The 144,179-nt window shown below is 36.3% G+C and overlaps 2 protein-coding genes across 3 annotated transcripts; one reads left to right on the forward strand and one right to left on the reverse strand.

The window, feature by feature from the left end:
• The first annotated feature begins 59,219 nt into the window (after positions 1 to 59,219).
• LOC149830023 (DUF538 family protein (Protein of unknown function, DUF538)) lies at positions 59,220 to 70,316 on the forward strand. The gene is made up of 2 exons (XM_090016254.1): positions 59,220 to 59,902; positions 70,163 to 70,316. The coding sequence occupies exon 1, from the start codon at positions 59,416 to 59,418 to the stop codon at positions 59,899 to 59,901; it is 486 nt and encodes a 161-aa protein (XP_089872380.1). The 5' UTR covers positions 59,220 to 59,415; the 3' UTR covers position 59,902; positions 70,163 to 70,316.
• A 1,899-nt stretch (positions 70,317 to 72,215) lies between these two features.
• LOC149830024 (putative E3 ubiquitin-protein ligase RZFP34) lies at positions 72,216 to 113,505 on the reverse strand. 2 transcript variants are annotated; one of them, XM_090016262.1, is made up of 13 exons: positions 113,402 to 113,505; positions 109,362 to 109,411; positions 104,980 to 105,234; positions 91,918 to 92,005; positions 91,586 to 91,645; positions 91,467 to 91,499; positions 90,742 to 90,819; positions 90,597 to 90,640; positions 90,450 to 90,490; positions 73,926 to 74,008; positions 73,417 to 73,508; positions 73,199 to 73,310; positions 72,216 to 72,672 (listed from the first exon to the last, which is right to left on the reverse strand). In XM_090016262.1, exons 3-13 carry the CDS (start codon positions 105,177 to 105,179, stop codon positions 72,532 to 72,534), a joined length of 972 nt encoding a protein of 323 aa, XP_089872388.1. In that variant the 5' UTR covers positions 105,180 to 105,234; positions 109,362 to 109,411; positions 113,402 to 113,505; the 3' UTR covers positions 72,216 to 72,531. The 2 variants fall into 2 exon arrangements, with proteins under 2 accessions (XP_089872388.1, XP_089872389.1); XM_090016263.1 differs by lacking the exons at positions 91,918 to 92,005; positions 109,362 to 109,411; positions 113,402 to 113,505 and having other exon boundaries at positions 91,467 to 91,645; positions 104,980 to 105,115.
• Positions 113,506 to 144,179: the final 30,674 nt, after the last annotated feature.

A 144,179-nucleotide genomic window follows, 5' to 3' on the forward strand; every position in this document is an offset into this window, starting at 1 on the left:
CATTTTAGAAGAGCTCTCTCTCTCTCTCTCTCTCACACACACACACACACACACACACGGCCTGGACAATGGGCGGGCCGGCCTGTTCTGTTTAGTGCGACTAACGGGTTGGGCGTAGTCAAGTACGACCCCTTGACCAACCGGGTCGGGCCCTGGTCTAATACAAAACCTGTGGCCAGCTCGCTAGGCCCATGGGCTTAATTTGGACTGGGTCCTGCTGGGTTTCAAGTCATTCTATATTCACAACGTTTCTCGTTTGTTTCTTTGAATTCCTAGGTTCTTTTAATCAAACTTTTAAAAGATGCAAAAGAATAGATGGGATTCAAGATGGATCCATTTTTTGAATCACATACGACCCAATTTTAGTATATATATATATATATATAGCAAGTTGGTTAGCCCAATCCGACCCATGATTTTGTTGGGACGGGTTTAAGGCTTTAAGCCCGGTTCCGTTGGACCTTCTTTGGAAAGCTAGGCCCAAGCTTGACCCTTTGGGGACGGGCCATGGGCTGCTCGGTCTGTTGTCCAGCCCTACACACAAAATGCTGTGGTAGAAAGTCATTGTTTCAGGTATTATTTAGTCAATTAGACCTATAGATACTTTCTGCCATAGTTGGGTTAGTAAAAAACATGTTCTGAGATTAATTGTTAAGCCAAGGGCCCGTTTATAGCAAGAACGACTCTCATTAAAAAAAAACAAGTCTTTCATGTGTTTTATGAAGCCAAAAGACAACTTTTGAAAAACGGTGGAAACTTATTTCTTCGTAACTATGTTTTTCGAATGGAAAATGACCTTACTGTATAGATAATTTGACCTGATTCCTTAAAAACTTTACAATTTTTTATATTATCTTGATCTCCAAAAATATAAATATCTGATATCATTAAGATCCTTTTACCCTTCACAACTACGAATTTAGGTCTTATTACGATAAAATTGTATCGCCTGTCAGCTAGGTTCAACTCCCATGAAATTACTTTAACACACCCTGAAGCTTAAGAAAAGATGGCCATATAAGTGCCTAGCCAGAGAAGAGCTATATTCAAGGAAGTTATGGACTGGAATCATAGATTGGATGAACATCAGAAACAGAGAGGGAAAGAGAAAGCAAACAAGGCTAGCTCACGAAAGAAAGCCTTGCAACTATGCTATATATTGATATTGCAACCGTGCTAATAAGGGTACATCCGCTTTCTTTTTATGTGGATTTTGGAGTTGCACTAATCGCCAGGAAGGGAAGAGCGCAAATTAGTAGACGGAAAAGAAGATGCAAAAGCTTTTGCACTTAAATACACTCTTTTTTATCTGTATTTGGTATTTGTACTCTATGTAAGTCTCATTAGTGAATATTAGAGCTCAGCTGGACTAAGTGAGGTAGTACTGTGAGCCATCTCTGAGACCATTAGCATTACTTCCCCTCTCACCAAAGCTTCCGAGCTTGCAGGTTTCTTTATGCAAAACTCACGAACTCCCATAAATTTATTTGTGAATTTTTGGTGAAGCTCAAACCACCAAAATCGTAAATATCCTATGTTTTTGCATTATGTCAATATTTCATATAAATATATTTGTAAAACTCCACTTAAACCGAAACCACTTAAATTGCATTTTCGCATATAATTCATAATTTTGCATTAATATATTTGCGACAATTCTACTGGTTCACGAAAATCCTTATGTTTCACAAATAAATTGAGTATTTACGATTTTAGTTGTTTCAACGGTTATGCAAAATAATAAGTTTTTTGTGAAACATTTAAATTTTTGTGGAAACAATCGGATTTTCGCAAATATATTTTTTGAAATCATGAATTATATGCGAAAATATAATATATGCAATTTTAGTGGTTTCAGTTTAAGCGAACATATGTTTAAGCAAATTTATGAAGTATTTACGATTTTAGTGGTTTCAGTTTTTAAGTAGAGTTTCACGTATAACAACCTAAATAACAGTTAATGTAAGTAAATGGACATTCAAATCATTTAAACATTCAAATGATTTAAAAACATATAAACATTGAAATTATCTACAAATCATTCGACTGCGCTTTTAGTTTAAACATTCAAATCATTTAAACATTCAACAATGCTTTAAGTTTAAATATTTAAATTATTTAATGACATTAAAATGAATTTATATAAAAATTCATTCATAGAAACATTCAATCAATGACATTATATACAAATCAATGACATTCAAATGACTTTATATAAAAATTCATTCATAGAAAACATTTAAATGACATTATATACAAATCCATTAGTTACAATGTTGATATTTGAATACATACAAGAAAACACAAAATAATCAAATGAATTTCTATAGTTGAGGATGATGTGATTGCCATGATTGTAGCTCATTGATGACCTTATTTACGTTCTTCAGATGGCTAGCTTGAGTATGTATCATATCCTCTTAAATACGTATCATATTCTTGAACATGCATATTTCTTCAAGTGCAAGAGACAACTCTCCCTCCGATCCACTTACGATCTTTTTGTGCTTCTCTCCAACTCTTTCATTCTCCTAAAAGATCTTCTTTGTCGTTGAAGAACATGCAACCTGCTGGGCGGCTACAAAATCATCATTGGTGGTACGTGCCATAGACGACAAGCCTATGTCTTCACCGTTCTCGTGCCAGTTTTGAAGTTTAGAGAGGAATACCGTGACATAATCCTTCGTTGAATCCTTCATGGCATGCGATAGAAATTTGCTAACTACGCTAGGGCGACTGGTTGGTTGCTGAACAAACCCAAACTTTCGAATGATTCAGTTGGCCATTTGGCGCTCAACTTTATTCATGTTGTGCAACCAAATATCCTTCCTCGCAGTATCCATCACCCCCACAACTACATCGGCATTCTCCTCCTCCTTCAATGTGCCTTCATAGTAGCACCAGCTTACCTACATTTCCTTTATGGTTAGGCCTATAAATATGCATTTATTAAAAAAAAAATACAAAATATCAATAATACTTATATTTTTCCTATTAAGCATGTGAAGCGATGCAGTGCATTCAACATGTGACATGCGAGAACCTGCCAATCTTCAATCACGCCTCTCTTCATTGCATGACCGATTTCATATTGCGATACATGAAAATTCATGAGCAACATCACATGACTCTCATATCTAAACTTGCATAACAATGATTAACAAGGATTAATACTATCAAAATACAATATGTAAGTATAAGAATAACTATAAATCAAAAGTTTAAGTACAATGAAAGGATAAATACCTCCAACTCCAACATCCCGACAAGGTTTTTTCTCTCTTTGTGCTACTCAAACTTGCATACAAGTGTGCAAGTGTAGTTGCTCTCTATGCGTATTCAACGACACGATCGAGGTTTTTCAATAGTTCAATATATGATGCATGGACCGACTTCCCACCAGTGTCGATGAATAAGCATGAGCCAAAGAAGTATAGTAAAAATGCTCTCACCGTCTTTTTCACCCTACTACCACTCTTCCCTCCAATGCACATTAGTTTTACCTTCATCCTCTATGCATTACTGGGGTCATAGTAGCTCCTAAGCTATAAAAACTTGATCTTATTACCTTCAAACATATCATCATTTATTGTAAATAAATATCACACAATTGTTTGAAATCTCCCTACCACTATCTACTAATTGGCTCCCTATAGCACTTAAGTCCGGTGATTCATGCTACGTCCTCCAACATAATAATCATCTCAAGATCTTCAAACTAAAATGTGTCGGTTGTCAGATTCCAAAATTGCACAATGACCTCTAAGAGGAGGTGACTTATGTTCTATGGTATGATCTTTTGCGGAAATGCATTTGATCCAACAACTCCTTCGCTTCCTCCGCTAGTGTTAAAAACCATTGGCATGCTGTATGCAAGATGTTGGCTCTTTTAAATCAATTAGCTGAGAATCCCACAATCCAAATTAAGTTTATTGAAATCAGTCAATTTTAATAAATAGTAGCAACATCAAAATAATCAATGATTAAATATATATAGGTATAGTAGCAATTTCAATTTTCAATAGCATTCATGATAGTAGAAATATATATATATATATATATATATATATATATATATATATATATATATATATATATATATAAAATCAATAAAATTAGTTAATTTCAATGAATTTCTTCATGTTTCACAATTACATGACAAACTAATCAATTATTGAATATATATGTATAGTAGCAATTTCAATTTCAATTGCATTCATGGATAATAGCAATACCTATCCATGATCACTGAACCTTCGCAGAGCTTACACTTTCTTCTTTGCACAGAGAGCAATATCGAACTCTTGAATGATGTCCGCATCCGATCCAGTCACATGACCCTCACTTACATCTACTTCCTGAGGAGGGTTCATATTAACCTCAGCCTCTTGGTCAACTACCTCCTCTACTCTTTCATTGTTGCCACTACATGTGACCATATCTCTAGCTTCATTTATCTAGACATTGAGGTTATCAACAACCTCTATGCCGGCTAATGGGTCACCCTCACCCCTCCTTAGATGCTTTCAGGATGGGAGACAATATTGTGCCTACAAATTGCTCAACTTTTTCTATATATTTTGCCTTAGATACAAGCCACTTTGACATTTATAACTGTTTACTATACGACAATTCGGGTTTTCCTTCCAACTCACTGTTTGAGCTCAACTTTATGTAATTATCTATACGACAATTCAGGTTTTCCTTCCATCCCACTATTTGAGTGCAACTTTATGTAATTATCGAGGATGCATTTTTTGTGAAAAATGTCAGACACCCACATTTTTGTCTTTGAATGTGGTTCCCCTCTACCCACTTCTGCATATTAAATTGTGCTTTCAAATTACTAGGATGACCCAATTCATAGTTCTTCATTGGCTTTTATTGTTGTGTTACACCAATAGAAGATTACGTGGGTGTAGACCCCTCCATTGTTTTTTTCTTATTGGTCATATTGTATTAATAAATAGATTCACATTTTTCTACAATAACAAGACAACATATTGAACATGCATTGCAAAAAATAAACAAACTATTTGTGTTTCAAAAAGTATTAAAGAAAAAGAACATTGTGCTTACCGAAAATATTGAAAAAGTATTCCATTAAAAAAAATAAAAGGGAACACTGTTTGATTCAACTATTAAACAAAAGGGAATGATGTTTGATTCTACCATTAAACAAAAGGAAACACTATGCTTATCGGGAAAACACGTCGTCGATGGTTCAACAATGATGATGTATCTCCTATGAATAGTTGTCGGAAAGCAAGCAGATTGGAGACAAAAGACAAAAAACCTAGATTATGCGAAAATAATCAGGTTGAGGACCACAACGGGTTTATATATGATTTGAGAAAGTATTTTGCAAAAAATAAGAAATGTCGTATATTTATCATAATTGCACAAATATTTAAGTATGATATTTCCGATATAAGGCAATTCATAAATTACTTGATACGAGATAGTGAATTATATGCGAATAAGTAAGATATTTGCAAATTTAATGTTAAGTGATAAGTGAAGTTTCATAGATAAATTTATATGATTTCTAGAAGCATATGCAAAAAATAGGATATTTATGAATTTAGTAGTAAGTTTCGCAGATAAATTTATGCAAATTTTGAATGTATATGCGAAAAAGTAGGATATTTGTGAATTTAGTGGTAAGTGGAGTTTCACAAATATATTTATGCAAAATATTGATATATATGTAAAAGCATAGGATATTTGCGATTTTGGTGGTTTCAGTTTCACCGAAAATTCGCAAATAAATTTATGTGATTTCCGTATCAAAAAATCTGCTATTCTGGATTTAAGTGAGAGTTGGACCTAGCCGACGGGAGATACGATTTTATCATGATAAGTACTCAATTCGCATTTGCGAAGAGTAAAAGGGTCCTAACAATGTCGGATATTTGCAATTCTAAACATCAGGAGAATATCAGAAATTATAAGGTTTTTAGGGTCAGTTCAAATTAACCATCAAGTAAGATCATTTTTTGTTTTTTAAACCTCACTTAAGTTGGCCCTTTCTCCCGCATCGATCCTCCTCTTTAAAATTTCCCTTTTTATTTTCTTGCGACTCATCCGACCATAAGTGTCGGAAAATGAGGGGCATGATCCTTATTGTATTTCCACCCAAGACCAGAAAGTCAATCAGAAAAAGGGTGAATGAAACATGTCTTTTTATACTTTCCGGCCTTGTGTCACCAGAAATATGTAGGCCGTATGCACCTTCCCAACGATTTCCACCAACAAATGTTAGGATGGTTGCTGGAAGTAAAAGAGTGAAATGTTTTTTTTTTCATGAATTCATTCATTTATATGCTAAAAATTGGTTCTAAAAATTTGTTTTTCTAAAACTTGCTTCAACTAATTTCTTAACATAATTTGTGTGCTCCAGTCAAAAGACCACAAAAATCATAATACAGTCAAATTGACAAAACTTTCTATGCAAACATTAGAAAATCAATGAGTTATTAGTGAGTGGGTGCCAAATTAAATCAAAGAGTGATTAGCGAGAATATATATAATGCAGCCAAATTTAAGTGGAGCATCTATATTATGATTAGGTCATATGTTCAAATTCAACTTGGTGTTCTATATTGATCAACTTTAAATGTAACCATGAATAGAGCTAAAATAAGTTACAAAAAAGTGTTACTTATCAACTATTTACAAACGCTTAACATTTCAATTATTACATAGTCATTTCTTTTACTTGGCCAAGGTCAACTGACTGAATTAAAAAATGAGCGTGTCTTTGAAATATAAGTTTTAAACGCAGTCGGTTAAATATAATAATTGAAACGTTAGGCGATCATTTGGAAATAGTTGATAAGCCCTTCTTGTAAATTATTCACAGAACTATTTTTTATTTTTTTTGGAATCAAACTTGCAACGTTCCAACACAAGGTGACGTGCACTAGCTGCTCCTACAAGGGGAGGCCCCGTTGGTACATAGAACTAATTTGGTAGCTACAAGTGATTGGTCATGTACAGTGGTAACCATAAATAGCTCTTCTGCATTTCCTCTCTTTATTTGTTGTATGTGCGTATGTTTCATGCACTTACGCGCATGAATACTTGATAACAGTTGGCATGCGCATGCGCACACACGTATTCATGAATACTTCTTTAAAATCTAATTACAAGACAGAGCGCATACGGGTTTTCCTCATCCTACGTTCACTAAATGTATTTTGATCAATTTCTATTTTATTAAATATGTACCATATGTCACTCCACAACTTCGATACCCATGGGCATAGCTTGTTGCAGGGGTTTAGGGGTAGTGGGAGGAGAGCCACTACAAGAAAAATGTCAACTAACGACAGAAATAATTCATCGCAATTTTGCGACGGATTAGCGAGAGAAAATGATCTGTCCGCAAAGTTTGATTTAGTAGCGAGATTTGTGACGGACCAATTTCATCGTCAAATTCGTCGCTAAGTAGCGACAGACTTACATCTGTCGCAACTTAGCAGTAGAAAGCCATCGCTAAGTTGCGACGATATTTACGACAGAATGTTTCTGTCTCAAATCCATCGCTACTTAGCGATGGATTTGGTCCGTCGCTAATTTTTGATGCAAAACGCCCATCTAGGGCACAAAATGAACTTTGCTCTCTCTCTCTCTCTCTCACACACACACACACACACACTCGCGTTGCTCGCCCCGACCACCTACCTCTCTCCGGCGACCGCCCCGGCCACCTCCCGCCCTCCGGTGACTGCCCCGGCCACCTCCTCCTCCTTGTGTCTGGCAGACACCCCGAGAACCCCCCCTCTCTGTGTCTCCTCTCACTTCCCCTGCGGCAACCGACGACCGCCCCGACCACCTCCTCCTCCCTGTGTCTGGCAGACACCCCGAGAACCCCCCCTCTCTGTGTCTCCTCTTGCTTCCCCTGCGGCAACCGACGACCGCCCCAACCACATCCTCCTCCCTGTGTTTGGCAGACACCCCGAGAACCCCCCCTCTCTGTGTCTCCTCTCGCTTCCCCTGCGGCAATCGACGACCGCCCCAGCCACCTCCTCCTCCCTTTGTCTAGCAGACACCCCGAGAACCCCCCTCTTCGTGTCTCCTCTCGCTTCCACTGCGGCAACCAACGACCCACATCAGAGCTCTGGTGAGCCACCCCTCCCCCTTTTTTTTCGCCAGGGAGGGGTTGTGCCCCCTCCCCGTCTCCCTGTCTTACGGAATGAGAGGGAGTGGCCAAGCCCCCTCCCTTTTTTTTTGCCAGGGAGGGGTCAAGCCCCCTCCCTGTTATTTTTTTCGCCAGGGAGAGGCTGTGCCCCCTCCCCGTCTCCCTATCTTATGGGATGAGAGGGAGTAGTTGATCCCCCTCCCTTTTTTTTGCCAAAGAGGGGCCGAGGCCCCTCCTTGGCTTACGAGATGCGAGGGAGGGACTCTGACCCCTCCGCGTTTCCTTTTTTTGCCAGGGAGGGGTCGAGCCGTCTCCCTATATTGTTTTATATATTTGTGCTTTGCAGGTACATTGCTGAGCTAATTGCGCGATGCTTAGTGCTAAACATCGCATGCGGCTAAAAATGCAATGCAAAAAATAATAAAAAAAAATGAAAATGCAAAAGCAATTCAAATCGGGTAAATATCTGTGGTGAGTAAGTGATGCAAGCGCATCACATGTTATTTAATTTCTTGGATGCAACACTTTTCTGTTCACACACTCACTTAGTTGTGGATATCTATGACTGATTTGATGAAGTTTGAAGATCATACTGAGCATAATTTTAATGTGTGAAAATAGAAGTATTCTTATTTTTTGAGTACGGATTTCATGCTAGGCATGGTAGTAGTTAGCGAGATATTGGAGTGTGTTTGCTGCAGGTACATGTTTGACATTGTTTTGATATGAATGATTTGAATGTATTACAATGTTTGATGTGTCTGTATCCATGCTTACATGAAGTTATTTTCAATTTGATTATGCCTTTTATGTGAAATTGTATCATAAAAATATGCTTCAAATGAATGTATCATTTTATGGAATGTGATTTCATATTTTTAAATATCCTCGTGATGTGTATAAATATGATGTGATGGTGTTACACACAAAAATATTGAGTTTGTAAATGCATGCATAATAGTTCATGAAATTGCATTTTATGTTAAGCATGCTTGTGGTATAGAGTAGAAGAAAGTTTACGCATTAATTGAAACACAAAATTGCTCACAAACAATCACCAAACAAGGATAAATTAGATACTTTTTCATCATAGCATTATTAAGATTCTCTTTTAACTGGTGATGATAATATCCGTAACATTACAAAACAAAATGACTGCAAACCGTGAATGAATGTACCATAGGATAGTTGATAATGAGGTGTCCCATGAATATATGGATGGTGTTGACAGTTTTATTGAATTCACAATGGCAAATGTCAGTACAGTGGATCCCACCGATCAGATCAGATGTCCCTGTACGATGTGTAAGAATAATCGATTTATAGAACCTCATGACGTTAGACATCACCTATATAGGAAGGGTTTTGTTAGTGGTTATCAGAATTAGACGCTTCATGATGAAGAATTTTAAAATAATTTTGACGCACGGGTGGATGTGGTGCACAATAATTTATACTTGGATTTGATATTTGATGCCGCAGGACAAAAAATAAGTTCTGCTATGGGACATAGTGATGCACCAACTGAGGTAAAGGAGGAAGCAACAAACGATATAGCTAGTAGATTTTATGACTTACTTAGAGATGCTGATGAGCCACTGTGGAATGGTTGCGAGAGTCACACTATCTTGTCTGCAGTTCTTCAACTACTAAATTTGAAGTCAGAATATAATTTGAGTCAATCATGTTTTGACCGTCTGTGTTCTATTGTGAAGAGTATGTTGCCCAAAGATGAGAAATTTCCAGAAAATCTCTACCGTGCGAAGGTTATGGTCAATGCTCAAGGTATGAGGTATCAAAAAATAGATGCTTATCCAAATCATTGCATGTTGTATTTCAAAGATCAAGAAAATAACAGATCATGTTCATCATGTGAACATCCTCGGTTCAAGCCAAAGACAAGGAGAAATGATAGCACGAGGTCAAAAGAAGTGTCATACAAGTCACTCTGCTACTTCTCTCTCACCCCTAGATTGCAATGACTGTATATGTTTTCGAGGACAATTAAACAAATGATATGGCATGCAAATAAAGTTTGACATGATGAAGACAAGATCACATATCTTGTTGATGCAGAATCTTTGAGGCACTTTGATCGTACTCATCAGAACTTTACAATGGAAGTGAGAAATATTAGGCTAGATTTATGTACTGATGGATTTAATCCATTTGGGGGTATATCAACCCCATACTCGTGTTGGCCAGTATTTGTCACCCCATACAACCTTCCTCCAAGCTTGTGTATGAAGCGTCAAAATCTTTTCTTGTCTCTATTGATCCCTGGTCTGACTTCTCCGTGCCAAAATCTTGATCTATATTTAAGGTCATTCATTGATGAACTAAAAGTATTGTGGAATGATGGTGTTCTCATGTACGATGCCCACAAAAAACAAAACTTCAATATGAAGGTTGTTGTTCTATGGACAATCAGTGACTTCCCTGCATATGGTATGTTATCTCGTTGGAGCACACATGGGAGGTTGACATATCCGTACTGCATGAAAGATACAAAATTGGTGTGAGTTTTAGGAAAACCCATTTCAAAACAATATTTTTAATGAAAATCTAGTGAAAGCCAGACACCAAAAATATAAAACCGGCTCGCACGAGTGGTGGAGTCCGAGTCGATCTCAGGGAACGGGAGGTACTTGTATTCAACACACACAACTACCCTACTCTTTATTGCCCTAAAAAAATTTAATTAAATAAATGAATAACTAAAGAGTGTTTCCCTACACAGAGAGCTTAAATGAATAAAAGAATAAAAATGGCCTTATTACAACCCAATGAATTGAATAAATAAAATCCTAGTCTAAAAGAAAAGGAAAAAAATAGTCTTCAGTGCTAAGGTCTTCTTGTCTCCTTTTGAGACTTTGATTTTCTTATTTATATATCACTTTATGGTCCTCCTGAGGAATCTCTTGAGGAGCCTTTCTGAGGGTCTAGGAAAGGATCTTTTCACACGTCAGCCGGTTCCCTGCAAAGCACAAGCAACACAGCAGCACAAAAAAAGGTATCTACGAGAAAACGAAAAAAACAAAAACGATATCACAAAAAGTCACACAAATATAAATGAGATAATCTAAACTGCACTAAGTGATATCACACTGACTATGAACTAACTTACAACCACCTACCCATGAGATGCAGAATATACAATTATGCATAAATCCTAATAACCAAGACTGGCAACATCACATTAATCTAACTACGCATAAACTCAAATAAGAATAGACTAAACTAATTTATTCTACTTAATTAAATGCACTGGATCAGTGGAATAAAAATTATGTTGCTGTGAAGTACACAATACTCAACTAACATTAACTAAAGCATGCTATATTGATAAAACTATCTCTACTGGCTGACAAATCCAAAAGAATATCAAACTTAATCAACTTATCTAACTACTTCAGAATTCAACACTATGCTAATTAACTATTATTAATACTAGCATTCACGTAGAACTACCCAACATTACCCAGAAGCTTGTGAAATCAAGAACAGACGCTAATACCATAAAACGCTGACCAATATGAAAAATACTTATTCTACCTACACTAACTTAACATGTTGTTTGCAGAAACTGACTCACTAACAAATACACAACCAAAACTTACCTCACTGACAGCTAACTAATCCAAGAACCCAAAGGACGTTCTTGATCCTAAAGCAACTACACAACTAATTGACAATGTTACGGCTAGGGCTACACAACAGAAAAAAAGAAAAGAAAAACTCTGCACTAAAAAAAATGTTGATTAATAAATCACTATAATTGTGGTATGCAGGAACAAAAGAATGAAAGTAATTAACGTCTAATAACTGTTGTTACATGAAAAACTAGAACACGCTGAAAAAAAAAGGAAGGATAATAGAAAAAAAAACTCTAGCTAAATTTTTTTTAAGATACAATCTGCAGACTAACCTATATGCATATGCTGGAATGAATCAATGATGCTATGCTATGTTCCCTACACTATTAAAAGAGAATAGACACACACGGTAACACAATGGAAGAAAGAGAAACGAAACAAACTGATGGTGGACTCGACTGGACTGGTTGAGGGAAGAATGGTCTCTCCCCATATCAGATCATCACACTGCCCTCCTTTTGCTGATGGAAAGATGAACCCACCGGTTAGAAAGGAGGGAAGAAGAAGAAGAAGAAGGGGGAAATAAGGTATGGTTGGAGAGCGAGAGAGAGAGAGAGAGAGAGAGAGAGAGAGAGAGAGAGAGAGAGAGAGAGAGAGAGGCGTGAAATCTAATGTGGAAGGATGCCTCTTCATTCTCAACTTCCCTTTTTATAATAGTTTAATTAGGTTTTGGATTTTTTTTTTTTCAAAAAAAGCCTGTATATTTTTCAAATATTTCAAACAACTCAATTTTTTTTAAAGTATTTCCCCAAAACTTAATTAATTTCTCAAAAAGGCTCAGAAAGGTTTCACATTGCTCAATTTAAAATTTGATAAAAACTTTGAAAACCTTCGCAAACAAGCATTTTTTAAGCAATTATTGACATGATCATGCATGAACAATATATGAATTTATGTGTAAAAATTATACATGATCAAATACCCCCATGCTTATCATTTGCTAGTCCTCGAGCAAACTAAAGCGAAAACAAAAATGATACTAATCAAAACAAAAACCTAACTCACTTTCGTAGGAATCACGGTTGCGGTTGCATTTAGCACATGCAACAAACCCTTTCAACCCCTGGGTTACCCCAGTGGACGAGTAAGGTCTCGTGAGGATTTGCTGTGATGCTACCCACAAACATCTCTGTCATGTATGCATAAATTTTTTAAAACACAAAGCATTAGGCAGTTAAGGAGTTTGTTTTCACAAATATTTCATGCCATTGCATTATAAAAAATGATTAGAGTCTTCTACCTGCCACCATAGAATAAAACCTTTTCTTTCACTTTTCTAAATAGCATAATTATTTATGTTTCATTCTCAGAAATTCAAGTACATATATGTTATTATTTACTTATCCTCACTCATATGTGTTCTGCACAGGTTTTCTCAATATTTGCTTTTAAGCAATGAACTTTTCTCTTTTACGCTCTTTTATTTTTCTTGATTTTCACTTTTTTTTTTAATTTCTCTTATTGAGCACTATATCAAATTTCCAGTTTTCGTGACTTGTGTAACGAGCTTTGGGTCAGTGACTCCCAGACCAGACGACCTTAGGGCACCAGATACAAAGTATCCCTTAGACTTAATTGCTCGAGTCACTAGACCTTCAATTTTTTTATAGTTTACGTATAGTCTACTTCTCTGTCATGTGCAATGTCAATATCTATTAGGCTCTCTATAAAGTCCATGTAACGAGCTTTTGGGCCAGTGACTCCCAAACCAGATGGCTTTAGAGAACCAAGTGTAAACACCCTTCAGGCTCTACTTGCTCGAACAAAATATGCCACAGATATCAACATAGACAAAGAATTGACTTCCTTCGTTAACCTTTTGGACATGAAACTCAAACACTTCAACTTGCGTCTAAGCCTAGCTACTAGGGAGTACGAAGATATCAAACAACTGAACATATGCTCTTTTTCATAAATGAAATATTGTTCATTTGCTTAGTTTTTCAAAAAAATAAAATAAAATTGTGCATATCCATACTTGTAATTCAAAATAAATTCTAACATGCATCTATAATCATTTCTTTGAAATCCACATAAACAACCACAATTTTTTAGATTCGTGTTAGAAAAAGTTTTTCGTGGGGCTTAAAAATTCTCTAAAAATGTTAGATGTTGCAAAGTAGTCATATAAGTTCAAACTCATTCCCTAAAAGCCTAATTTTAATGAATTGACATAAAAATGCAAGTACAAAGACATGAAAAGTTTAGGTGTGAAAACTACACCCTCCCCCATGCTTGAATGACACTGTCCTCAGTGGCACTCCCCCATGCTTGTATGAAACTAAGAGGCTGCACTGGAGAACAAGATAATTGGGAGAAAAGTGCAGAAGTCACCTGATATCACATATGAATGCATGTCCTATGATTACACAAGAATGCATACCTGATCTAACAATACACTCATGAGATACAAGAAAACAAAATAAAGAAAAGAAAAAAAACATCTATGACCATTTATTAGATCATACTAAAAAGACTAAAAATACAACATACAAACCTGTGCGTGCCCTCATGCATCCATGAGGTCAACAGTCTCAATGTCTTGCTTCACCACAATATCAGAAATGTAGGGCTTCAGCCGCTGCCCATTGACTTTGAAAATGCTGCCCATTCGAGGGTCCAAAAGATCTATCGCTCCATGTGGAAAAACTCTATGGACTATGAACGATCCATCCCATCTGGACTTCAGCTTCCCTGAAAAAAGATGGAGACGCGAATGATAAAGCCAAACCTTTTGACCAGGCTCGAACTGTTTCCTCACAATGTGCTGATCATGGAAATGCTTGGTTCGAGACTTGTAAATCTTGGCACTCTCATAGGACTCATTATGCAATTCCTCTAGCTCACTCAACTGTAATTTTTTCTCTGCTCCAGCTTGAGTCATATTAAAATTAAACTTTTTTATAGCCCAATACGCTCTATGCTCTAACTCGACAGGGAGATGGCATGGTTTCCCCAAAACCAATCGATATGGCAACATACCAATTGGGGTCTTGAAAGCAGTCCTATAAGCCCATAGGGCATCATCAAGGCGCTGAGACCAGTCCTTGCGGTCTGGTCGGACTGTCTTTTCAAGAATCCGCTTGATCTCCCTGTTAGAGACCTCAACTTGGCTACTGGTCTGCGGGTGGTAATGTGTAGCAATCCGATGATGCACAAAATATTTCCTAAGTAAGGAAGCTACTTGCACATTACGAAAATGCGTACCACCATCACTAATGATTGCTCGAGGGACTCCAAACCGGCTAAAAATGTTGTGCTTGATAAATCGAAGCACCTCCTTATGATCATTGGTTCGGGTAGCCACGACCTCGACCCATTTTAAAACATAATCAACTACCACTAAAATGTTTACAAATCCAAACGATGGCAAAAAATGACCCATAAAATCAATGCCCCACACATCAAAAATCTCAACAATCAAAATAGGAAGAAGGGGCATCATGTCACACTTGGCAATGTATCCTGTCTGCTGACAGCGCAAGCACCTCCTACAAAAATCATGGGCATCTCTATGCAGTGTTGGCCACCAAAATCCTGAATGGAGGACCTTTGCGGCGGTCTTTTGACTAGAAAAATGACCTCCACAAGCCAAGGAATGACAGAATAATAGAATGGAGTCATACTCCTCCTCAAGAACACACCTTCGAATCATCTGATCCGGGCATAATCAAAACAATTCTGGTTCCTCCCAAAAATAGTGCTTTACCTGCGAGAAAAATCGATCTCTCTCATTGTGGTTCCAGTGCGAAGCGTACTCTCCAGTCACCAAAAAGTTGATGATATGCGCGAACCAAGGCAAATGCTTGACATGAAAGAGCTGCTCATTCGAAAATGAATCATCAATCTGCCCCTGATCAGTGGATGTCTCCACTGTCAGTCTGGATAAATGATCTGCTACAAGATTCTCACATCCACTCTTATCTCGAATCTCGAGATCAAATTCTTGTAACAGAAGAATCCATCGAATGAGACACGGTTTGGCATCCTTTTTACTCATCAAATATCGCAATGCTGCATGATCTGAGTAAATGATGACCTTGGAGCCTAACAAATATGAGCGAAACTTCTCAAGAGAAAAAGCTATGACTAGTAATTCCTTTTCTATGGTGGTATAATGCATTTGCGCATCAGAGAGGGTCCTACTAGCGTAATAAATCACATAAGATCGTCGCTCAATCTTCTGACCGAGAATCACTCCAACCGCGTAATCTGACACGTCACACATAATCTCAAATGGCACTGACCACTCAGGAGATCGAAGAATAGGAGCAGTAGTCAAAGCCTCCTTCAGGGCCAAGAATGCCTTCAGACAGGCATCATCAAACACAAACAGCTGATCTTTCGATAGCAGGTTGCACAACGGTCGGGAAATCTAGCTAAAGTCCTTAATAAACCTTCTATAAAAACCTGCGTGCCCTAGAAATGATCGCACCTGCCGCACAGAGGTCGGTGGAGCTAATCTAGCAATGGTCTCCACTTTGGCCTTATCAACCTCGATCCCTTTCTAAGACACAATATGTCTAAGAACAATCCCTTGTCTCACCATGAAATGACTCTTTTACCAACTAAGAACCAGATTTGTCTCCCTACAACGCTGAAGCACACAAGATAACTTTTGGAGACAATCGTCAAATGAAGAGCCATAGACCGAGAAATCGTCCATGAAGATCTCAAGGACATCATCCATCGTATGTGAGAAGATCGCCATCATGCACCACTGAAATGTTGTCGGGGCATTGCAGAGCCCGAACGACATTCTCCTATAAGCAAAAGTGCCATATGGACAGGTGAACGTCGTCTTCTCCTGGTCCTCGGGATGAACGACCACCTACTTGTATCCTGAATAACCATCCAGGAAACAAAAATACTGCTGGCCGGCGAGTTTCTCCAAGATCTGGTCGATGAACGGCAGAGGGAAGTGATCCTTCCTAGTTGCATTGTTCAACTTTCTATAATCTATGCATACTCGCCATCCCGTGGTAGTCCTCATGGAGACACTTTCTCCTTTTTCATTCATCTCTACAGTGAGCCCAGACTTCTTGGGGACAACATGGGTAGGGCTCACCCACTGACTGTCAGAGATGGGATAAATGATCCCAACATCCAACCATTTGACTACCTCCTTCTTTACCACCTCCTTCATATGGGGATTTAGTCTCCTTTGCACCTCTCTTGAAGGTTTAGCCCCCTCATCCATGATAATCCGATGCATGCAAAAAGAGAGGTCTATCCCCTTCAGATCTGCCACCGACCATCCAATCGCCTCTTTATGCTTATGCAAGACCTGTAAAAGCTGACACTCCTGTGTGTCAGTCAGGTCTGCGGAAATAATGACGGTGAGAGTCTGATCCTTGCTTAGGAAGGCATACTTGAGTGAGTCCGGTAAGGGCTTCAACTCAAGCTCAGGCGGACTCTCTATGGATGGTCGGGCCAGCTTTTCTGTCAATTCAAGAAGCGACTCGAAGTGTCAGGTCCAACTCAGATCACCTGTCTGACTCTCTATCGACCCATGACAATCTTCTTCGAGTGATTCATCAACCTCCTCCTGAGGTGGATCACTCAATAACCAGGTATGCTCTGCTTCTACCAGGTCCTGAATGAAGTCGACCTCGAAAGAAGCCTCATCGCCGACAGGTCCCATCGCCGCATGAAAAATGTTCAGCCTCATCTTCCTGTTGTCAAATGAGACATCCATCGTGCCTGTGCGACAATTAATGCACACATTGGCAATGGCCAGAAAGGGGCGTCCAAGAATGATGGGGGTCTGTCGCATATCATTAACTCCCTCCATATATAAAATGATGAAGTCGACAGGGAAGTAGAAGTCCTTTACCTTGACTAAAACATCTTCCAAAATCCCTCGCGGGACCTTAATTGATCTATCTGCAAGCTACAGGGTCATAGGTGTTGGCTTTATCTCCTTTAATCCAAATTTGTCATAAAAGAAACTCGGCAAGATATTGACACTTGCCCCAAGGTCGAGCAATGCACGCTCGACAGTGATGTCTCCTATGACACGAAATAATTGGAGTCCCTGGGTCCTTAAGCTTTGATGGGGTTTGGTGTTGCAACACCGCACTCACCTGCTCAGTCAAGTATATCTTCTTTGGCACTTGTGACTTCAACTTTCTTTTCTGCGTACAAAGCTCCTTTAAGAACTTTGCATATGCAGGGACTTGCTGAATGACATCAAGCAAGGGGAGGTTTATTTGAACGTGCTTGAATATCTCAAGCATCTTCTGCATATTCACTCCATGCTTGCCTAATGACTTCGGTCTCTCTAGCGCCTCAGGAAAGGGGGCTTTGGGAGTATAGGACTTTGAAGGCTCAGTTGGTAGAGCCCTCTCGCTTTCTTGAGGTGGGACGATAGGGACAGGCTGCTTCTCACTCGTTCTCTCTCTTTCTTTTGCAGCCTCCCTCACTTGGTATTGCTTCCCATTCCTAAGGGTGATTACCTCTTGAGCCTTCTCTTGATGGACATCTGTCATATGCAGGCCATGCATCGGCTCCTTACCCCTAGGGTTCACCACCGGTTGGCTAGGTAAAGCCCCCTCACTCCGCCTGCTAAGCGCCTCAGCGAGTTGTCCCATTTGCGTCTCAAGCTTCGCAATAGAATGTGTATGGGAGCTCAGATTTTCCTTGATATTCGAGAAGGCTTGCAACATCTTGTCCTCAAAGGACTGGCTGGACGAAGGCTCTTGAGACTGGGGCTGATTATAAGTAGGCTGAGCTGAAGGGTAGTTGGTTCTCTGAAATCCAGGCGCATAACCGCCTTGCCTGGGTTGGCTTTAAGAATGGTTGGGACGATGGGCTTGTGGATTTCTCCATGAAAAATTAGGATGGTTCCACCAGCCTGGGTTATATGTACTGGAATATGGATTGGGTGTGGGCCTAGCGAAACTATGCGCCATCTGAGCTTGCTCTTGGACAAACTCAGGGTACTGTGGCGCAACGGGGCAATCAGCAACATGGTGTGCAGGGCTAGCACACAACGCACACACTTGTAGGACTGGAGAGGGACCCGACAACAACTGATCCAATTTCTGGGACAGTTGGTCGACCTTGTTTTGCAACTCAAGGTGCATCCCTATCTCGAATATACCAGCCTTCTTCGCGCCATCTTGCACAGGTGTGGCCCTTTCAGATCGTGAAGCAGAAGCATGGTGCATGGAGTTCTCGCTCAAGGTCTCAAAAAGGGCCCATGCTTCATCTTCACTTTTGAGCATAAAAGTGCCCCCACATGCAGCGTCAACCATTTGACGGTTCTTTTCAGTGAGACCATCATAAAAATATTGCACCAGTTGCCAGCGGGGCACCTGGTGGTGGGAACACTTGCGGAGAAGATCTTTCATCCTCTCCCACGTTTCATGAAACATTTCTCCCTCAATCTGTGAAAAGCTGGTGATGGCTTTTCGATACTGGTTCGTCTTACCAATTGGGAAGTATTTCTTTAAAAACTCCCTTTGCATATGTTCCCAAGTAGTAATTTGAAGTTTATCGAGGGCCTTTAGCCCATGCTTGACTTTATCTTTAAGAGAGAAGGGGAATAACGTCAACCGTAATGCATCATCTCCAAAATTATTGATCCGCACCATAGAGTAGATCTCGAGAAATTTGTCGAGATGACGGTATGGGTCTTCGTTGCTAAGGCCATAAAAGAGGGTAACATCTAGATGACACTGGCCTTGATTTCAAAATGGTTCGCTCCCACATCAGGTCTTGTGATGCAGGAGGCAGGAGTATATGTGTTGGGCATGAAGTACTCCCTAAGAAGACGGATCAACTGCTGATCTTTAGCCATGGGGCTGGATTGATGGGCTCTCCTAAAGAAAGATTCAGGATCCTCAACAAATTCGGCAAGCTCATGTTCAAGCGAATGTCGCCCGTGCATGCACCAAAGGGTAGACCGGTGCAACAACCGTCCTAAATTGGGTTTTTCTACCACACTAACGCGCTAGCGGCCAAACCACACAAACCATAAAGCGAGTAACAGAAATAAATACTGAAAACAAGAAATAAACAAGCACCACGCAGTTGCACTCAATAAAGAATTTACGAAAATGAAATCTATGTGCACGGTACCAATCGTACACAGTCACTTCTAAGGGGATCCTAATGGGTGGGCTGTGCAGAAAAGTAAGCTCGTCTCTACGGTATGCACACACATGGTTCTAAGCCTAAATGCGAAAAGCAAACTAAATAATCCTAATTAAAGAACTGAATTAAACTAACAACCTATAAATACGAGAACAAACACATGGCAATAAAGTGAATACTAGTATTTTGCCGTTCCCCGGCAACAGCGCCAAAATTTGGTGTGAGGTTTAGGAAAACCCTTTTCAAAACAATATTTTTAATAAAAATCTAGTGAAAGCCAGACACATAAAATATAAAACTGGCTCGCACGAGTGGTGGAGTCCGGGTCGATCTCAGAGAATGGGAGATACTTGTATTCAACACACACAACTACGCTACTCTTTATTGCCCCAAAAAAATTTAATTAAATAAATGAATAACTAAAGAGTGTTTCCCTACACAGAGGGCTTAAATGAATAAAAGAATAAAAACATCCTTATTACAACCCAATGAATTGAATAAATAAAATCCTAGTCTAAAAGAAAAGGAAAAAAATAGTCTTCAGTGCTGAGGTCTTCTTGTCTCCTTTTGAGACTTTGTTTTTCTTATTTATATATCACTTTATGGTCCTCCTGAGGAATCTCTTGAGGAGCCTTTCTGAGGGTCTAGGGAAGGATCTTTTCACACGTCAACCGGTTCCCTGCAAAGCACAAGCAACACAACAACACAAAAAAGGTATCTACGAGAAAACCAAAAAAACAAAAACGATATCATGAAAAGTCACACAAATATAAATGAGATAATCTAAACTGCACTAAGTGATAGCACACTGACTATGAACTAACTTACAATGACCTACCCATGAGATGCAGAATATACAATTATGCATAAATCCTAATAACCAAGACTGGCAACATCACATTAATCTAACTACGCATAAACTCAAATAAGAATAGACTAAACTAATTTATTCTACTAAATTAAATGCACTGGATTGGTGGAATAAAAATTATGTTGCTGTGAAGTACACAATACTCAACTAACATTAACTAAAGCATGCCATATTGATAAAACTATCTCTACTGGCTGACAAATCCAAAAGAATATCAAACTTAATCAACTTATCTAACTACTTCAGAATTCAACACTATGCTAATTAACTATTATTAATACTAGCATTCATGTAGAACTACCCAACATTACCCAGAAGCTTGTGAAAACAAGAACAGACGCTAATACCATAAAACGCTGACCAATATGAAAAATACTTATTCTACCTACACTAACTTAACATGTTGTTTGCATAAACTGACTCACTAACAAATACACAACCAAAACTTACCTTATTGACAGCTAACTAATCCAAGAACCCAAAGGACGTTGCTGATCCTAAAGCAACTACACAACTAATCGGCAATGTTACGACTAGGGCTACACAACAGAAAAAAAGAAAAGAAAAACTCTGCACTAAAAAAATTGTTGATTAATAAATCACTATAACTGTGGTATGCAGGAACAAAAGAATGAAAGTAATTAACGTCTAATAACTGCTGTTACATGAAAAACTAGAACACGCTGAAAAAAAAAGGAAGGATAATAGAAAAAAAACTCTATCTAATTTTTTTTTAAGATGCAATCTGCGGACTAACCTATATGCATATGCTGGAATGAATCAATGATGCTATGCTATGTTCCCTACACTATAAAAAGAGAATAGACACACACGGTAACACAATGGAAGAAAGAGAAACTAAACAAACTGATGGTGGACTCAGCTGGACTTGTTGAGGGAAGAATGGTCTCTTCCCATATCAGATCATCACGCTGCCCTCCTTTTGCTGATGGAAAGATGAACCCACCGGTTATAAAAGAGGGAAGAAGAAGAAGAAGAAGAGGAAGAAGAAGAAGGGGGAAATAAGGCATGGAGAGAGAGAGAGAGAGAGAGAGAGAGAGAGAGAGAGAGAGAGAGAGAGAGAGAGAGAGAGAGAAAAGGCGTGAAATCTAATATGGAAGGATGCCTCTTCATTCTCAACTTGCCTTTTTATAACAGTTTAATTAGGTTTTGGATTTTTTTTTTCAAAAAAAGCCTGTATATATTTCAAATATTTCAAACAACTCTATTTTTTTTAAAGTATTTCCCAAAAACTTAATTAATTTCTCAAAAAGGCTCAGAAAGGGTTCACATTGCTCAATTTAAAATTTGATAAAAACTTTGAAACCTTCGCAAACAAGCATTTTTTAAGCAATTATTGACATGATCATGCATGAAAAATATATGAATTTATGTGTAAAAATTATGCATGATAAAAAATCTTTTAGATTGATTCATGGAAGGAAGTCGTGCTGGTTTGATTGTCACCGTCAATTTCTACCCAACGACCATCTGTTCCGATGACAAAGGAATGTGTTTCGAGCATGCACAACTGAAATGGAAGGTTCACCCACAAGGTTGTCTGGCACAAAGATTTTAAGAAGATTGCAATACTTTTCATGTAGACTGATAGATGCCCGTAGCCTGACACCCTTCCTTGGATTTGGGAAGGATCACAATTAGACAAAGAAATCTATATTTTGGGAACTACCATATTGGTCGACCTTATTGATTTGACATAATTTAAATATGATGCATGTGGAGAAAAATGTGTTTGATAATATGTTCAATACGATAATGAATGTGAAAGAAAAAACGAAGAATAATCCGAAGGCCCTTATGGATTTAAAAGTAATATGTAAAAGACCAGAATTGGAACTCAAAGCGTACAATGGCAAAATATTGAAACCAAAGAAAAAGTATGTGCTTAGACCAGATCAAGTAAAGCAGTTATGTCAATGGTTGAGACAACTGAGATTTTTAGATGGATACGTCTCTAACATTGCTCGGGCTATGAAGATAGACGAGGGACAATTATATGGGTTGAAGAGCCATGATTGTCATGTCATTATGCAATGGTTGATACCCTTAGCATTCCATGATATGTTAGACAAACCTATATAGGGGGTATTGTCCGAGTTGAGTAGATTTTTTAGAACATTATGCGTATCAGAAGTCGTAGTATCTGAGGTAAAGAATCTCGAGGATTCTGTCGTCGCTACTATTTGTTAGCTAGAGAAGCTTTTTCTACCAGCATTTTTCGATGTTATGGAATATGTGATCATACATTTGCCATGTAAACTAAGGGTTGGTAGTCCTATGCAATATCGGTGGATGTACCCATTTGAAAGGTATATATTTTCTTATATATTTTTTTTCAATGCTATTGAGAAATTTATTATAATCCGAGATGTATATTATTGACAGATGCATGTTTGACCTCAAAAAAAAAGTTCGAAATAAAGCAAGAGTAGAGGGCTCTATTTGTGAGGTGTACACTTTAGAAGAGATTTTAAATTTCTCACATATGTACTTTGAACCTCACATTCCAACACGTTACACATGCCCACCTTGTAACGATGATGGAGAATAATTTACTGTAGCTGACAAACTGTCGATATTTCAACCACTTGGGCATGCCTTTGACAGTTGCCGGTCAAGACTATTGGAAGATCGAGAGCAAGACGTAGCACAAATCTATATCTTTTTTAATTGCTCAGCGATCAACCCATACATCGAGTAAGTATACTTAATATGTAACACTAAGTTCTATACGTGCTTACATGGTTCGGTAATATAAGTATTTGTTAAGTGCAGACGATTTGATCTGGAGTTGCGAAGAAAACTTCCACATCTCACTGATGCATAAGTACAAAAAGAACGTGAAAATAAGTTTGTGGCATGGTTGAAATAGTTGGTAAGGACGGTGACATACATTCTTTCTGTGTAAACAATAATAAGATACTTAATTGGTCGTGATCACAGTCATTGTTTATGCTTGTAGGTCTGCCATGGTGATGTTAAAGATCAAGGAATATGTGATTTACAAAATGGGCCAACCAAAGTTGTGCAATGTTACAACGGGTACATCATAAATGGTTATCGATTTCATACAAAAGACTACGGTGTCAACAAGTCAATGATGAATAGTGGCGTGTGGGTAAAGGGTAGCAGCTACGATGAAAATGAACATGACTAGTACAGTGTTATAGAAGAAATAACGGAGTTGACTTACTTAGGCACAAATAATAGTGTAACTTTATTCAAGTGTCATTGGTTTGATCCCACAACAACAAGAGTCGACAAAGCCTCAGACATTGTGGAGGTGAATCATAAATCAAGGTTTGGAACATATGAACCATTCATATTAGCCTCACAAGCTCAACAAGTTTATTATACTTCATATCCGAGTACAAGGAAGTTAGATAAAAATGAATGGTGGGCAGTTTGTAAGGTGATGTCTAAACTATACCCCGAGTATGATCAGTTATAGGAAAACAAGTTAACTGAAGAGAGTGATTACTATCAATCAGTTGATATGTATGACTTCTCTTATGGTCATGATGTCGCACATGGTATGCATGTCATATCTCTATTGTCCGATGGCATATGCATGAAAGAATGTGATCCAAATGATATACCAAGTAGATGTGCGCCCAATGAAGAAGAAGAAGAAGATGACAAAGAGGAGGAGGAGGAAGAAGAAGACTATGAAAGTCAAACAAGTGATGATGAAGCATTCTTGAGCTAGTGAAATATATCTTGTAATACATACCTCTATTTGATGTGAATGATTTGAATGTATTGAAATATATTGCAATGATTTGAATAATTTGAAGGTATTGCAATGTTTGAATATATTGCATGAAGTTATTTTCGATTTGATTATGTATCTTTGATAGGTATAGAGTTATAATTTGAATGTATTATAACATGTTTAAATTATTTGAATGTATTACAATATTTGAATATCTTGCATGAAGTTATTTTCGATTTGATTATGTATCCATGAAGATATAGAGTTGTGTAACTGATCCAATTGTATTGCAAGTTAAGGATAAGTTATCCATGATTAGCAAGTGATGTCATATCTTATGTTTTAATGTATTGCAATATTTGATGTGAATGATTTGAATGTATTGAAATGAATTGCAATGATTTGAATGATTTGAAGGTATTACAATGTTTGAATGTATTGCATAACATTTTTTATTTGTTATGGTTCATAGAGGTCACACTCGTCGAGCACCCGGTGGTAGCCAGTCTCAACCTTCATCTTCACGGGCTGCTTCGATAGGTATATCATTTAAATAATTGTATACTTGATTAGTTTAAATGTGCATTATGTGAATTTTTAACTCATTGTTTTGTAGGTGATGTTTCACCTACACATGACCCACCTACACCAGCTACTCATACACATCACGAGACAACGCCGGATGCAAGGTCTTCTCAGTGTGACACACAATGACTAATTCAAATAGTGTATATCGATATTCGACCATAAGTATTTCATTGTCACTTGTCCAATACTTATCTTATAAATAGTGTATATCGACAATCGTTTTTAATGTATATCAATTCATGTGCAGTGCAAGGTTTGAGTAGCAAGAAGTAATACGAGAAATTAGAAAGTCACTACTGTAGCATCTTCCAAGACCAGTAACGCATTGGAAAGAGTACCCGACGGAGGTGTTGGACAAATTAATGTCCTCATTTATGGTATACAATTATTTATCATAACTAATGTGTTTTATATTTTGTTATACTCATGTGTGCTAACTTTCTGAAAGTATTTATAAGTTTCTCATCACTTCGCGACTACAAACGAGGAGAAAGATGCGAGGATAGTGTGGTAGAAGGTGGCTGCCAATCGATTTGCCGACATGATGCACAATATGAAGACTGCAACAAAAAAAACAGTTGGTGGGATAGATGATCCACTGCAGTGGAAGGGCCACGAGCCTTCTACTATCAGGAGAGATTATTGAGACGACATGTGCGACAAGCGGACAAGCAATGAATTTTGAAACCGTTCAGTAAAGGCTGCACAAAACTGAGCGAAGATGCCTGATGCCCATCTACACACAGATGGATCTAGGACTTTTGGCAGCCACCAGAAGAAAATGGTAACTCATCAATATATATATATATATATATATATATATATATATATATATATGTGTGTGTGTGTGTGTGTATTATCAAATTTGTAAGTATTTCTGCATACTTATTAATCGATTTTTTATCATTTAACATTGCAGAAAGCAGAAAAAGAAGACATTGTGCCTTACAAGGATATGTTTGTTGAAACACATAAACGTAAGAGCACGGGAGATTTTGTATCAGAGAAGGCGAGAGTGACATTGGTATGTATTTATTATATTAATAAATATTATAATATACAAGTTACTATGAATTACGTTATCATAAACATTGTAATTCTTAATTATTAATTCATATTCTAATAATTACTTTATAGGAGTCATACGAGCAACAAATGGTACAACGATATAACGATGACTCCACTCAGCATCCGCCTTTTGATCCTGCAGTATGGGTGACTGCAATCGGTGAACCCAAAAAGGGTCGTGTGTTTGAGTTTAGGAGTAACATGAACACCAAAACAGTCGTTGCCTCCTGTAGCCATGACTCTCAAAGTTCTCTCGCCAGCATCAACTCCCAACGTCCGATTGACCCTGCTATGTCTTGGGATGGTATCTGTCAGCGTCTTGAGGATAAAATGCAGTACTTTTTAAATGAAGCAATTCTCAACATTGTCTGTAATGAGTTGTGCAACTTTTTTCAGGATAGAAGAACTTCGTTTGCATTCAACATGAGCTCTGATGTCCGTCAGGTATAAAGATTTATGTCATTTGTTTCATGTCGTTAGATTTCAAGCTAGTATATACATGATTAAATATATATATATATATATATATATATATATATATATATATATATATATATATATATATATGCATGATTGCCTCACTATAAATTTTTTTGACACCTTATAACACATATATGCATGATTAATTCACTATACAATTTTTATGACACCCTTATAACACATATACGCATGATTGAATCACTATAAAAGCTTTTTTACAATCTTACAACACATATATGCATGATTTCATTACTATAAAATTTTCTTAGTGCCTTATAACACATATATGCATGATTGAATCACTATGAAAGTTTGTTGACAACTTTAGAACACATACAAGCAAGCTTTCATCACTATGATAACCTTAGAATACATACGAGCCTGATATTTGCATATATGAAAGTTTTTTAATGCCTTATAACACATATATGCATGATTGAGTCACTATAGAAAATTTTGACTGCCTTAGAACATGATACGCTTGATTGAATCACATATATAAGTTTTTTGACTGCCTTAGAACACATATGAGCATGATTGAATCGCTATGAAAGTTTTTTGATTGCCTTATAACACATATGAGCATGATATTTGCATATATGAAAGTTTTTTTACTACCTTGTAACACATATATGTATGATTGAATCAATATCAAAGTAGTTTGACAACCTTAGAACACATATATGCATGATTGAATCAATATGAAAGTTTTTTGACAACCTTAGAAAACATATATGCATGATTGAATTTCTATAAAATTTTCCTTAAAACACATTTATGCATGATTGAATCACTATGAAATTGTTTTACTGCCTTAGAACATACATATGCATGATTGAATTACTATAAAATTTTTCTTAGAACACATTTATGCATGATTGAATCAATATATAAGTTTTTTGACTGCTTTAGAACACAAATGAGCATGATTGAATCACTATGAAAGTTTTTTGACAACATTAGAACATATATAAGCATGATTTCATCACTATGGAAGTTTTTTGACTGCCTTGTAACACATATATGCATGATTGTGATACATAACACATTTATTTGATGGCCTTATAAACCATATATGCATGTGTGAATCACTGTGACATTCTTTGACAACCTTAGAACACATATCTGCATGATTGAATCACTATAAATTTTTGTTTCAGTCTTAGAACACATATCTGAATTCTATTAATGTCCTTCAGTTTATTGCTAGTCTATGTGTCATTCAGCCATTTACTTTGTTGCATTAGATTAGGTGCATTGCATATAACTTATTTCATTATATTTTGTTTATAAATACTAACATTTTGGTTCTATTGTAGGATGCTGAAGATGATCAACGTAGAGGAACTGATTGAGGCATGGAGGGAGGGGCAGATCGAGAAAATGTAGAGGATGATGCCTAGAATTTTGGCGAGGATTAGATTCATTTGTTTAATTTGTTTGATGTACTTGTAACTAATTATAACTTGGCAATGACTGTATTTGGTTGTTAAAGTTTGTTTAACTTAGAACTAGTGTTAAATTTGTTTCACCCGTATATATATTTTTTATGTGTACTTTATTTTTTATAAGCAGGTTATATGAATTGTATAACGAGAAATTTTTATCGAGTTTCAAAATAATAATAAAAAAATTATTTTTTTTAAATTTAGCGACAGATAAATTTGTCGCTAATTCGTCGCCAATTTAAAGCAGTCGTTGGTTTGCGATGGAATTTAAGCTGTCGCTAATGTCCATCATCAAATTGGTGATGGACATTAGCGACGAATACATATCCATCGTTACAACTTAGCGACGGATTAAATTCTGTCGCATAACCAAATTAGTCTCTATTTAGCGACGGACATGATCCGATGCTAATCCGTTGCTAAGTAGCGACGGATTGACGACAGAAAAATTTTGCCGCAGTTTAGCGACTAGGGTTATGCAATGGACGTTATCCGTCGCTAAGTCATCGCTAAATACGTTAGCGATGAATTTGGTGATGAATTAGCGACGAATAGTGTCTGTCGCTAATACATATATTTTTTTTATTGAGTTTTGAGTGTGAGAAAGGTGGTCAGGGTTCCATTCTCATGGGCGTCAACCCTTTGCATATAAGAAGGGGAAAGGGTGTCATGTTCTTTGCTCATGCTGAAGCAAAGGCTCCCTAGGGGCAAGGGGTGTGCCATGGGTTTGCACCATACAAAAAGCAACAATAAGTATGTCAAGCATAGCCCACGACTAGGTTGTTGATCCTAAGGGTGGTTTTTCCATTTCTCATAAAAAAAACTTTGTTGCATCTTAAATTTTAGTCACACAAATTTGATCACTGGGCCTATGGGTTATGAGTTGCATCTAGGTAGATTGGTGGGCTAAACCATGACTATTTGAGAATCAGATGAATGGGTTAGGATTTGGTTGCTTCAAGCTTTTAAGCGTGAAGGACCAATTCTAGAATGAAAAAGAAACTGCTAGGAATATGTACAAGGGCTGCACACACTTGGGGAAGGTCTAGACACGTTTTGGAAGGTTTGGTGTATGAAACAGTCCAAGGATCATGATTGCACCACTTTACTGGATGCAGTTTGGGTTTTTACGATTGAACAAGGTATGAAAAAGCTATAGGCTACTTTTAAGATATAAAATACCATTAGGGAAGTTTGAGATACATGAGAGGCACTAGGGGCGATGGTGGATCAACAGAATCATGATTGATGGCATGAATAACGTCGGATCCTACGATGAAGTATCACTTGGTTCTTGAAAATAAGGTGCATGAAGGGCTTAGACCCTTGGAGAGAGACAACCAGGCCTCCAGGAAGGAGTAAGTCACATCCAAGAGAGAGAGAAAAAAACATGAGAGAGGTGAGAGAAAAATAAATTCAATTTCATTCAATAATGCATAACGGGATTCTCAAGCCTCAATTTATAGATTTGAAATTTGAGAATTGAGATAGAGTCCAATTCTAATTCCTAAACTAACACTATTTATTAATGCATAAAGAGATTCTCAAGCCTTTATTTATAAATTTGAGGCTTGAGATAGAGCTCAATTCTAATTCTTAAACTAACGTTAATATATAAAACCAAAACACCTTTTAGTTGCCAAAAAAAGAGTCTTAGTTGGCAACAAGAACTAAACTAGAATAAGAAGTATGGAGTCTTATTCTAAATGACAAGCTTAGTTTTCTAAAATCATAAAAAAATAAGTAAGCATAATTTAGACTCTACACATTATCTCCTTCATATAAGGAAGGGTGTATTTAAAGAAGGAGAGACACCTCCTTTGTGGGCCTCACTAACTTGCTCTCTATTGTTTTGGTGTTGACATATGTCATGTGCTGGATATTCCATCTCAATTTCAGAAACTTCATAGGAAGCTGGCACCTGTCTTGAGTAAGGCTCACTCTTGATTCACAATCTAAGTTGTCATATCAACATGTGTGGCTCTCACCCTGATTGGGTTGTCCACCTCAGGACTGAATCTAGGGCATTATCTGAAGTTGGATCGCCTCTTGACGTGAATCTATTGTTAGACTTGGACCAGAAATGATGTTTGAATCATGATTTGTACATACCCGACTAACTCTTTTAAGAATAAGTGAATTAAACACTAACATCTGAACCTAAAGACCCACTACACCTACTCCACTAGAGCAAAAAATTAAAACATCAAATCACACTAAAATAAAAAAAAAAACACCAAAGTAAATTAGGGCAGATTCTGGACCGTAACCAACTTATAAGGGTTTGCCTATCCCTATATTAAATAAAAAGCATATGTTTTCTTTGGGGTAATTTGCAAAAATTTGCCTCATTCATCAGCTATTTATGAAAAACTTATTAATATTTCAGTAATTCTAATTAGCTGCCTGCTTTTATAATTTATGTTACAAAGACATGCTTCATCTTAAAACCATTCAGTTAAACTTTTGGTTAGTCAAACAAAGTGGCTAAAAACACATTCTTTATTATTTGTATAACAAAATAGCATAAGATGACACAAGTCCACCTAAAAAAAAGACAAAAATATCATTTTAAATCTCAAGTGGGTATTTGAACTGTATTTAAATAAAGTATTCATATTTTGAGATCCTCCTCCTAAGTTGTTGACATGTCGGTGAGCCACTTGTAAATCACCCTTAATTTTCTAAAGGACACAAACCAATTCATGCCACAGTCTTTGGTTTTGGCGTTGAAGATGTCACAACAAAGAATTGTGAAATTATTTATGATTTTGTCGTATGAGAGTCTACCAATTCAAAATCAATGCTTCAGCAAAAGTCTTTTTCACCACAGAAAACTTCATTTTTGACAGACTCAAAGACGTGATGGTATTTTGTTCTCATTGAAGTCACTAGAAAACCATGTGTTGAGTGTAAGAAGAGGTGAAGAGGGAATTCATATAATGGAAAAACTTGGGGACCACTCCTTTTTGGAGTATGTTTGGACTTGATGATATGGAATAGTTCCATATTGAAGAGTTTCAAGAATGTTGTAGGCTTTATTGTAAAACCCATGAAATTTATGAAATTCTAAATGAATAAAAGGGATTTGTTATGTGAAATAGTAAGATTTTAAGTTAGGCAGTACATTTTTTATGACTTGTGGTTTCTAGAACGAAACAGATAACAAACTCTCACAAGTGGTTTTGGATCCGGATCTTGGCGAGATCCGATGATCCGACCCGGTTCACGAGTCCAAGTAAGGAAACCCGATGGTTTCAGGATGATAGCGTGAGATCCGAAGCACATTTAAAGTAAGCGAGTGCAAGTTTAAAACCAACGAGTGAAAAATCCACTTGAAAATGGAAGAAATCCATCAACAAGGAAAAACGTCCCAATATGACATAAAAAGAATATTTCGCAAAAGTAAACAACAAGTGGTGAAGTGGAGTTATGGTAGGACACATAGGGTTGTAGAGTTGCAACCTCAATTCAAAACCCCCTGTGCACAAATTATTTTTTTTCACAAGAAAGTGATGTTTTCTACCTTGGTGAAAAGGGTAAAAACGTGGGATTATGTTAAGCCTAAATTTTTGGCTTTTCCATCTAGCTCTACCAAGGATTGAGGAGAATCCCAGGTGACATGGAAGAGGGGTACCCATAAAGCAAATAGTGAGGAAAGTTAGAGGAAATCATGCCTAAGAGAGGAGCGGGGCATTGTTGGAAATAGACATCACCCACCAAAAACGTGAGATTTGGGTGAAGATTTAATGCTTTGAAAATTTGGTAACTTCCCCCTAAATAGAGGAGTTAAATGAGAGATTTTTGGTAAGGAGTTACATTAGACGTCTCTCTCTCTCTCTCTCTCTCTCTCTCTCTCTCTCTCTCTCTCTCTCTCCCTCTCTCTCTCTCACGGTGGTGGTCGACCTCCATTGTTGGTCTGTGTGGACCTCCCTTGTTGAACGCGTGAACATCCATTATCGACGTGGGGTGCCGCTCTAACGAAGAGAAGGGGTTGCAGCCTTGCCGTCGTGAGACTCCAAAGAGGTAAGAAGCATTGCTATTTGTATGTAAGTGGTCGATGCCTTGTTGCACATCTATGTCGCAATATCATGGAGTTACGCGTCAAGCACCACCTATATGTAGGTATGTTTAGGGCCTCGAGACCCAGGTGGCATGAGCTGAAACACCTACTCGTCAATAGGTCAATATGTAGTGGTTCAACCAATGGTTCTCACCCTTGGCCAACGTTGGGGCACTGTGGTGTTCTTTGTAAGGGCATTTTGTTCCTATGTGTATGCCTGGTGATATGTAGTACTCATATCAAAACCTACAGTTCGAAACTATGTAGGAAAATGCATATATTTTGGTGTGGGTGTTAGCCATGACGGATTCAAGATCAAAACAAAAATAAAGTAGGCAAATGGTGTGGAACCTTAAGTACCTCGGATTATTATTCATGAAATTATTGTTTGATTGTATTTTCTTGTTCAATACACCTTTCATACTTTGTAGATTGAATGGTTTTTATCAAGTCTGAAGTTATGTATACGTGATTGCTATTTCACATCATGGTAAAATAAAGATATATCATTCCTATTGGGTAATTCGATTGGATTCGATGCTTTTGAGTGTGGAATGCACTCATATCTATAGTTGAAAGATTCCATACATTGAGGATGAAAGGGGTGGCAAAACAGTCCATTTAGAATGATCAAAATGTTTGAAAAACAAAAAGATACACCCTTTTAAAAGTTACAGAAAAATGGCAAAATTAGTCGACTGGGACAATAGTTAGTCGACTGATAATATGTTCAGTCGACTGATAAAACCTTCAGTCGACTACTGCTAAAATTTCCAGGAAACAGACATTTTGTTCAGTCGACTGATAAAACCTTCAGTCAACTGATGCTAAATTTTTTTCAGAAAACAGATATTCTGATCAGTCGACTGATAAAACCTTCAGTCGACTGATGCTAAATTTTTTCCAGAAAACAGATATTCTGTTCAGTCGATTGATAAAACCTTCAGTCGACTAATGCTAAAATTTTTCTAGAAAACAGATATTCTGATCAGTCGACTGATAAAACCTTCAGTCGACTGATGCTAAAATTTTCAGAAAATTGATTTTATGATCAGTCAACTGATAAACCCTTCAGTCGACTGCTGCTAAATTTTTCCTATGATCAGTCGACTGATAAACCCTTCAGTTGACTGCTGCTAAATTTTTCCAGAAAACGGACATTCTGTCCGGTCGACTGATAAAACTTTCGGTCGACTAATTTTATGATCAGTCGACTGATAAACCCTTCAGTCGACTGCTGGTAAACTTTTCCAGAAAACAGACATTTTGTCCGGTCGACTGATAAATTCTTCGGTCGACTAATTTTACAAAAAAATAACGTTTTGCTTAGAAGATTTGAAGCCAAAAAGGTTGGTCGACCGGTGAGCCTATTGGTCGACTAATACACATGAAAAAAATTGAGTAAAGAGTTTTCTAAAATGATTTTCGTGAAGGGTTCTTTTAGAAAAGTTTTTCTAAAGACTTTTTAAGTGGAATGCAATTGAAATATCTATAAAGGAAATAGTTTCGATGGTAAACTAAATATGTGATTCACATATGGACTTTAGGATTATGTCCAATACATGGAATACACATGATAAAGTTGGATAATGCCATGTTGCGGCATAACCAGTGGGGGTACGAAACGTACACTCGAGCTCATAAACAAAACTGAAAATGCTGAATGTTTGAGTACTCGACACAAAGTTGAACCAGAATTATGAGAAATTGTGGTTGGTGCCTTTGAGGCATTCGATGGGTAATGTGCATATACTAAGATCAACCTGAGTATGAATTGGGGTTTTGAAAGTCCCCTGTGGTGCAATGACTTGCATATAAGAATAAATAAAATTAAAAATATGCACACATAACCTAAATATGAGATTCTGGGTATACCTGAAAGATGGTATATGTTACTGGTTTCCCAGGGTTCTGGGTACATCTGAAAGAAGATGTATGTTACTGGATCCAAACAAACAAGAATGAAAATTTATACACATATAAATTAAATATGTTGGATTTTGGGTATACCTGAAAATGGTATATGTTACTGGTTTCCCAGGGCTCTGGGTACACCTGAAAGATGGTGTATGTTACTGGACCCATGGTCTACCTTGGAGAGGGTAGGTGATACAAGCTTCGTGGACATTCTTGTTCTTGTGAGAGCTAGGCGTCTCACTCGGTCCCCAGTCCACGAAGTTAGGGGACCAGGACTACCAGTATGTCCTAGGTGGTAGATCCAAGTCTTCTGCAGAAGTACAGGGTGCATCCTAATTTTTGTTCTAGCCACTGGGGAGCTCTCTCTCGGTCACTGACCGTCCCCTTTGGATATCCGTACGGCTAGTCATACGGGTTATTAAATAATAGACCTTTGTATGGTCTTGGTCCGCTACGAGGTCTATGCCTGTGCGTACCCACAGGGTAAGAGTAAGATAAGCATTAAATAATTTAAGTTGACTAGAAACTTATCTTTGAAGAATTATATATTGTTGAGTTGACTTTAGTAAAACTTGTGGAAGCTACAGCTTGTACTAATGTGGATAAATATACCTCTAGTTCAGTCATCTTTTGCACTGTATCATGAATTAGAAAGCATAATCATATTTTTAGAATGCTATAAACTTCCATGCTAGTTATATTTGCAGTACTTGCACATATTTGTACACAGGTCACTGAGCACCACATATAAATATAATGCTTCTTATGCAGACAGGGGAGTCTGACCCTTTTGCTTTAAATGTTTTTCAGGTAGCAACTAATTGGAGCATCGGGGTGTCATTTTGGATAAAGCCAAGAGATCTCATTTATTCAGTAGTTTATGTTTGAACTCTGATTAGTAGATTTAAATTTCTGTTATGGGATGTAATTAATGACATTAATGTTTCAATTAATGAATGGTATGTTTAGTACTTCTCTGTTTTACCCTGTAATGCGCCTGACTTGTGTTTTTCGCACTTCCGCTATTTCAAAAAAAAATTTACTCCAAAATTTTTACTATAAAAAGTTGGGGCGTTACAGCTTTGGTATCAGAGCCGGACTGAATAATTTGAGATCTTGGCTTTTTCGGCGACCGCGATGACTCTGTAAGTATGTAGAAATGTTATTTTTATAATGTAGAAACAAAAACCATATGTGTATTTCACGAAATTATGGCTAAGGTTATAGTAAATTTTAAATTGCTCAAATAGATGGCTTGGGCAAACCGCTGCAACGATATTATGGAAACGCTACATAACCTGACCAAAGTAGTAGGCCAGCAAACTACGACAATGCAGCAGATGGGCGACAATCTACAACATGTGGCCCATGAGAAGAGTACAAACGGTGGGACTATGTCCTACAAGAAATTCATGGACATGGATCCTCCTGCCTTCTCCGGAAAGACGGATCCAGAAGCTGCTGAGAGTTGAATCCGGGAGATTGAACGTATCTTCCGTGTACTGGAGGTGCCCGAGGAGCGTCGGGTGGATTTTGGGACATATCGTCTCAAGGATCATGCTGAAAAATGGTGGGAAACTACCAGGGCAGTCAAGTTCCAGGATGGTCCTGTATCTTGGATGGAGTTCGTAGAGATTTTTAGCACTGCCTACTTTCCAAAGCACGAGAAGGCGAAGAAGATGCAGGAGTTCTTGGACCTACAGCAGGGTGAGATGTCCCTCGCCGAGTACATCACTAAGTTCCACAGTTTGGAACGCTATTGCCCAAATGTGTATACATCGGATGAAGATCGAGCAATGAAGTTTGCTCGAGGCTTGAAGACGGGCTTGAGAAACCGTCTGTATACTCGAGGGCCAAAGAGCCTTGACGAAACCATTCAGGTAAAATCACTATATTCCTTGTGATACAAGTCTTATTTTAAGTTATCAAAACTAACACTTAGACTAGCAAGAAATGTTGACTAGTTATCAACTATCCTTGTTATTCAGGTTGCGACTCTCCTCGACGATGACTAGAAGGAGGGGCAAAAGTCGCAAAAGAACAGAACGGGGGTTCAGAAACCCGAGTTCAAGAAGAGGTTTGGTGGAAAACGTTTCAACCATCAAACCAAGAAACCAAGGCATGACGGAGGTACCCGACACATGCCAGGACAAAATCAAAGGTGTCAGAAGTGCAATCGCTTTCACCCTGAACAACAGTGTCCCCGTGAGACAGGAGGATGTCTCCACTGTGGAAAAATGGGGCACTACATCAAGGAGTGTCGGAAGAAGCAGACCGATGATGCACGGCGCGGCACTGGAGGACAATAGCCTCAGCAACATCGTGCACTACCACAGCCTCAGGCAGCTCCACAACGCGTAGCGGGACGTGTGTATGCTACTACAGCTGACCAACTAGAGAAGGGGGACCGTGTGCAAGGTACCGTGCTTGTTTCGGGCCAAGCTGCCCTTGTCTTATTTGACTGTGGAGCTTCTCATTCCGTCATTTCTTTATATTTTGCAAAACAACTTAGAATCCCCACAGAATCATTGAATCAAGAACTAGTAGTGTATAATCCTATAGGATTCAATGAAGATTGTGTGAACTATATGCCAGAAGTAGAAGTTATTTTAGGAGAACACAACTTACCTGCCAACCTAATCATACTTGATATGACCGAATACGATGTCATACTGGGTATGGATTGGCTCTTTGAACACTATGCTAGAGTTCTCTGTAGAGAAGGAAAAGTAATTCTGTCTCGACCGGATATGCCGGAAGTGGAATTCTGATTAGCAAAGCCTGGAATCAAGAAAAGGGTTATTTCGACCCTCAAGGCCCAAAAGTATCTCCGTCGGGGAGATATGGCTTTCCTGGTTAGTATGATCGGAGGTGAAACAAAACTAACTGCGCCTGAGGATTTGGAAATTGTCCGCGATTTTGCCGATGTATTCCCAAAAGAACTTCCTGGACTTCCTCCTCAGCGGGAAGTCAAGTTTGGGATTGAACTGATGCCAGGTACAAAGCCAATATCAAGAGCACCTTATCGGATGGCACCAGCAGAGTTGGAAGAACTGAAGAAGCAGTTGCAAGAGCTGATGGAGTGTGGTTTTGTACGACCGAGTACGTCTCCATGGGGAGCACCGGTCCTGTTCGTGAAAAAGAAGGACAGGTCTATGAGACTATGCATAGACTATAGAATGTTGAACCAAGCAACAATGAAGAACAAATATCCTCTACCCCGTATTGAGGACCTATTTGATCAATTGAAAAGAGCAAAAGTCTTTTCTAAGATTGATTTAAGGACAGGTTACTATCAGTTGAGAATAAAAGATGAAGATATCCCAAAGTCAGCATTTCGAACCAGATATGGGCATTTTGAGTTTGTGGTGATGCCATTTGGACTCACGAATGCTCCTGCGGCATTCATGGACCTGATGAATCGGGTATTCAGGTCGTACTTGGACTCCTTCATCATTATCTTCATTGATGACATACTGATATACTCAGAAAATGTGAAGGAACACAAAGAACATCTGAAAATCGTTTTAGAAACCCTTCGGGCACATCAGTTATATGCCAAGTTCTCGAAATGCGAATTTTGGCTTGAAGAAGTCATGTTCCTTGGACACGTAGTCTCGAAAGATGGAGTTTCAGTAGATCCTGCCAAAGTTGAAGCTGTGATGAATTGGTCACAACCAAAGAATGTCAGCGAAATCCGAAGCTTCCTAGGATTAGCTGGCTACTATAGGCGATTCATCCAAGACTTCTCCTGAATCGCTATGCCAATGACAAAGCTTCTACGAAAAGGGGTAAAGTTTGAATGGAATGAGAAAAGTGAAGAAAGTTTTCAAACCCTTAAAGCTAAGCTTACCACAACTCCGGTGTTAGCCTTACCGTCTGGAAGCGGAGGATTCGTGGTGTACACGGACGCTTCTGGTACTGGATTGGGATGTGTACTGATGCAGCACAGCAAGGTCATTGCATATGCATCACGACAACTGAAGATTCATGAGAGGAACTACTACACTCACGACCTAGAGTTGGCGGCCGTGGTTTTTGCTTTAAAGGTTTGGAGACATTATCTATATGGAGAGCAGTTCGAAGTCTTCACTGATCACAAGAGCTTGAAGTATCTATTTCCTCAGAAGGAACTTAATATGCGACAAAGAAGGTGGCTCGAGTTTATCAATGACTACGAGTTTACAATCTCGTACCATCCCGGAAAGGCAAATGTTGTTGCGGATGCCCTTAGCCGTAAGGCTGGGGGAAACCTTTCTAGCCTGGTAAATCTTGGATGGAAGATGATTTCTGAGTTCACAGAATGGAGACCTTTCTCCGATGATCAAGGCGTACTTAGGCTGTCTAGCCTGACTGTACGATCAGAACTACGAGAGCGGATCATGATTAAGCAAAAAGAAGACTCGCAGTACGGGAAGATGGAGACATTGGCGTTGCAAGAAGACACTGCTTTCCAGCGCAAGGAGGATGAAAGTATATGGTTTAAGGATTGACTATGGGTACTGAGTGATCCAGAGACCAGAGAAGAGTTATTGGGAGAGGCACATAAGAGCAAGTATACCATTCACCCGGGCAGTACCAAGATGTTCAAAGATCTTCAATACTGGTACTGGTGGAATGGTATGAAGCGCGATGTTGCAAGGTAACCAATTCACGAGAAAAATTTATGTGTTCTAATTAGGTTGTTCTTTCTATGATATAAGAACAGAATTATGCTAATTTTTCCTATCATTCTAGATACGTCGCAAAGTGCTTGACTTGTCAACAAATCAAAATCGAGCATCAAAGGCCAGGAGGAACGATGCAGCTGATGAAAATTCCTCAATGGAAATGGGAACATATCACGATGGATTTTGTGATGGGGTTACCGCGAACCCGAAAGAACCATGACTCTATTTGGGTAGTGGTTGACCGACTCACTAAGTCAGCACATTTCCTACCGATGAGGAAGAATCAGTCACTTGAGAGCTTGACCGACCTGTATATCCAGGAGATAGTACGACTACATGGGGTGCCTGTCTCGATCATATCTGATAGAGACCCTCAGTTTACCTCACGACTGTGGGGGCAGTTACAAAAGGCATTGGGAACTAAGTTGAAGTTTAGCACTGCCTTTCATCCACAAACAGATGGACAGTTAGAAAGGACCATACAGACACTGGAGGACATGCTACGTGCCTGTATGTTGGATTGGAAAGGCGAATGGGATGCTCACGTGGTACTAGCTGAGTTCGCCTACAATAATAGCTACCATGCGAGTATTGGCATGGCGCCCTTCGAAGCACTGTATGAGCGACCTTGTAGGTCACCAGTATATTGGGATGAAGTTGGCGAAAGAACAGTTGAGTCACCAATGGTACTTCAACATTACACTGAACAAATACAGAAGATACGAGATCGACTTAGAGCAGCACAGAGTCGACAGAAAAACTATGCGGATCAGCGACGCAGAGAGCTTAGTTTCGAAGTGGGAGATGCAATGTTTGTCAAGGTATCGCCGACCAAGAGCGTTTTCAGATTCGGAAAGAAGGGAAAGTTGAGTCCTAGATATGTCGGACATTTTCCGATATTGGAGCGGATCAGCGAAACTGCTTATCGAGTTGAGTTACCATCTCAACTTGCCAAGATTCATAATGTATTTCACGTATCAATGTTGAGAAAATACATTCAAGATCCGTCGCACGTGATTCAGTTCGAGGACATCAGTGTGCAAGAAGATCTGACCGTAGAAGAGAGACCGATTGAAATCGTGGATCGCAGTGAGCGGGTGATACGAAATAAGATCATCCCATTAGTCAAAGTGAGATGGAGACATCATGGCTTAGAAGAATGCACGTGGGAACCGGAAGCAGCAATGAAGGACAAATACCCACAATTGTTTGATTGATATGTATTACAAATTTTGCGGATGAAATTTCTTTTTAGAGGGGAAGGATGTAAAACCCGTGAAATTTATGAAATTCTAAATGAATAAAAGGGATCCGTTATGTGAAATAGTAAGATTTTAAGTTAGGCAGTACAATTTTTATGACTTGTGGTTTCTAGAACGAAACCGATAACAAACTCTCACAAGTGGTTTTGGATTCGGATCTTGGCGAGATCCGATGATCCGACCCGGTTCACGAGTCCAAGTAAGGAAACCCGATGGTTTCAGGATGATAGCGTGAGATCCGAAGCACATTTAAAGTAAGTGAGTGCAAGTTTAAAACCAACGAGTGAAAAATCCACTTGAAAATGGAAGAAATCCATCAACAAGGAAAAACGTCCCAATATGACATAAAAAGAATATTTCGCAAAAGTAAACAACAAGTGGTGAAGTGGAGTTATGGTAGGACACATAGGGTTGTAGAGTTGCAACATCAATTCAAAACCCCCTGTGCACAAATTATTTTTTTTCACAAGAAAGTGATGTTTTCTACCTTGGTGAAAAGGGTAAAAACGTGGGATTATGTTAAGCCTAAATTTTTGGCTTTTCCATCTAGCTCTACCAAGGATTGAGGAGAATCCCAGATGACATGGAAGAGGGGTACCCATAAAGCAAATAGTGAGGAAAGTTAGAGGAAATCATGCCTAAGAGAGGAGCGGGGCATTGTTGGAAATAGACATCACCCACCAAAAACGTGAGATTTGGGTGAAGATTTAATGCTTTGAAAATTTGGTAACTTCCTCCTAAATAGAGGAGTTAAATGAGAGATTTTTGGTAAGGAGTTACATTAGACGTATCTCTCTCTCTTTCTCTCTCTCTCCCTCTCTCTCTCACGGTGGTGGTCGACCTCCATTGTTGGTCTATGTGGACCTCTCTTGTTGAACGCGTGAACATCCATTATCGACATGGGGTGCCGCTCTAACGAAGAGAAGGGGTTGCAGCCTTGCCGTCGTGAGACTCCAAAGAGGTAAGAAGCATTGCTATTTGTATGTAAGTGGTTGATGCCTTGTTGCACATCTATGTCGCAATATCATGGAGTTACGCGTCAAGCACCACCTATATGTAGGTATGTTTAGGGCCTCGAGACCCAGGTGGCATGAACTGAAACACCTACTCGTCAATAGGTCAATATGTAGTGGTTCAACCAATGGTTCTCACCCTTGGCCAACGTTGGGGCACTGTGGTGTTCTTTGTAAGGGCATTTTGTTCCTATGTGTATGCCTGGTGATATGTAGTACTCATATCAAAACCTACAGTTCGAATCTATGTAGGAAAATGCATATATTTTGGTGTGGGTGTTAGCCATGACGGATTCAAGATCGAAACAAAAATAAAGTAGGCAAATGGCGTGGAACCTTAAGTACCTCGGATTATTATTCATGAAATTATTGTTTGGTTGTATTTTCTTGTTCAATACACCTTTCATGCTTTGTAGATTGAATGGTTTTTATCAAGTCTGAAGTTATGTATACGTGATTGCTATTTCACATCATGGTAAAATAAAGATATATCATTCCTATTGGGTAATTCGATTGGATTCGATGCTTTTGAGTGTGGAATGCACTCATATCTATAGTTGAAAGATTCCATACATTGAGGATGAAAGGGGTGGCAAAACAGTCCATTTAGAATGATCAAAATGTTTGAAAAACAAAAAGATACACCCTTTTAAAAGTTACAGAAAAACGGCAAAATTAGTCGACTGGGACAATAGTTAGTCGACTGATAATATGTTCAGTCGACTGATAAAACCTTCAGTCAACTACTGCTAAAATTTCCAGGAAACAGACATTCTGTTCAGTCGACTGATAAAACCTTCAGTCGACTGATGTAAAAATTTTTCAGAAAACAGATATTCTGATCAGTCGACTGATGCTAAATTTTTTCCAGAAAACAGATATTCTGTTCAGTCGACTGATAAAACCTTCAGTCGACTAATACTAATTTTTTTCTAGAAAACAGATATTCTGATCAGTCGACTGATAAAACCTTCAGTCGACTGATGCTAAAATTTTCAGAAAATTGATTTTATGATCAGTCAACTGATAAATCCTTCAGTCGACTGCTGCTAAATTTTTCCAGAAAACGGACATTCTGTCCGGTCGACTGATAAAACTTTCGGTCGACTAATTTTATGATCAGTCGACTGATAAACCCTTCAGTCTACTGCTGCTAAATTTTTCTAGAAAATGGACATTCTGTCCGGTCGACTGATAAAACTTTCGGTCGACTAATTTTATGATCAGTCGACTGATAAACCCTTCAGTCGACTGCTGGTAAACTTTTCCAGAAAACAGACATTCTGTCCGGTCGACTGATAAATTCTTCGGTCGACTAATTTTACAAAAAAATAACGTTTTGCTTAGAAGATTTGAAGCCAAAAAGGTTGGTCGACCGGTGAGCCTATTGGTCGACTAATACACATGAAAAAAATTGAGTAAAGAGTTTTCTAAAATGATTTTCGTGAAGGGTTCTTTTAGAAAAGTTTTTCTAAAGACTTTTTAAGTGGAATGCAATTGAAATATCTATAAAGGAAATAGTTTCGATGGTAAACTAAATATGTGATTCACATATGGACTTTAGGATTATGTCCAATACATGGAACACACATGATAAAGTTGGATAATGCCATGTTGCGGCATAACCAGTGGGGGTACGAAACGTACACTCGAGCTCATAAACAAAACTGAAAATGCTGAATGTTTGAGTACTCGACACAAAGTTGAACCAGAATTATGAGAAATTGTGGTTGGTGCCTTTGAGGCATTCGATGGGTAATGTGCATATACTAAGATCAACCTGAGTATGAATTGGGGTTTTGAAAGTCCCCTGTGGTGCAATGACTTGCATATAAGAATAAATAAAATTAAAAATATGCACACATAACCTAAATATGGGATTCTGGGTATACCTGAAAGATGGTATATGTTACTGGTTTCCCAGGGTTCTGGGTACATCTGAAAGAAGATGTATGTTACTGGATCCAAACAAACAAGAATGAAAATTTATACACATATAAATTAAATATGTTGGATTTTGGGTATACCTGAAAATGGTATATGTTACTGGTTTCCCAGGGCTCTGGGTACACCTGAAAGATGGTGTATGTTACTGGACCCATGGTCTACCTTGGAGAGGGTAGGTGATACAAGCTTCGTGGACATTCTTGTTCTTGTGAGAGCTAGGCGTCTCACTCGGTCCCCAGTCCACGAAGTTAGGGGACCAGGACTACCAGTATGTCCTAGGTGGTAGATCCAAGTCTTCTGCAGAAGTACAGGGTGCATCCTAATTTTTGTTCTAGCCACTGGGGAGCTCTCTCTCGGTCACTGACCGTCCCCTTTGGATATCCGTACGGCTAGTCATACGGGTTATTAAATAATAGACCTTTGTATGGTCTTGGTCCGCTACGAGGTCTATGCCTGTGCGTACCCACAGGGTAAGAGTAAGATAAGCATTAAATAATTTAAGTTGACTAGAAACTTATCTTTGAAGAATTATATATTGTTGAGTTGACTTTAGTAAAACTTGTGGAAGCTACAGCTTGTACTAATGTGGATAAATATACCTCTAGTTCAGTCATCTTTTGCACTGTATCATGAATTAGAAAGCATAATCATATTTTTAGAATGCTATAAACTTCCATGCTAGTTATATTTGCAGTACTTGCACATATTTGTACACAGGTCACTGAGCACCACATATAAATATAATGCTTCTTATGCAGACAGGGGAGTCTGACCCTTTTGCTTTAAATGTTTTTCAGGTAGCAACTAATTGGAGCATCGGGGTGTCATTTTGGATAAAGCCAAGAGATCTCATTTATTCAGTAGTTTATGTTTGAACTCTGATTAGTAGATTTAAATTTCTGTTATGGGATGTAATTAATGACATTAATGTTTCAATTAATGAATGGTATGTTTAGTACTTCTCTGTTTTACCCTGTAATGCGCCTGACTTGTGTTTTTCGCACTTCCGCTATTTCAAAAAAAAATTTACTCCAAAATTTTTACTATAAAAAGTTGGGGCGTTACATTTATAACCCATATGAAAGCTCTTACACTTGTTCCAAAGAACAAGGGGTTGGGATGACTACCACTCACGCACGCGCCCGCCCGTCGTGCCGTGCTGAGCCGAACCGGGCTCGGTTCGGGTAATTGGCTCTTTAGGGCCATATCCAATCAGAGTCCAATAATCTTTTTGCTCCAATTTTCTGTTTTCATTTGAATTAGATAATAGGCTATGAGAATAGATAACGAATAGATCCGTTAACAGGTCATGAACCCTTGGATTTTGTAACAGGGCTCTTCTATGTTTTGTAACCGTTTGTGGGTTATAAAACAGGGTTAGGGCTGGGATTACGGATATACAAGATAGAGGGAGTCGCCTGACTCTTTGTTTCTCTCTCTTTGTTCTCTCTCGCTCTCCTGAGTTTTCCCAGAAAGGAGGTTTTCTGCAACAGTGGTTGCGAGAGGTTGTTTTCGAAGAATGATCTACCGTCGGAGTGCATCGATCTGGATCGTTGAGGCTATTGTATCCTGGGGGAAGGACGCCAGACCCTATTTGCACCATATGTGGGGGCGAATCTTCTCTAAGGGGAGTACTTTCGTATGCCTTAGCCTATTTCATAATATTAACATGTTTCTGTTGTTTCTATTATGTTCTTTGCATCTGTTTGTTCATTTGCATGTGTCTGGATTTTGATATATTGTGGAATTTGACATGGTTGCTCCCTATTTTTGTTTCGATCGACTGTTAATCATGCCCATTATGTTTATACATATTATGATTTTTATCGTGATGTTGATTGTGAAACGATGTAATCGAAAAAATGTTCCAACAGTCTTAGAGAAGATTCTAAGCATGTCGATTGCATCGGGTTTTATACCGAAAGTGGACATGTCTAGTATGCCTCAAAATTTTGCTGGTCAGAATTTCAAGCATTGACAACAACGCATGAAAATCTGGTTCACGACTATAGGTCTGTTATCTGTTCTGGAGCTCGAATGCCCTTCGGTTTCTGAGACTGACTCTAATCCTGTTGCGGTTAATGCAGCTGTAGAGTGGAAGGAAAATGACAATATATGTTGTGGTTGCATACTATTGGCTCGGTCCAACACTTTGTTCGATGTATACTGTTCCTCGTCTACCATTGCTAAAGCCTTATGGGATCAACTTGACAAGAAGTACAATACCGAAGACCAAGGTCTTAAAAAGTACTCGGTTGCCAAGTTTCTGAAATATCAGATGGTAGAGGGCAAGTCGGTCACTGAACATGCACACAAGTTTCTGTTGTTGCTCCACAGTTTGGCTGAGGTTGATGTGAAACTTTCTGAGAAGTTTCAAGTAATGACCATTATGGAAAAAAATCCTAAGTCTTGGGTAGACTTTGGTATGTCTCTCAAGCACCATAGAGGGAATATCTCCCTGGATGATCTTATGATAGCCATAACCATTGAAGAAGAGCATAAGAGTCAGAAACAAGTTGTGATGGCAACTGAACAACCTAAGGTGGACATGATGACCGAATCTTTTAAAGGCAAGGGACAAAAACCGAAACATGCAATGAAAAACCAATTTAAACCTAAGGCCAAAATCCAGAAAAAGGAAAAGAACAAACCGTGCTGGAACTGTGGGCAGGTTGGGCACTGGGCTAAGGAATGTCATTCCAAGAAAGCCAAGGCTCATGGGACCACAGATGGAACGCCTCAAGTCAATATGGTGATTGTGGTCATTGGGACCAGTGTTGTGTATGTTTCTGTTAACCCGTAAATCTATCATGTTTATGAGCCACCTGAGTGGCTGGTTGACACTGGGGTTAATGTGCACGTGTGTGCTAATAAGTCTGTTTTTGTCTCATACCAGGCTGCTGCAGGCAGATCTGTGACTATGGGCAACTCAACGGCTGCAAAGGTGTTAGGGATTGGACGCGTGGATCTGAAGTTTCCTTCAGAACGAGTTTTATCTCTAGATAGAGTGCACCATGTACCTATAGTTAGAAGGAACATTTTAAGTGGTTCATGTCTTCTTAAAGAGGGTTATGAATTTAACTTTAAATATAATAAAGTTTTTATTTTACATTCTGGAACCTTTATTGGCAGGGGTATTTAGATGCTAGTTTGTTTAAACTTTGAGTTGAACATGTTTGCAGTAATAAATTAGAGAATGATGTTTCTTTTGATTCATTGTCTAATGTTGCTTATAACATAGAATCATTTGACTTGTGGCATAATAGATTGGGTCATGTAAATTTTAATTCAGTAAAATGCATGATAAACTTGAAGATGATTCATGAACATTTCATAGATAAAACTAAAAAATGTGAGATTTGTGTGCAAGCAAAACAATGTAGAAAACTATTCCATACAATTGTTAGAGATTCTAAAATATTGGATCTGGTGCACATAGATATCTGTGAGTTTAATGGAGTATTAACCAGAAATCATAAAAAGTACTTTATCACTTTTATAGATGATAACACTAAATAATGTAATATGTATCTGCTAAAATCAAAAGATGAAGCTTTCGATAAGTTTCTTATTTTAAAGAATGAAGCATAAACACAAACTGGTAGAAAACTTAAAAGATTGAGGTCTGATAGAGGGAAAGAATATACCTTTAACAAACTTGATGAATATTGCAAATCCGTTGGCATAGTTTATGAGTTTATTGCTCCATATTCTCCTCAATCTAATGGGATAGCAGAAAGAAAGAATAGAACTCTAACTGACATGATAAATGCTCTACTAGAGAGTTCTGAATTACCTACCTATATATGAGGAGATGCTCTGAATACGGCCTGCCATATTCTGAATAGAGTTCCTCAGAAGCATAAGGACAATAGCCCTTTTGAACTCTAGAGAAATGGAAAATTTAGCTTGAAATACCTTAAAGTGTGGGGGTGCCTTACAAAGGTACTTATCCCAGAGCACAACAGAAAGAAGGTGGGTCCTAAAACTGTAGATGCTGTCTTTTTTGGTTATGTAGAGAACAACTATACCTATAAGTTCTTATTAATTAAGTTTGAGATATCTGGCATAGATATAAACTCTATTGTTAAGCTTCGAGAAGCTACATTCTTTGATGATGTATTTACTATGAAAGTTGGTGTACCTCAGAATCTTTCTTCTTTGGATATACCTTCAACTTCTAGTTTCATTCTCGAACATGTGGAAATGATGATAGATGTGAGGGTTGGGTCATCTTGTTCACACCCTAGACCAATTGAGTCTGAGGAAGTGGTTGAACCAAGGAGTAAGAGGTCATGGATTACCAAGGATTTGGGAAGTGATTATATCACTTACCTTATCGAGGATGATCCTCCCACTTTTCGAGATGCAATGACTTCTTCTAAAGCAAGGCATTGGAAAGAAGCCATAAAGAGTGAAATGGACTCCATTGTCTCTAATGGTACTTGAGAACTGGTTGATCTCCTTCGTGGTAGTTCCACTATTGGGTGCAAGTGGATCTTTAAAAAGAAGTTAAAACCAGATGGATTCATTGATAAATACAAGGCGAGACTGGTTGCCAAGGGGTTCAAACAAAAGGAGGGAATAGACTATTTTGATACCTATTTTCTGGTTACTTGGATGACCACAATTAGGGTGTTTATTTCACTAGCTTTCATTTATGATCTCTCAGTTCATCAAATGGATGTGAAGACTACCTTTTTACATGACGATCTTAAAGAAGATATCTATATGGATCAACCTGAGGGTTATGTGGCTCTTGGTAATGAAAATAAAGTTTGTAGACTTGTTAAGTCATTATATGGACTAAAACAAGCCCCTAAACAATGGCATGAAAAGTTTGATAATGTTATTTTATCATTTGACTTTGTTGTCAATGAATCTGATAAATGTGTTTATTGCAAAGTTAAAAGTGATTCATGTATTATTTTATGTCTGTATGTAGATGATATTCTATTGTTTGGCTCCAATATAAAAGTTGTGAATGAGATGAAGTCGTTTTTTAGTAGTAAATTTGATATGAAGGATATGGGTGTTGTAAATGTGATCTTAGGCTTAAAGCTGACTCGTTCAGCTGATGTGATAACTATTTCTCAATCTCACTTTGTTGAGAAAGTACTTGAGAAATTTGGTTATAACCAAGAGAGATTTGTAGCAACTTCATATGACCTTTCTATTTCTCTTTATAAGAATACGATTGGTATCCCTGTGTCTCAATTAAGGTATTCCCAGATTATTGGAAGTTTGATGTATCTTGCAAATTGCACGAGACCGGATATTTCGTTATCGGTGACAAAATTAAGTAAATACACAAGTTGTCCAAATCACACTCATTGAAAGGCATTTGACAGGGTGCTTAGGTACCTGAAAGGAACTATTTCCTTGAGTTTGTATTATAAAAGATTCTCTACCGCACTTGAGAGATATAGTGATGCGAGTTGGATAGCCATGAACTTTGGGAGTTATGGTGTAACAGAGTATGTATTTACCTTGAGTGGTGATGCAGTCGCATCGAGATCAGTAAAGCAGACCATCTTTTCATGGTCTACTTTTGAGGCTGAGCTCTATGCTTTAGATATCACAGGAATGGAAGCTGAGTGGTTAAAGAGACTTCTTGAGAAACTTCCTTTAATAAGAAAACCAATTCTTGCTATATTTGTGTATTGTGACAATATGGCCACAATTGCAAAGATCAAAAGCACAAAATATAATCAAAAGCAGAGAAGACACATCCAAGTCAAAATAAAATCTATAAGGGAACTGGTGTCTCAGTTAGTGGTTGTTGTGGACTATGTTGGATCCAAAGAGAACACAACCGATCTATTAACGAAAGGACTAGATAAGTCATTAGTCCTGAAATCCAGAGAGGGGATGTGACTGAAACCCATCAGTAGTTCATCTACAGTAGTAACCCAACCTATCTGAGTGAAGATCCCACAAAGTAGTTTCAATGTGATAATAACAAACTGTAGGGTGAACTGGATAGCACCTTCTTAATGTGATACTATGTATTTGTGTCTGTTCCCCTGATTACTCTGGAAAGGTGTTGTAGTTGCAAGTTAAGGAAGAGTTAACACTCTAAATGAGTTCAAAGCCTTCTAGGCGAGATGTTAGCAGTGCATCTCTGGAGAAGCCCACCTATGTAAGTGTGATTGTGTGGCCGCAATTTAAGGAATTAGGTTATTCCTGAAGTCACTCATGAAACAGGATTCAGGTGCATGACCATTAACGCGCCGCCCCTAAATATTACAACCAGAACCTTTATCGTGTTGTTGCTAATGGATACTCCTACATCAAGGTTCAAGTTCAAGACTTTAGTTTACTTTGTTCATGTGGGGGTAAAGTTAATCAACTAAGGTAGTGGTTCAAACCAGAATGTACCATTACTGAAAGCATGATATGTCCTGCTGCAAATTACTCCATCTTGCATCTTGGTTTTCTCTTGTTTTCATTCTTTGAATTTGTGGGGGAATGTTGGGTGTAAGAAGAGGTGAAGAGGGATTTCAAATAATGGAAAATCTTTGGAACCACTCCCTTTAGAAGTATGTTTGGACTTTATGATGTGGAATAGTCCCATATTGAAGAGTTTCAAGAATATTTTGGGCTTTATAACCCATATGAAAGCTCTTACACTTGTTCCAAAGAACAAGGGGTTGGGATGACTACCACACTCACGCTCGCGCGCCCGCCCGCCGTGCCGTGCCGTGTTGAGCCAGGCTGGGTCGGGCTCGGGTTTGGGTAATTGGCCCTTTAGGGCCATATCTAATCAGAGTCCAATGATCTTTTTGCCCCAATTTTCTGTTTTCATTTGGATTAGATAATGGGCTATGAGAATGGATAACAGATAGATTCGTTAACAGGTCACGACCCCTCGGATTCTGTAACGGGACTCTTCCACGTTTTGTAACCGTTCGTAGGTTATAAAACAGGGTTAGGGCTGGGATTACGGATATACAAGACAGAGAAAGTCGTCTGACTCTTTGTTTATCTCTCTTTGCTCTCTCTCGCTCTCCTGATTTTTCCTAGAAAGGGGGTTTTCTGCAATAGTGGTTCCGAGATGTTGTTTTTGAAGAATGATCTACCATCGAAGTACATCGTCGGGAAGAACGTCGGACCCTATTTGCACCGTATGTGGGGGAGAATCTTCTCTAAGAGGAGTACTTTCGTATGCCTTAGCCTATTTCATAATATTAACATGTTTCTGTTGTTTCTATTATGTTCTTTGCATCTGTTTGTTCATTTGCATGTGTTTGGATTTTGGTATATTGTGGAATTCGACATGTCTGCTCCCTGTTTTCTTTTCGATCGACTGTTAATCATGCCCATTATGTTTATACATATTCTGATTTTTATCATGATGTTGATTGTGAAACGATGTAATCGGGAAATTGTTTCAACACCATGTTCTTTCTAATTTCATGATGAACATTCGTCTGATAAACAAGCCCACCAACCGAACAGAGGCTGTTCACTCTTGGCTAGTTCTTGTGTCGAGATGAGCCGAGCTTGAGCTCATAAAAATCCCCAGCTAAACGAGCCGAGCACAAGCCAACTCATTTATAATATTCGCTAACTAATGAGTAGAAATCATTCTTTTCTTAAAAAAAATAATTTTTTTGTAGATCAAATATTACGGCATGGTTTGCTTAATAGAAAACCTATTTTGAATCATGTGATTATGACAAGTAATTAAGTTTTCAAAAGAGTCCAAAAATCAACGGCCCACAATGTGTCAAAATTTGATAACTCAAAATATCACACTTTATATAAAAAAAAACATGATCCAAGGCTTGATCCTTAGTAAACAAGCCATGTTGAACATATATGTGGTTAGATTGAGTCGTGACAACTTGCACCTATAATTTCTAGTTTATTAGTTCCTTACCTTCATTAGTAGTAAATATTTTTTCATATATATATATATATATATATATATATATATATATATATATATAACTTGTTTGCTAAGGATCAAGCCTTGGATTGTGTTTTTCTGATGTAAAAATTTGATCTTTTGAGTTATGAAATTTTGACACATTTTGGGCCGTTGATTTTTAGACCCCTTTAAAATCCTAATTAGTTGTCATAATCACATGATTCAAAACAAGTTTCATATTAAACAAACCATGTAAATCACATCCATAATATTTGATCTACAAAAAATTGATTTTTTTTAGAAAATGATTTCTAGTCATTAGTTTCTTACCTTCATTAATTAGTAGTCAATATATATATATATATATATGAAAAGTGGTAGTTGCCTACCATTGTTTTGGCTAGACGAAAGTGGACGTGCGTGCTTTAAAAAAAACCTTTTAGCATTTTTAAAGCGTCGCTAAAGGCATTTAGTGATGCTTTTGAAGTGAGTAGTAGGCAGCTACAACTCTCTCTCTCTCTCTCTCTCTCTCTCTCTATATATATATATATATATATATATATTATATATATAATGAAATATGCTAAATAATAAGTGCTAAATAAGGTTTTCAGGTTTTTTTAAAAAAAAATTAAATTCTGACTGTACACATGTGATTTATGTACTTGAAATTATAGGGATCAACTCTTGAAGTGTTCAATTGGGACACATGGATAGGTTTTTATAAGGTTCAAAAAATCAACGGTCCAAAATCTTTATAAATTTTTTAGGCTCCAACATTATATTTTTCATCAAAAATACATGATCAAGGTGTGGATTCCTCGTAAATCGGCCATACCAAACACATTTATGGGGTCTGAGCAAAAAAAAAATACTGAAAGAACCCATTTAACATGTACCCATTACTATATTATATTAGACGGGAGTAACAATGGATGTCTTTTCATCCACTGTTACCGCTGATTGCGTGCAAATTGCACATTTTTTCGTGCAAAAGACATTTAGCAACGGTCAAGACTGCTGCTAAAGACCTGGGCAGAAAACAGGTCTTTAGAGATGTGATTTTTCAAGAGTTGTGTGACGAAATATATCTAGAACTTTAGCAGTGAAAAATAGGTCTTTAGCCGTGGTCCCAAAGACGTCAACCATCTTCATTTTATAATATAAAATCTACTTATTATTAATAAATGAGCCAAGCCGAGCATTGGTTGGTCGTGCTCGAGCTTGTCGAGTCTATTTCATGAGTCTGAATGAGTTTTTTATTTATGAGCCAAACTAAGAAAAGTCAACTAGCGGCTCATCTTGTTTCTCAAACCTATTCATGTTACCTGCATGGATGAGTTTTAAGAGTTCAATTATTTTTACTTGTTTAGTCTTTGTTTCTCTTCTTCTCAATAAAAAAAAAAAATTTGTTTCTGGAAAGGCAAGTGTAGACTTACAATGCTAAACCTTGGGCAATCTAATCAAACATGTTTTATGGTCATGATTTGTTTGTATTTTGCAAATTTAGGGTTGTCAAATGGTCTATCTGATGTCTGACCCATCGAGGTGCACTTGGAATTGAATCCTCTCAAATAACAAGCGGCCAGGTGCGACTTGAAATTTGGGTTGTCAGGTTGATAAGGTAAAATTCTAAGGCCAATTCACATAATTTAGAAGGTATTATACATTTTTTTCATAAAAATGTATACACTTAAGTTTGATTGCGTTTTTAAAAAGTGAAAATAAAAGAGATTCACTTCATCGGATCTCATGAAAAGTGATTTACTTTTCAAATCTCACTTTTGGTTTGTGTGCTAACTCACTTTTTATGACTTACTTTTAGGCCAAAAAAAAGTTTTATGTTTAATTGGTTTTTAAGATTCACTTTCTATCTCAAGTTATTCCAAATAAGGTGAGATGCAACTAAATGTCCAAAGCAGCTGCGTCGTTGGGGCAATAAACAGGGTCGCTCCCTGACAAGTAAACCCAGGGTCAGGTCATCACTTTTATACACCTTGATGTCACCCATTTGCAATTGACTGCTTTTGCCTGTATTAAAAATTTGGGATTATTTAGAAGAACATACTCAAAAGAATATTTATAATTCAGATTCACAACCAAACAATTTTGTAATTTAAATTTATACCACATTTATTTTATGGTTAAACCAAAAGCATACATGTGGTCAAATCACAATATGGCCTTTCCTATTCTCACTCAAATTTGTGATTTTGTTTTTAAGAAAGTTCAACTTTACGGTCATATACAATTAATGAAGGTAGGATGGGCAAAAAAATGTGTATTTAATAAAGTCAAAGCTTGTATATCTATTTAGTTTGTATTTATTAACTATGGTTAAAGCAAGAATAGTTACCTGGCATGAAACTAGGTATGATTGTGAATTATCAGAGTTTTCAAGTATAGATTTGAATTATAAAAAGTCTTGTAAATTGCAAGCATGAGCGGAGCACCCTGTGCATTTGGATATCAGTTAAAGTTCTATGTTTTTCCTGCTTTTATTTGGAAACTCGAAAAAAGAAAAATATCAACTGCAATGATACACTTCCCCAGCATTGACAGCGTAAAATATCCTGAAATTCCAGTCAATTAGTATGAGGAAATTCAAGAAGAAGTGGAATTATAGAATTTGGGTATTTGATGGTACCACCCATTTTGACTTGCAACGTGAATTTGAACGCATTTTTGATATTTTTTTATCAAAATGGTCAAATATTTTAAAATGTCTTACCTTTTAAATAAAATAAATTTTGGTTAGAAATGCTTTAGGAGGGATTTATGATCAGAATAGTAAAGTCTACCACTCTGATTTTCGGATGAGCTTTACTTAAAATGCATTTTTGGCTTATCAAATTACATTTTTGAATCTTGAAATTAAAACAAAAGCTGTAGATAATTAAACGTGTTATCTATCAAATAAAATAAAAATTACATTAATATCAATTATATGTTGAGAGATATGATGAAAATGATTAATGTTATTTTAAACTTGTTTCACCTAAGAAAATATATTTAATTTGGTTCAAACCAACTTATCTAAATCATGAATTTTTGAGTTTAAGCATTCCAAAACCTTAGGACAAGCTTAGTAATCCTGCCAAAACTAGTTTTCTATCTTTTCTAATTTAACTTTTTAGGATAAGCCATGCAGTTCTAACCAATCATGGCCCACCACCTCACTTTTTCACTCAACCATCAACAACTTGGTGGATAGCAGCTGAATCTGGATATCTTGATCTAAAATTTTATTTGTCTAGGTCCAAAATCTATTTAAAACTCTATAAACAAGGGTCTCTCCTTCTATTCTAGCCATCTATAGTAAATGAAGGAGCCCTTGTTGCATTGTGAGCCCATCTTAGCCTAGGTGAATCCTATTTTATTGAACTATCTAGCCCAATTCAACTAGTATTAGGTTAAAATACTTAGCCACCCTTGGCGAATTTATCCTGTACTCGCCACATCGTCTAGCTTCCTTTTCCTTTATTTATTTATTTATTTTTTATTTATTTTGTTTATTGTTTAATTAAAGTTCAATTGTGTCTTACTTGTTTTAGAGCTTTGGTGGTGCCTAGCATCATCGAGGTCTCGTTTCTTATTTTCATGAGGTAGAAAAAAAGGTATGGAACATCGGATATGCAGAGAACCAATCTGAGGTCTTGTTGGAGTTGATAATCCTACACCACTTGAGAAAGAAAGACCATCAACTTGTAGTCGGAGAACCCATTTTTTCGAAACTGATTTTCAAAACCTTGTTTAAAAAAAACAAAAACTTTTTAGTGTGCATATCCACACCAACTCACTCACAACTTATTTGATGACTATATGCTAAGCGAGTAATAATCTGTCGTTATATCATGGCTTTATAATTTCTTCTCATGAGATAGTTGGATGCCTATATTAAGAATGCAAATATCAGAGTAGGACATTTGATGAGAGTTTCTCTAGCGATTAATAAACTCAAAAAAAAATTTTTTGTTATGTCACGACTTTAGAACTCCAAATGTTAGAAGAATTCTTCCAACACTCGGGACATCAGAGTGCATCACCATAAATTTGGAATTTCTTGAATTTAACGAGTTTCTTTGATGATTCTACATTTTTTCCATCATTGAAATGTGATGCTAAATGCTACCCATGATTCTGAATAAGTGCATTACTGATAAAAAAAAATTGAGTTAGATTTTTCATGCAGCACCAAAGAGAAGTTGTCAAGAGGCTTTTTTGGTGGAGCTCACTTGATAAAAAAAGTGGGATAAATTGGCATGCTTGATTGCCTTTGCCTGGCTCAAATCACCCTATTTGTCCAGATAAATGAGCAGGAAAAACACAGCCTCGGGTCCAGAATATTGGCAGTGTATCCGATAAAGATTTTTTTTTTTTGAAAGGCCAAAAAAAAAAAAAAGTTATCTGGTTAAGAATTAGTCAATCGGCTTCGTTTTATATCATGGCTCATCCGCGTGTGCCTCACTCAAATCAAGTCATTTTAAATTTTAACGGTCTCAAAATCTCATATATCGAAGCAGGTTATATGTTCCCCTCCGGAACACGTAGGTGAGTGTTCTCGGGTCTGAATGAGTGCCACGTATGTAATCACGTGGGGTTCATTTTCCCGTGTATGTCGGTATCACTTAGCATTGGAGTCTGGTGCATTTGCAAAGACTTAAGTACCATTTCCTGCCATTCGCATCATAAAAACGATATTTCAAAGAAATGACAAAAATGTCCTCTCGCCAGAAAGGGTTAAAATCATCATTGTTTTCACCCTAAGGAGTAAACTACTCTACTTTAACAGGAGCTTCTCGCAATATGTCACCCTAAACGTTCTGGATCACCCATTGACGATGCACCATCTACTGTAACAGGAGCTTCGATTGACAATGCACCCTTTGTCGTTGTCTACTGCTGCCGGAGCACCCTTTATCGCTTTCTATTGTCGTTGGAGCACCCTTTGCCATCGTCTGCTGTCATCGGAGCACCCTTTGTCGTCGTCATCTATTATCGTCGAAGCACCCTTTGTCATCGTCTGTTTGTGAGAAATAGTTGAACTATTAGAAAAATCAGCATTTTGTCTATTGATCATCATGATACCAGGGTGCAAGCATCGAACTGAGTAGACAGAGAATAACGATTTATAACAGAGATAATGGTGGCAACATCAAACTAAGTATAGTAACGATTTATAATAGAAATCAAATAAGTGAGTAACGATTCATAGTAGAAATCAATTCAGAGAGTAGCGATTTACAATAGAAACCAGATAAGAGAGTAGCGATTTACAATGAAAATCAAATCAGAGAGTAGCGATTTATGGTAGAAATCAGATAAGAAAGTAGCGATTTACAGTCAAAATCAAATCAGCGAGTAGCGATTTACAATAAAAAATAAATCAGAGAGTAGCGATTTATAATAGAAATCAGATCAGAGAGTAACGATTTACAGTAGAAATCAAATCAGAGAGTAACGATTTACAATACAAATTATATTTGTATTGTAAATCGCTACTCTCTGATCTGATTTGTACTATAAATCGCTACTCTCTGATCTGATTTCTACTGTAAATCGCTACTCTCTGATTTGATTTCTACTGTAAATTGTTACTCTCTGATTTGATTTCCATTATAAATTATTATCCTCTTATCTGATTTCTATTATAAATCGTTACTCTTTGATCTGATTTCTATTGTAAATCGCTACTCTCTAATTTGATTTCTACTATAAATCGCTACTCTCTAATTTGATTTTTACTGTAAATCATTTTTTTCAATAGAGAGAATAAAAAAATCACGATCGCTCAGAGAGAAATCTTATTGCTCTTTTCAACAGTTACAAGAGAGAAAGAAAAAAAAAGAACTTATACAAGGCAAGGGCAAAAACCCTAAACCTAAACAAGTTGGGTCTGATCCATAATAAACCGAGTCTCAAACATAAGCCCCAAAAAAATCTTTCGGGGGGCGTTACCCCCCCACAACCCTCCGCCAAGGGTGCCCCCCTGTAGGGGTGGCAATCGGGCCAGGTTGGCGGGTCACCATACTTCAACTCGAACCCGACCCGTTTAATAAACGGGTCGGCTGTGGCAAACACGAACCCGACCCGTTTATTAAATGGGTAACCTGACACAACCCACCAACCCACTTAATAAACTGGTTGGGTCGGGTAAACGGGTTGGCAGGTTAGCGGGTTGGTGGGTCGACTCGCCCGCCTAACCCATTTATTAAACGGGTTAGCCGGGTTGGCATACCCCTAACACGAACTCGACCCGTTTAATAAATGGGTTAGGCAGATCGATCCGTTTATTAAACGGGTTCATTTTTGCCCAACCCGAACCCGCCTAAGAGGCGGGTTGGCGGGTCGGGTCAGGTTTTGCCACCCCTACCCTCTGAATCCCTGCCCGCTGACTGCGCAGCGGGACCCGCATCGGGGGAACCCCAGACCCCCCTTTCTGTAAGAGAAAAAACTATGAATCAAGCTCCACAACTCATCAGGCAGAAACGAGAAGGTAGCCATGTTTTGTAACACAAACTAAAAACAAAGGCGAAACGTGCAAATTTATTTACGGGGAGTGAGAGGACATTTTCATCCAACACATATCTATCTTACAAGAGGACATTTATGTTAAAAGCATATCTACATTTTTTATATGTTATTTTATTATAAAGTCATTGTGGGCAACATTGGCATATGAATTATCGCAGGTCCCAAGATATTTCTCCGTACACACAAGAACACGCAAATTTGTGTTTCGGGAAGAAGACACACCACCCTCTCCTCATATATATAACTTAGCCATTCAAAAGTCAAAAAAAAAAGAACAAAAAAACTGAGAGAGGGGGACCACCAACTTCTCAGCAACTTAACAGGCTCTTAAAAGTCAACAAAACTTGGCAAAGGATGATCAAATAAGGCTGTTTGAAACTTGTCATTGTTTTTTGCAACTGTTGTTAGTTCTGTTTAGAAAGCGGTCATAGTGGTTACCGGTAGGGATGACAGTGGACCGGGGACAATGGGCCCTGCCCTACCTCACCCCGTTTTGATCGAGGATGAAGGTGGGGATGAATGTTAAAGTTTATCCTCGTGCGGGGATGAAGGCGATGGACTTACACTTTCTCCCGCCCCACCCCACCCCACCCCACCCCACCCCGTTACAATCACCGCCTTGCCCCGCCCCACCTCGCCTCATCTCCAATCCTTCAAGGAATAACTATAACCGAGGGAAAATGGGGCCCCACCCCATCTCGCCCCTGTTTGGACCGGGGATGGAGGACTTGAAATGAGGATGGAGGCGGGGGTGGAGGTTAAAATCCATTCTGGTGCGGGGATGGAGGCTGGTATAGAGGTTCAGATTTTGAGACAGGGTGGGGGTGGAGACCTTGTCCCCCGCCCCGATCCACTGCCATCCCTAGTTACCGGAGTGGTAAGTGCGGAATCCCCACTTCCAGAACTGTTTGGAAGTCAGAAAAAAAAAAGTAATGACATTTATCAGTTTTTACCGAATGATACACAATTGACACGTTCTTCTCAATTCATTTAAAAAAGTAATAACTGCATCTTAAACATCATGACCATGAAGTGGGGAATCCTTGAAGAATCATAAACAAGCCGAGGCAGTTTTTAAGAAACAGGGATGGCAGTAGATCCGGAAAGTGGGGCCGTTCGCCTGTTTAGATCGAGGATGGAGGACATCAAACAAGAAATGAACCAGGGATGAACATTAAAATCAAAACCCATGCAGGGATTGAGGCGGGGATAAACTTACTCTTGCCCCCACCGTGCGTCAACTTGCTTTACCCTAAAATCAATATATATATATATATATAACCCTAACATAAAATCCTTTCTCAAATCTCTTTTTTTCTTCTTCTAACGAGCTGTGCAAAATTTTGTTTTTCTCTTCTTTTTCTCACGAATAGCATTCTTAAATCTCTCCTTTCTTCTTCTCTTTTCATTAACGAGCGGTGCAAAATTTTATTTCTTTCCTCTTCTTTCTCTTACTGAGGTCATGCTGAGCTGAACATGAGCTTTTTGCTTAACATTGTGGCCGTCTGTTTTTATTTTGGATGAATGCTAACTTTTTAGTTGACTTTTAACTTTTTAAAACACAAAACGAACGGCCACGCATCAGCATGACCTGATCTGCTTCTCCGATGGTGACAGCGGCGAAAGATGATAATGACGAAAAAACTGAGAAAATTGAGCCCTCATCCTGTTTGGATCAAAGATGGAGGATCATGCAACAGAGAATGAACCAAGTGTGAGTCAAAACCCTCGCAGGATGGAGGTGGGTGGGAACAAGGGCAGGACAAAGTCGGAAGCATGTCCCCGCCTCTGCCCCGATCCACTGCCATCCCTAACCAGGAGAGCTTATCTGAAAATATCCAATGGCCATTTGAAACTCTTGCAACAACCCAACGCCGTTTTAGTCATTTCCCTAACCACACCCCAAAAGACCAAGAGAGGCCGAACCTACATTCAATCTCCCAGATCCTCGACCACCCAGAAACCCCACAAAAAACCAGACAACTCCAAGAGAAGAACAAGGAAAAAAGAGGCAAAAGGAGAGAAAAAAGAAGAAAAGAAATGGAGAAAGCAACCCTCCATCTTCCACTGCTCCTGTTCCTCCTCATCCTCTCTCTGTCCTTCCCTCACTACATATCATCCTTAAGAACAAAATCCATCTCCCTGAAGGAGAAATCTGCCTACACAGAGCTCAGAAACAGTGGCTTCCCCATTGGGTTGCTGCCCACAAACGTTAAGGACTATACCCTCAACCAGACCAGCGGTGAGTTCTCTGTGAGACTTGGGGACCCTTGTCAGATTACTCTACCCCCTGATAACTACCTCGCCACATACTCAAGGAGGATAACGGGGAGGCTGACGGAGGGGAAGATTGGGGGGCTGGATGGGATTCAGGTGAGGGCCTTCTTCAGGTGGTGGTCCATCACGGGGATCAGGACCAGCGGCGATGATCTCGTCTTTGAGGTGGGCATGGTCTCCGCAAAGTACGCGTCGAAGAATTTCGACGAGAGCCCCGAGTGCGAGGGCGCGAGCTCCACGAGCCGCTGAGGTGAGATTTTTGAGCCTTTTTTCTCTTTGTGGAGTTTTCAATCTTTCTGTAAGTTGCTGTGGGTGTTTTGAGGATGGTCATGTTGGTTCTCTCTTTCTTTTTTTCCTCTCTGTTTTGTTGGTTGACCATTTGGGTTTTCTTGATTTGTTTGTGTATGATTAGAATTTGGTTGTTGTGTGTTTGTGGGGGTTTTTTTCACATAATTTCTGCGCTGGAGGCTGGTTTTCTTTTTCATGATTGTTGGCTGCCATTTTTATTTTTGCTGTGGGTTGCCTGATAGTTGACTGATATTGGTTTTTGTATAAAGATGAAAAATTTGTTGCCATTTGTTTGTGGGTTGATCTTATCTTTCTTATTGTGGTGGTTGGGGGAGAATCGAATTGGTGTCTACAAGTGTTAATTCTGGTTTGGTGGTATTGGTTTTAAGGATGACGGTTATTATTATATCTAATTCTAGGAATTTTATATGTTTTTTTGATGGATGGTTTCGAATATTGACTCGGTTCTATTTCTTTTGCTTTCTTTTAAAGGATGTAGTCGGTTGCAATAGCTGTGTTCTTAATATGAATATTTTGGTTTTTTCTTTAGTATGATGAATTCATTAGATCCTGGATGCTCTTTCTTGTGTTTTGCTCTTTTATTATTTTAGACAAGGTTGTCAGACCAAGAAACACATGCAAAAAACGATACAGAAAGTGTAAGCGGAAAGCAATGCATTTTAAAATGTATAGGAAGCGAGAAATGAGGAATAAAAACAAAACAATATAAGAATTGAACGGGGGATAGAAATCAAACACAAATAAAAGTGTCTATTCTTAAATTTTATGATTTTTCAGCCTAAGAATTGTTTTTTTAGCAAAATCTAAAAATAATGACTGAATATAAAAAGTAGAGTGAGAAAACATATAGAATAGATGAAACATGTGAAAAGCATAAGAGAAGCGTAGAAGAATCGAGATTCCTGTCAAGCTTCGAAAGCAAAGAGTATCGCACTTCCTAAGCGAGTTTCCCGAAAGCAGGCTTCCCACCTAACTCTATTTTGGACTATCTTAATTCACTAGATTTGGCTATTCAGGACTCTTTATGCAAGTTATTTTAGTTGGTTTCGGTTGAAGATCTATTTAGTAATTAGGGTTGGCCATCGGGTCGGGTCGGACCAGCCCGATTTGAGGCAGTAAGCCTACTTAAATCGGGAGTAATTTGGTCGAGTTTCTCAATTGGTGAGATATTTTACAAAGAAGATGTTCATAAGATACACTGCGATTAGTGCACTTTTGGTCCAATTTTTTTTGGAACATTCTTTGAAATAAACAAAGTTCTCGAGGTTTCAATGATATGATTATGTTTTCTTTCGACTGAACTATTTTGTTGTGGGGTGTTTGGGCAAGATCTATGATAAGAAATGTCATTTTCTTCCAAGTAATTTTTGAAATCATTGGATATGTATTTGATTGAAATTGATTTTTCACAAGCTTATGAAAAACTTAAAAGCATGATAATACATCAAATTTTAGCCTAAGAAAATATATCCAACTAAATCTAGTATAATCATCAACGAATACCATATAAAAAGAAAGTCCTTTCGATATGTCGGGAGCCGGTCCCCATCAATCCGAATGCACAAGTTTAAATGGTTTTTAAGAGACAAAAGTTCTAACACCCAATGGAATATATTTCATTTTTCCAATAATACAATCATTACATATAAATTCTTTCTCAATACAAGATTTTTTCAAAAAAGGTAAAAAAGATAACTTAGATACACTTGGATGGCTTAATCTTTTGTGCCATAAATCAACATCTTTTTCCTTAATAAAATTATAAAAAGATTTTTTGGAAATATGAAGAAAGTCCATGCAGTAAAGATCCTCCCTCCTATGGCGTTCCTCAATTAGCTTCCCTGACTGACGATCCTGCACCCAACATTTTTTCCATGAGAAAGAGACTTCATATCCATAATTCAAAAATTAAGATACGAAAAATAAACTTAAATTATTTTGGAACAAATCTAATTTTGGGTACTTGAAAATATTTTGAAATATTTTTAAGAGTTTTAATACTTTTAGTTACAAAATTTGTTCCATTGGCAGTAGAGACATAAGAGCTATAAAAAGGTTTTGTGCATCCAGATAAATGATATTTTAAGGGTGTCATATGAAAGAAGACACTAGAATCAAGAATCCAAGAACACGTATCGGGAGGGGAAGATGTAAATACGGCAACTCCGAAAGTATGACTTGAGGATGTGTTAAGGATTTGTTGAAGTGCCATTGTCAAATGATTAATGATATCTTTAAGATCTCCTTTCTTATTTGCTTCATCATCTTTTTTGGATGATTCTTCAACGGTTGCCACCTTCTTTTTGAGTTTGGGACATTAGAGTTTGATATCCTGGTCTATTACAAAAGTGACATAATTCTTCTCTCTTCACCATTGTAGTTTCTTCTAAAGTGAGGAGGCTTATATGATTTCATGTTGTTGTCGGGCCGTGATATTAGCAAGAACTTTTTTTCCTCTTTTGGTCATGCCAAGTGTGGTCCTTGATTGGTAAATTTTGGCAAGAGCCTCATTAAGGGAGCTAACAACGGTCCTATACAATATTGATGACCTTACTTGCCCAAATTCGGGTCTTAACCCAAAGAGTAACGAGAAAAGTTGTTCATTCTCAAATTGTTTTTGTCTCATTTCTATAGTCGGTCCTTTCCATTTGGGTTCAAGTAAGGTCAACTCATCCCATAGAGGTGAGAGAGTTCCATAGTAATCTCTCACACTCTTATCTCCTTGTTTGGTGGTCTGGATATTCTCTTGGAGAAAATATTATTGTGCTAAGTCTCTTTGCATGACCATGGTCTTGAGAAAGATCAAGCATCACATGCTCTCTTGAATTTTACAATATTAGCGGCTATCTTTAGTTCCATGCTATTTATAAACCAAGATAGGTTTTGAGTATTGTCGGCTTCCCAATCCTCCACTTTGATGTGATATTCTTTGAGGGCTTTCTCTCTTTCTTTATCATCAAGAGCTCTAATTTGAATTTCATCATTTTTTGTGAATTTGAGTTGTGACTCACAAGTGGTGTCACTCACATACCCGCAAAGCTTTGTACCTTTGAGATAATTTTTCATAGTGATGGCCTACATAAGGTAACTTGAGTCATTAAGCTTGAAGATGATCACCGTCATGGGTTCTTTTTCAGTCATCTTTGGAGAGTAAAGCAAAAAGGTAAACCCTCTTTTGTAACACATGTCATTTTCTAAAATTATTAAATAATAAAAATATATATTTTTAATATTTAATGTTAATGTGAAATTTAATTACATGTTAAATTACCATTTGAGTAGAGTTTGAGAATTTGTTGGATACAAAGTTAAAATAGACTTGAATTTCACTTAGAATTTAAAAATAATTTAATTATAATGGATTTGGGATAAATCTCGATCTGAAAAATTATTTTGAATTGAGGGTGTATTTGAAATTGGAGTCTTATTGAATTTGGATTCAATTCTGAAATTTAAATTCAAATTTGGATTTAATTTGGTTTTCATAAATGGATCTCGGATATTATAATTGGATTTGTAATTTGATTCAAAATTTTATCTAAATTAGGATTTAATTTAATGTCAATTTGAATTTGAATTTGAATTTGAATTACTCGGTAATTTGAATTTTAATGTAATTAAGAGTGAATTTATATTTAGAATTTAATTTAATTTTTAATATAATTCAATGTTGTATTTGGATTTGGATTTTGTAGTTGGGTATGAGTATGGATTTAATTTGGAATTCTTAAATGGGTTTGGATTCCAATTGGATTTGAAATCCAAAAGAGAAACCCAAATGAGAATTTATGAAAATTAATTAATGGAGTGAAATAAAATTTCAAAATAAATTACAATCTATAATGTTGTAGGAGTCTAATGGGTTGGACGTCCCCCTGTGTAGGCCCAACCTAATGGACATCCTACATTGCCAAAAGTGAGAACAAAATCTGAAAATTTTGATTTATAAACCTCTTTAAAGTTAAGTCAATAAAATTTAAGAAAATTTTCTAATATAAAACTTAGAAGCCTAGTCTTAGGTATAAACTTAGATATTTTTTTAAGTTTGGTTTTTAGGAAAGAGACCTCCCTAGGATGGGAATTCTAACCCTAGTGGGCCCTTCTTGACTGCTGGACCTGTATATGAGGCAAGCCAATACTAAATCAAGGATTTTCCTAAAACTTTTAATAAAGACTTAAAGCTAATAATTCAAAACTTTCTAAAATCCATTGAAAAGGCTAATTAGATTTAGGATTTTTAGGAAGGGAAGGGAAGGGAATATTTGGGCTGGAATTGGTTTGAGAGAAAGGAAAGGTGTTGGGGGTTAAAAAAAAATATCAAAGCTTTAAAAAGGGGAGGGCTCACACACACCCTCCTATTTTTTCCCTTTTTGATTTTTTTTCTATCTTCTCTCTCTCTTCTTCAAACCTCTTATCTCTTCTCTCAACCTTTTCTCCTTCCATCACTCTCTTCCTCGACACGTTGTTAGAAGACTGAGTTTCAAGTGGAGAGGTGGCTGGACAATGAGGAACAACCACAATCCGAAGGAGGTGTTTGGTTCGAGTCTACGACGATTTGGTTTGATGTTTGCGGTTCCAATTCTAGTCTTTTTTTTTTAGGCATTACAAGGTAGGGGTTCTAAACGGATATGGGTGGATTGGGATTTGTTATTAACCCATATATCTGTCCTAATGAAGTTGGGACTGATATTGATTCGGATTTAAAAATAAGACGATGTTTATGTAGTCACGGTTCACCCACACATGTTTACGTCATAAATATTTGTTATTTAAAGTCAATATTGTCTTGATTATTAATCTTTATGTTTTTCCATCATTACTTCGTGAGGCCATGTTCGCTAACTAAAGTCTTTTTTTTGTCTGTTTTCAATGGGGAGCATAACTTCAGCATATTTTGGACATGCATGTAAGCTGTTTACATTTGAAATCAAGTTCAACTATTTGGTAACGTGTTAACATCAAGCCGTTGATAGTAATCTATGACTTTATCGTTTTTGCACTCACGCATATGCATGCCAATAATCATGCCCACCAAAAAAAATTTGTGGTGTAATGCTTGAATCCATGGGTCTGACCGGTTCAGGCCTGCACCAAGATGCTGAAGTGGACCAGACCAGTCCCCGTTGGAACAGGGTCCCATCGTTTTCGTTAAAACCTATTTTAAGTATGAAAAAAACAAAAAACTAATGTGGGTTGAACAATGGGTCATTGGGTTCACATGAGCCGTAAATGGATCTACTTAACGTTGGAATCCGTTTTAGCACAAGGGGACTGTACAATCCATGTTAAACCCCCAAAAAGGTTTGAAAGTAATAGATATCACTCGGTTATTTCTCAATGCTGAATAAAAGGCCCAAACTGAACCATCAACAAATTGATTACAGTCAATTTGATTCATGGGTCTGATCCAATTATGGATCAGACCTAATTCAAAATAGGTTGGACCAGTCCCCATTGGGACTGGGTCTGATCAGGTTCAATAAAACCATTATTGTGTAAAAGAAATATATATATATATATATATATATATATATATATATATATATATATATATTAGTCTGAGTGTCCATACGAAATTAAAGGACTGATCCAATTTTGTATCAGACATAAAAACTGAATCTGAATAGGTTAGAACAGTCCCCGTGCCTGTTCGGTTCAAAGAACAAATATGGAGGATTTAGTTCGAACACACCAGTTAAATACACAGGCACACCCGGTAAGAATCGAACTTGAGGCTAGGGGTTCAGCAACTTCTCACCAGACCTGCTGCCACTCGGGCAACCCCAGTAAGCTTAGAGAATGACTGTTATAAAGTAATGAAACGTGTATAGTAGCAAAAACTAATGAACTTAAAGATTATGAGCCGATAGATTCAGAGGCGGAGCTGTGTGTGGGGGGGGGGGGGGGGGCAGTCTTGCCTCCCGAAACAGTTAATTTTTTTTTTAAAAGCCCAGTCCTAGCCCAGCCCTGATTCCATATGAAATAGATTTTGATCCATTTTTTTAGCCCAGTCCAGTCCTAGCGCAGCCCTGACTGCAGCAAATAGTTTGATTTATCCATATGAAATAGATTTTTATTAATAATTGTAGCCATTTTTTATTTTATCTCGCCACTGGATAGATTGTACCCTACCTAAAACATTTTTTGTTTAGATCTATATTGTACCCTACCTAAATCACCATGTAAGTCCCAACGGTAATCCAAGTCTACCTATATTGTTTGAAATGTGATCTTTTTTGCAAAACTGCCAAAAGTACACATGAATCAATTTTTATTTGGAGTTTGATTATTAATGGCTGTGATGAATTGCTTGATTGTCTTGTTCTTTATAGCTTACCATTGACATTCATTATCCAAACACATTTGCTAAGTGGTGATTGTGGTAGTTGTGTTTTGCTAAACCCTGTTGGATCTAGAAAGAAATAAAATCAAACGATGTCATGTTGTACAATACTCGCTGCATTAATTTACTTGTGAGCAGCCATGGACTCTATGTGTTCCTGGCACACCCCGGCTAGGCTACAACAAGCTGCATGGTTGTCCGGACTGGCTGCAGCTCTGCAACAGTCCCGAGAAAAAAAGTTCGATATTTTCTGTGCATGTGTGAGTCGCCGGTTGTGTTGACTGATAACTACCTATGTGGTTGGCCACCGACCCCTACCTGATAAAATGTTCGTAACTTATCATTCTGAGGAGTTTTTACGAACGGTTTACAGCGTATGAAAGCTGACAAAAATGTGCATTAATGACAGAAAAATAAACTCAAGTATCAGTCTGTGTATAATATGGTGACTGTCGTAACAGCAAGGCAAATCTTGCTTAATCAGGTTTCGAACTGAATATGGGCGGGTTAAGTTATAAGAAGTATGAACTCCGGATGTTAATGCATGAATTTGAATACCAAATTAACATGTAATTATGACTTGGAATGTCGTGTAAATGCATGTTTTAAATTCCTAATAAGCATGACATGAATTGTTATTGCATGCTAATGAATGAATGGATATTACTATCGAATTGCATATGCATGTGACATGTGACTATGTGTGGATGCATGTTATTAATCATATTCAATGCCTATAAATGAATGAATGAAGGAATGAAAAGTGAATGCTAAATTAAAATGAATGAAAAACATTGATATTGAATTATTGGTGTACACTTTATCAATGTATTTTTAAAAGAATATTTTGATGAAAAGTATTTTATGAAAGTTGGTCACCAAACTTTTAAAAAATTATGAAGCATTTGGAGAAGCACGTCAAATTTCGTACGATTATTTTTCATTTAATTTTTTTAGGGACCATCCAATAAAAAACCACGCCATCACCAACCGTGCATTGCCTGACCTCTAGTTGGTAAAACCAGTGTTTTAAAACTCGGTGACTCGATTGAGTCATGTTAACTTTATATTTTATATAAAATATATAAGTATATGTATATATTATTTATAATTTATAATATATAATATATAATATATATTATATGATGTTTTTATAATATATTTAATGTATAATTTTATTAATACATGTAGAATCATATTTTTATATATAATATACATAATATTTATATTATATTTTATATATATATATATATATATATATATATATATATATATATATATATATATATATATATATATATATATATATATATATATGACTCACCCATGACTCGATTGACAACTCGGCTGAGTTTTGTTAAAGTTGAGTTACACCTATTTTTTGACCCGATGACTGGGTGATCCTGGGCTGAGTCACCCGGTTAACCCTATAAGTTTTTAAACTATGGGTAAAACCGTTGAGGTCCTCCCTGCCCTTCCATGTGACGCCAAAAATACATCGAAGGTCTGTTCGGGAGCATGTGTTGCCAAAATGTGGTGGTAAGGACAGCCTCTTGTGACTTGTGAGTGATGTTAAGCTGCCAACTCCATTCTCGATATGTTCCCATAAATATCTTTTAGATTTCAACGAAAAAAAAATAGTTCGATTATCGGGTTGGCTTGACGGCCCAACAGACTGGCCAAACCTGACTTAATACACGATCACAGTTCGCCCCAGATCTGGAGACAGCTTGGTTAAAATAGCCTGTGCCAATGTCACTATAATTTCATGATTGACACCAAATGCACAACCGACACTGTTGCACTTGCTCGGACACCAGATCCGAGTTTAAAAAATTTCAACACAATCTAAACGCTGCTCACGAAACCTGATCTGGTTCTAATATCTTGGAGCCGGATCAGGTACAAATGACCTCATTTATCATGCCAAGATCTTGGCCGTTCATACTGCCACCGAGATTGCGACGCGTGGCAGCCCCAGCTGCCCTCCCAAACACTTAGCAGCATTAACTCCATTTGGTTTTGAATTTTAAACATAAACAAAAAACAAAAAAGATTAAACTTCGTCTCTCTCTCTCTCTCTTCCCGGTGAGTATTTTGGTCAATCTGTCAGCCACCCAGATCTACCGTTACCCTTTTTTGTCTCTCCTCACATCTTACCTCTCTAATTATAACCTCAACGGTTTTACCCATAGGTACATCTTAGCTGTGGAGGATTCCTGGATTTTCTTGCAAAGATATCGGCCGGTATGTTTGTCATCGGCTTAAATATCCCACCAGTTTAGTTACAACAGGAGGCAAACAAGGTTGGATGTTCCTCCTTTTTTTTCACTCCAAATTTCATGTTTTTTTAATAAGGGTTTCTTTGTTTATTGAAGATTTAAAGAGTTGCCCATTTGTTTTTTTGGTTTCATTTTTTGTGAGTTCTATGCTTTTGCGGAAGTTAAACAAGCTCTGTTTGTGTTGTTCAAAGTTTACTTCTTTTTTTACTTCTTCAGTCATTGGGTTCCAAGACATGCATAGCTCTGTGCTTTTGGATGTAATTTCTTCTTCTTCTTCTTCTTTTATAACATAATTGGGGCTTGAAGGTATGACCAATAGTTCTGTCTTTTTTAATGGTTTAAACTTTGGGCCAAACCTAAATAGTCAAATCAAGAGAAAACTCCTATTATTATTAAGGCAGCTGAGTGTCGTGATTACTGCTGGTGTGTACATAAACACACACACACACACACACACATATATATATATATATATATATATATATATATATATATATATATATATATATATATATATATATATATATAATGAATAACATATAAAAAGAAGCCCAATATTATCCAAATAGTAGATTTTTCAAAACATCACGTTATTTGGCTAAAACATCAGCCTTAGATAAAATAACTTTTTATAGATTTGCTGAATCATTTTTTTTTTGTTTCAATTGTAGTTTTTCATGTAATTTCTAGGAGTCTGTCTAACCCCAGCTTACATATTAAAAAAATAAAAAAGAACTCTTGCACTTGCTCTTTATATTTTGCTACACCTAAGGCAATATGGGTGGTCTTGACTAGTTTAATTGAGGATGAAATTCTTCTTAAAGTATATGATTTTTGGGTAAATCTTGATCTTTATATTTTGGTTTTTTATTCCTTCACGAGTTGATTCGTGTAAGGGATAACATGGATAGAATGTGCTTAAAATTCTTGAGGATGAAGAAAACAAGAAAGTTCATAGTTTACGGGAGGTTATTGACACAATCTCTGTCTCATAAACTCATCATTGTATTTTAAATCTCCTTTACCTCTCATCTTGTCTGAGTTCATGTGTTCTTCACAGTTTGCTTTTCCAAATGTCCTTCACATGGAAGTGCCACCCCCTACCTAAATAAGGCAAATAATTTACATGTTGCTCTTTTGTATGTGAAGGTTTAGTATAAGAAGCCATTTGATCTAATGCAATATTGCAAAAGTGCGGTACATTGGTAGCTTAGGATCTATTTTTCTTTGATTTTTAAAATCATCCCTGCCCAAAGAATTCCAGATTATCACTAAACCCATCCCTAATACTATGGGTGGAAAATTTATTGAAATCGTGAACGAGATTCTTGATTTGGTTAATCGCTATTTTTGTTCTTTTTCTTATTTTTGTTGTTGATGTTATTGTAGCATTCTCTTTTTCTCTGAATATGTATTATTTTCAGCTTGATGCTAAACGATGTGATAGATCTTTTAACTCCAAGGGTAAGTAATGAAAAATTGACCTTGTTTCTCACAATAAGGAGTCAACAAAAAATCCTGTTCTTGGTCATCTTGGTAAAGTGATGTGTGACTTTATTTAACCTACAATGTGCAGGGCTTGAGACCGAGCTTCATGGTGCGCCAAGGGTTGGACAGATATTAGACTTATTAGTGAGCATAATGTCATAATGTCTTGTGAACTGAACAGTTGGTCAGTTTGACAGATCAAGTCATTTTATACCATCAATAAAATGTGTAATGGTGTTATCTGTAAATTGAAATTTTGATAAGCTATATTTTATTACCATCAATGATAAAAAGATTTCGAGTTTTGTTTATATATATATATATATATATATATATATATATATATATATATATATAATTCATTCTTGATGATTTTAACAAAATAAAGTCATAGCAACACTTGAAATGAATAAAACTAATGTATATATGTGACATTGAGAAAAGCTACACTGACACATTTAAATGCGGTTGAGATAACTTATGTTGGTGTGAAATCATGCTTATGAAAATACTGACCGACATATTCAACAATAAAGAGTTATATTGAATGCTATTACGAGCGATATAAGGCTCTGTTTAGAAACTGGTAGTCGGATGGGGATTACCAATTTGAAAAAGTGGCAAGCTAGCTATTATCAATTCCATTCTTTAGTGTAAATATTAGGTCAAATGCATAAACACCCCTCCCAGTTACCAGTTTCCAAACGTCTAACACCAAGGTAGTTTGACCAGGTTTTTACCAATTGCATTAACTCTCGTCTATATGCTGATAGTTTTCAAACAGAGCCTAAAAGCATATTGAAATATGAGCTTGAAATAAATAATTTATTTCTTGTGAGAATTGTCTGAAAACACAACACAAAAGAGTGCTCAATTTATGGAACTTGCGTCTATATAAGCTGCAGGGGCCAGGAAGGAAACATAAAGCCAAAGAAGATGGCTAAGGTTTTAGGAATAATGCCAGTGGTGGTCGGAGGCTTGATTGCGAGTGTGAAAGCATTGTCCATATGCAACAGAGCTTTCAGAGAGACTTTGGAATGTCAAGCCTTGGGGCCATTGAAGGACTGTAGTCATCGCCACTGATCTTCGGCAACTATGATGTCATAAGGAGACTTCGAAAAGACTCACTTAACTTGCTGCTGCCGTCATGAAATCCAAGAGACGGAACATTGTCACCAAAATGTCTACACAGCTTTACATCAGTTACGGTAAAAGAAAACTGTCACATGAAGAAGGATAAAAAGAAGCAAAGTTTTGAATATGAGAAACAGAGCTTGGTTAACTTCTGCAAGAGCAAAAAAAATCAAAATGGGCATCTCTTTAGACCCTCAATATTTGAAGAAAAAGAAGCAGAGAAATCCTAATTAGAAAAAAAAACACAAAAAATTGGAGTAAAAGAAAAAAAGGGGAAATGTTCAGACCTTGTAGATGCTACAGAAGCGGAGGTTTAAGCCACAGGCAAACATGCCGATCAATATCTTCGCTGGGAAGGGCAGGAATCCCACCCAGCCAAGACCTTGGTTAGGATTAGAGAGGGAAGAAAAAGACAAAAAAATGTTTAGGATGGCAGAGAAATGTCGGTGAGAGAGTAAAAGAGAGAGAGGGGTCCAAGTCTTTGTTTTACCTTTTTGTTTTCTTAATGTTTAAAATTCAAAACGAAATGGAGTTGACACTGTTAAGTGTTTGGGCCGGCTGTTGAGCTGCCATGCGTCGTAATCTCGGTGGCAGTATGAACGGCCAAGATCTTCACTCTTGCACACCAAAGTCCATGATGGTAGCAGGTGTCATCCAACTAATAATAATCAGATTCAGATTTGGTATGCACCTACTTTATGACACTGGCAAAATGGCTCATTGTAAGTGATTGATTCAATCAGGTATGCAAATGATTGGGGTTTGGATCAGATGTGACTAATATCAGTTCCAGCTAATTGGATGTGGTCTAAATGGATCAAACTTGGATGGTGAAAACAAAACCACTTTTCTACAGTTAATCGGATTCAGATATCCATCGAATTTTGTAGCAAAGAATCAAAATCGTATCAGCGGACATGGTTTCATCTTACCAAATCTGACCAAACAAAGTTGGATTCAGCCGGATATCCGATAAAATCTGATCGATTAACATCCCAGATTCACTCTTCACTCCCACAATTCAACCATAGGCACCGCTCCATTTAAAGCCCTTTATGGACAGAATCTAACCCGATTACAAATAAAACTATATCTTAATTAGCTAACATTGGGAAATGAGCTTAACAAAGAAACGCAGCGAACCATCCGGCAATGCACATCCAATTGACGAAGAAAGTCATCAGGAAGGAGTAGAAAAAGCACACGACCGTTCCGATCTATCAAATTGCAGTAGCAGAAAAGTAACTTTAGTTATAGAAAATAACCAGTAGTCCCCCGTCACCACATGAGAGAGAGAGAGAGACCACATCCAAATCCAGAGAATCAGCTGGAGAATGAAGAGGATGATGAGTTGCCAACGCTAGTCTGGCGAGTATTATACGACTTGCAGTTGAGGCACTTTTGTGCCACAAAGTGAAAATGAACTTGGGACGTCGTCCCACAGTCATTACACAGAATCCACACCTGCAGATACACATCACCCACAGTAGTTAAGTCAGGTAGGCTTAGTAAATGCACAACAATCAGCTAAAGAGACTAGGAAAGGATACAACCATAGACCTAACCCAACTCTAGAATTAACTTGAAACTCTGAATTTGGCGAGTCCTGGTCCTGAGCTCACTGTCCCTCCACATTAGTTAGATTAGGTGGACACCAACTTCCAAGTCAGCTGGCACCAAAGCATATTGATGTGTGCCGTGTCTTATCCAAAATAATAAGGAAAAAAAGTGATATTCTGCCAGTTGTCATAAAACTTAGCATATTGCCACATACTGAATATATTACAATTGATAGGATTTCCAGATAAAAATGCGGTAGAGCACAATATCCAACTCAGGCTTAATCAAGTTAGCTGTTTCAGCAGGCAACTTTCAGTTTTTTTTTAAGAGTTAACCGTTCCTACAGATTTACACTAGTGGAGCTGAACCATAAATTTGATCGGACGACTCACAAACTAACAGCAGATAACGAGTGAGAGAGAGAGTTTACCATCTTGTTCTGATAAGACTCCGGCATCGGCATAGCTGCAATTTCCATGTTGAGTTTTTCCCATACTTTTGACATATCCATTATGGACTTGGAGCATAAAGGACATGCATACCTGGAGAATTAGGAACAGTTCATCAATCAATCTGGATTTTCCGCAATCAATTTAAATTCACACACACCATGCACACCACCCCACACACGTACACACACGGACTTACTGCAAATGATGTTGCATTTCCTTCAAGCAATCTATGTGAATGGTATGTCCACATGAAAGAACGGTAACACCATCCGTGGAATCAAAAAGATACTGCAAAGTGAAGGAAATAGCCATTAGTTACCAAAGAGAGATGTTTTCAGTTACTGGCATTACTGCTATACTACGATAACTATTGCTGCCACCGCTATTCCATCGAAAGGAAATTTTCAAATGAACATTTAACCAACCAGCCAACTAGAAAATGCATCCCATTTGACCAGAATAAAATTCAAGTCGAACAAGTTCCCACTGGAAACTAGACACATATAAGGCAGACCTTGGACCCTAATCATGACTCATGCAGCCACAAATACAATAGCCTTTGTACAATTGGGTCAACGTAAAGTCAAAGAGAGCAGAAGCATCTTTTGAACCTCACCAAGAATTTAGTTGTGAAGCAGCTCTCAAATCCAGTGAGTAATGCACAAATTGGAGCCTCCAGACACTAAAACCATAATAAACACTCACCTCAAAACAGACGGGGCAATCATGATGCATTGCTCTTTCCACACAAGGATGGCTATTCTTCAATACAAGTGAGTAACAACAGCCTGATATAACAATCATGCCACAATAAAGCAGGATAAATAATTCAAATCCTTCAGGCATACAATGACACAAGAAAGGAAACAGAAAGAAAAACATAAAGACCTTATAGTGTCAAGCATGCACGTGCACACACACTAACTAGCCAAAAATACTAACAGGTCGACCAGGACACCTGTTGGAACAGAAGTAGGCAAGAATGGTGTCACTAACCAGGCAACCAACAATCTGGGCATTTTGCATCCAAGAATTTCAGTAGCTTTTGAAATATACAGAGAGGACGAAGAAGCAACCAACTTTATTGGGAGCCCGTGACTGGTGATGGGAATTCACTGACTCCCCCTTCTTTCTCCGCCACTTCGTTTCCTGATTTTGGGAGGGGCAGCAGAGATGGGAGCGGAGTTAAGAGGGGTGACAATAGAAATTGGCGGATTTCAACAACAACCACGTGGATATGGTGTTGTGAAATCTGCCAATTTCGTCTCCCACCTATGTTAAGAATATCTGAGATCCGAGATCCATTGTACTTATTTGTGTTTATGTTTGTGTACAAGGGTATATTTGTCATCCAAGTTAAAACAGACAAGTGTAGTAATATTGTATATTGATCAAGGGTATTTTTGTACATGGAATATATATATATATATATATATATATATATATATATATATATATATATGAAAACCTAGAGGACATCCACCATATTCTTTTCTGGTGAAGTTCCATCTTGCTGCTGTCTCATTGATTGCTGCACAAATCCCAAGGCAAGTTACACATCAAATTATATTATAGTACCAGAGCAGGGCAAGACATAAGGCCCCGTCAAACCCCGAAGACTAAGACTACTCCTTTTTCAGATAAGTTGTCCTTGTTCTTTCTTTCTCATCTTTCTCTTTCAAAACCCTAACTCCTTTCAACCTATTTTATTCTTATCTCTTTTCTTCCTCTCAAACATCTATCTTCTTCTTTAAAAAAAAATCTCACATTTCGATCTATTTGTCTTTTGTCTATTTGTTTCTTTCGGGTATGTTAGACTCCCTGTCCAGGTTAGGACAGAAAAACTTGCTCAGGATGAACAGGACAATGGTGCTGTCCACTTTGTCCTGGACAGGGTTTTTTTTATTTTTGTTTCTTAAAGTGTACCATCTCAACCATTCCAGGGGATTGGTACGAAAAACCAGTATTCTGCACGTTCTGTGGATGCACGGAACACTGCAAGCATGTGTCCGCTGTTTGATAGTGGGCGGGTAACGCAGGTTCGTGGCGTCCTGCGATGCGCGAAACCGCATGGGGATGGTGCAAAATCTGTCAATTTCATCTATCACTTCTGTTAAGAATATCCGAGATCCAAAATCCATTGCACTTATTTGTGTTTATGATTGTCTACAAGGGTATATTTGTCATCCAAGTTAAAACCTATGTCACACGGACTCTTCTAACAGGGCATCACACCCGCGTCGCACCCAAGCGGGTGCAACATTTGGACACAGCTTCCTTTGTGTTAGGTGAAGTCAGCCACACTTAGGTCCATTTCTATCCAAAAGTAGATTCAGTTAACCTTAATCAAGTCCATTTTTATTTATATTATATATATATAAATACATGCACACAAATACACAGTGTTAACTTAAAACTGTTAAAAATTATATATATATATATATATATATATATATATATATATATATATATATATATATATATATATATATATATATCCTCCCCGCACCCCTGCCACCCAAGTTTTTTTAAAGTGCCGCATCACCTCATCCGCACCTGCACCCGCACCTATGTGACATAGGTTAAATCAGACAAGTGTAGTAACATTGTATATTTATCAAGGGTATATATATATATATATATATATATATGAAAACCTAGAGGACGTCTACCATATTCTTTTCTGGTGAAGTTCCCTCTTGCTGCATATGTCACACAATCCTCTTGGAAATCCTTGGGCAGCTCTAATTAATACGCACTCATGGACGCCTGCTGGTAGAAATAATGTGCAAACCAATACGGGAGGACAGCACGACACTTGGTATTTTGATTCCGAGGCTGCACATCATGTAACAGGTGATTGATTCTGGTAAGCTTATCAATGTTGTCTCATATCATAGTCAAGGTAGAATTGTCACTGTTGATGGAAAACATCACGCCATCATTCGTATGGGAATAGTGTTAAAATGTATACTCAAAAACATTATTGTAAGTATAAATATATATACTTATATACATAGAGATACGTATACATATGTTATATGTATACGTATCTCTATATATAGGTATATATATTTATACATTTTTCTCTTTTTACCCGAAAAGGGTATTTCAGTCTTTTTACATTTTGCGCATATTCCATTTGGAATATGCTGTAATTTTTTCCTTTTATTTTTGTAATTCTTTTATTTTATTTTTTTCCTTTTTGCATATTCAAAAAGGTGCATTGGGGGTCTCCCCAATAGAGTCGTTGGGGAGCCCCCAACGGTCACAATTGTGACCGTTGGGAGCTCCCCAACGACTCCTTTGGGGAGCCCCCTCTTGCACCTCTTCTTTCTTGTATAAATAGGGGTGTTCCCCCTTGTTGTAAAATAAGCTTGAGAGTCTCAAGCACTTGCTTCCTTTTTATGAAATACATGCATTATTGCATGTTTATTATTTATACGCTTTTTGCGTATTATGTTCAAGTGTTGTGAGAGTGCATTCGTGCACTTCTTTTTTAAGTATTTATGCTTGTATGCGTATTGTCTCTTCGTAGACAATTTCACATGGTATCAGAGCAAGGTTGGTGATTAAGGATCGTGGGATTCTTCTTTTTTCGAGTGCCTCAAAAACCGTGCCTTCGGATTCTTAGAAGTTGAAGTGGTGGATCTTGCTTCTCAAATATTTTAGAAGGATCTTGTGCAAGTTAGAAGTTGAAGCATTGTGTTGGTACGCCTCCTTCTCATTTTCTTTACTCCTTAATGGGTGAAAAAGAGTCTCACTTCGCTCTTGGCTTCAAGTTGAATGGGTCCAACTACCATATTTGGGCCGAGAACATGAAGGCTCACATAAAAGGTAAAGGATTATGGGGTTATGTGCAAGGCACAATTCCGGAACCGGAACCCAAAATAACCGTGATGGACGGAAATGAAATCAAGATTCTTGAGGGAGAGGAAAGGATCAAAGCTCTTGAAGAATACTCCAAGAAGCACGACGAATGGGAAATGAAGAACTTCAAGATTCTTTCTTGGTTCTTCGCATCCGTCGAAACAAAGATTAATGCCAACATTATCAAGTTCAAGAAAGCATCGGAAGCTTGGCATTATCTCGAAAAAATGTATACATCAAGAGATCTATCCCATAAGTATTACCTTCAAAAGAAAGCCCTCTCCCTTACTCAAGGTGAAATGTCCATTAGGGAATATTATGCCGACCTCTCCTCCATTTGGGATGAGCTTTCCATGCTTGAACCAAAATGGAGTGGAGAGGCAATTGAACTCCGCCACAAGCAACTTGAAGAAGATCGGTTCTTCAACTTTTTGAATGGGTTAAGACCGGAATTTGAGCAAATAAGGTCATCACTTCTATCCTCATTTACTCCTCCATCTCTTGAAGATGTTCTCACCAAATTAAGTGGTGAGGAGACTCGTATGAGTTTATGTAAACAAGGATCAAATGTTCTTGTGGTTCCTTGTAATCATAAAGAAAACAATGAGGTTAATGCCGTATCAAGACCCAGAAATAATGTAAAGACCTATCGTCCTCCTCATTTCAAATTCCAAAATCAAGGAAGAGATAGTGGACAAAGAGGAAAGAGGGACTATAGCAAAACTATTTGTCACTTTTGTAAGGAACCGGGGCATATCAAGCCTGTATGTCCCAAATGGAAGAGGCTTCTCGCTATGGCCACCACCGATGTACCACAAAAGGAAGAGGCATCATCAAGTGGGTCACTCTCGTTGAATCAAATAGTGGAAGCCCTTCAACCTCTTCTCAAGGGAGCTACATCCGGTGCCGCCGTGTCTACCTCTTCCATTCCAGGTAAAGTCTCTTGGCTTTTGGACTCAGGTGCATCTTTTCATATGTCCCCAAACATGTTTTCACTTTCCGATTTTTCAAAAAATGTTTCTCCATCCTTTGTTTTCACTGCGGATGGAACCTCTCTTGAAATTAAAGGAATAGGTAATTTTGAAACTCAAGATTTTTTCATTCCAAAAATTAGATTTATACCTAAACTTAACTTAAACCTTCTCTCTGTTTCTCAACTCTCGGACCATGGATGCGATATTAAATTTTCATGTGACAAATGTTTAATACAGGATCGCCGGTCCGGGAAATTGATTGGGGAAGGCTTTAGAAAAGGAGACTTATACTATATGGAATCTCTCTAAGTTCTAAAATCATTTTGTAATGTTGCCCGGAACAAAGATATAAACATATGGCACAAAAGACTTGGTCACCCTAATGTCACCAAGTTATCTTATTTACATTTTGCAAAGGATCTATGTAAAAGTTCTTTTTCTTGTAATGATTGTATTCTCGGAAAAATGCAAAGTTTACCTTTTGATCAAAGAACTATGTTCTCAGCTAAAACCTTCAAAATTGTTCATTCCGATGTTTGGGGACCCGCACCTGTTGTTTCAAAGGGAGACTTTTCTTACTATGTTATTTTTGTGGATGATTTCTCCAGGTATTCATGGATCTATTTCCTAAAGTACAAACATGAAGTTTTTACATGTTTTAAAACCTTCCACTCAATGATCAAGAATCAATTCAACAGTAATATAAAGATTTTTAGAAGTGATTCTGGAGGAGAATATCTCTCCAACCAATTTAAAACATATCTTGAGGATCACAAAATTATTCACCAAAGGTCTTGTCCTAAAACCCCTCAACAGAATGGATTGGCCGAAAGAAAACATAGGCACATCATTGAGACCACTAGGACTCTGCTTATTTCTCAAAACATTCCTAAGAACTTTTGGGCTGAAGCAGCCCTCGCTTCTGTTTATCTGATAAACCGCTTACCATCTAGGATATTAGGAAAAATATCCCCTTTAAACTTGAACCTGATTATAATAGGTTACGTGTTTTTGGGTGTAAATGTTTTATACTTACAGATAAAAATGACAAGCTCTCTCCCAAAGCTATCCCATGTGCCTTTCTTGGGTATTCCGAAACTCAAAAAGGGTTTTGTTACTATGATCTTCGAAATGATAAGTTATATGTTTCTAGAAATGTAACGTTTTTAGAAAATGAGAGTGGATTTAAAAAAATTGTTTCTCAACAAGAAAATTTTGATTACTCATTCCTTTTTTATTTATTGGCTAGTAATGATGATATAACTAGTGATGATGATGTATCATCAAATCACGATGAGGAAAATGATGGTGATGTTGAAGAACATAACCCTCTCAATGATCAAGAAAACAGGATTTCAAGTGATCCGATAACCTACTCCCGTAGAAACCAAGACACCTTTAGAAGTGCCATTGACCAATATAGTGAGCTTGTACCTACTCTCGATCACCGAAGATCTGAGAGGAATAGGAGACCGCCAACTCGTTTTGTCTCTTTTGATTCTTTTTCACCCCGGTATAGGGCTTGTCTTAGTGCCATTCACTCTTATTTTGAGCCAAGGAATTTTGAAGAAGCTAAAAAATGTATAGAATGACAAGAAGCCATGCAAAATGAACTTAGTGCTCTCAAAAGGGCTGAAACTTGGGATTTCCAAACTCTACCCATAGAAAAGAAAACTATAGGTTGTCGATGGGTTTTTAAAGTTAAAACTAAAAGCGACGGATCCCTGAAAAGGTATAAAGCTCGCTTAGTTGCAAAAGGGTACGGGCAAGAGTATGGAATTGATTATGAAGAAACTTTTTCTCCTGTAGCCCGAATGGTTACAGTTAGATGTCTCATTACTATTGCATCTATTAAAAATTGGAACATTTTTCAAATGGATATGAAAAATGTTTTTTTAAATGGTGATCTTAACGAAGAAGTGTATATGGATGCCCCACCAGGCATGAAAATTCCTAAAGATAAAGTTCTTCGTCTTCGAAAGGCTCTCTATGGTTTGAAACAGGCTCCCAAAGCCTGGTATGACAGATTTACCAGTGTAATGTTGGAAAATGGTTTCTCCTCATGTTATACTGACACTGCTCTATTTACTAAAAAATCTAAGGCAGGGATTGTCATATTATTGCTCTATGTTGATGATATGTTAATTACAGGTGATGATGTTCAAGGAGTCAAGGGTATTAAGTCTGTCTTGACTTCAAAATTTGAGATGTCAGACTTGGGTTTTCTGACATATTTTCTTGGAATTGAGGTTGCCTATTCGCAACGTGGTTATTTTCTATCTTAGTCTAAACTTGCTTGTGAGATTATTGACAGATCCGGGATTTCTGATGACAAAGTATGCGAAACTCCTGAAGTTGTGGGAGCAAAAATGAAAATTGACGATGGTGTTCCCTTAACCGATCCTACCCCTTACAGGCAGTTGGTAGGTTCGTTAATGTATCTTAGTATTACTCGACCTGACTTGTCACATGCTATACACATCGCCAGTCAGTTTCAGCACGCTCCTACAACCGTTCATATGAGTGTTGTTCTTCGCATCATCAGATACTTGAAGGGCACAGTAAATAAGGGAGTATTTCTATCTTCTTCTTCTGATTTAAAATTACTTGCTTATACTGACTCAGATTGGGGAGGTGACCCTAGTAACCGTCACTCCACCACTGGTTTTTGTGTTTTCTTAGGTGAATCTTTGATTTCATGGCGATGTAAAAAGCAACAGAAGGTCTCTCTGTCATCCACAGAAGCCGAATACAGAGCCATGGCATCCACTACCATGGAAATTGTATGGATTTAACGCCTTTTGGAAGATATGAGAGTGTCTATCAGAGAACCAACAAAGTTGTGCTGTGACAATAAAAGTGCAATCTATATTGCCAAAAACCACACCTTTCACGAGCGAACAAAGCATATAGAGATGGACTGCCATTATGTCAGGGAAGAATACTTGAAGAAGGTCATTGATCTACCATACGTGACGTCTGAGTATCAACTTGCGGACTTCTTCACAAAAGCTCTTTGTTCGCCTAGATTTCATTTCCTTCTTGACAAACTTGCGGTTATCACACCGTAAGTTTGAGGGGGGGTGTTAAAATGTATACTCAAAAACATTATTGTAAGTATAAATATATATACTTATATACATAGAGATACGTATACATATGTTATATGTATACGTATCTCTATATATAGGTATATATATTTATACATTTTTCTCTTTTTACCCGAAAAGGGTATTTCAATCTTTTTACATTTTGCGCATATTCCATTTGGAATATGCTGTAATTTTTTCCTTTTATTTTTGTAATTCTTTTATTTTATTTTTTCCCTTTTTGCATATTCAAAAAGGTGCATTGGGGGTCTCCCCAATAGAGTCGTTGGGAGCTCCTCAACGACTCCTTTGGGGAGCCCCCTCTTGCACCTCTTCTTTCTTGTATAAATAGGGGTGTTCCCCCTTGTTGTAAAATAAGCTTGAGAGTCTCAAGCACTTGCTTCTTTTTTATGAAATACATGCATTATTGCATGTTTATTATTTATACGCTTTTTGCGTATTGTGTTCAAGTGTTGTGAGAGTGCCTTCGTGCACTTCTTTTTTAAGTATTTATGCTTGTATGTGTATTGTCTCTTCGTAGACAATTTCACAAATAGGTGTTGTGCCTACTCAGTCTGCAAACATGTTTTTGCCTAATACTTTTCTTGTTCCTAGCATTTAGCATAATCTTATTTATGTTTCTCAATTGTGTAGTCAAACTAAGTCTTACATCTCCTTTTCTTTGTCTTTTGTTTCTGTGAAAAATCTAAAAATCTTCATACAAAGCAGATGTTTGTTGAGGGAAAAAGATGTGGAGATCTTTATGTGGTTAGTCTTTATCCAATTCCAGCTTAGAGAACCAAAATAAAGAGGTCAAGTTCCTTTTTCATGTTCTACATGTCATGTTTGTAAGAGAGATGAGCTCCCATTTGGTTCATCTAATAAAAGAACTTTGTTTCCTTTTGAATTAGTTCATTCTGGTCTTTGGAGTCCAGCTATTGTACTTTCCCTTTCTAAGTCTCAATATTATGTTACATTTATTGTTGATTATAATCGATATACTTGAATCTTCTTTCTTAAAACCAAAGATCAAGTATTCTGTGTTTCAGCAATATAGGAATTATGTTGAGAATCAATTTTCTCGTAAAATTCTCGCATTTAGGAGTGATCATGGTGGTGAATACACATCCAATGTATTCAAGCAATACCTGCATGATCATGGGATTCGGGATGAGACGTCTTGTCCTAGGACATCTGAGCATATTGGAGTTGCATAAAGAAAGCACAAGCATATAGTTGAGACTGCACTTTATGATGACAGAATCCAATTTGAGGAATGATCTTTGGACTAAAGCTTTTCATACAGCAAATTTTCTTATAAACTGAATGCCCTTAACTGCGTTAAACAAATGTTCACCATTCTTGCTTCTTTTTGGCAAGGATTCCAATTATTCCCGTTTGTGTGTTTTTGGATGTCTATGTTGTGTGCATATTCATAAATCTCTGCATGACAAGATTTCTCCCAAAGCTTAGATTTTTCAGTTTGTTGGGTATGATGATGAGCATAAGGGTTATCGAATCTTTGATCATGGTGCTAATCGTTTAGTCATATCTCGAGATGTTTTTTATGAGCATAAAGCAGGTAGTCATGGAAATGGTTCACAACATATTCAGCATGATAAACTGCTCAGCTTTTTGCCAGCATCTAATGATTCTTCACCTCATAGTTTGAGGGTCGAGCAGCCTTCTATTAATGCTAAAAATGATGGCCAGAATATAACAGCTGAACAGATTGTGCGTCAGCCCAACACAATCTCTTTCTCGTGTATTGATCATATATATGAAAGACGCACCAGCAGTACAGCCTTGACACAAGGAGATAAAGATGTGTCTCATAAGGATCCCACTAATAGGCAGCCCACTATGTGCTACCAGTTTTATCTAATTGACTTAGAAATATTTCCAACAATTCAAGTATGCAGCTAAGAAGATCTTTCAAAGACATCCTCTTGAGCATTTTATTAGTTATGAAGCTTTCTCTTTGGAGTTCAGTTTGTATACTGCAGTCATATCCAATGAAAAAAAACTCACGGCTTTCACGAAGCATCTCAAAATTCATGATGGGTGGAAGCTATGAATGAAGGAGTTAAAGCATTTCATGAGTGTTAAACTTCGGAAGTTGTAAATAGACCCATTGACATAAATGTTGTTGGATGCAAGTGAATCTATAAGATAAAATATAAGGTTGATGGAAGTGTAGAAAGATATAAGGCAAGGCTGGTAGGTAAAGGGTATACTCAAGAGAATGGTTTGGATTTTGATGAAACCTTTAGTCAAGTAGTATGAATGGGCACTATAGGAATTGCATTCTCTAGCTACCTTGTATGGATGGACGTTATATCAATTAGATGTGAATAATGCATTTCTTCAATGAGATCTATATGAAGAGATGTATATGTAACATCCACTAGGATATGCATAATCAAATAAAAAAAAGTACGGTATTGAGACTCAAGAAAGTTATCTATGGTCTTAAGCAAGCATCCTGGGTCTGGTTTGAGACTCTAGTGGTGTCATCAAGTCTCTTGATTTTGTATGCAGCCACTGTGACTACTCTCTATTTGTATATAGTGATTTTGAAAGCATGATGATTGTATTGGTTTATGTTGATGACATAGTCATAACAGGGAATGATGAAACCAGGATCAATCATCTAAAGGCAATTCTACATGACTGTTTTCACATGAAGGATCTTGGGGTACTAGGATATTTTCTTGGGGTACAGGTAGATCGGAACAAAGATTCCTTGCTTCTTACTCAAAGCAAATATGCTCAAGATCTTTAGCGTAATGGGATGTTTCAGTGTAAACCAACGAAACCTCCCATGACTTTAAATACAAAATTGCAATATAGTCAAGATGGTGATGCACTTCTTGATCAACCAGAGAAGTATACAAGCATTGTGGGTTTTCTCCAGTATCTGACTTTTACTAGATCAGATTTAGTGCAAGCAGTTAATCAAGTTTCTTAGTTTATGCTTTCTCCCAAGAAAAGGCATATGGAAGTTGTTAAAAAAAATTGAGGTACAACAAAGGCACAATCTCAGATGGCTTGATTTATAGAAAAGGCTCGAGAATGACACCTCCTTGTTGCTATAGCTTATTTAGATGTCGACTAGACAGGTGATCTAAGTACAAGGTGGTTAGTAGATTATGGTGTGTATTTGGGCTCACAACAAAATGAAACATGTTGAGCTAGATCAGCATTTTGTGCAGGAAAGAGTAGAGGATGGAGAGATTCAGCCCATGTTTATTTATAGTGAGCAACAAGTTGCAGATTTGTTCACTAAGCCTCTTCCTGATCAAAGGTACTAGTCCTTGAAAGGCAAATTGTCCATGGTGCTCACCCATGTACAGTTTGAGGGAGAGTGTTGAGAATATCCAAGATCCGAAATCCGAAATCCATTGTACTTGTGTTTATGTTTGTGTACAAGGGTATATTTGTCATCCAAGTTAAAACAGTCAAGTGTAGTAATATTGTATATTGATTAGGGGTATTTTTGTACATGGAAACATATATATGAAAACCTAGAGGACATCCACCATTTTCTTTTCTGGTACCCTCTCTTGCTGCCATCACATTGTGTTTCTTCATTCTTCTCCTCATTGCTTGCTGCACGAACCCCAAGGCACGTTACACATCAAATTATATTAATCCCGTCACCCCTCTTAACTCTGCTCCCGTCACGGGCTCCCAAACAGAGCCTACATGGAGCATCTATGATATTCTTTGGCTAGAGTTGAAATTGAACCCTTATAAATAAGTAAGCAACTCATTATCAATTACGAACTATCATATGCATGGCAAATTACTTATAACCATCATTTACAATACATCATTTATGAGGTTTTAATGTTAAAAGTAAATCCGAGACATAGAATTGAAACTAATCCAACAGCCTATAACTCTATAGAATCATAGACATAGCACAGAGTTGATAGGAGTCATTGGGATGCCTAGCCCGCATCTTCCACCTTCTCTCATATATATACTCCCAATTTGTAGATGGAGCTTCAACAGAAACTGGGACGAGAGGGAAGTTGTATCATGTTCAGGCATAACTTTCAGACCAAGGTTATAGCGATTAATGAAATCAACCCAAGTGTTGCTAATGTAATGAAAAAGGCGGAAACACTAATAATGCAAAACACACTTTGAAGAAGCCAAGAACACAAGCACTAAACCCACTAAGGGGTAAAGTGCCTATAAGGCATAAGATTGATATTATTAAAGAGAGAAAGTGGGTGAAAAACCCATACATATACAAGTGTGAGCCTCTTCTATTTATAGAGGAGGAGAGCTAAAAAGAGGGACCACAAGGGGGGCTCCCTTCTCGTCGTTGGGAGCTCCAACTGTCATAAATATGACTGTTGGGGGCCCAACAACTAGATGGGTGGGGCTCCTTATAGTCCTTCATAATGAAAAAATAAAAAAGAAAAAAGGAAAAGAAAAAGGTAAAAAGAAAGAAAAGAGAAAAATACAAAAAAGAAAAAAGATACATGGTAATTTACCAAAACACCCCTATCAGGTTTTTGGTTGTACAGAAAAAATAAAAAGAAATAAAATATGTATGTATATATATATACATATTTTAACACGCCTCCTCAAACTTTACGGGGAGAAGACCGAAAGTTTGCTAAGAAGAAACGTAAATCGTGAAGTTGGGAGCGCTTTGGTGAAGAAGTCATACAGCTGATGTTCTGAAGTAACATATGGTAATGTGATAGTTCCTCGGAGATATTCGTCTCGAACATAGTGGCAGTCCATTTCGATATGCTTGGTCAGCTCGTGAAAAATATGATTGTTTGCAATGTAGATCGCGCTTTTGTTATCACAACACAGCTTGGTGGAAGAAGAAACGAGGACGCTCATATCACAGAGGAGGCTTCTAAGCCATACGATTTTCATAGTTGTCATTGTCATGGCCCGATATTCAGCTTTATTGGATGATAGTGAGACCTTTTGTTGCTTCTTGCATCTCCACGAAATGAGAGATTCACCTAAAAAGATGCAAAAACCAGTGGTTGAAATACGATCATTGGGATTTCCTCCCCAATCAGCATCAGTAAAAGCAGTTAATTCAAGAGATGAGGAAGAGGATAAAAAAAGCCCTTTGGAGATGGTATTTTTGATGTATCGCACAATTCGCATCACGACCGCTATGTGAACTGAAGTAGGTGCATGCTGAAACTGGCTTGCAGCATGAACCACATGAGTTATATCTGGATGGGTGATGGATAAGTAAGAAATCCAATTAATTGACGATAGGGGGTTGGATCCTCAAGTAGAACACCATCTTCAAGTCTCAGTTTTGCATTGATAACTTCAGGAGTTTCAACTTTCTTTTCATCGGATACTCCTGACTTGGTACAAATGTCTGCTGCTAATTTCATTTGAGATAGAATGTATCATCGGGAAGAGTATGTCACTTCAATACCTAAAAAATATCTCAAAAATCCAAGGTCAGACATATCAAAAGTTTTCTTTAACATGGACTTAACATCATTTACTCCCTTTTTGTCACTCTCAGTGGTGATCATATCATCAACATACAAAAGTAAAATAACAATGAAGTCACTTGTTTTCTTAACAAAAAAGAGCAGTGTCAGTATAATAAGAAATAAATCTCAAATTGATTAATACATTACTAAACTTGTCATACCAAGCTTTAGGAGCTTGCTTAAGTCCATATAAAGCCTTTTTTAATTTTAAAATCTTACCATTTAAATTCATACCCGGAGGTGGTTCCATATAAACTTCTTCACTCAAATTTCCATTTAAAAAGGCATTCTTAACGTTAAGTTGAAAGATGAGCCATTTTTTAATAGATGTTATTGCAATAAGTGCTCGTACACTAGTCATGCGAGCAACAGGAGCAAATGTCTCATCATAATCCACCCTATATTCTTGGGCATATCCTTTGACTACTAAACGAGCCTTAAATTTTTCTAAAGAACCATCACTTTTAGTTTTCACTTTGAAAACCATCTACATCCTATGGGTTTCTTGTCATTTGGGGGATCAATGATTTCTCATGTTTGTGCTCTTTTAAGTGCATTAAGTTCAAGTTTCATTGCTTCATTCCAATGTGCGTATTGCTTAGCATCATTGTAATGAGATGGTTCATGAAAAGAGTGAATAGTTAATAAACAAGCTCGAAAATTTGGAGAAAAAGAATCATAAGATACAAATCTATCAGGCATTTTAGAAATACGATTTGATCTTCTTTGATAGGATTCTTCTATTGACTCATTTTGAGAGAATTTCTCAAGAGCACAAGGAGGATTACTTTCATTTCTCCTAGAATAGACTTGTGTGTGACTTGGTGCATTTTCATTTAAGTTTTGAAGGTCGTGTTGCTCATTAACCGTAGGTTCAATATATTCCTCACAAGGTTCAATATTAACATGATTATCTATATCTTTTTCTTGAGGCAATAAGTCAAACAAAAATGAATAATCAACATGTTCATTTAGTTTATGCGAAAAACCATTTTCTTTTTCTGAGAAAGTAACATCTTTTGAGATATAAAGTTTGTTATTTAATAGATCAACGATAGCATTTTTGTTTTCCGCCATATCCTAAGAAAATGCATTCAATTGCCCTTGAAAAAAGCTTATCGTTTTTGTGAGTTAGGACATAACATTTACATCAAAAAATTCTTAGTCTTTTGTAGTCGGGAGACATATTATAAAGTTTTTCAAATGGAGAAATATTTTTCAAAGCGGAAGATGGTGTTCTATTGATTAAATATGTTGAGGTTAGAACCGCTTCGGCCCAAAAGTATTTAGGAACATTCTTGGAAACAAATAAAGTTTTTGTGGTTTCTATTATGTGTCTATACTTTCTTTCCGCAAGACCATTTTGTTGCGGATTGTTTGGACAAGAACGTTGATGACAAATTCCATTTTCTTTCAAGTAGATTTGAAATTCATTGGACATATATTCGCCTCCCGAATCGGATTTAAGAATGGATAGGTTTCCTAAAAATTGATTTTTAACCATTGCATGAAATTCTTTAAAAAAGGAGAAAACTTCGGATTTGCGACTTAAGAAGTAAATCCATGTAAATCGAGTGAAATCATCAATAAAGACTACGTAGTATGAAAAGCCTCCTTTAGATAAAATAGGGGAAGGTCCCCATACATCGGAATGAACAAGTTCAAAAGGCCGAGTGGTGACATAACCTCTTTGAGGAAATGGAATAACTTTAGATTTCTCAAAAATGCAATCTTTACAAGTCATGTGTTTGACTTTACAAGTATTGTTCAAAAAAGAATAAAGAGACATCTTTACAAAATTTGGGTGACCAAGTCTCTCATGCCAAACTTCAATACTTTTGTCGTTTACAAGATTACAAAATGACTTTGATGGAAGCGTCAAAAAGTCCATAAAATAAAGATTGTCCCTTCTATGACCTTGCCCAATCAGCTTCCCTGACTGGAGATCCTGCACGGTGCAATCTTTAGGTGAGAAAGAGACTTGACATCCATGATTGGTGATTTGGGAAACGAAAAAAAGATTTAGATTGATTTTTGGAACGACTCTTACTTTAGGAACAAAAAAGTTTTGAGAGGTTTTAAAATCAAGTGTTCCAACACTTTCAATTTTTAAAGATGTCCCATCGGCCGTTGAAACATAAGAAGATATGGGTTCGGAAAAAACATTAGAAAGAGAGTTTTTATGAGATGTCATATGAAAAGAAGCACCGGAGTCTAGTATCCACATACCTGGAGGTGATGAAGAATAGGCGATGGCGGATCCCGATGTTGAAGGAGAAGAAGTCTTGAGAAGATGTTGGAGAACTTCGGAAATATGGTTAAGAGTTTCTTTGATATCTCCTTCTTTGACACTTTCTTCTTCCTTCTTTGAAAAATTTTCTCCATCCGCGGCCTCTTTACCTTTAAGCTCTGATACCAGAAAGTAATCATGCCAAAATCTTGGCATGGTTTATGAACAATGTTGACCTCAAAAATTGTCTAGCTAGATCCTTTTGGGTATACATACCCTTAAGAAAGAACCATGCTTCATTGGCTCTTCTAAACTTAGCAATGTTGGCACAATTTTTGAGGTCAACATTGTTCATAAACCATGCCAAGATTTTGGCATGATTACTTTCCTAATCCTCAATTTTGGATTGATGGTCATTGATAGCTTTGATGCGCTCATCGCCATCTAAAGCTTTTTCAATCCCACTTTCAATTTTAGTGAGAACAAGAGAGGGTTCGGGAGTAGTTCCCGTAACAAAACCCCAAAGTTTCTTACCTCTTAGATGATTTTCCATAGCAGAGGCCCACATAAGGTAATTGGACCCATTGAGCTTAAAAATTGAGAGACACACGTCCCAAGACACCAACAAGAAGAGAATCCTGATCACCTTCCTTGCTTAGAATCTCAATCACCTTCCTTGCTTTGATACCATGTAATGAAAAAGGCAAAAACACTAATAATGCAAAACACACTTTGAAAAAGCCAAGAACACAAGCACTAAGAGTGCATAAGGAGCCCACTAAGGGGTAAAGTGCCTATAAGGCATAAGATTGATATTATTAAAGAGAGAAAGTGGGTGAAAAACCCATACATATACAAGTGTGAGCCTCCTCTATTTATAGAGGAGGAGAGCTAAAAAGAGGGACCACAAGGGGGGCTCCCTTCTAGTCGTTGGGGGCCCAACGACTAGATGGGTGGGGGCCCCTTATGGTCCTTCATAATGAAAAAATAAAAAATAAAAAAGAAAAAGAAAAAGGTAAAAAGAAAGAAAAGAGAAAAATACAAAAAAGAAAAAAGATACATGGTAATTTACCAAAGCACCCCTATCGGGTTTTTGGTTGTGCAGAAAAAATAAAAAGAAATAAAATATGTGTATATACATATATATATACATATATGTATATATATATACATATACATATACATATATGTATATATATATATACATATTTTAACAGCTAACGAAACCTTGACCGTCAACTGCAAATACAATGAAATTGAATCGACTTGCGTTGAACAGAGTAGTGCTAGTACCTAAAGCAGTGAACTAGATAGCTACAATAGGCCAAACAGCTGTAAAAAAAGTGAAAGGAACAAGAGTTATCGAAATTAGAATTCTGGAAGATCAATCAGCCAAAACAACCTTGAACAGCTATGACATTATAGGTTTCTGGAAGAGAGAGAGAGAGAGAGAGATCATAAATAAATTAAACTTACAAACAAGGAAATGCATGAAATGTTATCAGCATAGAGTATAAAAAATTACATTAAAAACACAATTAAAAGAAAGCACCTAAAACACTCACCACATGTGAAACAATGAAAAAATTGGTCACGGCCACCAATTCTGGATCCCAGCAAAAGCGAAAATATTTTAAGGATGAGAAACTTTAGTAGGCCAGGATAGAGCTAATACTAGATATAAAAAACAAAATAAAGATAAGACCATGAACCTGCATATTCCACATCCGCTGCAGTGGTACTGTTTCTTTGATATCTACAACATGAAGCAACCAAAAAAGAAGAATGAATATACAACTCACCATGACCATAAAACAGACATCATTCCATAACAATTATGTATTTGTATTGACTCACATCATCATCATAGAACTTGCATACATCGCAAAAGTATTTTCCCATGCAAGCACCACAATTTACACATGCTTGCCGAACCTAACATCAGAAATGACAGGAAAAGAATTAATCCAGTTATTTCAAACCAAAGTTCATAGCAAACTAAACATATAATATGAGAGAAACATTAGTTGCAGGAAGTACCATCATTACAATGCATAAATAATCATCCAATTTTCTTATTTTCATAAGAAATGGATTGTTAAAGATATTAATTTGCAAGAAAATTAACACACGATAAGTGGTTGATCAAAAAACCCACTACTTTAATGAAGAAATGGTACTGTGGCACATATGAGAGAGAGGGGGTGGATAGCCATCCTTATTCACATATGCATAACTGAGGACAACGAGATGGAAAAGGATGAAGCAGTCAACATGATCCAGTCACAAACATCATTGACTTGCCCTATGCATCATCAAAAGCTGGTACAAGAAACTATAAAGGTCCAGCCACTCGTTCATATGTGCATGACTAAAAGCACAACAAGCTGATGGAAAGCTCAAACCAACGTGACCCATTCACAAACTCAGCTACCTTACCAAAAGCAGCACTGAAGGCCAATGATTTTCTGATCTTTCTCATTGTAAATTTAGATGTTGGTTTATATGTGGTTTCCTTGACAACCTAGAATGGTAGTTAAGCTATCATAAAGCGCTCATTAGATAAAAGAGTTTCAACTCACCTCCTGCTCAGTGATGCAAAGGGAACAGATGACCTGAAAGACAAGAATAGCATATATAAGAGATATAAGAAATAATGCAATGACAGATGAAACATCAGTGGAAAGAAAAGGCAACCCACCTGCCTTATTTGATGGCGTGGAAGCTGATGTCTGCATGAACTCTCTACATTGATAGAGTTCTGAAAAGAAACAGAGGAACAAGGAAAAAATAAAAAACAGCATTCCTAATTAAAATTCACTCATAGGTATATCACAGCATAGCTACCATTTTTCTGCAAAAGAAAGGTTGACAAAGCTAAGGATACAACATTAAGTGTGTGTGCATATGATAGAGAGAGAGAGACATGCTAACGACACTACTGGAATAACTTGCACTGACAAGAATATCAAGAGAAAAAAGCAACAAAAAATGTCTGCTGCTCATACATCACGAAAGGAACAAATTTCTCACTTTCACTTCATTATGGCAGTGTCTGCAATCAAAGATTTCATTGCAACATGGAGCCCTAATGTGACACCTTCGTCGATAATGTTGACATCTGCCAAATGTAATTTGCAAAAATCAGAAAATAAAATCAGCAGTACCAAGAAGTCATATGTGCAGTACGATACAAGATCATTAAAAAAAGCAGCCTTAGCAATTTCAAAAATATCCGGATGGCTCCCATCATTACTTGCTACCTCCTGTTAAGTTGTATATATATATATATATATATATATATATATATATATATATATATATATATATATATACCCATTAGGAGTATTTTGGTCATTCCAGTCCTTTTAATAGGCTGTGCCCATTAGGGGCACATTGGTACTTTTATTTATCGTTCTTTTTGTCTTTTTCTGTTTTTATAGGGACTATTTGGTCTTTGACCAAATAGAGCTGTTGGGTTCCTTTTGTACTAGTCAACATAGAGTTGTTGGAACAGTCCAACAGCAAAAGAAACAGAGGAACAAGGAAGAAATAAAAATCAGCATTCCTAATTAAAATTCACTCATAGGTATACCATAGCATAGCTACCTTTTTTCTGCAAAAGAAAGGTTGACAAAGCTTAGGATACAACATTGAGTGTGATATGACAGAGAGAGAGAGACGCTAACGACACTACTGGAATAACTGGCACTGGCAAGAATATCATGAGAAAAAAGCAACAAAAAATGCCTGCTGCTCATACATCACGAAAGGAACAAATTTCTCACTTTCACTTCATTATTGCAGTGTCTGCAATCAAAGATTTCAATGCAACATGGAGCCCTAATGTGACACCTTCCTCGATAATGTTGGCATCTGCCAAATGTAATTTGCAAAAATCAGAAAATAAAATTAGCAGTACCAAGAAGTCATATGTGCAGTATGATACAAGATCATTAAAAAAAATACCCTTAGCAATTTCAAAAATATCCTGTTGGTTCCCATCATTACTTGCTACCTCATGTTAAGTTGTATATATATATATATATATATATATATATATATATATATATATATATATATATATGTATTTATAATGATGTAATAGGTAAATACCCATTAGCAGTATTTTGGTTATTTTAGTCTTTGTAATAGGCGGTGCCCATTAAGGGCACATTGGTACTTTTATTTTATTAGGGACAATTTGGTTTTTGACCAAATAGAGCTGTTGGGTTCCTTTTAGACCAGTCAACATAGAGTTGTGTAAAACCCGTCAAAAAATTTAAAAAAATTACGTTTCCGGTCAAGGTTGGATCCGACTGGATCCGGACCTGAGCACCACCGCGTGCTTATAAATAAGCACGCAGGGGTTCCCCTCTTACGTAGAAAAAGGGAAACTCCCGACCTTCTCTCTCTCCCCGAACCCTCGCTCCCCTTTCGCCACTCTCTTACCTCCCGCTCTGTCTCTCTCCCCCCGACCTTCTCTCCCTCGCTCACCCTCTCGTCTTCCTCCCTCGGGTTGTCGACGATCCCCTACAGGTACGCAAACCTTTCTATCTTTCTCTCTTCCTCTCGCAGGTTCCGGCTAGCAGGGGGCAGCGTTCCCTGCCACCCCAGCTCTCTTTCTCCCTCTGTTAACGACAGAGGGGAGGGCACCTCTGCCCTCCCCCTCTCTCTGTGTAGGGTTCACAGGAGAGGGGCGCCGCCCTCTTCCCTACTCCCTCTCTCTCTCTCTCAGTTTCGCAGGGGTGGGGCATCGCCGCCTCCATGTTTTCTCTCTCATTTTCGCAGCTGCCCCTCCCTGCTCGCTCACTCTCTCGTTAGCAAGGGAAAGGTGCAACCCCTTTCCCTGCTCTCTCTCTCTCTCTGTTTGCGTAGGGTCGGGGTCGGCCTGGCAGCCAAGCCCACCCCATCTCTCTCTCTCTCTCTCTCTCTCTCTCTCTCTCTCTCTCTCTCTCTCTCTCTCTCTCTCTCTCTCTCTCAGGGTTGAGGCCAGGCTCGGCCTGGCTGCCGAGCCCACCCTACCACTCTCTCTTGATTTGAGTTATCTTTATTAAGTCATGGGTCAATGCAACTACCACATAGGAATAACTCATTGTAATAATTAGATCATGGTCATCTTTTAAAACCCTAAATCAACATTTAATTTCTTTTGAACACCCATGTTCATGCAACTCTATGAGCATCTATTACCCTGTATGTATTTCATACTCACATACTGCATGACATAACACTACATGCATTCATCATAACACATACATAACATAAATGTGTTATTCATCAATTTAAACATGCGGTATACATAAAAACAAGAACATAATACATCTAAGCATGCATAATCACAAGTGCATATTATAACATCAATAAAAATATAAATTGATATTCAACAATTCATATTTTCATTTGGTTCAGTTTTGAAACTAAACCATGTCCCAAGTGGTCCACTTTCGAAACCCGAATAACATGAGCACAAGAGTTCTAACTAGGAACTGCAAAGATCGAATTTTATAAGTCGGTGTAAATTTTATCTCGATCAGGTTTCAATGAGAAAAATATAAAAATTTAACAGTAGATGCACGACTATATTAGCTAAACATAGCCATCAAACCGAGTTCGGAGCATAGAGAAATAATTATTTTACTGAGACTGGTTTTTTCGCTCCTAAACTGCTCTATTTGGTTTAGTCCCTCTGAAGAAACATCGATTCAGTATCTTTATAGAACAAGAAAAATTATGTAATAATTATTATAAATAGATAGATATGAATGGAGCAATCGCCCAGAGAGATCATGTCTAAACCCCATCGAAGGTATGAATTAAAATTCACGAACAGCAGCCTGATCAGGTTCTTGGACAGGCAGAACTCCAAAAATTTTAGGTTTCTGGGCCAACTTTCCTGATTTTTAACTCACGGATAGTAAAGAATTTGTGCACCAAATTTTTATTGTAACTTAATCAATATGCATTATAACACATAAAATTTTCAGTCATAACCATGGTATAGATTAAGATAAATAAAATCTGAAATATAGTACAGTCGAAATACAAGATGTATGTCAGGATAGAAATCATGTTCCGATTTTTGGAGACAGTAACTTCTCATCTAGAACTCGAACGGAGCCAAAATTCCTCTTGGGACTTCCTCAATGAGTATAGAACATTCTTCTAAAATTTGAAAATTTTTTACCAAGCCGTTTGAGCGTACGATAAAGTTCTTGAAAAGTGTCTGACACCGTAAAAATCAAAACAGTTTGTCTTTTTATGAAAAATCATGTATATTTCATATTTTTCACAAAATAAACCATATAAACATGATTTTCATGCAAATCTAATATGATAAATAAAACATGGTTGATTATGAATTAAGCAAACATATATCACAAATAGAATCATATAAATCGTATTTTTCTGAAAAAAAGACTCACATAAACCATAATCGGTATGATCTACAAAATTTTATTTATGATATTTAATTTCAGCCATCATAAAATCATGAATCACACATGAATATGGTTTAGATCATTCAACACATGCATATTAACATGAATCACAACAAATAATATTTAAAATCACCATTAGAATATTACAATCATCAAACATGGATTTCAACACAACAATGAGGTTTATCGACGTTTTTTCTAAAAATAATTTTTTGTAAAAACCCTTCCAAGGCCTTACAAAAATTTCAAACCATATATTGTCAGTTCTAACATGGTTTAAGGGTTAATTTAAAACCCAAATAACATATAGAATCACAATAAATACATTTAGTATGATTTTCTTTCAAAACAGGTTATATTTGAGGTTTTCTCAAAAATATTTTTTTGTAAAAACTCATTTCAGAGCTTTACAAACCCCAAAACATTATGATATCAGTTCCATAATAGTTTAGGGACTAATTTCATAAGGTAAAACCAGTGGCGGAGCCAGAAGTTTTTTGTTGGGTGGGCAGACTTCGGGTGGTGATCATCGACCTCTGTCGGTGGCGCAGTGGCACGAAGCTTCCATGGAGGTGAAGATCATACATCGAGATCGAAAGCCTGTTTCGATAGTTGAGCCACCTCCTTCTCGGTGGTGATCCAGCAGCAAGCCGAAGGTCTTCCAACTGAGGTGCCTCCTCAGCTCTCTCTCGGAGGGGACGGTCCTCGCCACAGCATCGAGGCAGAGCAACTCCCTCGGCTGGCTCCATCTCATGTCCACCATCTCCTGCGTCTGGGTGCCATAGGGTACTCTGTATCGCAGATTCGCAGGGAGGCGTGATCTCCACTCCTGCATGACCCTGCTCTGATCTTCTTTGACAAGCATTCGCAAGGAAAGAATGCAACCTCCAAATCGTGGGGAATGAAGAAGAAGACCCGAGTCGTATCATATTTCGACTCGGTTTCTAATTCTGGGGTGGGCGACCACCCACCCATGCCCACCCCTGGCTCCGCCACTGGGTAAAACATACAAGAACCATCCCTGATCAGATCCAGCATTCTTTTTCCAAATAAAACCCTTTTTATGAGGTTTTCTTTAAAACCGATTTTTGTAAAAACCCTAAAAAGGCTTTATAAAAATTTCCAGACCATATTATATCAATCCCAACATGATTTTGGGTTGATTAATATGTGAATACACATCTGAAATATATCCCAGCATGTATATGCATGCTTAGTGCATACATGATGCAAAAAACCATGTAAATCCTGTTAAAATATGTTGATCCTTAAATGTACATATATATATTTATATATATATATATATATATATAAAGATACGTATACATATATATATATATATGTATACATATCTCTATTTATATATATATAAATATATATATTTTATCTTCCTAAAATACCCTCAAGGGTATTCTTGTAAATTAGCATTTTATGCATATTCCAATTGGAATATGCATTGTAATTTTTGTTTTATTTTTATTTTTTGTTTTTTATATTTTTGGATTTCGTACCACGTTGGGGGCTCTCCAACGTCCCCTTTGGGAGCCCCCAAGGTGGTCCCTTTTCATGCTTATAAATAGGGGATTTCCCCTTTGTATTTCGTATTCTTGAGGGAGCTTATGCTCCATTGTAATGGGGTTTTTACCCCTTCTCCATTATTCTTCAATGATATGCAACTTATGACTTTATGTCATATTTTTCCCTTTTTATGGGTTTTATGTGTTAGCACATTATGTGCTTATGTTGTTTCCCTTTAATGGGTATATTTGCACTCCACGTGCATAAGTATGGGTTCATTATTGAACCCAATGTATTCCAAGTCACTTTCTAACATGGTATCAGAGCCAGGTTACGATGGGGTTGTCCTTTGGTGCAACGGAAAGCGTGTCGCTCAAGAAATGGTGAAGTATTCATTGCTCTTCCTTTTTGCTTTGAAGTTATTCAGTATGTATCCTTTTTCTTAAAATATTATGCATTTGAAAATATGTTTCTTGCATATAGTTTGTTCGTTTAATAGTTATGATAGTTGAATTATGTCTTTTCACATTTTGTATGCTCGTATATTTTAAAATTATCTCCCTCAAATTTGGTGAACTCGTTTGTTGTTCAAATATATAATTTGTGTTTATCGAACTACTCATCGCATATAATAGCAATTTATGTTTTTTTAAAATTACCTTCAATTATGTGAGATTTATAATTCTTACATAACTATCTCATGATTGACCTATAAGTTAATTTTTAAAATTATATATATGATTTCTTGCTAAAGTAATGATCTTTGTTTAAAATTTCTTAACTCTCATATGAACCCTAATTTGATTTGAGTTCCTCTTTTGATTATGAATTTTAGTGCATTTTTTGAAAAATTTGATATAATCCTTATATGAAAATCTCTCACATCTAAAAATCTTTGTTGAATCCTAAAGTAGTTCTTGTTAATGATAACTTATAAGAACTCATAAAAGTTTTTCAATGTTTCTTTTTTGAAAAATTGTTTATGATAAACCATTAGGAAAGATTTTTTTAAAAGGAATTTCTCACACTACATAGAGTGCATAGTTCATCTTTTGCATCCTTTTGGTATAAATGATTTCATTTTTCATCTTTATAAACTTGTTGGTTTGTATTTTTCATAAGGTTTCGAAACCTCTTAATAACATATTTTAAAAATGCCTACATTGGCCATAATATGGTTTTCTTTGTCCTCAATTGCAATTGTTAAAGTTTGAGAATTTCAAGCATTGCTCTTTTTATAAAGTGCATACTTGCTCACTTTTGTGTATTTTTGTGTTTTGTGCACATTTGTTTCTCAAATATTTGCGCTTGTATGCATTCCCTCTTTTTTATGAAATACATGCCTTAGTGCATGTTTGTTTACACATTGGTGTGTATTTGTTCAAGTATTGTATGAGTGCCTTCGTGCACATCTTTTACAAAGCCTTTTGTGCTCACATGTGTATTGTCTCTTCGTAGACATTTTTGCATTATGGAGCCTTTATGCACATTTATTTTTGGGAAAAATATAATGAATTTAGATATTGAGTCCTTTTTAAATCATTGTAAGTGCTTTTAGCAGTTTGAATGTTTCCGCATATCTCATCACAATCAAAGGTTTTTAAAAAAAAAAAATTGTTGTATGGGATTTAATCCCAAATTTATAAATTTTAAAGTGTTTTAAATATTCATTCCTTGAGTATTGTGTTAAAGCCTTCTTTGTGAACCATTACGGTTCTTATGATTTCTTTGATTAAAAGCTTGATTGTCTTGATGAATTCTTTATGTTGTTGTGTTTATTGCTTAATAAGTCCTTTTTGGTATAAATGACTTGTTTGAAGATTAAGCATAATTTGTGTTTATGCAAAATTGTTGTTATAAAGAACATTATTGATTATTGGACCTTTTGATTCATTTTTATTAATCGGTCCTCTTTTCTTTGAAAAATTATTCCTTAAGTGTTTATTGCCTTTTTGTGGCATTTATATTTGTCCATCACATGTTATTTAATGCATCTTTTATTTGGCCTTATTATTGTTATATTAGAGATGTTTGTTGAGGTGAGTTATGGGCACCTCGTGTTATATCATTTTAGTTTGTCCACCTTCCATATTATAGATGGTTGTTGAGGTGAGTTATGGGCACCTTGGGACTCTAAAATGATTTGTTGTATGATCTCTAATTATGAGTGTGTCACTCATTTTTTCTTTTGTGGCCATTGATATTATGGATGCTTCTATGTAAATGTGATTGACATATGGTGTTTTAAAACCTTAAATGTTTTAAGGTATATTAAAAATCAAGGGTTTTGGGATTATTGCCCAACCTTTTCTTGTTTATGAATCTTATGAGTGCATTTGCACATTTATGATTTTGTGTTCTTATGATTTTGCACAAGTATTCTAAGTGTTCTTGGTGTGTGTATGTTCACACATTTGTTCTCAAGAATTTTATTTTATCGATTATAGTATCTTGTTGAAGATATTTTTTACATGCATATTATTGTTATGAGAATTCATTTTAAAAGGAGTATTGTTTTATTCGAGGTTTATTTTCATTACAAGTTTATTGCCTCAAAAGTCTTTTCCTTTTATGCCCATTATCTAAGTGTCATCATATGTAGACAAGAATTTTATTACACCTTCGTGTGTTTTTAGCCCTTTGTTGGCTTTTGCTCTCTTGGTCTAGTAGCTGAATACACTTGTCTTGAGTGTTTTTATATGTAGACAATGCACGTTGATTCACACCATGGTGTATGATTTTTAGCCTATGTTGGCGTTTGTGTCCTTGTTCTAGTCGCTTAAGATGTATGCCCATGATTGGCTTATTTCACTCATTTCAAGTGCTATCATATGTAGACAAGAGATGTATTATGTTTTAGCCAATGGTTGGCTTATTACTCTTGTTCTAGTAGCAGAACATACTTGGTTTTAAGTGTATTTTTTACGTAGACAAGAGATACTTTTTAGTCCATGTTGGCATGTATTCTCTTGTTCTTGTCGTAGATGCACTTATTTCAAGTATTATTATATGTAGACAAGAGGTTCTTTTACACACCTTTGTGTGTGTTTTTGGCCTTTAATGGCTTTATATTCTTGATCTAGTAGCTTATACACTTGATTTATGGGCTTTGGAGGACTAATGAGGAAGATGTTTGTAATGGATAAACTATTGTTGAAATTTGCAAAATTTCATTCATGACTTGTGTTTTTTCAAGCAAATCATATTTTTGATATGCATATCAAGTTGATTTCTTAGCATTTAATCTATATATTAAGTGCTTATGGTTTTTGCCACCCTTATATGCAAAATGTGTATTAAGTATGTCTTTCATAAATGATTTTAAAACCTTGTGAACTCTTGGGTTTATTTTGCCTAAAGTATGCTTGAAGACTTTGTTTCTCTTGTTTGGCACTTCATTACATGTTTGAAGCATGTTCATTAATGAGTTCTTTGAGTATTAATTCATTTCATGATAAGTATATGCATATGCTCTTTATCGCCTTTTTGGGCCCTCATTCAATAATGTTTATGTATATCATGCCTCTTCGTAGGCTTATTGTGGTGTCCCTTAGTGGACCATTTTGTTATTCCCCATTATGGGGTTATATTTGTCCAAAGTTGGACCTTATGAATGCGTTATGCATTCTTGCAATTTATTTCTGCATAATTTGCTTCCGCTCATTTTGTTTTAAACATGATATATGATTTTGAAACTTTGGTGTCATTTTTGCATAATTTGCATCTCTTCTGACCTGTGCTAGTTAGAAATGTTCCATTTGAATAAAAGTACAAAGATTTGTTTTACTTGTTTCTTTGTTGTTGTTTCACAGGATCTTGGAGATAGGACAAAGAGAAGTACCCTGGATAGTTCGGGAAATTTGAAGACAATAAGAGGAAGGCCTTTTCAAGTTCCATTGCATCTTTGCCGGAGCCTCTTGGAGTCTTGCCCTTTGTTCAATCTTTTCGTTTCCCCGCAAAGATTGAGGGGGGGTGTTAAAATATGTTGATCCTTAAATGTACATATATATATTTATATATATATATATATAAAGATACGTATACATATATATATATATGTATACATATCTCTATTTATATATATATAAATATATATATTTTATCTTCCTAAAATACCCTCAAGGGTATTCTTGTAAATTAGCATTTTATGCATATTCCAATTGGAATATGCATTGTAATTTTTGTTTTATTTTTATTTTTTGTTTTTTATATTTTTGGATTTCGTACCACGTTGGGGGCTCTCCAACGTCCCCTTTGGGAGCCCCCAAGGTGGTCCCTTTTCATGCTTATAAATAGGGGATTTCCCCTTTGTATTTCGTATTCTTGAGGGAGCTTATGCTCCATTGTAATGGGGTTTTTACCCCTTCTCCATTATTCTTCAATGATATGCAACTTATGACTTTATGTCATATTTTTCCCTTTTTATGGGTTTTATGTGTTAGCACATTATGTGCTTATGTTGTTTCCCTTTAATGGGTATATTTGCACTCCACGTGCATAAGTATGGGTTCATTATTGAACCCAATGTATTCCAAGTCACTTTCTAACAAATCCTACCTTAGAAAATCAGGTAGATGAACACTACCGAAAAATCGCTAGATGTTGGATGTGTGGCTTGCTTCACCACCACCAAACCTTGCCTCCTCTTACTACAGAATTAATAACTATCACACTAGCTACATACCGCCAAGCTCCTATAATGGATGTATGAACCTAATGAGAATTTGAGATAAGAAAAGGAAAGAGAGAGAGACATTGTCAAATTCATATGATGGGAGGCGTCTCCTCCCTTCTATTTAATGTTTCTAAAAGAATCCTTTTCCATATGGGTTTCCATCATCATCTCAAACTCTATCATTCCGACCCTATAGGTTTCCTAATTAGATATGTTGGACTTCTTATAATTAAGTATTTAATTAATGAAATAAAAAAGAGAGTGCCACTTGGCATCCCCACATGAAATCTTATATGGGGTTTGGTGATAGGGTGACCTTCCGAGATGCTTACAGGCATAAAGACTCAACCAAATTCGACGTTTAAATAGTCAATTTGATAGCCCTCAAAATGTAGATCTTCATGATGGTCTTAGATTTAATCGTGCGTGCGAAAATTAGACAAAAAATTTAGTCAACGCCAAAAAATATTAATTTTCATACTGTAATTTGGCATGAACTTTGGCCGATGATAAAACGCTCAAATCAACACCAAATTGAGCGTGTAGAGAGTCGATTTCGATGCCCTCAAAATGAGGAACGTCAAGATCAACTCCGATTTAATCAATGAGCTACTAATCGACGAAAATGTTTGCTAGAACAGTAGTGACAATGTTCGAAGAGTCCCACACTTGGGCATAGGCAGAGCTGTGTGTGTGTGTGTGGGGGGGGGGGGGGGGGGGGGGCAGGACTGGGTTGTAGCCCAGTCCTGCCTCCCGAAACAGTTAAATTTTTTTTTTTTAAAAGCCCAGCCCTGATTCCATATGAAATAGATTTTTATCCATTTTTGTAGCCCAGTTCTAGCCCAACCCTAACTGCAGCAAATAGTTTGATTTGTCCATATGAAATAAATTTTTATTAATAATTGTAGCCACTTTTTTTATCTAAAAAAAATAAAAAATCGGGGGCGCTGCCCCCGAACCCCCGACTATCAAACCAACTTTTTTTTCCTACACCCCTATTTGCCCCCCCCCCCCCTCATATGAATCCTAGCTACGCCACTACACTTAGGTCTCCACAAGGTCTAAATACCATATTAGACCCAATTAAGTTCTAAATGGGTATTTAAACCTAAATTAAAAAAAATCAATTTAAATACATAGTACAATTTCAAACCACTGTTAAGACCAAATTTTATTTTCATTTATTTAACAATAATCAAAAATTCATAAAAAAAATCTCGAGTATTATAGAAGAAGGTTGTGCTCTCTCTCCCACTTTGTCTCTCCCTCTCTCGATGTCTTCCTCTCTCGGTCTCTCCCTCTCTCACTGACTTCCTTTCTTTGTTTCTCCCTCTCGCTCTCGTTGTCCCTCTCTCATTGTCTGCCTCTCTCTCTCAGGCTTCACACACGCAACACAAACACATGCTTTGTCCTTGTTAGTCGACCAACATTATTGTTTATCAAGTTGAAAAATTAATACTATTTTCACAGCTAACCTTTCTAAAAATTAGCAATGCTATGTCCCTCTGAACTTTTTTTCCCACTTAAGGGATGAACCATGTAACCAACAAACCTTTCTAAAAATTATATTGATGTGGTAATTTTTCTGTTTAAATAATTGTCATGCTATTAATATTTTTCATTTCAAGTTTGCTTTGTTCTATATGTTTTCTTGTGGAAGTTGCTTAAATGTTTCTATTTCATCTCTTCAAGTAACAATCTCAAATTCATTTGATATGCATCTGGATAGATATCATATACTCTTTAATGAAATTTGAAATAGATTAGTTTTCATTTAAATGTTTTCTTGTGACCTATTTTTTATTTCTTAGATACTTGCATAGATCAATACAAGGTTGTAAGTATCGTATCGTTACCCATATCGGTAGGCCCAAAGTAACATTGTATCGTATCGTAAACGTATCATAAATTTTTAATAAAAAAGTTTTCAAAAAATCCAAAACAAATCAAGAAAAATCAGAAAAAATAGCAAAAAATCTAAAAAAAAATCATATCACATGAAACAATAATGAATTGCACAAAAGACAACCATAAAATCACATATGAAACATTTATATCTCTATGAGCCGCATAAGACATTATCAAACATCACCTAATATAGAATCATATACAATATTGCATGCATATCTCACAAGAGCAATGCAAAATATTAAATATCTTGCAATTAAGAACATGCCACAAGACTCATACTTTTATACTACAAAAACAAAATATATTATAGCAATAGTTGCACTCGATTTTCAATGGTTTTCACTTAATCCTTGAGTACCCCATTGTCATGCCAAATCATCTTATGTCATCCAACTTCACGGTAAGTTTGAGGGGAGTTGTAGGGGGCACACCCCCCAAGGCAAAAAAAATTGGAGAGTAACTTTGTAATTTTTCTCATAATAAATATTTTGTTACCTTAACTCATTTTCTTGAGTAGAAAAATGGTGGAAATGCATTTTTTTAACTTAACCCACTTCTTTGGGTGAAAAAATGGTGGAAATGCACTTTTAATGGCCTCTAAACAAATGAAGAAGTCGGGCCTCTAAACAAATGGAGAAGTCGGCCCTCAAAAGGTATTTAAAACCCAAAATGAAAAAAGTAACTTTTGGCCTTTTTAAAATGTGCCAAAGGTGTATCATACGATACACCCGATACAGGTACGATACACACTCATATCGCGATATGAGTGTGTATTGTATCGCAAAACCCAAAAGTAACGACATATCGTACCGTACCGTATCGTATGATACGGTACGATACTTACAACACTAGTTCTTCAATATACATATTAATGTTACTTTTACATGTTAATCTCATATTTGTCGCTAATTATTTGAGATTTTCTATTTCTTATTGGTTGTTGCTTCATCAATAAAGCATTTTTATTTATTTGTGTTTTTAGATATTTTTTTAAAGGATTTTTTAATTTTAAAAAAAAAATTGAGGCTCACGCTTTATGCCTCGCTTCAGTTTTTGGTGGAGCGCTACGCTACGCCTTGACGCTTTTCACGACATTGCACCGAACCAAACCTTTTTGTTTTTTGTGTCAAAATGCAATCAAATAAAATATGATGGATCTGGCTCCAAACGTAGTTGGTAACTTAACCACAATTCAGATATGTCCAGGACCATGTGCTGCTCCTTAGGTGACAAATCACAAGGAAACCCAGGTCAAACTTCAATCAAACCTAGCCTGTTTGCAGTATGAATTTGTAAAGCACACTATCTAATGCACAATCAAGCATAAGAAAAATAAAAGGCAATGACCTGGATAAACAACTGTTTTTTTTGCAGAATAGCAGCACAGACAAACACACAAATCAAAGTCTGTTCAGAAATTAAAGGATGCCTTTACCAAAGCAAGATCTACCATATGGTAATCAGAAAACTCAAATTCCCAATCAGAATAATATAAAGCCTCCTAACAAGGAATCTCAAATGATATCAAGAACGAAAAAAAGCTCCACATACCCATACTGCATATATCCTTCATCCAGCTTATCATCATCAACTAGATTTGCATCCTTCTCCCTTGGTTGCAGATTTTCAATGCATTCCTCAACCAGCTGAGAGCATGGGAAAACAGCTTCCATTTCTCTAATATGACTGGCATCATCCCCTTCAGGCATGTTATAGTCATCATATCCGAGAGAATGGCATAGAGAACCCATTTTGTTGGATTATGAAGTTGATACAGCAAAGCAATCACTACAAATTGAGGCACACCTGCATGCGGGAAGATGTTAGGTAAAGCGCCTGAATGCCCCAAAAGGATCCAGTTAACATGTTCCATCACACCAGGCAAATATCACATGAAATTGCTGCTTTCTGAATACTGCTTCAGCCTAATTCAAGCAGCAAGCATAAAACCCAAGAATGATGACAGCTCCAATCAGCAACAAAACTTCGAACAGGATTCATCATAACATGCAGATTTAAAATAACCCCAAATAATAAATGTGATGGGGCACCAACTCCTGATTCTCCAAATTTTGACTAGCAGTGACCAACATTTCTATTGCAGAATGAGACATTGCAGCATGACCACTTGATTGCTTCAAGAAGTGTGTAAATCAGAAAGCAATTGGCTGAAGCCAACAAAAAAGTGCACCAGCATTGTTCGTCCGGTTTCTGGTAAAAATAAATACATCACAATATTACGCACATGTGAAGAAAAGTCGAGAAGAAAAGGGGATAAAGTTCTGAGAAGAATTACTAACGGGAGCGCCATATTGACCAGCAAGTTGTTGGGGGCGTACCTCCAGTATCAGTTTTGCTTTAATATTTCTGACCTCATAATGATGTATCAGGGATTTGATGGTGGCGACCCACCACAGAGTACTTCATCATTGCAGAAATACTTACCACAGTATGGAATTTATGAAGGCAGGAGTGCTTCTAGTAATTCAGGATGTGTCTTCATAGCGAAAATTTAACCATTTATAACTCTAAGGTTACCATGATGTGCCTCAATCTCCTCCGCTGCTTTTTAGCCTATTCTAGAACAACTTAACTAGAAAATGCCTCTAAAACTGACACATAATGAAGGGAGCAAGGTGTGGATAAATTGGCAGGTAGATGATGATAAACAAACATAGCAGAACACAGATCTTCTAAAAAGCCTACCAAATGTGGAGGATCAGCAGTCTCATGAAGTGACCAAGGGAGTGACCCAAAAGCTAAGTAATTCAGGACAGAAAATGTTTGCAACCATGCAAACAGCTGAGGATGTTTGTCTCAACAAATTGAATATCTTCATAATCCAGATCTCAAAGGGTTTACACAAAAGCATCAAACAAGTGTGGCTTTCAGGTTTCATATCCTCCAAGATTCTAACAAATTTGTAAGTACTATTAGAATTTAACAATCAATAATCTGTATGCTTTAAACTATGCTTTTGCCCATAACTTAAAATGGCTAAGTTAAATTATTTGATAGATGCATTGCTCTATAAGCTCAAAACACCTTATAAAACCCTCAGTATCACAGCCATCATTCTTAAGCACTGTATTGGGCATGCAGTCTACAAATGCATTAAGCCTCACTCTTAATGTGAAACAATGAAACAGAAGCTAGTGTTCAAGGCTACAGCCCATACTTGATCTCATGGAGTAGTTTAGGAGAACTTGACAGAAACTCCCATCAAGAAAAAAGAAACACAAAACCTACCAACTAGAAATTTGTCTTATATGGATTATTTATTATAAGTACTACTTCAGTTCAACTTACAAAGTTAACCATTAGGAAAGATGACACAAACAATGTATGTAACATTCTTACATTACGCCCAACATCAATAGTCATAGGCCAAGGATTATAAAAATACTATGTAGACCAATATCTACATAATTATACAAGCTGGATAAATGTATGAAGTATGAACTATGAAACCAGCCACCCAAAGTTGTGTGAATAAAACTATTTAACATAATTATAAACCATAACACTACTTCATAAAGTATTGGAGCTAGTAATTGAAGCCACCTTTGATGACCAAGCTCATGAATACTAAAACTAATTGAGTCAGTGCTCACTGTTGTTCTTAACCATAGTCACAAATACCGGTCTTGGCTATATCTCGGCAAGGCAATTTCTCGCGATAATATAGGTTTAGTTGATAAATCTCAGGAAAAACATGGTGCTTAAAAAAATTTAAAATATAAAAACAGTATAAATAAGAAAATAACGTGTTTAGGTAATAAAACACACATCTAATAAAAGAAATAAGTAGAAAATATAAAAGAAAGAAGAACAACATAGTTAAGATATAGGAAATAAATAACAAATGAGTAAAAGGTAACTCATAATATCGTGATGTTATCGCGATAATATCGTAACATATATAAATTTCTGATATTTTCAAAATATCATGAAATTTTGCCTTTAATATCATTTTATGAATTTAGAGCTATATTATTGCTATATTTTCAAAATATCACCTATGCGACTATGGTCTTAACAACCTTGAATTTGACATTAGTCCCATGCTTCCAAGAAGCATGTATAGCCAATGAATCTCAAAAGAGTGTGAATTATATATATATAACAAATAACATCACACAAATTGTTTAGCACTCTCAAAAAAATAAATAGGAAAGGAATACCACAACAAGAATCCATAGCTCCCTATACATAATACATGAATAATTCAAATGTAGAAGCTCAACAAAAGCAAATAGAAAAACTACTAAGTAGGATGCAGTCAAATCATATCCTTACCTCTAGTAGGAAGCAACAAAAAAAGAACCTTGTATAAATAATACAAACATAAATTAAAATCATTTCCACGATGCTCCTCAGTCAAGACAAAATATCTTGGTCCAATTCAACAAAACATTACTCAAACAGTGGCCCTAAAAGTAAATGAGTTTCTGCTCTCTGATATTATTTGCTAAGATAGATGTAATGTTTGTATAGTTTGAATATATCTAAGTATACCAACGTGTAGTTAGGTATTTCTCTTGTATTTCCATTTCTCATTATTGCCTTTACACAAGCATTCAAAGTATACCAAAGTATATTTTTTGTGTATTTAGCTGTTAGGTATATTCTATGTGTATCTTTTAGGGTTTAGGTTAAGTATACTTAATGTATACTTTAGGTTAGATTAGGTTTTTTTGTTTATTTTTTGGTCATTATTAAAATGACTAAATATTTTATTTTTGTATTTTTTATTTTCTATCTTTTGGTCATTTTTTGAATGACCACCTAGTTGTTGGGATTTGCCACTTCATGACAATTGTCCACCTTTAAATCCTAAAAGGAAGATGTTAAAACTGACACGCATAGGTCAACGTTTAAAAAATAAAGGTAACTGTTCCAAGGACATAGATATAATCATGACCAAACCATAAAACTTTTTTCTGCTGAATGCCCAAATATCTTATTCTGAGGTGATAAATCATACATATTATTACCATTTTCTGCTAAATTCTCATCAAGCCGTGTAAGACTTGAATCGCATAGTTCCAGAAAAGTCCAAATACATGACTTTATACAACATTAAATTTCTGTAAACAATTCAAGAGAAATGGTTAAACCTGATGGTTTCCTCTTTATTTGAAGAGAGAGAGAGAGAGAGCTTATAGATTCTTTCTCTAAACATAGTGTGCAGAAAAAGAAAACAAAAAGAATATTTTCACCAACACAAAAAACAAAAAAGAGCACTGCCATATCTTACAATATGTAATTTCTAGAAAAAAAAAGTGTAAAAAAGGAAAAACTTGGAGTTTTTCTATAATTTTCCCATGAAACGACATCTGTAGATTCTTATGTACTTCTAAAACAATGTTATTTAAATACCCTAAAGTTAAGTTTCCAAAAGCCTCTGAATCTCTAAAGAAACAATTCACTTTTTCACAAAAAATCCGCCTGTGTTAGTTTTACCTTCTGAAATTGCCTATTTACCCTTAAGTGTGACCTCCGTGTGTGTATGTGAGCGCACGAAAGCAAGAGGTGGGTAGTATAATATGGCTATCCCATCCTCAAGCAAATGCCTTTTACAACTTCATGTACAAACTTCTCAGAAAACCCACGAAACCACCATCTTCATTCCTCATAAACCACCGTCTAGGTCAATTAAAGTAACTCATGTGATCATCTGACAAAATTCTTAAAAAAGTGGCATTTATCTAATATTTGAAAGCTGAGGCAAAACGTAAATGGCATATATCATAGGCACCTATATGTAAATTAGCCTAAAGTTAATTTTCCAAAAGCCTGCCACTTATTTAACAAAAGGTGCGATTAATAAATAGCTAAACAGCGTGCAAGCAAGCTCAGGCGCATGTTGACAGAATAATAATGATAAAAACAATCTCTTGAAACTAGTTGTCCTCAACTCAGAGATTTACCTTGCAGGGAGGCGGCCCATTAAGTGACCCCATTCTCGGTGAGGGTTTTCCTTCAGCATCGAAAAAAAAAAGAAAAAAACTTTATACTCTTGAAACCTTTTAAAGATTTTTAAATACGATGTATGAAAACTCAATATCTTAGAAGCTTTAGGTTGCTGCGAAAACTAAAATTTCAAACAACAACAACAACTACGCCTTCATCCCAAAACAATTGGGGTCGGCCATATGAACCAAAAAAGAAAAGCATTCTGGGTCTTCCACATGAATCCTTCTCCTCCAATCATTTCTATCCAATGTCATGTCCTCGATGAGGTTCAAAGCATTCATATTATTTCCTATCATCTCCATCCATGTCTTCCTAGGCCTACCCCGACCTCTTTTAACTAATATATTTTCTCATTTCTCCATCCTTCTAACTGGAGCATCATTAGGCCTTCGCCGAATATGTCCAAACCACCATAAACGATTCTCTCTCATCTTATTTTCAATGGGTGCAACGCCTACCTTCTTCCGTATCTCCTTGTTCTGAATCTTATCTTTTATTGTATTTCCACACATCCATCTAAGCATATGCATCTCAGCTACACTCATTTTTTGAATATGATGTCTCTTGGCAGCCCAACATTCCGTACCATATAGTAAAGCGGGCCTAATAGTCGTCCTATAAAACTTTCCCTTCAACCGCAATGGCATTCTACGATCGCACAACACTCCAGTTGCACTTTTCCATTTCATCCACCCAACCTTTATCCTATGATTTACATCTCCATCAATTTCTCCATACTTTTGAATGATAGATCCCGAATATTTGAAACAATCATCAATCGGTATTTCTTGCTCACCAAGCTTCACTACACTCCCATCACTACTTCGTTGCTTACTAAACCGACATTCCATATATTCTGTCTTACTCTTACTCAACTTAAAACCTCTTGCTTTCAATGTCTGTCTCCATAATTCTAACTTAGCATTAACTCCAGCTCTAGACTCATCAATCAAAACAATATCATCAGCAAACAACATACACAACGGCACATTTTCTTGAATTGATCTCGTAAGCTCATCCATCACTATAGCAAATAGGAAAGGGCTTAAAGCAGATCCTTGATGTAACCCAACCGTTATAGGAAAATTGGTTGTCACCCCTTCACAAGTGCGGACACTGGTTACTACTCCTTCATACATATCTTTAATTATACTAATGTACTTGAGAGAAACACCTTTCTTCATCATTGTCCACCAGAGAACGTCCCTAGGTACTCTATTGTATGCCTTCTCCAAATCAATAAAAACCATATGCAAATCTTTGTTCCTTTCTCTTTTTCTCTCAATAAGTTGTCTAAGAAGATGTATAGCTTTCATAGTTGATCTTTCAGGCATAAAACCAAATTGATTCTCCGATATCATGATAACCTTCCTCAACCTAGACTCAATCACTCTCTCCCAAAGTTTCATAGTATGACTCATGAGTTTTATACCACGATAGTTTGTGCAATCTTGTATATCACCCTTATTCTTATATAGAGGCACCAAAGTACGCTTCCTCCACTCATTAGGCATCTTATTTGTCCGCCAAATCTTGTTAAAAAGATTTGTCAACCATTATAAACCTTTCTCTCCCAAGCATTTTCAAGCCTCGATAGGTATACCATCTGGGCCAACTGCCCTTCTTGATTTCATTTTCTTCAAAGCCTCTGCAATTTCTTTCTTTTGAATCTTGCACATGAAGTCATGATTCATCTCATAAAAAAGAATGGAAAAGTCTCCAAGATCCTGAGCATGACTTCCATTAAATAGTTTATCAAAATAATCTTTCCATCTCTCCTTAATCTCCTCTTTTTTGACTAAAACCCTTTGCGGTTCATCTTTGATACATCTAACCATACCCAGATCCCTCGATTTCCTATCTCTCATCTTTGCAAGCCTATAAATATCCTTCTCGCCCTCTTTGGTATTCAACTTGTCATAAACCTCCTTATATACCTTATCCCTCGCATTTCGAACTACTTTTTTAGCTTCCTTCTTTGCTATCATATACTTCTCCAAATTCTCATTATCACGACTCTTACTTAGATTTCTATAACACTTTCTTTTAACCTTAATAGCTAATTTGACATCCTCGTTTCACCATGATGTATCCTTACCTAGCGGTGCACCGCCTTTAGACTCACCCAATACCTCCTTAGCCACCTTTCTCATGCCACCCGCTATCTTATTCTACATTGATTCTGAATCCTCCTCGAGACACCAATCAGCTTCCTTAACTACCTGCTTTACAAACATTCCTTGTTTAGCTCCTTTCAGTGCCCACCACTTAATTCTAGGATTTATTTTATGTCTATCCCTTTTGCGGCATTGTCTAATTCTAAGATCTGAAATTAAGACTCTATGTTGTGTAGCTACACTTTCTCCCGATATAACCTTACAATCGATGCAACAACCCCTATCTCTTTTTCTAAGTAGGAAAAAATCTATCTGACTCATATTAACCCCACTTTTAAATGTTACTAGGTGAGACTCCCTCTTCCTAAACCAAGTGTTTGCTAAGATCATATCATAGGACAAACCAAAATCTAAAATCCTTTCTCCACTTTCGTTTCTTTCTCCTATACCATATCCTCCATGGATACTCTCAAATTCATCCCTACTAATGCTTACATGTCCATTAAGATCACCGCTGATGAAAAGCTTTTCTCCATAAGATATCCCTTGTACTACTCCATCTAAATCTTCCCAAAATTGATGCTTAGTGGAATCATCTAAACCTACTTGAGGTGCATAAACACTAATAATATTTGTACCTAATACTAATTTAATAAGTAAAATCCTATCACCCTTCCTACGGACCTCAACTACATTATCTATAAACTCACGACTCATAACAATCTCTACTCCATTCTTATTCCTATTTATTCCTGTATACCAAATCTTATATCCCAAAGGTTCTATCACTTTTGCTTTCTCACCTACCCATTTGGTCTCTTGTAGACATAAAATATCAATCTTTCTCCTACACATAACATCTACCAACTTACCAATTAAAGACCTTATGTTCCAAGTGGCTAACCTAATTTTATTGTCTTGGACTAACTTCTTTACCCCCACCCGTCCAACAAAGTGAGGGAACCCTTGCCTATTTGACACCACACCTGGGCACCGGTGTGACACGTCGCTTCTAGGCGACGACCTAGCAACTCTTGCCCATTTATCACTGCCTCTAGGCCTATAGAGTACAGCGCATCGCTCAATAGGGAACGCCCCAACGAAATTCTCATATTGGTTCATATTCATAGGGTATGACTAAGTTTCTATGCTGGCTGTCACTGGCCTACCGCAACCCTCCTCCTTTATCCGGGCTTTGGACCGGCAGTGTATAACTAAAATTTCAAAGATGTCAGAAATAAATAGCCAAAGATAAGGCTCATTTGAATATTCTTGTTCTTCCGATTCCAAGACATCGTCTGAAGAAAAGGAAAAAAAAATCCCCCAAATCAACCAGATCGCCAAAAAAAATGCTTCCAAATCTCCTAAAAACATAATCTTGTGAAGGAAAAAACATGAACATCCAAACAGATCCCCAACACATAGCCATCTTAGATAACTAAAGCCCTTCAATTTCTTCCCAAAACCATAAATCGGTCAAAAGCACTCAAAAAAGTCCTAATAAATTAAACAACATCCTTAAAATACGAAAAGGACCTCTCCCTCTATCTCTCATCTAGGCAAACCGCAAACCCTAAAAACACACGAATTGCCATTCCTCACTGCAAACAGAATGGGTTCTTCTACAAAATCACGATCAGCGAAAAAATGCTAAGCGCAGAAGCCGAATTTATGAGGCGCGACCTTCATTTTCAACAAAATCTCCAATTTATGCCCAATAACCCCAATTCATCCGAACAAAAACCCTTAAATCTCGAATCCGCTAAAACTTTCTCTGTTTCCACACAGAAACACTTCCAGATCTTCCAAAAATAATCAAGGAAAGAAGAACAAAACAAGAATTCCACAAAATCAAGACGATCAAGCCAAAAGATTACCTACAAAATGGAGAATCGATAAGGAAAAACGAAGACCTACAGAGATCGAAATAACAAGAAAGTTTACAGACGCAAATTGAAGAAAACTTCTGCACGAAACGAACTTCGTCACGGGAGTGTCGGAAGCCCGAGGTTAGCGAGATCGGGTCTTTGTGGTTTCAAGAAACAAGTGATCGGGAAATCCAGAAAATTATCGCGATCTCCGTCGCCTTTCTGCGCCCGCTTCTTAGTCTCGACTCGATGAAGAGAAGACGTTGTGTGGAAATATTTATACGGCGTGGTTTGCTCCGTGGGCGACTGTCCAGAGAGTTCGGGCTTTTCTCTCGTTGCGAGTTCCTGAAGTCCCCCGGCAGTCGGATTCTGGCGGCAGTTTGTTGTGGCTTTGTCCTGTTTAGGATTCGGATCCGTAGATCCGGACCCAGGATCGTTAGATGAGAGTAATGGTATCCGACCCTACATGGACCAGTGCCTTATGCAGCCTGAGCCCAAAAAGAGTCCAGTCTGACGCGGTCCAATTAGTAAATGTGTCTAGGTAGGGCATAAGTACGCATGTCAATGAATCGGATTTTATCTGCTATCCGACTGAATGCTTCGTTTAGTCGGATTTGGTAATAATTGGATGTAGATATGGTTTTTTGTTACCGAATCCGAAGGCGGGTACGCAGATTTGATGGATATCTAAATTCCATTACACGTAAAAAAAAGTGAGTGGACTTGGAATGAGTTTTTCACCATCCAAGTTCGAATATGAATCCAAATCCGTTTAGACAACATCCACTGGTTACATCTGATAGCCATATCCGATCTGAATCCCAACTGTTTACATCCCTAAAAAACAAGACGTCTAACAGAGACTGGCCTGCTCATGATGTTTGAGGGCGTACATCGGACGCGCGTTCATACAAAATAACAGATTTATTAGTGGCGGCCTTGACTGCCAGTAAAGCTGTTATTTTCCCCTAAACATTTAGCACTGGTCAAAGAAGACCACCTAAAATGTCTTTTTCACAATACAATCGGACTTGCTGAGCACAAGATTGGGCGTCCACTATTATGCTTATATATATATATATATATATATATATATATATATATATATATATATATATATATATATATATATATATATATATATATATATATATATATATATATATATATATAGTTGTGTAATCCTTAGGTGCGCAGTTACAGTGGAATCATGCTGGCCGTCCATCGTGCGTGCTGGACGGAAACGGTGCAAAAAATGCATTTTTGCCTGTTTTAGCATGCATAGCACAACTATAGAAAAAACAAAAAGTGTTCATCACACGTGCAATGAACGCTCAACAAAACTCTACTGGTAGTATGCAAGTATGCATTGCGCAGTTACCTCTCTCTCTCTCTCTCTCTCTCTCTCTCTCTCTCTCTCTCTCTAGAGGAGAGCGAGAGTAATGGGTAAGTGCAAAATGATAGGTGCTAAATGAAACGTGTTAAGTGAGTTTTTTAGGTTTTTTAATTTTAGTTTTAAATTCTGATCATACAAATGTGATCTATGTACTTGATTTTATAGGGATCAGCTCTTGAAGTGTTCGATTCTGACACATGGGTGAGTTTTTAAAATTCAGCGGTTCAAAATCTTTATAAATTTTCGATGCTCCAAATATCATTTTTTTCATCGAAAACACAGGATTCAGGTGTGGATTCCTTGTAAATCTACCATAGCCAACATATTTATGGGGTAAAAAAACCGAAAGAATAAAAAAACCCACTTAGCATGTTTCAATTAGCATATTTCATTTAGCAAGAACCCATTATATATATAATGCATCTATGCTAAATGGTCTTTTGGGCTTTTTTGTTTTATTTTTAAGTTCTCACACTATATATGTGATCTATGTACCTTATTTTATAGATATCGGCATTTGATGCATTCGATTTCTCTAAAACTAGATATTTCTTTTTGGTAATTAAAATAAATAAATGATGAACTTTATGTGCATTTATGACATGAATGCATTTTTTTATTTTTTTTTGTTTTCTTGATTTTGAATTATTATGAAATTAAGTCTGAAGAACATTGCAAGAATAATTGAAAATTTTTAAATACGTGGACTAAACAAGAAAATTAATTATTTGTATATTTTTAGATTATGAATATTGAATTTGGATCTAATTAGGAATGGATTGAATTGTATATAACTCATGATATTTGGATCTAATCTCGTTGGATTGAACCAATAGTGTCGGACGCTCTGATCGTCATTATTGTTTCGACAAAAATTTTGATCGATCAATGGCTCACCTATTAAATCGGATTAAACCTTCACATTTTTAATTTTGAGGACATCGAAATCGACTATCTACATGCTCAAATTGGTGTTGATTTGAGTATTTTATCATCGACCGTTATATGTTGAAAATTAATATTTTTCGACATCGACTAAACTTTCTTGTCTATTCGTGTGTGTACGATTAAATCTAAGACCACCACAACAATCTAGGTTTCGAGAGCTATCAAATCAACTATTTAAACAATAAATTTTGTTGAGTCTTTGGATCTGTAAGCCTCCCAAAATGTTATCATGTCATTGAAGCCCAAACCAGGGTAAGAAGTTCTCATTTTTCTTTTCTATCTTAATTAATTTTGAAATTTAATGAATTAGGATCCATAATTTTATTTTCTTATTTTATTAAAAGAAAAAAAAATAAATATTAACCTCTTATATTAGAGATGGGCTCTTACTTAAGTCCATCTATAAATAAAGGCCCTCATGAGGAAGATTAACAAGGTTAGTTTTCCCTTTTTCTCTCATTCTCATTAGAATCTTTTACCTTCTTCTTTTTCATCTTCTTCTTCTTCTTCTTGAAACTTTTTCAGCAGCTATTAAACCTACACATACTTCTATGTTTATGATAGGGTAGAGATCGGACAACCCGATTTTCTCGTTGTATTAGAGATCAATCGATTTTTCATGTAAGATTTACGTAGTAGATACTTTTTACGTACATTAGGCATGCATATCTGAGTTATTTTTCTCTCCAACAGCATATTTACATGTCTTGATCTATTATACATATTTTCTTTTTGAAGAAATCGTTATTTAGATTCGAAGAAGATGAATCGTGAATTTTTCATAAAAATAATTTTGAGAAACATGCCTAAATAGGGTTTCTTCGTTTGTTCGTATTAGATTCACTCATAACTTGATTATTGATGGTGTTATTCATGAGTTAATCCATATTGAATCTGATCAAATATAAATAATAAGTTTTTTTGTGTCAAGAAGAGTTTTTACAAAAATATTTTTTGAGAAACCTAAATCTGTAATAACTAATATGTTATTCCCGACCAGTTTCGGAAATAAATCAATATCTCTTTGCATATCAGTCCAAAAAATCTAAATAAAATCACTAAGATTATCTACGCGCCTTGATCTTGAATTTAGAATCTTGCTTTACCTGTTTTGAATTCGTATTGAGGAAGAAACATCCATTTTAACAGAACCGTGGTTTCTGGCTCTGGATGCAGGATTGTTTCGACCCATCTCTGATAAAAGATATAAATGGCCAGGATAAACGACTCTGAATAATTTATAAAAAAATGGGTAAAGACTAACATATAATTACAGACCGTGTAAGAGTTTGGTCAAAAATATTTTATATAAATTTCAAGAAATACATTAATCTGATGAAAATCTTGTAGTTTACAGATTCTGGATCAAGACTCTATCAGAACAGGGTTCTGTAAAAGATTTTAATTATTTTTGTATTTATTATTTTTAAGATCGGCTTGTTGGGTTGTGTTCTTGACAGATACAGGCAGCCACGGTAAAAATATCATGATTTTATATTTGATCTGTTATTCATGATCATTTTTATAAAAATGGATCATCAGAGATCCAAATTTCCCCTTACGACTTGTGCTTGTGATTAATTTGTAACTTGTTTGAATCTTATGATTTTAATATTTTTTTGATATATATTACATAATATCAGTGTTTATAGACCTTATCAAATTGTAAACAAAGGGCTAAACGTTTAGAAATATCTGGATAGTAATTTATGCAAGTTGCAATTCAAAGATATGACAAAATTTTGATTATCTTATAAATCGACTATTTTGATGGTTTCCAAAAGAGAGTACCTTTATTTATATGATCTTGTTCATCATGTTTAGCTTGTTTAATATTTAGATTTATGATTGACTCAACGTAGATTTAACGAGTTATGATTGAGAGAATCAAAACTCCAATTTCTCAAAAATCGATTTAGGAATTTGAGCTTTTTCTTAGATTTTGATTCTTTCAAATGCGTATATTGTTGAGATGTGATGTTTTTAAGCTTTGTGCAGCATGAACTGAATTAAGTTATTTGTATTCATCTTTTTTAAGCATGTTTACAACTGAACGTAATTAGAAATGTGTAAGTCTTTCTAATTTGGGTTTATGGGGGCATGGATCTGGGAAAAAAACTTATGTGTTTTTTGTTACGGACCAGTTACAGTGAGTTCTTTAAATTATATGCTATCATGGATATTTTAATCAGGCCTGATATGATTTGAGAACTGAAAAATCAAGATATTAATTGAAGCAATATCGATTTGCTCGGTGAGGGTTTATGGGAGCTCTTATCGAGAAAGTAGGGTATGACTTTAATTATGTTTTAATGTTTTCTTTAAACTTTTCATAAATTCGATTTTTTAATCACATTAGATCTAATACAAATGTTTATTATAGACATAATGGTGAGATTGATGGTTGTGCTTATAGTGTAGGGATGCCTTATTTCTAAGGAAAAATGCTCCTACACATATTGTGATTGAGATGGGTGAATTTATTTAATTATGGCAGTTTAATTATGTCATTTTATGATAAACAGATTATGATCATGTCTGTAAGTGCAAAGCATGTGAAAAATGAATATGAGCATGTTGATTTTATTACATATTGGCCATATGTGTGGATGCAGAATGATATATATCTGTGATATTATTGCATGTTTGTTCCTAAATAATTGAAATGTTGTGATATTGCTTGAATAAATTGCTAAACAGCATGTTGACATGACTACTTATTATGAGAATGCATGCTATGCTTTGAGTAGTATTTAAAAATGCATGCAGAATTTATAGAAATCTCACAGGGTTGTATGAGAACTTTGTGTGCTTGATGAATTAAGAAATTTATGGTTCCAAAAGAGAGAACAGAGAGATGACAATGCACTAGCTTCAATGGTAGTTGCATTTACCTATGGCCTGATTAATAAAAGATAACCCTGAGTAGAATTTCGGGTATGCTTTTACCGAGGTAAGTTAAACCGGAATGGTTCTTGGGTATACCTTAGAGAGGGTAGGTGGTATGAAACTCTCTGAGCCTTCCTTTCTTATTATACTGCGAGGGGCAATGCCTCGACGGTCCTCCAACCTAGGGAATTTAGAGGGACCAGGACTGTTACTTTTATCCTAGGTGGGCATGTCCTTGGAACTTCTGCAGAAGTGAGTGATCATGATCATCATGGTAGCCTAAGGTCGTGGCCCCCGGGTAGATTCTCTCGGAGCACGCCACTTCCTCTCAATGTTTGACTCCACTTCGAGGGAAGTATGTGACTCAGTATTCTACTTGGAAAAATTAAAATGCATAGCATAATAAACACCCTGATGTAGTCTAGGTTGTGTTCATGTTGATCTTACGCATACCCAATAGACATAAATAATCAAGTGAAACATAATATACTAGTTCACTTTACTTTACTGTATTTTATTTCTATTCCTGAAATTTTGTATTCAACATAAACACACCATTATTGCCTTTAATAAAAATAAAAATTAAGTAAAAATCTAACACACAAGCGCGTATCAACCTATTACAATGTTGCGACATAAAGTAAATTAAATGCAACCCTGAATGTGACCTAAGGCCTTATTAACTAAAAATTAAAAATAAAGAAAATAAAAAATGGAGAAGCCGCCTCAATTAACAGATGTCTTGTCTAGTCAAATCCTGCCGAGTCAGGATTTGAGACTCATTATTAGCCACATAGTGGGTGGTTGTGTTACTTACTGAGACTTGTGCTTTGTCTCACCCCCTATTTTTTTTTTTTTTTAGGAAACCACGAGTAGGCGGGCTTGAAGGCGACATATGCGCATAACTATAGTATCTTTGGAGTTTGATCATGGACCCCCTTCCCTTCCTGGGAATGCTTTGTATGTTGAGATTTTATCAGAAATATAATTGAATGTAATTTTGTAAAACTCAGTGTTAGTTCACCCCCTGGATTTTGTAATCAATGATGAATACATGAAATTAATGAATTTTTTTATAAAGCCGCAGTCAGCACAGGCGGTGACATATAAGTTCATGGACCTTAATCCTCCTTTCGCTAGGATGTCGGATCCCGAACGTGTAGAGTTTTGGATTCAGTAAATCGAATGAGTCTTCGAGATCCTGAATGTACCAGAGAAGAAAAAAAACTTTTTGGTTTGTACCTATTGGTTGATAATGCAACGAAGTGGTGGAAGACCATAAGAGAGATCAGATTTGACAGAGTTGTAGTCATCCCGTGAGAAGAGTTCAACGTGATTGTCCTAAAGACTTATTTCCTTGACTTTGCTAGGGATAAGAAGGCTCAAGAATTTTTTAAGCTGAAATAGGGTAGATTGAAATTTAGACATTTGGGGTGATATTGCCCCAATACTTTTTTGACGGATAAGGCACAAGCACTGAAGTTTGCACGAGGCCTTTGTGATGGATTGCGTAGTAAGGTTTTGGTTGGGCGCCCACGGACACTGCTAGAGGCGATAGTGGCAGTCAACATCATTGACGAAGATTGGAGATCTTCAAAGAAGAATACGAGCAAGGTAGAGTGTAAAACTCGACATTTTTCCTTAATAATTAAAATAAATAAATGATGAATTATTGATGCATTTATGGCTATAATCGTGAATTCTTGATTTTCTTGATTTTCTTGATTTTCTTGATTTTCTTAATTTTCTTAATTTCGATTAATTATGAACCTTTGTCTCAAGTTATAAAGACTATTTCAAGAATAATTAAAAAGGATCAAATGTGTAGACTAAATAAGAAAGTAAATGATTTTAGAATATGAATTTTGGATTTGGATCTAGTCTCATTGGGTTGGATCCATAGCGTAGGACACTTCGAACAACATCATTAATGTTTCAATAGAAATTTCGGCCAATCAGTGACTCATTTATTAAATCGGAGTTGACCTTGCCGTTTCTCATTTTGAGGGCATCGAAATTGACTATTTACATGCCCAAATTGGTGTTGATTTGAGCATTTTATCATCAACTAAAATCCATGCCTAATTATAAGTCAAAAATTATTTTTTTCGATATCCACTAAATTTTTTTGTCACTCCGTGTCTGTACGATTAAATCTAAGACCACCACGACGATCTACGTTTTGAAGACTATTAAATCAACTATTCAAACATCCAATTCTGATGAGTCTTTGGGTCTGTAAGCCTCTCCAAAGATTCCTATATCACTAGAGCCCAAGCCAAGGTAAAAAGTCTCTACTTTTCTTTTTTTAGCTTAAATAATTTTGAAATTTAAAGAATTAGGTTCCATAATTTATTTATTTAATTTTATTAATAAAAAAATTAAATAAATATTAACTTTTTATATTAGAGATGAAACTCTTGTCTAAGCTCATCTATAAATAGAGGCTCTCATGAGAAGGATTAACAAGAATAGTTTTATTTATTTATTTCGCTTCTTTTTTCCCTTTTGTTTTGGGTTTTCTCTCTCCTCCAAAATGTGTAGGAACTTTAGAAAACCCTTGTGTAGTTGTTAAACCTACACTTAGTCGTTGAGTGGTGCTGGAATAGGAGTCAGATCATCCATTTCTTCGTTCTAACCATGAAAATTGATCGTAGACAGGTAAGATTTACATAGTCGATGTTTTTACACCCTTGGAGCATATATAGTTGAAGTATTTTGATTTCCAACAACTTTTAATATGTTCTTGATCTGTTCAACATGTTTTCTTGGTGGAAGAAATCGTTTCTTGAATCGAAAAATACAAATATTGCATTTTTTCCAAAAACGATTTTAAGAAACATGCAAAATTAGGGTTTTGTTATTATTTCGCATTAGATCTAAATTATAATATTATTCTTTATGGTGTTATTCATGTATTAACCTGTATTAAGTTAGATTAAATAAAAAATAATCAGATTCTTAAGGTTTTATAATTTAAAAAAAGGTTTTTACAAAATCATTTTCTGAGAAACCTAAAGCTATGATGTCCGGTAATTTTTTTCCGACCAGTTTCAAAAAACATTTGTTAACTTTATGAATATTAGTCTAAAAAATCTAAAAAAAATCACTACGATCATCTACACATCTTGATCTTGAATTTAAAATCTTGTTTCGCTCATTTTGGATCTGTATTGATGCAAATAGTCTTGTTTTAACAGAGCCCCAATTTTTTGCTATTTATAGGATGATTTCAACTCATCTTTGATAAAACATTATAAACGCCTATGAAAAATGATTCCAAATATTTTATAAAAAATTTAGATGAATCTTAATACCTAATATCAGATTGTGTAAAAATGGTTTTGTCAAAAACATTTTGAAAAAAAAATCAAGAAATACCTTAATCTGATTAAAATACTGAGATTACGGATTCTGGACCGAAACTCTGTCAGAACAGGGTTTCGAAAAAAAAATTAATTATTTATGTATTTATTTGTTTTGTGAACGGTTTGTTGGGTTGGGTTCTTGAGAGGTATATGAAATCACCACAAAAATACCATGAATTTATATGAAATTAGTTATTCTTGACAAAATTTATAAAAATGAGTCAACAGATATCTAAAATTTTCTTGAAAATCTATGCTTGTAGCAAGTTAGGAATTTAGAGGTTTAATATGTTTATGACTTGTATTGCATATTGTTATTGTTTATTAATCATATTGCATAAAAAATAATGTATATTACATGTGAGAAGATCTGAACAAACGTTTATATAAATTGTATGTGTAGGATATGACTCGATTCACATTGTCTTGCAAATAAATTATCTTAATTGATTCTAAAGGCATATTTAAATGAGATATAAATTGTTTGGACTCGTATGTCTTGTTTGCTTGAGAAATATGTACGTATAATGTACGCTGAGATGATCAATAAGATTTTAACATGCTTTTCTTATGCAATTATATCTAAGGTGATATATTGATTTATGTGGTGAAATAATGTATATATGACTTTTATCTCATGTGCATAACTAAAACTACGTAAGATTTATATATGTTGAGATTTAGTTGCTTCATATTATAAAAATATGTGTCTTCACGTACGCATGCATAGAACTCAGGTTTTGTTTACGCATACTTCGAGGTTCAATTTACAAAAATACAATATTCCTTGTGGCGATGATTGATGCGTAGGATGATATGCTTTTGTATGATATGATTTAAACGTCACGTGATATGAAATTATGAATGCATGTGATAAATGTTTAAGTTCAATAGTGAACTATAGTTTATAAAACCTTATTTGGTTAAATGTGTGATTTTATGATTTTAATATCATATGAAGTGATGTATGATGTGATGCTTATTGATTGTATACATGTTTATGCCAGCGTTGATTGATGCATAGGATAATATGCTTTTACGAAAATATAATATTCCTTGTGGCGATGATTGATGTGTAGGATGATATGCTTTTGTATGATATGATTTAAACGCCACGTGATATGAAATTATGAATGCATGTGATAAATGTTTAAGTTCAATAGTGAACTATAGTTTATGAAACCTTATTTGGTTAAATGTGTGATTTTATGATTTTAATATCATATGAAGTGATGTATGATGTGATGCTTATTGATTGTATACATGCTTAAGTCAGCATTGATGGTTATAGAGCCTGAGAGTGGTCAATTGTATTGATGCATGTATGACAATAGTTTTTACTTGATATGGTACCCGTTGATGAATTGTTCTCAAAGGATTCTCTGTGAGGGTGTGTATGACCAAATTAGGTAATACGCCAGAGCGGTAAGTCCTTGTGAGACAGTGTATTGTCCAAGAGCTGGTAGCTCGTGAAGATGGTATATTCCTGTGATGAAAGTATATTATCCAAGACCAGAGCATCCGTCTAGGGCAGTAACTTCTTGTGAGGTTATACATTTCTAAAACTAGGTAATCCGACGTGGATCTTGTAAATCTTTATTATGAATAAATGAAATATTATGATAAATGGTGATGATCTTCTGAGATGATTGAGATAACTAGTTATGAATATATAGATTTGACTTTTCTATTGTAGCATGACTATATATTGAACTCAAATATGATAATCAGATCTTTATTGATTTTAGATCTTGATATGAGGTTATGATTGTGACGCTTATGTTAGCGTATAGGTGAATGACATATCACGCCTATAAATGATTAGGTTGACTTATTAGGTGAATGACGCATCACGCCTATATAGTTTTGTTACAAATAATTGCATTATGAATGTGTGATTCAAATATATCACACCTATGTATGATAAGCTTAAATGACCAAATATGATTTAACCTATTGTTTATAAGAATTATGAATACACATAAAAATGATACAATGATTTGAATGTATGAGTGTAGAAGTGAGTGATCATGATCATCATTATGATAATGGTGTCACGCCCCCGAGTAAAGTTCTCTCAGAACGACAGTTTCCTCTCACGATTTTGTGCTTCATCCTTAGGGGATACCAATCAAGGGGCTACTCGGGCATAATAAACACTTGAGCTAGTCAGCCTGTTTCGGATTAGTCTACGTCATACCCAGGTAGACCGAGAAATCAAGATGAAACATAAATTACTTGCTCACATTACTTTATTGCATTTTGCTTTGCTTTACTTTATATTACTGCAAATTATTCTTGTTCCTGAAAGTTGGTGAATTCATGTTCATTGATATGTCTTGTTATCATCTGAAGTTTAATGTTAGCATATTTAATATTGTTATTCTATACTCGCTTATGAATTTTGAATTCATAAATAGCTTATAGAAACTTTATATTTGCCTTGTTAATAGTTGATGCAGAGATACTTATATCATGCAAGCTTTATGTGTTGTACATTCCATTAGTTGTGTGAGTTTTATAGAGACTTTTCAAAGTCGCATTATTTCAAAATAAAATATTTTTCAAAAGGCATGTGATGGCCAGAGCAAGTGCAGGAAGTTGAAGGGGATTGTGCACACTGATGTTTTTGATGATCCCAAGGGCTACTAGTTTCATTTAAACTTTAATACTTTCTCAATTGCTAAAGGACTATTTAATTAAACATTTGATTATTAGTGAATTCTGAATTTCAATTACTTTGTGCTTAGTCAATGTTTATTCAAATATGTGATGATAGTCTCTTAATGTAATGTATCGAGAGATTTAACTAAGAAATCAGTTAATAAAATTGATTTCAAAAATGAATATTTTCCATTGTATTTAATCACCTAATAATAACATAAGGATTTTATCATTTAGACGCTTTAACTTCGAACCTTGTTCTATGAAGCTATTAACACTGGTGCATATGCAGGCTGACTCCCTAGAGCTTGATTCGATTAAGGCGAAGTCAATAATGAAAAACTTGATATATATATATATATATATATATATATATATATATATATATATATATATATATATATATATATATATATATATATATATATATATAATTTCTTTTATGTAATGGTTCAATCAGATTTATTAATAGATGGTTTCGTACCGGATCTGGTACTAGGAGGTTAAAACATGCTCGCACTTGCGCTCAGGCGGGGCAGTCTAGTACTTGGTACGGTAGGAACAAGTCCGTTGATGAGATCGTTGCATTATTACATTTAAAAAAAATAGATTCACCCTTATAAAAAAAATCTTGTATTTTTGGTTTGAAGTCGTTCGGGCCGTTATAGTTGGTATTAGAGCTTGGGATCAAAAAGTCATCAGTTCACAACCACTCAGCAATCTGGCATATCGTTGTAAGTATTTTTCATTTAAAGTACTTACTTTCGATGGTTGCATTGAAAAAAAAATTGAATGATATTGTGAGAATTGAGAACCCAGAAATAAAGAGCTAGTTAGATCACACAACAGTCTTGACTGTACGGCCTAAAAACTCATACGAATTTTATTTTTGAAGTTAAATTATTTAATTAGAGTGTGCAGTTGAAGCGTGATGAATTATATTTGGGTAGTTCTTTTGATTTATGCTTATATTGAATTTTGGGAACAATTTTTTTTTTAAGGAGGGTAGGAGGTAAAAGTCAAGATTTTTTCTTAATAATTAAAATAAATAATAAATTATTGATGCATTCATGACTATAATCATGAATTCTTGATTTTCTCGATTTTCTTAATTTTGATTAATTATGAACCTTTGTCTCAAGTTAGGAAGATTATTTCAAGAATAATTTAAAAAGATAAAATATGTAAACTAAATAAAAAAGTAAATGATTTTAGACTATGGATTTTGGATTTGGATCTAGTCTCATTGGATTGGACTCATAGCGTAGGACACTCTGAACAACATCATTATTGTTTCAACAAAAATTTTGGTCAATCAGTAGCTCATCTATTAAATCATAGTCAACCTTGGCGCTCCTCATTTCGAGGGCATCAAAATCGAGTATTTGCATGCCCAAATTGGTGTTGATTTGAGCATTTTAGCATCGACCAAAATTCATGCTTAATTATAAGTAAAAAATTAACATTTTTCGATATCGACTAAATTTTTTTGTCAATCTGTGAGAGTATGATCAAATCTAAGATCACCACGACAATCTACATTTTGAGGGCTATTAAATCGACTATTTAAACATCTAATTCTAATGAGTTTTGGGGTTTCTAGGCCTCCTATAAGGTTACCATGTCATTAGATCCCAAGCCAAAGTAAAAAGTTCATACTTTTCTTTTATAGTTTAAGTAATTTTAAAATTTAATTAATTAGGTCCTATCATTTATTTTTTTTTATTACTAAAAAAAATTAATAAATATTAACTTCTTATATTAGAGTTAGGATTGTTTAAGCTCATCCATAAATAGAGGACCTCATGAAAATAATTAACAAGGTTAGTTCTCTCTCTTTTTTCTCTCTTATTTTTTCCCTTTTGTTTTGAGTTTTCTCTCTCCTCCAAAATGTGTAGGAGCTTTGAAGAACCCTTGTGTAGCTATTAAACTTGCACTTAATCGTTGAGTGGTGCTGGAATATGAGTCGGATCATCCATTTCTTTGTTCTAACCATGAAAATCGATAGTAGACAGGTAAGATTTACATAGCTGATGTTTTTACACTCTTTGAGCATGTATGATTGAAGTGTTTTGATTTTCAGCAACTTTTAATATGTTCTTGATCTGCTTTACATGTTTTCTTGGTGGAAGAAATCATTTCTTGAATCAAAAAATACAAAGATTGCATTTTTTCCAAAAAATGATTTTAAGAAACATGCAAAATTAGAGTTTTGTTAGTATTTCATATTAGATCTAATCATAATATTATTTTTATGATGTTATTCTTGTATTAACTTGTTAGATTAAACAAAAAATAATTGAATTCTAAAGGTTTTATAATCTTAAAAAAGGTTTTTACAAAATCGTTTTCTGATAAACCTAAAGCTATGATGTCTCATAAATTTTTTCTGACCAATTTCAAAAAAAAAATTGATAACTCTATGAATACTAGTTTGAAAAATCTAAATAAAATCACTACAAGCATCTATACATCTCGATCTTGAATTTAGAATCTTGTTTCGCTCGTTTTGGATCTATATTGATGCAGATATTTCTGTTTTAACAGAGCCCCAATTTTTGGCTCTGTTTATAGGATGATTTCGACTCATCTTTGATAAACATTGTAAACGCCTATGAAAAACGATTCCAAAATTCTTAATACCTAATAGGAGACTGTGTAAAAAGGGTTTTGTCAAAAATATTTTGAAAAAAAATCAAAAAATACCTTAATCTGATTAAAATCTTGCAAATTACATATTCTAAACCGAAACTCTATGAGAACAGGGTTTCGTAAAATTTTTTTAAGTATTTGTGTATTTATTTATTTTGTGAACGGTTTATTGGGTTGTGTTCTTGAGAGGTACAGGTAACCATGATAAAAATACCATGAATTTATATAAAATCAGTTATTCTTGACAAAATTTATAAAAACAAGTCAATAGAGATACAAATTTTTCTTGAAAACCTATGCTTGTAACATGTTAGGCATTTAGGGGTTTAATATGTTTATAACTTGTATTGCATATTGTTATTGTTTATTAATCATATTGCATCAAAAATAATGTATTTTACATATGAGAAGATCTGAATAAAGGTTTATATAAATTGTGTGTAAGATATGACTCGATTCGCATTGTCTTAATTGATTCTAAAGGCAATACTTAAATAAAATATAAATTGTTTGGACTCGTATGTCTTGTTTGCTTAAGAAACATGTGTGTATAATGTACACTGAGATGGTCAATAAGAATTTAACGTGTCTTTCTTATGCAATTGTATCTAAGATGATATATTGATTTATGTGGTGAAATATATGAGTTTCATCGCGTGTGCATAACTCAAACTACATGGAAGTTATGTATGTTGAGGTTTAGTTATTTTGTATTATGAAACATGCATGTTCACGTATCCATGCATAGAACTCGTGTTTTATTTATGCATGTTTCGAGATTCAATTTATGAAAATGCAATGTTCCTTGTAACGATGATTGATGTGTAGGATGATATGCTTATGTATGATATGATTTAAATGCCACTATGCTATGAAACTATGAATGTATGCGATAAATGTTTAAGTTCAATAGTGAACTATGGTTTATGAAACCTTATTTGGTTAAATGTATGATTTTATTATTTTAATATCATATGAAGTGATGTATGATGTGATGCTTATTGATTGTATATATACTTGTGCCTGTATTGGTGGCTATAGACCCTAAAAGTGGTCAATTATATTGATGCATGTATGACAATTGTTCAAGAACGGGTAGCCCACGAAGACGGTATATTCTTGTGAGGAAGTGCATTGTTCAAGACCAGACAGGCCATCCGTCTAGAGCAGTAACTCCTTGTGAGGTTATACATTTCCCAAACCAGGTGATCCAGTGTGGATCTTGCAAATCTTTATTATGAATAAATGAAATGTGATAAATGGTGATGATCTTCTAAGATGATTAAGATAGCTAATTATGAATATATAGATTTGACTTTTTTGTTGTAGTATAACTATAAATTGAACTCAGATATGATAATAAGATCCTTATTGATTTTAGATCTTGATATGAGGTTATGATTGTGACGCTTATGTCAACGTATAGGTGAATGATATATCACGCCTATAAATGACTAGGTTGACTTATTAGGTGAATGACGCATCACATCTACATAGTTTTGTTGCATATGAATGTGTGATTCGAATATATCATACCTATGTATGATGATTAATGTATATCATGAATATTTAACTGGTTTACTTAAAAAGTATGTGCATGTGTTTCACGCTTGAATGACCAAATATGATTTGACCTATTATTTATAAGAATTATGAATGCATATAAAAATGATGCAATGATTTGAATGTATGAGTGCAGAAGTGAGTGATCACGATCATCGTTGTGATGCTGGTGTCATGCCCCCGAGTAAAGTTCTCTTGAAGTGATCGTTTCCTCTCATGGTTTTGTGCTCCGTCCTTGGAGGATACGACTCAGGGGGCTACTCAGGCATAATAAAATACACAACATAATAAACACCCAAGCTGGTCAGCCTGTTTCGGGTTGGTCTACATCATACCCAGGTAGACCGAGAAATCAAGATGAAATATAAATTACTTGCTCACATTACTTTATTGCACTTTGCTTTACTTTATATTACTGCAAATTATTCTTGTTCCTAAAAGTTGGTGAATTCATGTTCATTGATATGTCTTGTTATCATCTGGAGTTTAATCTTAGCATATTTAATACTGTTATTCCATACTCGCTTATGAATTTTGAATTCATAAATAGCTTGTAGAAACTTTATATTTGCCTTGTTAATAGTTGATGCAAATTCTGAGATACTTATATCATGCAAGCTTTATGTGTTGTACATTGCATTAGCTGTGTGAGTTTTACTTAGACTTTTCAAAGGCTCATTATTTCAAAATAAAATATTTTTCAAAAGACGTGATGGCCAGAGCGAGTGCAGAAAGCTAAAGGGGATTGTGCACACTGATGTTTTCGATGATCCCAAGGGCTACTTGTTTCATTTAAACTTTACTACTTTCTCAATTGCTAAAGGACTATTTAATTAAACATTTGATTATTAGTGAATTTTAAATTTCAATTACTTTGTGCTTAGTCAATGTCTATTCGGATATGTGATGATAGTAGTTTTTTAATATAATGTGTTCGAAGATTTAACTAAGAAAACAGTTAATAAAATTGATTTCAAAAATCAATATTTTTTCGCTGTGTTTACTCACCTAATAATAACATAAGGATTTTATCATTTTGATGCTTTAACTTCAAACCTTGTTCTACGAAGCTATTAAACACTGGTGCATGCAGAGGCTGACTCCCTAGAGCTTGATTCAATTAAGGCAAAACCAATGATGAAAAACTTGATATATATTAATAATTTCTTTTATGTAATGGTTCGATCAAATTCATTAATGGATGGTTTCGTACCAGATCTGGTACTAGGAGGCTAAGATATACTCGTGCTTGAGCTCAGGCGGGTCGTCTAGTACTTGGTACGGTAGGAACGAGTCCATTGAAAAGATCGTTGCATTATTACATTTTAAAAAAAATCAAAGAAAAGAATATATTCAACCTTATAAAAAAATTTCTTGTATTTTGGGTTTTTGAAATTGTTTGGGCCGTTACATAGAGCCTCCACCATCATCATCAGAAACAAAGAAGGATTCACAGAAGTCCTTCAAGAAGACATTACAAAAGAACCAAAAGAAAAAATATAGGCAAGCCCCATACCAGAAGCAACAAAGGTACAAGAGAAAGCAACAACAGCGACAACAGAGACCGACTGCTAGTAGATGTCAGAGGTGCCAGAGAGATCATGCAAGACAACCTTGTCCTAGACGAATGGGTGCATGTTTGCACTGTGGCCAGAAGGGCCACTTTATCAGATTTTGTCCTCAGCGAGTGGCTGCTCGACAACCTTTACAGCAACAGCTGATGCCGCGACAAATTCAGCATCAGTAGGCTCCACGATAGCAACAGCCTCAGTCAGCCCAACAACAACAGAGAAAGACCATGGGTCGTATGTACATGGCTACCACAGACGAGGCAGGACCGAGCCATCAAGTTATAGAAGGTACCCTTGACATCACTTCTCAGCTCAAGTTTTGTTAATTATGGTGCAACACACTCTTTTGTGTCGAAGGATTTTGCTCAGTTGCTAGATGTTCCAGCAGTTGAGATGGATCGTGGTGTAGAAATAACCACTTCCTTGGGAGTTAAGGCATTTTGTTGATTGCATCTCCCCAGAGTTGCAGTGATGATTGATTATTGTGTTTCCTGCAAATCTTATCATTCTTGAGATGAAAGGCTTTGATGTCATTCTTAGAATGGATTGGCTTTGTGAGCACTTTGCCAGTTTGGAGTCCCATGGGCATAAGGTCATGTCAAAGAGACCGGGTCAACCGCTAGTTGAGCTTTGTGTTGTTCAACCCTCTTGTGATGGGAGGGTAATATCTTCGTTGAGAGCCTATAAGTTTGTGTGTCTCGGAGGTCAGATGTTTCTTTCGAGTATGATGGCATTGAACTATGAGAAATCATCTATTTATGACGTGAAAGTTGTTCGAGAGTTCGTGGACGTCTTATCAAAAGATTTGTATGGTTTACCGTCATCGAGAGATGTGGAGTTCTCGATAGATTTGGTGCTTGGTACAACTCCCATATCTAAAGCACCATACTGAATGGCTCTAGCCGAGCTTGTAGAGTTAAAGAAATAGTTAGAAGAACTTTTGGAGCAAGGTTTCATCCGGCCAAGTATTTCACCGTGGGGTGCTCCTGTTCTTTTCGTTAAGAAGAACGATGGATCTTTGTGATTATGCATCGACTATAGGATGCTCAATCAAGTAATGATTAAGAATAAGTATCTGTTGCCGAGGATTGAAGATTTGTTCGATCAGCTGAAGATGGTCAAGGTGTTCTTTAAAGATAGATTTACGAATATGATATCACCAATTGAGAATTAAGAATGAGGTTGTGCCGAAGACAACATTTCGTACTCGATATAAGCATTACGAGTTCTTAGTAATGCCATTTGGGTTGACGAATGCTCCTAAAGTTTTTATGGATCTAATGGACTTAGTTTTTTTTCAGTACATAGATCAGTTTGTGATCATGTTTATTGATGATATCTTGGTGTATTCAGAGAATACAGAGCAACACCGAGTTTCGTATTGTTTTGGAGACATTGCGCGAACATAGGTTTTATGCTAAGTTCTCAAAATGCGAGTTTTGGTTAGATAGAGTGATATTTTTGGGCCACGTAATTTCTGGCCATGGTATCAAAGTTGATCCAGCAAAAATGAAAGCATTGATAGAATGAGAACCACCGAAGAGTGTCATGGAAGTTCGTAGCCTTTTGGGTTTAGCAGGCTATTACTGATGGTTTATTCAGGACTTTGCCAAGATTGTTGGCCCTATGACAAAGTTGTTGTGTAAGGGAGCAAAGTATGTGTGAACGCTGCAATGTGATGAGAAGTTTAGAACCTTGAGGGAGAAGTTGACTTCAACACTATTTTTAGCCTTACCTAGTGGCTCAGAAGGCTTCGTGGTGTATAGTGATGCTTCCGGTATTGGTTTGGGATGTGTGTTGATTCAGCATGGTAGGGTAATCGCATATGCTTCAAGACAGTTGAGGACTCATTAGCGAAATTACCCGACCCATGACTTAGAGCTAGCTGCAGTGGTTTTTATGCTTAAGTTGTGAAGACATTATTTGTATGGTGAGACTTTTGAGACCATAAGAGTCTCAAGTATACATATTCGCAGAATGAGCTAAATTTGAGACAGAGGTGTAACGCCCCAAAATTTTCAACTTAAAACATAGAATTTTAACCTCTTTTTTTCTAAATAGCACAACAAAAATATTTTGGGTTTTGAAAAGTCGGACAATTCTGGAGGGTACTTTAAGAAATTAAGAATTTGATAATGAATCAAAAATTAAAATAAACACAATACACATATTTTGGTTACGCCCTGAAAGATGGGGTAACGTGTCACCTTGAGTGACTCTTTACGCGTCGTGAGAGTGAGCTTGCACCAACCTCGTGGGATTGTGCTGAGTTGTCGATGGACTCCTTAGCTAGCAGTGGTGTGTCACTTTTGTGGGCCTCGTTTTGGTCACTACGGTGGACCAGTCCCCAACCACGATGACTTAGGGGACAAGGGCTTCTTTTTGTTGTGGAGGTTCAGCTATGTATGCTAGCGGTAGTGCACAACGACTCTTTTTCAAGGCAAGAAACTCCTTCATAAAGGATTTTTGTACCTTGGTGTTGGTGACCCGTGTTCTTGTAGGGTTTAAAATAAAATATTAAATCGCTCATGAATGCACACCCCCACATTGACTGACAAGCCTATAGCGACCCGAGAGTGTGGTTCCCTCATGGAGATAATAATAAAAGGGAGAACTAAGAAAAATTGTAATGTGCATTGGTAGAGAGCAACATATGAACCTAAATAAAAGAAAAGAAAATTTTACATACATACATTTAGGTTATGTTTCGTTGTTTGTTTGTCCTCTTGAGTTGGAGGTCTAGTCGAGTCAAAATCCTACCGAGTCAGGATTTGAGACTCGTTATTAGCCATGAACTTAGTTGGAGTCCAGTTTGGCTTAGTGACCTACCCATGTTTGCTATTGTGTAGTGGGTGGTCGTGTTTCTTACCGAGACTTGTGGTTTGTCTCACCCCTGCTTATTTTTTTTCAGGAAACCACGAGTAGGCGGGCTTGACAGCGACAGATGTGCATAATTGGAGTATCTTTAGAGCTAGATCATGGACCCTTCTCTTCCCGTGAGTCCTATGTATATTGAGATTTTATCAAAAATATAATTAAATGTAATTTTGTGAAATTGAGAGTTAGTTCACCTCCTGAATTTTGTAATTAGTGATGAATATACGAAATGAATGAATTTTTTTGTAAAAATATTTGTTCATCTTTAGTGCTAGAAAACATTTGCAAAAAGAGTTGAGAAAATATTTAAAACAAATAAATATTTGATTTTTCGCTCTATGCTCTATTTAAAAGAAAAAAAATTGTAAGAAAGGTCTTACAGATTTTCAGACACTTAGTGTTTTTTGGTATTTAGCGCAATTTTGACTGTCACTAAATACCTCTTTTTGAAATAGGGGGATGTGCATAACGCAGCTGCACGCCTGAGTATCGTCGGATGCCTAGGGCATCCAACAATAGAGTCTTATATATATAGTAATGTGTAGATTCTAAACCTTTTATGTCCTACACCATCCCAAACCCCTTTAAAAACTTAGATGAATATTTTTTGCTTAATCCAATCATGTTTATCATTACTTATTTACTAAAAAGCATGCTTTAGATCAAATCAATTTAACAACAAATCTTGTTTTTCAGTTAATCAAAAAACATGTTTTTTGCAAGTTTGTATTTAATGTTGTTGATTGTAGGTATAATATAAAATCAAAGAATTTTCTGTGATTTTCTATCAATAAAAATAGAAATTTTCCCCAAATGTGGTTTGGATTTAAATTGTCTTTAAATTAATATATGATAATTAATTGGGCATTTAATTGCTAAATTTTAATTAAACTAAACTATAATATATATATATAAATTAGGGTTAGACGAAATTATTGAAATGGCTATTGGATTGATCCAATTCATATTAAAATGGCTATTGGCTATTTTAATCATCAGCAGAAACCTTTTTAACTTTGGTTCAAAACCTTAGGCGGGTTACAGATCAATCAAACACAATAGTACTGAATTTTAATACAAAAAACCTTTCTCATTCATAAAAAATCACTTCTCATAGATAGAGTGTTGCAAACACATAATAAACAATAATGTGTTCTCAAAACAATAATAACACATATTCAAAATCCAGTTTCTAGGAAAGGAAAATGATTGGCTCTTTGACGTCGACTCAACTTCCCCCCAGTGCTCTCGTAGACTATTCATTACCTTAAATTTTGTAGGGATCAATATCAATACCCTCCATTGGAATACAATGGCTAAACATATATGCATAGAGATAGGCATATATGAAACAATATTTTTTTCATGTATGTACAATAAATAAACAATCTCTAGTAAATAAACATGTTACCAAAAAATTATAACACACAATTCTAAATCATATGCATGATCATTAACTAAGCATAACTTATCAGTGCAAGCAAAGCATCTATCGTAAGCATGAGTAGCTTACAATTTCTTTCTTAGACGATGAATGTCATGCTTCACTACATGCACAATGAACTTATGTTTCTCTTACACAATACTTTGTGAGTACAACACAAACAATATCCAGGTCAGAGGCACGAGCAAAGGGTATATTCAATCAACTTGTCTCTTATTACCCTAGCATTGCACATCTTCTTCAGCCTTGGGTGAGAGACAATTCTATCGAGAGAGAAACCCTAACACCCTCAACCTGATATCCAAATTTATTTTCAACTGAAATATTTTTACCATCACCCTACGACATTGATGGTAGCTATGCCCTACTTCGTGGACGGGGAAGCAACCCTTTGTACTTAACAAAACCCTACAAAGCCTAATGTACCACTTACTCTCTCATTGTAAGCCACAAAAGAATCATAAACATCACTTATTATTTAGTTAATTCTCTTGACATACATGCTTAAACATTAATTAATCACTTACAAAATCAATGCACCCTAAAAGGCACGAGCACGTATGATTTTAATTGACCAATCAAAAGGTTATTTGTCAATACTTTGGAGCACTAACACATATCAATTCGTTGACCATACAAAAGGTCATGAGCCACCTATCTGGGCTCAAGCATTCAATTGATTTTATAGCAATTCATCATGCAAAAGCATCATGGCATGATATATCTCAATCAAACAATTATAGTACAATCACTTCCAACCATCTTATGTAGGCATGATGTGTCATTCACCAATTAAGTCAACCTAGTCATTTATAAGCATGATGTGTTATTCACCTATACGATAACATAAGTGTCTCAATCATAACCTCATATCAAGATCTAAGATAGATAAGGGTGTGATTCTCATATATGAGTTCACCATATAATCATGTTATAACAGAAAAGATAAATCTATAGATTCATAACTGACGATCTCAACCAACTCGAAAGATCATCACAATTCATCATAGTATTTTGTTTAATCATAACAAAGATTTACAAGATCCACGTTGGATCACCTGGTCTGAAAAATATACAACCTCACAAGGAGTTAGCACCCTAGACGAATAGTCTGCCTGATCTTGGACAATGCACTTTCTCACAGGGATATACCATCTTTACGAGCTACCTGCTCCTGAACAATGCACTTTCTCACAAAGACTTACCGCTCTAACCGGATTACCAGATCTGGTCATGCGCACCCTCACAAAGAATCTTTTAGGAACAATTCATCAATGGGTACATTATCCAGTAAAAATTATTATCATACATGCATCAATTTAATTGACCACTTTTAGGGTCGATAGCCACCAACACAGGCACAAGCATGTATAAAATCAAATGGTAAATCACAAGATTTTAGGTTACCACTTCGGAACACCAACACATCAATTCAATCGACCGAACACAATGTCATGAGCCACTATTCGGGCTCGAATATTCAATTGATCTTAACAAGATCTATCGTATATTTCATTTCATGCATCAATCAACATGCACCACTACATGTATTATATCATATATCACATCACATGTCACCTTATATATCACGGCATTTCAATCATATCGCACGCATGATATCACCAAGTAACATTATGTTTCAAAAATTAAACATTGAAGCATGTGTAAATAAGACTTGTAATTTTGTGCATACGTATATGAACATGTGCATTCCATAATACGAAACAACTAAACCTCAACATACATAACTCTTACGTAGTTCGAGTTATGCACACATGATTCAAGTCATATAATCATTTTTACCAGGTGAATCAATATACAAAGTAAGCATTTCATATATAATGTATCTCACACATAGTATATATATATATATATATATATATATATATATATAATAGCATTCACACAAATCATGGTTCATCCACGAGAGCACGAAACGTAGTAGTTCATGCATAACGGTATTTGCATAATCCTATCATGAATATGATTCTATTGCACATGCTTTCGTGCATGATTCATTTATAACATACATAACATGTTTCACAAAAAGATCATTTCGCACAAGCAATTTAATTTAGTTATGTTATCGCATCAATCATACAACATTCATTTTAATAATGCATGCTCAAACATGTACCTGCAATAAATACACTTCATATTCTGCTAACTACGATCATGACAAGCATGATCTCCTGAACCACAATAAGAAAAATACTTTTATTCTCATACATTCAAATCGTGTTCAGTTTGATCTCCTGAACCACAATAAAAAAAACTTTTTTATTTCCATACATTCAAATCATGCTCAGCATGATCTCCAAACTTTAAGCACGATATTCCTACATATCCACAACTAAGTGAAGTATGTGAGAATGAAGATATTTGATACAATAAAATAAATTATTGTGTGATACATTTGCATCACGTATACTTACTATGAGTATTTACCCAATTTGCATTTTTCATTACATTTCATTCAATACACACCGACTTATAGCCTTTTTGATACTTAGCATAAGTATCACATTTTTTGTATATCCCACACTCAAATCAATTAAAATATAAGGCAACTTATGCATACATAACCTTAGATATCCACAACTAAGTGCGATGTGTGGGCATTAACTTGTATTTGCAATTCAATTAAGTATTTAGCGCAACATCATGTTTACACAATTAGTGCTTAAACTTTTTTTTTGCAAGTTCAGTTAAGAAAACTTACCTTAATATTGTGAAGAATAATGAATCAAAAAGCAAAAAACCGAGAAGTTTCAAAATCCGCAAGGACCGTTGAAGCAACGATATGGGGCTCACTGCTTGGCGTCGATTCTATCATTGGAATACCACATGAAGCATCCTTGGCCGTCAGACTTTGACGACCCTCGATAAGCTCATATATGTTTCCAGCAAAAAGTGATGCCCTACTTTGATTTGTTTCACGAAGAAGCATGGCAGGTTCAAGAGGTAATGGTTTCCTCTGAATTCCAAAATGCTTGACTCTTGGGCTTGATTGAAGCATTTTCTCCTTCGCAAGTCCTCATGGGTGAAGCACCTGAAGGAACTAAAGGCCAAATAGTCGGTCTGGGCCAGGGTAACATGCTTAATGAGACACTGTTAGTAGGACTTCCTTCTATCTCCATTCCATAACACTTCCTTCTATCTCCATTCCATAACCAATCAAACACGCAAGCCTCGTAAACTTGACACATCTCTCTACCTTTGCTCATTGCTTTAACAAAGCTTCCCTACTTGTTTGATTATCAGGGATGGAAAACACCATGTTGACAAGCCTTACAATATAGACTTCCATTATAATAGTTTTTTCTAAGCTGCCCAACTACCAAGTGCCTGACAGTAGGTGACTAGTCACCTCCACTTATCATCAGGCAGACACCATGCAGAGATTATCCAATCACACAAGTTCTTAAGCCTCAATCATCAAATGTTCAAATAACTCGATGCCTGCCATCCATTTTAGTTTTTCAAGATCTCATCCACTCAGGAATAGAACCATCCGCATAAATTTACATCAAACGCTACACTCCAACTACAGAGAGGATTCTTATGATTCACTTCAGCTTAGTTTGATTGCCAAGCTACAAGCATGTAGTAGCACAATGAATTCTCCAATGATTGATGTAATTTCCATAGTTCAGATATCAAGGAAATGACCTAAGAGCAACACAACTGAAAACTTCGTTGAGACTACCATAACTGAGAAGCACCATGTCATGGTCTGCCACAAAATCTTTATCAGAATTTCTGATTGAACTGCTATTCAGGAAAAAAAAAACTTGCAGCTACAAAATTGATAGATGATGCAAAGCAGAGGCATTAAGAGGCCAGATTATCAGTGACGCTGCTCATTTTGCTCAAAAGCACTTCCAAGCAACAGAAGACCACTCTTGTAGAGAGGCAACCCAGAGGAGATAGAATTCCAGAAGATGACTGTCTGATTCTCGATATAAAATAACATTAAAATTAAGCTCCCACTCTCAATGCAAAATTTCACCTTATAAAGCCACAATTGATTTTTCTTGTGGTCATAGTATCTAAGGTATCTGTATCCACAAGCTAAAATTTGTCTCAAACATTTGGTACGCCAACCCAGATGCAGAATCAGAAGCATCCATGCCCCCCATGTCAAGACCTGACTACACGCTTCCATGGACAAATTTATTCCACAAACTGCAACATTCAGACTTCAAGTAGTGCTTAAGCCTTCTTTCAGAAAGAAACTGACCCAGTGGACCTTTAGAAATCCAGTGGTTCATATATCAAAAATCAAGGTTGAATGCTCTTAGAAAATGGATAGAAAGTAATAGTTGACCAAGAGACTGAGATCTGGAATGCCACAAAGAGTACAAATGCAAACTGGGTTAAGGGATCAATCCTTTATCAAGAGCTTTGCTCAGTGGTGATCCTTGGCGGTGATGGTGGTGGATCGGTCGACTGCTCGGCAGATGATCCTCGGCGGTGGTTGTGCTGACGGTCGAGAGAAGGGAGGAACAAGCTCCGGCGAAGAAGGGCGTCCAACGATGGAGAGGAGGGAGATGGAGCAGAGAAGGGCGTTGAAGAGGAGGGCGTCCGTCGATGGCTGCAAAGGAGGGCATCCGGTGATGGCGTTTATCCATCGATCGTGGAGGCAGAGAAGGGGGGGAGGGGGCTAGGACTAAAGAAAGAAGAGACAGAAGCGTTCATGAACTTAGCGGAAGAAGAGGGGAATAGGAAAAGAAAAGAAAAAAAGTGAGAAGGGTCGGGTGATTTAGTGGGGCCATCTAGCCTCAATTATGCGCCAAAACCAATTCAAGCCCTATTTGGATCCAAATCAACCAAAAACCCTGATTAAGTTTATGGGTCTAAAAAAAATATAAATTCTGAAAATAAAACTAACATGTTATATTACACGTACATATATTTTCTACATTAAATTTCATTTTTTTAATTACTAAAATATCATAAAAAACCTAATTTGGATTGACCCATATGGATCCAAACTCATATAGACTTCGAGTCCATACTAAAAATCTAACTCTTTTCTCAAACCAAAATCTTATATTTTGCTAACACAAAATAACTATTCTAACTCTAGATAGTCCATGATTTTGGTACTTTCTAAAATAATGATTACATTTAATTAAAGTATTCTATTTAAATCCTTTATAACCAAAATACCCTTTGATAAATTTTCTTTTTCTAAACTACCAAAATACATATAGTTAGGTTTAAAACACTTTGATAACACCTTAATGAGTCATAATTCACTAAAATAATTAATTCTAATAACATATTAAATATTTTAAATAGTACTTTTGATTAAAATTGCAAAAATGCCCTTTAGTTAAAAATTAAGATTTTTAAATGGCTAAATTTATCTAGTAAATTCCAAAATTCAATGATATCACACCAATCTTTTACAAATCTCTTAAAAACATGCTTTTGATGAGAAGTAATATAATTAATTGTTAAATAGATGAATAGTTTTAAAAATACTAATTTTATCCTTGTTAGCTAGAAATAAGTGATTGAGCATGTAAAACACCAATAAATGAAATTTAAAAGATAGAAACACATTTCTAACTTGAAGATAAAACTGAATTCTTTATTTATTAATAATTCTTAAAAATTACAGGTTTTCCAATCATGCTTCACTACATGCACAATGCACTTACGTTTCTCTTACAATACTCTGTGTACAACACAGACTACAGACAATATCCAGATTAAAGGCACAATCCGGGGGTATATTCAATCAACTTATCTTTTATTATCCCGACCTTGCACATCTTCTTCAGTCCTGGGTGAGGCACGATCCTATCGAGAGAGAAACCCCAACACCCTCAACATGATATATCAGAATTTATTTTCAGCTACAATATTTTCACTACCACCCCGCAGCATCGGTGGTAGTTATCCCCTACTTCATGGCTAGGGAAGCAACTCTCTGTGCTTAACCAAACCCAACAAAGACTAGTGTATCACTTACTTTTTCATTATAAACCACAGAAGAATCATAAACATTGCTTATTATTTAGTTAAGTATCTTAACATGCATGCTTAAACATTAATTAATCACTTACAAGATCAATAGCCCCCACAGGGTACAATCAATCACATATGATTTTAATTAACCAATCGAAAGGTTATCGGCCACCACTTTGAAGCACTAACACATATCAATTCACTTGACTATACACAACAAGGTCATGAGCCACCTGTATGAGCTGGAACATTTAATTGATTTCATATCAAAAGAAACAGTTACATATTACATTCTCATCATGGTACAATTTTAACATTATGCAAGACATTCATGCATCATTCAATCATGCATAAGCATCATGCTAATACATTTTTAAAAATTCTGATTTTTGAACTGCACTCATGCTTAAAACAAATCTGATTACACAACTATAATCAACTTAAACAAATCAGTTTTCCCGCAATTCACAACAAATCAGATTTGCAGGCACTCATCTAAAATATATATAATGCAGTCAGTGCCCGTGTGCAGGGAACACACCATGGTCTTGTGAGATTTGTTATATATATATTATTTTATTTCATGTATATATATATCAGTTTAAATACTAGCATACACTTAGGCAAAATGCCATCTATCTCTATATATATACATATATATCACAAGCCCATAAAAAACACAAAACCATCTATTTATGAAAACGCAAAACAATTTTCTTAATAGAAAATACAAAACATTTTTTTTTATAAAAAGAAAACCTAACAGTCTTTTTATAAACAAACACAGACAATCCTATAAACTAAACACCGATCAGTTTTACTGGAAAGACTTAGATTTAGTTTCATCATAATAAATGCAGGTTCATGATAGAAACATAGAACAATTATAATACAGAATAAAAATCATAAATTTAAATATAAGAACCCAGATGCAAAATAGTTTCATCCAATAGAAACGCAGTTCATCATACTGCATAAAACACAGAACAATCCTTCATAAAAAAAATCACATAACTGATTTCATATAAAACACAGATCAGTCCTTATAAAAAAAAATCATCTATGCACAAGGAATTATATGAATCCACTAACTGACCAAACAAGAAAAACATAAGTGCAGAGGAAACCCTATGTGCACAGGAAAACAAACACCAGTATGTTTTAATACAAAAAAATTGCATGAAACTGAGCAACAATATACTCACATAAATTTGAACATGGCAAAAATGTTGAGTTCTATAAAAATGAAAAGCATGTGGATAAAGGCCAAAACCACTGGGATCTTTACTTTTTAAAATTAAGAGCATTTGACTACAGGTAAAAATGTTGAAACGTGAATAAATGCCTATACACAAATTTGGATCTTAAGCAAAACACCTACCATAGGCCCTCATGCATAGATCTGGGTTAACCTACCTGCTAGCATGCATCAAAAGACCCTCGTAGCATGAAAAGGATGTTGTGCTTACAACCAAAAACCATGCAGATATGCTATGCCATAGTAACCTACCTCGTGAGCATAAAATAAACCACCAACTTCTTTTCTTACTAGCACTGCAGGTCAAGCTCAGTCCAACAGCACCCTCCTCATCAATGGAGGCTCTCACCAAAAGAGAGGCATGAGGGATTGGCGAAGGCTACAATGAAAAGAGGGAGAGGGGGAGGTCGACTAGATAGGGACAGGGAAAATGAGAGAGATAAGAAAGAGTGGGGAGGGTGGGGCATGAGAGAGAGTTTAATGAGAGGGGTTATGCAAGAGACGTGAGAGAGGCTTTAAGTAGCCCTCATTTTCTAAATTAAAGGGGACCCTTCCTATTCCTCTCTTATTTTGATTTTAGAAGTTTTTAAATTTATGTATAAAACTTATTTCACTTATTCTTCTCCCTCGTCCGGAAAGATTTTATGAATGGTCTGCTGTGTTGAAAAGCTAACAAAATTTCATACAATCTATAAAATTTTGGGCTCCGTTTTCAGACTGAGTACTAAACAATAATAGTCTAAACATAAAAGTATAGCGTGCACTAAAATGGTCGTATCACCCTCATACATAGGAATTTGTAAGAACGGTTTGTGGCATCAAAAAGCTAACAAAATTAACCATAATCTATCAAAAATTCAGCTTTGTCTGCAGATTGTACATAGCCCTATGACAGTCATAACAGTCAGATAGATTAGGGGTCTAACGGATCACGAACCTGCTAAGGGTACGGTTAACAATATATGTGATATTTTGTAAAGCATTCGAATATGCTTTTATGTGAATTGAATAATGTTGCATATGTACTGTTAAGTGAATTTTATGTCGGGATTGAGTATCCAATTAGGGGCACAAACTGAATGAAGTGCTTATGCACTATTTGGCTTTATCGCCATTTTCTATCAAACTGAACGAAAAGAGCATGGAATGTAATTGAATATGAATGCCTTTATTTTTTATGAACATTGCATATTAATGAATGAATGTTAAAGTAAAAAATTTATAGATGCATGGTTATTGATTCGTATTTGAAATATGTGCATCCATGAGCCTTGAAAAGGCCCAAATCTTTTAAATTGATTCAAATTGTGTATTGCATGGAATCAACGAATTAAAAAGGGTTAAACATTTAACACTAAATATTGATGCTTACAAGGAGAGGGTAAGTAATACTTCTAGCTTCGTGAGTATTGTTTTTAAGCACAGAAGGTTGCTCATCCCCAACCACGAAGAAAGGGGAACCCTCCACATTAGACTGTAACATGGAGGATAGAATCTTATGAGTAAAGTCTGATGCATCGGGTTGGTGGTATTGAGAGTTTCTCTTGCTTTTGTCGTCCCTTACCCAACACTGGTGAATGGTGTTCAGCCAGTCCAAAGCCATAATTGTACAAAAACACTGCATGTGTCATGTTTCTAATCTAGGTTACTGTCTGTGTTAGTACACATAGAACTAAGAACTAAAACCTAAATTGACAGTGCATTTAGTTAGGCATGACATGCATCATTTAAAAAAAAAATCTAATTAAAGATGTTAAAGCCACTCATGGATAAAAGGTTGATCGTTCTGCTATAGTAAGTGCATGCATTATTAACTGTTCATGTATATTTAAATGTTTGTGAATATGTAACTGCTTCTGATTGAAAGAATTATGCAAGTGTGAATGACTGAAAATCATGTAAAGCATTGCATCATATATATTCTTAAAGTGTTGATTGATATCTGCGTGTGTGAGTATTGGAATATGTTTTTGCATGCTTGTTTTAATTTATGTGTATTGAATAGTGTTTTCCTACTAAGAACTTGTTAAGTCTGACCGTATTATGAATCTGTTTTTCAGGTAGCGAATAGAGGACCAATGTGATGGCGAGAGGTTGCGACGGAAATCGAGCCAAATCTTTTCTCTTTTTGCTAGTGTTTTGAATTGTGAACATTCACATTTATTTTAAAGACTG

This window comes from Nuphar pumila, chromosome 8 (genome assembly GCF_984573655.1).
Source record: "Nuphar pumila chromosome 8, dmNupPumi1.hap1.1, whole genome shotgun sequence".
NCBI lineage: Eukaryota > Viridiplantae > Streptophyta > Magnoliopsida > Nymphaeales > Nymphaeaceae > Nuphar > Nuphar pumila.

What these genes read in the sequence shown, in the direction of transcription:
- LOC149830024 (XM_090016262.1), bottom strand. Translation starts at nt 105,179, where the DNA reads ATGGGTTCTCTATGCCATTCTCTCGGATATGATGACTATAACATGCCT. An exon ending in TTTTCATTGTTTCACATGTG is followed by an intron (nt 74,009 to 90,449) that starts GTGAGTGTTTTA and finishes TTGTTATATCAG; the next exon opens with GCTGTTGTTACTCACTTGTA. An exon ending in AGTCTTATCAGAACAAGATG is followed by an intron (nt 72,673 to 73,198) that starts GTAAACTCTCTC and finishes GTGTATCTGCAG; the next exon opens with GTGTGGATTCTGTGTAATGA.
- LOC149830023 (XM_090016254.1), top strand. Translation starts at nt 59,416, where the DNA reads ATGGAGAAAGCAACCCTCCATCTTCCACTGCTCCTGTTCCTCCTCATC.